Here is a 144,179-nt window from a genome sequence, read left to right on the forward strand (position 1 = left end):
ACTAGGCATGGAAGAAACATAACTCAACTTCATATCATTTCCGTTTTTTTAATGCTTTCAGACTCATTCATATCATAAAATGATATGAAGGTACTTACTCTTGTTATTTGTTTTCTGGTTGTTTTGCGAGACTCTTCTCCTTTCCTTTCTTTTAGCAAAGGTTATTTTCTCTGGTGGTATAATTTTTTTCTTTTCGTTTTTTTGTGTATCTGTTGTATATTTTTCAATTTGAGGTTACCATAAGGCTTGCAAATACTATCTTATAATCCATTATTTTAAAATGATGGCAACTTAACACTGATTGCACTAACAATAAACACACAGAAAGTTCATAAGACTCTATAACTTCATCTTCCTGCTTTTTAACATTTTGTTCTTTCTCTTAATGTCTCATTGTACAGTCTATGTCTTGAAAAAGTTATGCTGCTGTTATTTTGGTTTTTATATCATTTAGTCTTTCTACTTAAGAGTAGTTTACACACCATACAGTGTCATAATATTCTGTGTTTTTCTGTGTGGTTACTATTACCAGTGAGTTTTGCATCTCCAGATGATTTCTTCTTGTTCATTAACATCCCTTCCTCTGGGATTAAAGAACTCCTGTTAGCTTTTCTTGAAGGACAGATCTGATGTCAATGTAGACAAACTAAACTTTAGTTTGTCTAGGAAAGGCTTTTTTTCCCCTTCATGCTTGAAGGACATTTTCACTAGCTATACTGTTTAGATAAAAGTATTTTTCCCTCAGCACTTTAAATATGACATGCCACTGTCTCATGGCCTGTAAAATTTTCACTAAAAAGTCAACTGCTAGACATATTGGAATTCTACTGCATGTCATTTGTTTGTTATTCTATTGCTGCTTTTGTATCCTTTGTTTATCCTTGCTTTTGGCAGTTTAATCATTAAATGCCTTGAAAGAGTCTTCTTTGGGTTCAATCTGCTTAGGGTTCTATAACCTCCTTATACTTGAATGTTGACCACTTTCTCTAGGTTTGCAAAGTTCTTTGATATTATCCCTTTGAATAAACTTTCTACCCATATCTTTTTGTCTTTCTCTCAAGCCAATAACTCTTGGATTTACCCTTTTGAGTCTGTTTTCTAGATCTTGCATGCATGCTTCATTCTTTTATTACTTTTTTCTTTCATCTCCTCTGACTGTGTATTTTCAAATAGTCTGTATTTAAGCTCAGTAAGTCTTCTGCTGGATCAATTCTGCTGTTAAAGACTGATGCATCCTTCAGTGTGTCAATTGCATTGTCATCTTTAGAATTTCTGCTTGATATTTTTTATTTCAATCTCTTTGACAAATTTGTCTGATGGAATTCTGAATTCCTTCTCTGGGTTATCCTGAATTTCTTTGAGTTTCCTCAACACGGTGCTTTTGAATTATCTGTCTGAAAGGTCACATGCCTGCCTTTCTCCAAGATTGTTTCTGTTTTTTTATTTTTTTAGTTTATTTGTTGAGGACATGTTTTTCTGGATGATACGGATGTGTCTAGATATTCATCACTGTCTGGACATTTAAGAGCTAGGTATTTAATTTAGTCAGTGCAGTCTGGGCCTAATTGTGCCTGTCCTTGAGAAGACTTTCCAGGTATTCAAAGGGACTTAGGGCTCAAACTCAATGACGCTGTGGTTTTTGCAGACTCATAGAAGTACGACTGTGATGATCATGGATAAGATCTGGAAGAATTCTCTGGATTACCAGGCAGAGACTCTTGTTTTTTCCCCTACATTCTCCACAAAAATTGAGTCTCTCTGTGTTGAACCTCCTGAAACTGGGGGTATGTTGATCCAAGCACCCTTTCGGCCACTACCACTGGGACTCCGGTGGGTCACACCTGAAGTTAGCATAGCACTGGGTCTCACTCAAGGCCCACTGTAAACACGACCTGGCTCCACCTATTTTCATTCAAGGCCCTGGAGCTCTACGATTGGCAGGCAGCGAAGCCAGCCAGGTTTCTGTCCTTCGCTTCAGGGTGGTGAATTTACCAAGACCCTGGGTGGGTCCAGAGATACTGTCTAGAAACCAGGAATTAGAGTAAAAATCCCCAGAAATTTACCTGCTGTTCTATTCTACTTTGACTAAGCAAGCACTCAAACCACAATACAGAAGTTCTTCCCATTCTTTCCTTTCTAGAGACAGAGGAGCCTCTCCCTGTAGCCACCACCAACCACTGACCCATACGGGGTTCTGCCAGGCTACTGATGATGTTCATCTTAAAACCCAAGGGCTCTTCAGTCTACTTATGATGAAGGCTGCAGGACTGGGACTCACCCTTCAGGGCAGTAGGCTCCCCTCTGGCCAAGAGAGAGGTCCAGAAATGCTGTCCAGTAGCCCAGGCCTGAGAGTTTGCTAATATTTTGCTAAGCATTTTTATGTCAATATTCACCAGGGATGCCTGTAGTCTCAGGAACTCCAGAGGCTGAAGTGGGAGGATTGCTTGAACCTGGGAGGCAGAGATTGCAATGAGTTGAGATCACGCCTCTGCACTCCAGTCTGGATGACAGAGTGAGACATTGTCTCAAACAAATTATATATATATGTGTGTATATGTATATATATATGTATATATATATTCATCAAGTATATTCGTCTGTAGTTTTCATTTCCTGTATCATTTCCTGGCTTTGGTATCAGGGTAGTATCAGCATCATAACATGAGTTTGGAAGTGTTCCCTTCTTTTAATTATTTCAAAGAGCTTGAGAAGGATTGTCATTAACTCTTCTTTGAATGTTTGGCAAAATTCACCAAAAAAGACGTCTGGTGCTGGTGTCTTTATTTTATTCATTGTTGGGGGGGGTTCATTACTGATTCAATTTCCTTACTAGTAATAGGTCTGTCCAGATCTTTTATTTCATGATTTAATCTTGTAAGTTGAGTATTTCTAAAAATTTATTCATTTATTCTAGTTTATTCAATTTATTGGCATAGAATTATTCACAGTATTCTCCAATAATCCTTTTGTATTTCTCAGACATTAGTTGTAATATCCCTTCTTCCTTTTCTGAATTTACTTATTTGATTCTTCTTTAAGTCTCTCAATATGGTTGATCTTTTCATAAAACCAATTATTAATTTTGTTAATATTTTCTGGTTTTTATAGTCTTTATTTCATTCATTTTTACTCTAATCTATTATCTCCTTCCTGCTGTTAACCTTGGGTTTAGTTTGTTCTTTTTCTAATTTCTTTAGGTGTAAACTTAGATTGCTGTTTTAAAAATCTTTATTTATTAATGTAAGAATTTACCACTATAAACTTACCTTTTTGTACTTTTTCTGCATTCAATTTCTTTTAGTATGTTTTGTTTTCATTTGTCTCAAGATATTTTCTAATTTTTCTCATAATTTGTTTTGTCCCATTGGTTGTTTAAATGTGTGTTGTTTAATTTCCTAATACATGTACATTTTTTTCAGTTTCTCTTCTGGTATTTATTTCACTTTTTATTCTATTGGAAAATATACTTGGTATGATTTTAGTCTTTTTAAATTTATTTGAGACTCGTTTTGTAGCCTAATATATGGTCTATTCTGGAGAATATTCCATGTACTCTAAAGAGGAATGTGTGTTCTGCAGTTGACAGGTGGAGTGTTCTGTATATGTCCATTAAGTTGAAAAACACTAGCTCAATTAAACCTATCTGTATGGATGTATCGCCACCCATGCTGTCTTCTGGTTACCTTTTGGGTGGAATATCTTTTGTTCTATCATCTAATTTTCAGTTTATGTATGTCCTTAGATCTAATGTGAGTATTTTGTGTACAACATATATTTAGATATTTTGTTTTATCCATTCAGCTAATCTATGTCTTGAGACTGAGGAGCTGAATCATTTACATTTAATTACTAATAGGGGAAGCCTTACTATTGCTTGTTTCATTAAGTTTTCAGAGTAACATGCTTTGATTACTTTTCATTTCCTTTTCTGTGTTTTCTACATGTAATTTTTTTGGTTACCATGAGGATTGCATAAAATACCCTAAAGTTTTAACAATCTGTTTTATGCTAATAACAACTTAAATTCAATTACCTAAAAAAAATACTCCTTTGCATCTCACTTCTACCCAAATTTGTATTTATGACACAAATTATATTTTCTATTCTGTGCCCATTAACATGGAATTATAGTAATTTTAAGAATTGTTTTGTCTTTTAAATTCTACACCAAATTAAAAGCTATTTATTGCATTATTACAATACAGGATTCTATTTGTGTCTATATTTACCTCCATTAGCAAGCTTTGTATTTTCATATGCTTTTGTGACATTGTCTATTGTCCTTTTGTTTCAAATTAAATGACTCCCTTTAGCATTTCTTCTAGAGCAGGCATGTGGGTGGCAAACTACCTAAGCTTTTGTTTATTTGAGGTTTTCATTTCCCTTTCATTTTTTCAAGACAGTGTTTCCAGATATAGTATTCTTAGTTGGCAGCTGTATTTTTTCTTTCCTTTCAGCACTTGAAATACATCATCCCACCACATTCTGGTCTGTAATGTTTCTGCTGAGAAATCTACTGATAATTTTATGAAAACTAGTTTTTATGTTAGACATTTTTTATTCTTACTGCTTTTAAGATTATCTTTTTGCCTGCAACATTTGACAGCATTATTATAGTTTGTCTCTGTATTAGTTGATTCTCACATGTTATAAAGAAATTATTGAGATGGGGTAATTTGTAAAGAAAAGAGGTTTCATTGTCTCATGGTTTCAGAGGCTGTACAGGAAGCATGGCAAGGGAGGCCTTAGGAAGCTTTTTATCATGGCAGAAAGCAAAGGGGAAGTAGACGTATCTTATATGGCCAGAGCAATAGGAAGAGAGAGAGAGGGAAGGTGCTACACACACTTTTAAATAACCAGATCTCATGAGCACTCACTCACTATCATGATAGTAACACCAAGGAGGAAATCCACCCCAAAGATCCAATCATTTCCCAACACATCCCACCTCCAACACTGGGGACTGAATTCTGACATGAGATTTGGACACAGATCCGAACCATATCATTCCACTTCTGACTTCTCCCAAATCTCATGTCCTTCTTACATATTGCAAAATACAATCATGCCCTCCCAACAGTCCCCTAAAGTCTTAACTTATTTCAGCATTAACTCAAAAGTCTAAAGTCTTATCTGAGACAAGTCTAGTCCTTTCCACCCTATGAGGTTGTAAAATCAAAAACAAGTTAGTTACTTCCAAAATACATGTACAGGCACTGGGTAAATACTCCCATTCCAAAAGGGATAAATCAACCAAAGGAAATGGCCTACAGTCCCCATGCAAGTCTGAAATCCAGCAGTGTAGTCACTAAATCTTAAAGCTCCAAAACATTTTTTGACTCTGTGTCTCACATCCAGGGCACACTGTGCAAGGGGTGGGGTCCAAAGGCCTTGGGCACCTCCACCCATAAGGCTCTGCAATGTACAGTCCCTGCAGCTGCTGCATGGAATACATTATGTAGAGATTCATATATGAAATATGTTTCTAACAGTGCTAGTTATTCCTTTTCATCATAACAATGGTATTTCAGTGAATTAATGTTTTCAGCACACTGTGGTGCAGATAATAAAATATGTGAAGGCATAGATATAAAAGATGATTCAAAGAGTTCTATTGTACATGTGAATCAGTAGAGAGTTTTCTCAATAAAACAATGTGCCAACCCACTGTGGTGTTTGTAATGCACTATGTAATATATATATGAAAGAAAGATAGTTCTGAAAGTGCTAGTTACTTGTGGCATTAGTGAGGTAATCTTTCAGTGAAAAATGTCTTTCCCACACCCTGGTACATGTAATAGACTATGTAAAGGCACATGTATCAATTATGTTTCTCAGACAGTTGTGTATATGAATTAGGACACTATTATTTCAGTGAAAGAATGTGTTCCCCACATTGTAGTACATGGAATATATTAGGTATATATACATGTATACAAGAAAATTTCAAACAAACACAACATGCAATGTTAAAAGTAAGCGTAAATATGTTAGTAACCACAACAAAAGATAATAGTTAAACATGTCTGTTCTCAAAGAACTTAAAACAGAATTACTATTTGACCCAGCAATCCTGTGACTGTGTACATACCCAAAGGAATATAATATAATGCAGTGCCCCCTATATTTTTGGCACCATGGACCAGTTTTATGGAAGACAATTTTTCTACAGACAGGGTTGGGCCTATGGTTTCGGGATGAAAGTGTTCCATGTCACATCATCAGGCATTAGATTCTCACAAGGAGTGAGCAACCTAGATCCCTCAAATGCATAGTTCACAATAGAGTCAGCAATCCTATGAGAATCTGATGCCACTGCTGATCTGACTGAAGTCAGAGCTTAGGTGGTAATGCTCACTCACCTATCACTCATTTATTGTAAACAATTGCTCATATGATTATGAAGGCTAATCCCAAGATTTTCAGGGTGAGTCAGAAAAGTGGAGATCTGGGATTGACGATAGTATGGTCCTGGTTTGAAGGCTGGCAGACTTGAGACCCAGAAAAAGCTGATGTTTCAATTCAAACCCAAAGGCAGGAAAAAGACTGAGGTCTCATTCTGAAGGCTGTCTAACAGGAAGAATTATCTCTTACTTGGAAAATAATCAGCCTTTTTATTCTATTTAGGCTTTCAACATGTTGGATGAGGCCCACCAACTTTAGGCAGGGAAATCTGCTTTACATAGTCCACCAATAGGAAAAGTTAATGTCATATAAAGCTACTCACATGAATAGCCAGAATAATGTTTGACAAAATATCTGGGTACACTATGGCCTAGTCAAAGTGACAGATAAAAATCACCATCACACAAATCCTTTGTCATTTGTTTTGCTATGATTTTGAGTTATTTTCTTAGTGACTTCTCTTCAGTGGCAGTGCGGGGGTTGGGGGGAAAGGGTTACAATTAACATCTAAATTTATAACAATCTAGTTTAGATTAATAGTAAAATTTCACTTGTATACAAAGCTTTGCTTCTATACAGCTCCATCTTACTAGAAGATAATAGTTATAAAAACAAGAAATAAATTTATTCTTTTATATTTACATATGTAGTGACCATGGAATGTTACCTATGTAATTTAACCCATATAGCATGTATGTTACCTATGCCATGGAATGTGGTTTTGTTAATTCTTCATGTGGATTAAAGGTAGTGCCTAGTGCATTTACATTTCAGCCTGAAGCACTCCTGTTTGTACTTCTCATAAGTCTGCTAGTGATGACTTACCTTAGCTTCTATTTGAGAATGTCTTAATTTGTCTTTCATTTTTGAAGGATTATTTTCCTGTACATAGAATTCTTGGTCTTTTTCTTTAACACAGAGGTTCCCGACCCCCAGGCCACACTAGAACAACACTGTAATTTAACTAGACCTACCAAGCATCTATAGAGTCCTCTACCTCACAACAGAAGTGTACACATTATTTATAGGCCTATCTTGAAAACTGTTTTATGTATGCTTGAAAAAATGTAATAATCTATATAAAAAAAAGAAAAAAACCCTCAAATCAATAGCCTAAGCTTCTACCTTAAAAAAAAAAAAAAAAAACTAGAAAAAGAAGGGAATACTAAATACAAAGCTTGCAGAATAAAAAAATAATAAAAATTGGCGTGGAAATAAAAACTAGAAAAAGTAATTCTTAGAATAAATATTGACAAATAATTAAGTAGATTGAGCAAATAAACAGTTCAAAAATTTGCAGATGGTGACAAATATTTGGCTAGACTGAACAACAAAAGGCTAGACTGAACAACAATAAAAAAGGGACACTATTATCTACCAGATAGAAGTTAAAAAGATCACAAGGGAGTATAACGAGCAATTATATATAAACAAATTATATAACCTGGATGAAAAGGAAAAATTCCTAGAAAGACACAAAGTATTAAAACTGATTCAAAAAGAAGAAGAAAATTTAAGTAGACCAATAACAACTAAAGAGACTGAATCGTAACCGTCAAGTTTTCTACAAAGGAAAACCTACGACCAGTTGTTTTCCCTGGTAAATTCTAACAACTGTTTAAAAAGTAATTCACACAATTCCTTAACAAATTCTTTCAAAATATAAGAGGAGAAAACATTTTACAACTCAACCTATGAGGCTACTCTTACACTAATACCAACACCAGAAAAAATAAAAATAAAGGAAAACAATTTCTACTGACCAATATTTTCATTAATATAGATGCAAAAATCCTAAACAAAACATTAGCAGGTCAAATTAACCCCCATAGTAAAAGAATTATACACCATGATGAAGTAGGATTTATTCCAGGAGTACCAGGTTTTATTAATGTAAAATTAATCAATGTAATATGTTAATAAAGGACAAAATCTAACATGATATATCAGTAGATGTAGAAAAAGCATTGCACAAAACCCACACCATTTCATAATAAAAAATACCTAAACTAAATATAGAAAGGAACTTTCTCTATCTGCTAAATGGCATCCATGAAAAAAGTGCAGCTAACATCATACTTAATAGTGCAAGACTGAAACCTTTCCCTCTAATATTAAGAACAAAATAATGATGTCTATTCTTGATAGTTCTATTCAACATTGTATGAAAAGTTCTAAATTACACCAATATAGGCAAGGGAAAGCAAATAAATAATAGTGACCTTTAGCCTTCCTGGTTAACTATATTCCTAGGGGGTGTGTGTGTGTGTGTGTGTGTGTGTCTATTGTGAATGGGACTCTTTTTTTGATTTGGCCTTCACTTGGATGTCATTGATGTGTATAAATGTGACTGATTTAACCAAAGCAGTATGGTAATGGTACCAAAACACACATACAGACCAATGGAACATAATAGAGACCCGAGAAATAATACCACATATCTACACCAGCAGATCTTTGACAAAGCTGAGAAAAACAAGCAATGGGGATAGGATTACCTATTTAGTAAATGATGCTGAGAAAACTGGCTAGCCACATGCAGAAAGTTGAAACTGGACCTGTTCCTTGCATCTTATATAAAAATTAACGCAAGATGGATTAAAGACATGAATGTAAGCCGGGCGTGGTAGCTCACACCTGTAATCCCAGCACTTTGGGAGGCCGAGGCGGGTGGATCATGAGGTCAAGAGGTCAAGACCATCCTTGTCAACATGGTGAAACCCCGTCTCTACTAAAAATACAAAAAGTTAGCTGGGCATGGTGGCACGTGCCTGTAATCCCAGCTACTCAGGAGGCTGAGGCAGGAGAATTGCCTGAACCCAGGAGGCGGAGGTTGCGGTGAGCCGAGATTGCGCCATTGCACTCCAGCCTGGGTAACAAGAGTGAAACTCCATCTCAGAAAAAAAAAAAAAAAAAAAGACATGAATGTAAAACCCAAAACTATAAAAACCCTAGAAGAAGGTATCTAGGCAATACCATTCAGGACATAGGCACAAGAAAAAAATTTATGACAAAGATGCCAAAAGCAATTGAAACAAAAGCAAAAATTGACAATGGGACCTAATTAAACTAAAGAGCTTCTGCACAGCAAAAGAAACTATCATCAGAGTGAATGGACAACCTATGGAATGAAAGAAAATTTTTGCAATCTATCCATCTGACAAAGCCCTAATATTCAGAATATACAAGCAATTTAAATTTATAAAAAAAACCCACCAATTACCCCATCAAAAAGTGCAAATTACCCCATCAAGAAATGCAAATCAAAACTACAAAGAGATACTATCTCACACCAGTCAGAATGGCTATTAATAATATGTCAACTAATTACAGACATTCATGTAGCCAACAAACATATGAAAAAAAGCTCAACATCACCGATCATTAGAAAAATGCACATCAAAGCTACAATGAGATACCATCTCACGCCAGTCATAAAGGACATGGAACCAACTCAAATGCCCATCAATGATAGATTGGATAAAAAAAAATGTGGTACATATACACCATTTAATACTATGCAGCCATAAAAAGGAACAAGATCATGTCCTTTGTAGGAACATGAACGAAGCTGGAACCTATTATCCTCAGCAAACTAACACAGAAACAAAAAAAAAAACACCACATGTTCTCACACATAAGTGGGAGCTGAATAATGAGAACACATGGACATAGCAAGGAAAACAAGACACACCAGGGCCTATAGGGGGCAAGGGGAGGGAGAACATCAGGATAAATATCTAATGCACTCTGGGCTTAATACCTAGGTGATGGGTTGATAGGTGCAGCAAACCACCATGGCACATGTTTACCTATGTAACAAACCTGTACGTCCTGTATGTGTATCCTGGAAATTAAAATTTTTCTTAAAAAAAAGTGGCTGATTTTTGCACACTGATTTTTTATGCTAAAACTTTGCTAAAGTTATTTATCAAATCCAGGAGCCTTTGTGTAGAGACTATGGGGTTTGCTGTGTATAAAATCACACTGTCTGCAAAGAGAGATAGCCTGACTTCTTTTTCTATTTGGATGTCTTTCATCTATTTCTCTTTCCTGGTTGCTCTGGCTAGGACGTCCAGTACTATGTTGAATAGAAGTGCTGAGAATGTGTATCCTTGTCTTATTCCAGTTCTCAATGGGAAAGTTTCCAGCATTTGCCCATTCAAAATGATGTTGGCTAACGATTTGTTATACATTGTTTGTTATTTTGAGGTATGTTCCTTTGATGCCTAGTTTGTTGAGGGCTTTTAGCATGAAGGAATATTGAATTTTATCAAAACCTTTTCTGTGTCTACTGAGATGATCATGTGGCTTTTGTTTTTTGTTCTGTTTATTTGATGAATCACATTTATTGATTTGCATATGTAGAACAAATCTTGCATCCCAGAAATAAAGTCTACATGATCATGGTAGATTAGCTTTTTGATGGGCTGTTGGATTTGCTTTTGTTAGTCTCTTTTTAAGATGTTTTCGTCAAAAAAAAAAAAAAAAAGGAGATTTGCATCTATGTACTTCAAAAATGTTGGACTAAATTACACACTACTGGTGAAAAAGATCACAAACAATAGAAACAAGTGGAAAAACATTCCGTGCTAATGGATAGGAAGAATCAATATTGTTAAAATGTCCATACTGCCCAAAGTAATTATAGATTTAATGCTATCTGTATCAAATTACTAATGACATTTTTCACAGTATTAGAAAAAAAAAAAAACTACTCTAAAATTCCTATGGAACCAAAAACAAGAGTCTGAACAGCCAAGGCAATCCTAAGCAAAAAGAACAGTCAGAGGCATCACTCTACCTGACTTCAAACTGTACTAAAAGGCTACATAAGCAAAACAGTAGGATACTGGTACAAATAAAAGACACATAGACCAATGGAACAGAATAGAGCACCCAGAAATAAAGCTGCACACCTATGAACATCGAATCTTTGACAAAGTCAAGAGACAAGCAATGGAGAAAGGACACCCTATTCAATAAATGGTCCTGGAATAACTCACTAGCCATATGCAGAATAACGAAACAGGACTCCATTACACCATATACAAAAAATAAACTCAAGATGGATTAAGGCCTTAAATGTAAAACCTAAAACTCTAAAAATCCTAGGAAATAAGCACAGGAAATATCATTTGGTAACATAAGCCCTGGCAATAATTTCATTGAAAAAACTTCAAAAGCAATTGGAACAAAAAGAAAAATTGACAAGAGGGACCTCATTAAACTAAAGAGCTTTAGTACAGCTAAAGAAACTATAAACAGAATAAACAGACAACCTATAGAATTGAGAGAAAATATTTATAAACTATGCCTCTGTCAAAGGTCTAATAACAAGCATATGTAAGGAACTAAACAAATTAACAAGTAAAACACAAACAACCCCGTTTAAAAATGGGCACAGGACATAAACAGGCACTTTTCAAAAGAAGACATACACATAGCCAACAAGCATATGAAAAAATTCTCAATATCACTAATAATTAGAGAAATGGAAATCAAAACTACAAAGAGATACTATCTCACACCAGTCAGAATGGCTATTAATAATATGTCAACAAATTACAGATGCTGATGAACTTGCAAAGGAAAGGAAATGCTTATACATTGTTAGTGGGAATGTAAATTAGTTTAGACTTTGTGTACAAAAGTTGGACAATTACAAAAAGAACTTAAAACCAAACAATGATTCAACCCAACAATTCCGTTACTGGGTATGTAACCAAATGAATATATATTGTTCTACCATAAAGACACATGCACCTGTATAAAAATTACAGCACTATTCACAATGGAAAAAACATGGAATCAACCTAGGTGTCCATCACTGAGTGTGTATGTACAACATGGAACACTATGCAGCCATAAAACAAAATGAGATCATGCTCTTTGCAGCAACATGAATGGAGGTGGAGATCACTTTATTCTAAGCAAATTAACACAGAAACAGAAATCCAAATACCACATGTTCTCACTTGTAAGTGGGAGCTAAACCTTTTATACACGTGGACACAAAGAAGGGAACTACAGACACTGGGACCTAGTTATGGGTGGACAGTGGGAGGAGGGTTAGGATCAACAAACTACTCATCAGGTACTAAGGTCACTCTCTGGGTAACAAAACAATCTGCATAGCTAACCTCATGACATGAAATTTATCCATGTGACAAACCTGCATATCTACCCCCGGACCTAAAATAAGAGTTGGAAAGAAAGTAAAGGATACTGAAAACCAAAAACAAACAAACAAACAAAAAAACCAGAAATAATAGGTATAGAAAGCAGAAAGGAAGAAAGAAAACTATCTGTGTGTACATGATATAATCTTTTATCAGGAAAATCCTAGGGAATTCACAAGGAAACTGTAATAATTAATAATACACAAGTTTACATGTTGCAACTCTTTTAGAATTTGTCTAGCTGGTTTTCAGGTTTTTACCAGGAAACTCATGAAAATGCATGCGGGCATGTGTACACACACACACACACACACATTTACTAAAATTTCAGAATACAAGAGTAAAATACAATAGTAAATTTTATTGTGATACAATAGACATGAACGACCTGAAAAGAAAATTAAGAACATGGTTTCATTTACAATACCATCAAAAGGAACAGAGTACTTAGGAATATGTTAACAAAAGAACTGCAAAACTTACATACTCGGGACTACAAAATATAGTAGAAAGAAATAGAAGAACATCTGTACAAATGGAAAGACATCTACTGTTCATGGATTGGAAGATTAATAACATTGATAAAATGACAATGCTCCTTAAGTGATCCATGGTTTAAACTAAATCCTCATGAGTGGTGAAGAGAAGATAATAGGGGACGGGAGAGTGCTAATGGGTACAAAGGTTCATATTTCTGCTAATGAAAAGTGTTCTAGAATTAGAACTAGGCAGTTATTTAAAAAAAACACAATTATAAATTTTAAAAGGGTAAATTTTATGCTATGTGAATTATATCTTAAAAAAGAAAAAACTTCACTAATGTTTGAGACATATACACATAGTGAATATATGTTCAAACTACTTTTGTTGAATTCAGAAATTGTTTTTAAACAGTCATACTTTATCAATAGTTCACATTTATATTGTGATTAAATTACTCACACTCATCTTCACTCCCTGACCTCCTCTACCATTACCAAAAATATTACTATCAGATCAGTTCAGTGTACACAGGTGGAGGCAATTTGATTATTCTAGCCCAAGATATTTATATTGAAATCATAGATATATTTTCCTTCCTATGATGTGTAGACAACTAGACACATGAGTCGGAAATCAAAGTGTAAATTCGGATTGGTTAGAAGATAAATTAACATTATCTGTAGTTGAGAGTCATTCAATGTCCACCAAACCCATTTTTTCCCCCTACACACGCAAACTATATTTCTCAACCCCTCTAGATGAAGCCATTTGAGTAGTTGTGACCAGTAAAAGGTATATAACAATAATATATGACATGCCCAGGCCTGGTTGTTAAAATGTTTTCTGTAGTACTCCATGTTCTTACATCATGTTCACTCACAGATAGATGTAAAGAATCGAGCAACTGCCCCAAGGCCTTAGGGAATGTTGGAGCCACTAGAAGGAAAGAACCATGCTGCCTAAGTCATGCAAATGAGTAACCCAAGCTTGAATTTCCACACTGGATGCTTTATCAATGAGTAGTAAACTCTTAACATGTTAAGGAACTGAGATTTGGCTATTACAATTCACTACTGTTAAGTTTCTGTGATTAAATACACTATTTCTCTAAGAAATTATATGAGGAAGCTAGGGGCCTCTTTAAAGTCACTGATCAACCTGCAAGAAGCTTTAAAATGCATGAATCAAAAATAAATATAGGCTATGAATGGGGGATCATGGCTGTAATCCCAGTACTTGTGGGGGCCAAAGTGGTCAGATCGTTTCAGTGCAGGAGTTTGAGTCCAGCCTAGAAAACATAGTGAGATCCCATTTCTACAAATAATTTAAAAAATTAGCTGGGCATGGTGGTACATGCCTGTGGTCCTGGCTACTTGAGAGGCTGAGGTCAGAGCATCAGTTGAACCCAGGAGGCATAAAGTGCAGTGAGCTGAGATCATGCCACTTTACTCCAGCCTGGACAACAGAGCAGGACTTTGTCTCACCAATAAACAAACATTTATATACTTATATACAAATAAATATTTATATACTTATATATCAATATAAATGTTACAAACATATAAATATATATTATATAAACATATATAAATATATACATTTTATAAATATATCAATATATTTATATGTAAAACACTTTTAACTCTGCTGAAGTGTTAAACATTGTTAGCTAATCTTTTTCTACTCACACTAGGGAAATAAGCAAGCATGGAATTTAGGAGGCATTAGCAAAAACAAATTCAAGTTTATTGGGTAAGATACTTAATTTGCATCTAGGTATTCATATTCCTATACATTTTTAATATTTATGCTATCTTCAGAGCCCATTTTATGCAAAAAATTTAAGTCAAAGAGAAAAACATAGCAGAGTTTATACTCAACTGTAATTACTCAGATCTGGAGAAGATCTGGTACACAGAGAGGCATAGCTAAGCTTCCCAATTCACTCATGTATTCTACAGGTATGGTTCATAAGGTGAGAAAAGCCTAGATTCATAAGCAAAGTGGTGTTATAAAAGAATTATGGGTTTTCTAGCTTGATGGAGGAAAAACACTCTTAAAAAACAATTTGAATTTTTTTTAGCAATCAAGATAGGTGGTAGGACCTTGATTAAAAATGTAGCAGTAGAACAGAGAATAAGGAGCGGGCCTAAGAAATGGCAGAACACAGCCAGGCACAGTGGCTCACGCCTGTAATCTCAGCACTTTGGGAGGCTGAGGCAAGCAGATCACAAGATCAGGAGTACGAGACCAGCCTGACTAGCATGGTGAAACTCCATCTCTACTGAAAGTACAAACAAATTAGCCAGGTGTGGCAGCGTGTGCCTGTAATCCCAGCTACTGCGGAGGCTGAGGCAAGGGAATTGCTTGAACCAGGGAAGTGGAGGTTGCAGTGAGGCGAGATTGTGCCACTGAACTCCAACCTGGGTGAAAAAAAAAAGAAAAGAAAAGAAATAAGAAATAAATGGCAGAATGCATGGACTAGATAAATATTATAAAATAACAATCTACATTACTTCCACTAGTCCTGCAGGGAGACTGGGAGAATGATAAATAGAAAAACAGAATTTGGAAGTAAGAATGGAAAAACATATTGGTGGGGTTTGGGCAAAGGACTTAGAAGTCCTTCATATGAAGATGATATTTGAAGTTTTGAGTGAGCATTTTGAGAAAATCAATACAGAGCTGAACATACAGTTACCCACAAGAAGCTAAAAAGCAAAGTATCAGTAATCAATACAGAAGAAAGGCATTTGGAGATGAATCAAGAAAGTAAAGACTCAGTATATTCATCCATTCTCACACTGCTATAAGAAACTGCCTGAGGCTGGGTCATTTATAAAGGAAAGAGGTTTAATTGACTCACTGTTCCACCTGACTGGGAAACCTCAGGAAACTTACAATCATGGTAGAAGGGAAAGCAAACATGTTCTTTTTCACATGATGGCAAGAAGAAGAAGTGTCAAGCAAAGAGGAAAAAGCCTCTTATAAAACCATCAGTTCTCGTGAGAACCTACTCACTATCATGAGAACAGCAACATGGTGATAACCATGCCTATGATTAAATTACCTTTCACTGGGTCCCTCCCATGACCTATGTAGATTATAGGAACTATAATTCAAGATAAGATTTAAGTGAGGACACAGCCAAATTATTTCATTCTGCCCATGGCCCCTCCCAAATTTCATGTCTTCACATTTCAAAACACAGTTATGCCCTTCCAATAGTCCCCCAAAGTTTTAACTTATCCCAAAATTAACTCTAAAGTCCAAGTCCAAAGTCTCATCTGAGACAAAGGCAAGTCCTTTCCACCTATGAGCCTGTAAAATCAAAACAAGTTAGTTACTTTCTAGATACAATGGAAGTACAGGCATTGGGTAAATACACCCATTTCAAAGGGAAAAAAATGCCAAAACAAAGAGGTTACAGGCCCCATGCAAGTCTGAAATCCAATACGGCAATAATTAAATCTTAAAGCTCCCATATAATCTCTTTTGACTCCATGTCTCACATCCAGGTCATGCTTATGCAAGAAGTATGCTCCCACAGTCTAGAACAGTGCCACCCCTGTGGCTTTACAGGATACAACCCTCCTATCAGTTGCTTCACAGGCTGGCATTGAGCATCTGTGGCTTTTCCAGGTGCAGGGTGCAAGCTATCAGTGGATCTACCATTCTGGGGACTGGAGGATCATGGTCCTCTTCTCACAACTCTACTAAGCACTGCTCCAGTGGGGACTCTTGGGGGGGTTTGACCCCACATTTCCCTTTTGCACTGACCTAGCAGAGGTTCTCTATGAGGGCTCCACCTCTCCAGCTCACCTCTGCCTCAACATCCAGGCATTTCCACACATCCTCTTAAATCTAGGCAGATGTTCTCAAACCTCAATTCTTGTATTCTGTGCACCCGCAGGACCAACGTCACATTGAAGCTGCCAAGGCTTGGGGCTTGCACCCTGTGAAGCAAAGTCCTAAGCTGTATGTTGGCCCCTTTAAGCCATAGCTGGAGCTGAAGCAATTGGGACACAAGGAACCATGTCTTAAAGCTGCACAGAGAAGTGGCACCCTGGGTCCAGCATGGGACCCTGTCCCTGGTCTGCAAAACCATTTTCCCTCCTAGACCTCCAGGCCTTTGGTGGGAGGGGCTGCCATGAAGTTATCTGACATACCCATTGTCTTGGTGATTAACATTCAGCTCCTCTTTACTTGAAGAAATTTCCACATTGGGCTTCAATTTCTCCCCAGAAAATGGGTTTTTCTATCACATCATCAGGCTGCAAATTTTCCAACATTTTGTGTTCTGTCACTTTGTGAACACTGTGAGGCTAAGAAATTTTTTTCTCCAGATACCCTAAATTATATCTCTCACGTTCAAAGTTCCACAGATTTCTAGAGTGGGGCAAAATGCTGCCAGTCTCTGTGCATAGCAAGAGTGATCTTTACTCAAGTTCCCAACAATTTCCTCACTTTCATCTGAGATTACTTCAGCCCGGAATTTATTGTCCGTATCGCTATCCACATTTTGGTCAAAGACAGTAAACAACTCTCCAGGAATTTCCAGATTTTCCCATATTTCCCTATCTTCTTCTGAGCCCTCCAAACTGTTCCACCCTCTGCCTGTCACCCAGTTCCAAAGTCACTTCCACATTTCCGGGTATCTTTACAGCAGCACCCCACTGTCTGCGGTATCAATTTCCTGTATTGGTCTATTCTTACACTGCTATAACAAACTGCGTGAAATTGGGTCATTTATAAAGGAATGAGGTTTAATTGAGTCACTGTTCTGCATGGCTGGGGAGGCCTCAGGAAACTTACCATCATGGTAGAAGGAAAAACAAACATGTCCTTCTTCACATGATGGCATCAAGGACTAGCACTGAGCCAACAGGGAAAAGCCCCTTATAAAACCATCAGACCTTGTGAGAACTGACTCACTATCATGCGAACAGCAGCATGGGGGTAAACACTCCCATTGTTAAACTACCACCCACTGGGTTCCTCCCATGTCACATTAGAATGGTGGGAACTACAATTCAAGATGAGATGTGGGTGGGGACACAGCCAAACCATATCACTCAAGGAATCTAAGAAAGAAGTTTCAGTGAGCCAACAATACAAGGGTGCTTTACTCTTAAGAGATAGCTAGGAGTAAATGAGTCCACATACCATATTCCATCCATTTTCTTCTGGATAAATTTTATCTTTAAAATAGGGGATGGAGATTACATGGTGATAGAGTTCTAACAGCAGTGTGAATCCCTAACACTAGTCATGTTAAGAATGGACTCTACAGCTTGGTTACAAAGACTTGTGAATAACATATAAACATAATTTTGAATTCCTTAGTGGCTACTAGAAAGCTCTTAAGTGTGTTATAATTTCTACTGCTAACACTGAAATTCAGCTTAGGGAAATTACCTGGGGCTTGATTTAATTACTAAATATTGAAGAGAAGAAAATAAGCCAGCAAATATGACCTATTTCATAATGTGGTAATTTTATTAAATGATAACTTTTATCAGTGACAGATCTGAAAATGGCATACCGTCATACTTCTTGTTTACTGAAAAATGTATATTTAGAAAACAGAGAAAATATACCCAACACATGTTTCTGAGGAAAATATTAAATACATAAGTACATTTTATTATCCTTCACCCTTTTACCTTGCTGTATTATGTATAAAACAATAATAATCATTTTAAGTGAAACATAGAAATGAGAGTAAGGTATCATGGAAATAAAATTAAAGCTCCTTTCTAAGAAGAAAATTCAGAAATATTTGCATGAAATAAATGAAATTAATCAGCTGCATATATTACATTAAAATGTTGTCTTAAACTAAAACTTACTGTAGCCACTTCTGCCTTCTAATTCCTATCTTTGAGACTCTGTAACATTACAGCGGTGGGGCTGGTTATTTTTATGCCCACCACTACTCTGACAATAATGATGGTTCAGGCAGCAGGATGGGAGGTGGTGCACTTATGTCAGGAGCAGTGGCATAGAAGGATGCATGAGCATATGTGCACTGGCAGGAAAGAAATGCTACGTCAGCTGGCATACACACATGCCAGCAAAGTGATATAGAGTATGCTAGTGGGTGAGTGCCTGCAAGCAAAGCAGCATAGGGGAGGCTCCTTGGTGGGGAGGGCACAAGCAGGCTGATCTGTGTCTGTAAGGGCTGTTCCGGTGGAGCACTCTGCCAGTCAGGCACAGTAAACCAGTGCAGGAGCTATGATGTGGCCCTCAGGAGGTATCTAGAGGCTGTACTGCAAGCAGGCATAGCTAGGCTGGACTTCTGAAAGAGGCCAGCAGATGTAGGGGTGCTCAGAATGGACCTACCTTGTCTAATGGGCAAGACCATCCTGCATAATTCAGGTCTGGCAGTTCCTCTAGGGCTAAAGTATTCTACGGGAGCAGGTCAAGCCTAGGGAAACAGGAGTCCCTGGCCATGTTCCCCTATAGATGCTCCCACATCAAATCCTCTGGGCTCTGCCCTGGCTGGCGTTCTGCCCTTACCACTTCTCTAAGCAGCTTTCCCTGGCAACTCACATATCTGTGGTAGTCAAGGGGGTCTTCTCCTGCTGGGATTACAGAGGCCCACAGTGAGAGCAGGTTGTTCCTTGGCTGTTCATCCTACCCCCCTCCATAGGAGTTGTTAGGGGCCAAGAATTTGCAGGTTCCTCCTCCTTCAGCCCAACCTCTGTGTCTTCCCTCTATCTGCTTTAAATGTTCCCTCTGAAGATCTGCTAGGAGTACACCAGTCTTCCCAATGTCCCAGTCCCTCAGTTGGAGATGTTCCTCCTTGCTGTGTCTAGTCAGCCCTCTTGGAGTAGAAGTGTACTCAAAGCTTTTTTAAAAGTCTGCAACTCATTCAGATAACTGTATGTATGCCTATGCACAAAGACTTGAGTTTGACATTTAGGTTAGCCCAGCACTGAGAACAAAGGACTTTCATGGTAGGTGACACTGACAGTTCAGTGGAAGCAGGAAATTATTAGAAGGAGTAAACAAGAGAACATATGAGCAAGGACTCACAGGAATTTTCTGAAGAATACATTTCTTCTCAGAATATGAAATTTTATTTATCAAATAACAAGCTTGCCTCAAGTAACAGCAAGACAATGGTAGATAAGGAGATCCAGGGAATATCAAAATTCAGTTATGGTATTTGACCTAGATTTTATCACAGGAATGTATAACTAGTTTAACATAACTAAATATATAGCCTGATATTTTAAAGCATACAAACCCACATATACATATATCTATAATACATATAGATATATGTACAAAATTATACCATTAATACTATGTTTTTAATCTCCTTTGGTTACTCAGTATGTCATGAGCATTTTATCCTTTCAAATAAAGTTCTAAAGTATCATTATCAATAGCTGAATATGCTGTATTACCAATTTATAGGCTAATCTACTATGAAATGTAGTAAAAAAACAGTCACTGCACTTTTAATTTGAGCATTCAGAAAACATTTTCCCAATGCCTGTGTTGTGCCTGACAATCCTAGGCATATGGGAAAAAGATGATTTCAATTAGTTTACAAAGTAAAGCAATGATTTTCAAGAATGGGATCATAAGTAAATCAACTCCCTCTTTGATTTGCTTTAGAGCCACTGTATTTTGCATTTTTTAAATATTTGATTAGCCTTAAGTAAATAAAAGGTTATTATAAAACCAAATTTAAACAAAATTAACTTTTTGAATTCAAAACCAGTATACTGAGAAACACTGATCTAGTAGAAGAGAGAAAACGCTTATCATAGGAATACAATAGAAGCTTAAACTCCTGGAAATTCTTAAAGTTTGATAATTTTCTTGACTTGCTGTAACTCCACAGGATGTTTCAGTCAGAAGGAAGAAGATACAATGTGGGAAAATGTTTCCCTACTAATAAACATAAGTGATTATATTAAGGGGAAACTATAGGAGAAAATGGTTTCAAGGTTATTAGCTCTTACATCAGCTGGAAGACTTCATAACACTGAAAATTTAATAGTAGCAACAACTTAATGGGCCTTTAGCTACAATGACCAAAATATGTGACAGACTTGGGTCTATACTTGGTAATTATATAGTTGCTTAATGACTGTGTAATCAAGGCCATTGTCATCCCTCTTTGCATAAACAGAATATTATTCTTTTAATTGATAATAAATAATTTCTAAAGCTGTTTAAAGAACAAAAAACAAAAAGCAGAGGAAGGTGTTAATGAGTCTAACTCTCAATCAAGTTATTTGTAGTTTATGACTTCTATTTCTAAGCACTTCATTTTTTTTAACCTTCAAAGCCACTATACTGAACTTTTGAAGGACTTTTAATCAGAGTACAAATATTAATGATATTTACCATATTTAATAAAACTTATTCTCTGCCCTCAATCTAGTTGGGGAAATGAAACAAACTTAGGACAAAATATCAGTGTATTTCAGTAGATAACTGCAAAACAAATTATATGATACAGTTATAAATAGTTGAGAAAGAGAGATGAAAGAAGGCTGGGGTCGTCAGGAGAGATGTAAGAAATATGTCCTGTAGTATGAGTGGTATTGAGATAGGCAGATGATTGACTCAAAACCACCATGTCCACTCACTGTAAAAAACCTAAGTTATTTATAGTTCCAACTGATTTTACTACAACAAAAAAGAAATGTTTTGTCATGGCTCAAATCCAAAAAATGCCCATGATTGATTGTATCCTATTTTTTTTTCTGTATTTATTGGACTCCTGATCTGCAAACCTGTTGTCCCCCAGAGCTATATCGACTTTTTCCTCCACTATTCTTGTACTTAGCTATTTCTTACTTTATAGGAAAACAGATACTCAACAACCTATTCAGATTAATGCAATAGTGTCACTCCGCAACTTCACAATGGGGTTATGTCACAATAAACCCATCATAAATTAAAAATATCCTAAGTCAAAAATGCATTTAATACACCTATTTCATGGAGCATTACAGCTTAGCCTAGCCTAACTTAAACATGCTCATAACACTTCTGTTGGCCTACAGTTAGGCAGAATCATCTAACACAAAGCCTATTTTATAATAATGTTTTGAACAGCTCATGTAATTTGTTGGGTATTAAACTGAAAGCAAAAAACATAATGAATGTATGGGTACTCAAAATACAGTTTCTACTGGATGCATATCACTTTTGCAACCATTATAAAACTAAAAAAAAAAAAAATGCTAGTCAAACCATTGTTAACTTGAGGACCATTTGTACTTACTGTGTTCCCATTATGTGCCAAAATCATGCCAGGTGAAAAGAGAGTATAAACAAGTGTCTCTGCCATAGAAGACTTTACAATTTTTTTGGAGGAAAAAAACTAAAGGAGATGAAGCAAAGGTAGATCATAAATCATGGTCCATATATTCCTGGAGGTATATACAAAGCTTTTCAAATAATATGTGGAAGAGTGAAAATTTTTAAAATTTTAGACCTTCAACTTTCATATGAATTATTGCCTAATAGTTGTCTACCTGAGACTACCCCTGCTAACCTGCAATTGACAGATTCTCTTTGTTTAAACCCCATTCACAATCCCCTTCTCCAACTTTACTAAAGAAAAGCACAGCTCTCAGCCATCAACAATTTTATTACAGTGCATTGCCACAGGATGGAAAAACCTGTAATGTGCCAAAGAGGCAATTTGAAATTATCCTAATGAAGGTGACAAACTGAATGACTAATGGTTGAGTAACATCCTTGTACAACTTGAATAGTGTCTACTTCTTTGCTTTAAAAAACTTGAAGCAGGGCCTAATTGAATTGCTAGCTGAGAGATAATTAAATATAATTTTGATGGTAAATCAATATGTGATTTTTGGCAGGTAACTCAAAATGTTTTCAAAGAATTAAGAGACATTGTTATGACAAAATTCCTTTCATGCCAATTTAATTGTGTACGACAGCAAGTTTTTCCTATGTTTACATATTTTAAAAATTAAATATAATTTTTGAAAATTGATGGTAAAATCTGTCTCATATAAGAAATTGAATTCATCTAGAATATTAAAATATTTAAAAACAGCTTCTATCATCTTATTGTGATACATTTCCAATTACACTTTATATTTTAATTTGCAAAAATATTAATATGCTTATGATTTGATAAACTATGTACTAATAATTTATAATTCATTCCAGGAGAAAAAATTCAACACTTAGAGCGTTATAGACATAGGGAATTTTAAAAATCTATCTATCTATCTACACACACATGCACACACACTTTACCAAAGTAATATAATTAGATTATCAATTTAGTTTTTAATAATTAAATTATATTAAGATAAAATGCTCTAGGAAAGGAGAATGGAAAAATGAGCTGAAGGAGAAAAGGTAATGATGTAAACTTTACCATCATTAATATATTTTGAAGTAACTTACGTATTTCAAATAAACAATATAGGAATCAAATCAATATAGTATTTAGATTCCACTGGAAACATTTAAAAGAGAAAAATGACTTTTATTTTAAAATGTAGACATTTATACTATCACTGAAATAACATTCTTTACAATTGTTTAAACTTATGATAAATACTTTTTAAAATTATACCAGGTTTCTCTCCTTTGCTTATGCAGATCCATTTGTCACCCTTTTCTAGCCTCCTCTAAATGCTACACAGACCCATTCCATAAAATAATATTTCTGTGACTAAATAGCTTCACTTGCTTAAACAGACAATTTACACACACAACCTATATAAAACCTTTTTTCATATAGGTAAAAAAAGAAATATGAACAAAAATTAAAATACTATTTTCTCTTATTTTTCCTTTTTAAACATTAATATTCTGTATAGATAAGTGCATGAAAAAATAGGTATTTTCATTACCAATGGGAATGTAAATTAGTAACTCTTCCTGAGAAATAATTTAAAAATATGTATCAAAAGCTTAAAAGTGCCTATTATTTTTAAACACAGAAATTTTACTTCTGAGATTTAGCCTAAGAAAATCATCTTGAAAAATCTGATTTTTTATAAGAGCCTGTATCTCCTTCCCTCTCTTATGTGACATTCTGTTTCCCCTTGCCTCCCTTCATAATTAAAAGCTTTCTTGCCAGAAGCAGATGTTGATGCCATACTTCTTGTACAGTCTGAAGAACTGTGAGCCAAAATAAACCTGTTTTCTTTATAAATTACCAGTTTCAAGTATTTCTTTACAGCAATCCAAAATGGGCTAACAGGTGGGAAAGTGATGAATACTGGGGATAACTGAAATCTACAGGGCAGTTGTTCCACGAGCTGCAGCAATTAATGGTCCTCCTGCTGAAGATATCTTCCACAGCAAGACATCTCCACCACAAGGGATATTACTACTGGTTGACTATCTCAAATGCAAATCTCTCAAATCTAAATTGCTCCAAAGTTTGAAACTTTTTCAGCGCTGACATGACACTTAAAGGAAATGCTCATTGAAGCATTTTAGATTTCAGATTTTCAGATTTGGGATGCTCAACTTCGTAAGAACAGACATGCATCAGTTATTGATGGGGATACATACTGAGAAATGCATTGTTAGGCAATTTTGTTGACGTGTAAACATCAGAGTGTAAACAAACGTAGATGGTATAGCCTACTATCCACCTAGGTGATATGGTATAGAATATTGCTCCTAGGCTACGAACCTGTAGAGCATGTTACTATACTGATTAGTGTACAAAAATAGTAACTCAATGGTAACTTGCCCAGTAAAAACTTTTCAACTCCATTATAATCTTATGGGGGCATCATTATGTAGTGGTCCATTGTTGACCAAAATTTTGTTATGCAGTCTATGACATTATAAGCAAATATTCCAAAATAAAAAAAAAAAATCTGAAATCAGAAATACTTATAATCCCAAGCATTTTGAAGAAGGGATACTTGATATGCACTGATATTCAGACCATATTTTACGAAGGACATCAGAGAACCCTGTCTTTATTAATAAGCAGAGACATTTTAGTAAGTTGCTTTAGCACAAAAATAAAAAAAGGGCAGCTTGATTTTAAATGCCCTAGTTTCCTACAATTTTATATTCACTGTCTAGGAATTCATTTTTTCATTCTTCCAAAAGTAATACTAGAGTCCAGGGTTAATGTGTCTTCTATAGCAAGGGGCCCAAATTTCCCACATTTTCAATAATACTTTCAAGGTAAACCTCTCAGTCTTTCTTCTTGATGTAGTACCCAGAGAAGAGAGCTTTCTTCAGAACTGTGTATTTATATGCAGTTGTGTTAGTCAATGCCTTTAAATACATTAGAAATTATTAAACCCCAATGTGTCAAATTATCTTCTTTATATAAATAGCTTGTGTGGATTACATTTGCCACTAGCAACCTTATAGATGTAAAACATAAGCTCCTCAAAGAAATATATATTTTTCTTTTATTCAGTATAGAATTTCTAGGATTTAATAATTATAATATTGTGCGCAGCCAAGTATCCTTTCCCACATGTTCAAGAATATTTTCAAGGTAAACCTCTCAATCTTTTTTCTTGATGTAGTACCCCAATGTGTCAAATTATCTTCTTTACATAATAGCTTGCGTGGATTACATTTGCCACTAGTAACCTTGTAGATGTAAAACATAAGCTCCTCAAAGACATATATGTTTCTCTTTTATTCAATGTAGAATTTCTAGTATTTAATAATTGTAATATTGTGTGCAGCCAAGTATCCTTAATGCTGCATAAAATGTCTCAAATCCTCTAAGGCTTCTAACCAAGATAACTACAATCAACAACCAGCTTTTGTGCATAAGAAATGACTTGGTAATTTTCCCTAATTGATGCATTTCTGGACATTATAAAAAGCTGGGAACTGGTGTATGTAGATGTGTAAATAAGGAAAAATTGATGAAAGCGTGTGCATGCCAAGAAAAATGAATTAGCACTAAGTATACACGCAGAGTACCTGAAAGGCAACATTATAGGGGAAAATAATGATAAAGTCATTTGACTTCTGTGCGCATTAAATGAGTATCAATTAGATACACTTTTGGCAAATTGCCTTTTATAACAACTGGCATCCTGATGCATAAATGCAATGCTAAGTCTAAACGAACAATAGTATACTGCATGATTTAAAACACAGAATTCACAGTTAATATCTTTCTCTTTAATATATGATTTATAAGTGAGCAATATATTAAAAATTTATAAAATTAAGATACAGTCAATTTAACTTATAGATAACTTTTTTTCTGACAAGATAACTGGTTACCCCCAAAGTCAATAAATAGAAAAGTGTGCCTCATTTCAATTTTGAATGCCACTTTTACTTGATATTTATTAGGTACATTTTTATGCTTTTTAAGGGAAGAGCTCTATATGTTTTTATAAGTATTTGTTGGATTTTGATACCCAAATGCTTCACTGGTTCTATGACACTTCTTAACTGTATTAAACTGTATCCCAAATTATACCATACCTGGAAATTGAACTATTCATGCTGCAAATTGCTCAAACGGAATTCTTTATAAATAATGCACACATTAACATAAAAAAATAAATTAAATGAGGTCATTTCTATTTCTCAAAGGATGCTTGATTTGCAAATCCATCAACTTCAGTAAGACACATCAGAATAACCAAAAAGCCAGATAAACTTCAATCCTATAAATATTAAAATCCAGCTCTTTCTTAAAGGGGATAATGCTGTACAAGTACTGCTTACCAAATTTTAGAGGTGCAAGAGACTTTAGAAGTCCTAACTATGACATTTTCTCCCATTTTAAAAATCAAAGGACTGAAGACAAAAATGAAACAGGGAAAGTGGCCAGATACAACATCCCCTACTGTATTAGTCAGGATTCTCTAGAGAGAACTAATAGGATATATAGAGAGGGTTTATTAACTCACATGATCACAAGGTCCCATATTAGGTCATTTGAAGGTGAAGAGAAGGGAGATCCAGTATGAGTCCCAAAACTGAAGAATTTAGACTCCAATGTTTGAGGACAGGAAGCATCTAGCATGGCAGAAAGATGTCTACTCTTTTCACATTTTACTTCCTCCTTTACATTCTAGCTGCGCTGGCAGCTGATTAGATGGTACCCACCCAGATTGAGGGTGGGTCTGCCTCTCCCAATCCACTGATTCAAATGTTAATCTCCTCTGGCAACATCCTCACAGACACACCTAGGATCAATACTTTGTATCCTTCAATCAAGTTGACACTCTGCATTAACCATCACAAGTCCGCCCCATGTAAACTTTAACCCATACACATCTCCTGAGATTATATAAAATCTTCAAAGGAAGACAATAATAAGGTCATAATTACACCTAACATAATACAACTATCCTTTATACAACCAGGAATGCACTAAATCCCAATCCAAATACTATTACATAAAGTTAACCATATTTAAATGTTGATATTAAGTAAATAAATCTTATGTCACATGATAAAGGAAAAAGTAAACACAATGAAGATTTTTCTTAGTACAAGTGTATACATGTGCAAACTTTTTTTAAACAACAACAACAACAACAAAGGAAATCTCGTGACAATTACCATCTTCATTTCTGAAGCTGGTCACCTGGTCATAGCTGGTATTGATGACTACCTTCTGCTACTCATTCTGTATTACTTTTGCCTGCAGCAAGCACCTCAGCATGTCATAGATTTTTTCCCTGGGGAAGTGACCCAAATCTTCATTCCTGAAGGGTCAAGGCCATTTGTAGTCCTGTCTGGATTGAACTGTTGTAGTTTCCCATTGACCTTAATCATAGGGTGTGGTAATACTAAGAGACACCCTAATGGATCTCCTGTATTCCACGTGTACTCTTTCTTATCTCTGTTGTGGAGTAGTAGACTGATTTCATCTTGAGAGTCAGGGTCAATCACCACAGCCAACACTGTAACTCCTGTCTCAGCCTGTTGACTTAAAGGTAGGAAGAGCCAAAAGTGTCCAGGTGGCAATCTTAACTTCCAGTTTAATGGAATCATTGTTGTGTCTCCTAGTGGCATCATTCCTTCCTCTGGAACTAAAACCTCTAGGACAGCATAAACTAATATTGTGGAAACAGGAAGAAAAAAATTTTTGCTACTGGATCACTGCCAATAAATAGGAAAATCTAGAAGAAATGGATAAATTTCCAGATACATACAGCCTATGAAGAGTGAACCAGGAAGAAATCCAAAACCTGAAGGAACCAAAATCAAGTAACAATATCAATGCTGTAATCAAATATCTTCCAGCAAAAAATAAAAATAAAAAAATAAAATAAAATAAAATCCCAGGAACCAATGGCTTAACTAATGAATTCTACCAAACATTGAAAGAACTAATACTAATCCTATTCAAACTCTTTTGAAAAATAGAGGAGAAGGAAATACTTCCAAACTTTTTCTTTTTTTGAGATTGAGTTTCACTCTTCCAGGTTCAAGAAATTATCCTGCCTTGGCCTCCTGAGTATCTGGCACTACAGGTGCACATCACCCCACCCAGATAATTTTTGTATTTTTATTAGAGATGGGATTTTGCCATGTTGGCCATGCTAGTCTCAAACTTCTGACCTCAGGTGATCCACCCACCTCGGCCTTCCAAAGTGTTGGGATTACAGGAGTGAGTCACTGTGCCCAGCCCCAAACTCATTCTATGAGATACCAAAACCAGACGAAGACACATTAAAAAAAATGTTCAACAAAATACTAGAAAACTGAATGAAACAATACATTAGAAAGATTATTTATTATGACCAAGTGGGATTTATCTCAGGGATGCAAGGATGTGCAAATCAATTAATGCAACACATACAAATCAATTAATGTGACACATGCAAATTAATTAATGTGATATACTATATTACCAGAAAAAAGGACAAAACCAAATGATCATTTCAACTGCTGCTGAAAAGCATTTGATGATATTTTACATTTCTTCATGATAAAAACCCTCAAAAACTTGATATAGAGAGAACATATGTGAACATAATAAAAGCCATATATGACAGACACATAGCTAGTATCATACGTATGAGGAAAAATTGAAAGCCTTTCCTTTAAGTTCAGAAATAAGACAAGAATGCACATTTTCACCACTGTTATTCAACAGAGTACTGGAAGCCCTACAGCAATCCAACAAGAGGAAAAAAAAAAGAGCATCCAACTTATGAAGAAAAATGTCAAATTATCCTTATTTATCCTTATCCAAATTATCCTTACATATGGAAAAACTCAAAGACCCCACCAAAAAAAATCCTGTTAATCTGTTGATCAGTTCTCAGGAAAGTTATAGGATACAAAATAAATTTACAAATATTATTAGCATTTCTATATGCCAACAATGAACAATCTGAAAAAGAAATAGTGAAATCCCATTTACAGAAGCTATAAATAAAATTCATTGGAATTAACTTTCCCAAAGAAGTGAAAGACATCTACAATAAAAATTGTAAAACTCTGATGTAAAAAAATGAAGGAAACAAGAAAACAAAGATATTCCACATTCATAGACTAGGAAAGTTAGTTAATACTGTAGAAATTTACATACTGTTCAAAGCAATCTGCAGACTTCATGCAATTTCCACCAATATATATTCTTAACAGAAATATAAAAAACAATTTTAAAATTTGTGTGTGTGTATACATACACACACACACACACACACACACACACACACACACAAAAGACCCAGAATAGCCAACATCATCCTGAGCAAAAAGAACAAAACTGCAGGAATCACATTACTTGACTTTATACTACAGAGCTATAAAATCCAAAACATCATGGTATTGGCATAAAAACAGACACAAAATCAGTGGAACAATTTAGGAAGCCCAGAGGCAAATCCATACATCTATAATAACTTCAGTTTTGATAATGTTGTCAAAGAGTTACATTAGAGAAAGGACAGTCTCTTCAAAAAATGGTGCTAGGAAAACTGAATATTCATCTCCATCTCTCACCATTTATTACAAACAAATAAAAATAAATGCTTAAATCTAAGACGTCAAACTCTGAAACTACTAAAAGAAAACACTGAAAAAAACTGCAGGACATTAAACTTGGGAAATATTTCTTGAATAATATCCCAGAAGCACAGGCAACCAAAGCAAAAGTAGATATGTACAATCACTTCAAGTTAAAAAGCTTCTACACAAAAAAGGAAACAATCAACCAAGGGAGGAAACAATCCAGTGAATAGGAGAAAATACTTTCCAAGTACTCATTTGACAAGGGATTAATAACCTGAATATATAGGGAGCTTAAACAATTATATGGGGGAAAATGAATAATCCAATTAAAAATGGACAAAGTATTTGAATAGGCATTTCTCCAAAGACATACAATGGCAAATGGCAAACAAGCATATGTGAAGGTGCTCAACATCATCGATCATGAGAGGAATGCAAATGAAAACTACAATGAGATATAATCTAACCCCTGTTAAAGTGTCTTTGATCTAAAGAGTAAGGCAATAACAAATTGTGGTGAGAATGTGGAGAAAAGGGAACCCTTGTATGCTGTTGGTGGGAATGCAAGTTAGGGTAACCACTATGGAGAACAGTTTGGAGGTTCCACAAAAATATGAAACTACAGCTACTGTATTATGGAGTAACTCCACTGCTAGAAATATATCCAAAAGAAAAAAAAATCAATATATCTAAAAGATGCCAGCACTCCTATGTTTTTTGTAGCACTATTCACAATGGACAATATGTGGACACATCCTAATTGTCCACCAACAGATGAGTAAAGAAAATGTGGTACATATATGCAATGGAATACTACTCAGCCATAAAAACAAATGAGATCCTGTCATTTGCAACACATCAGAGGAACTGGAGGTTATTATATTAAGTTAAATAAGCCAGGAAAAGGACAACAAACTGCATATTCTCCCTTATTTGTGGGAGATGAAAGTTAAAACAATTGAATTCAGAGAGAGAGTAGAGGAATGTTTACCAGAGGCTGGAAAGTACAGTGGAGGCAGAAGCAGCAATAGTTAATGGGTATAAAAAAACAGAAAATATTAATAAGACCTAGTATTTGCTATCACAACAGGGTGTCCATAGTCAAAAATAATTTAATCGCACATTTTAAAGTAACTAAAAGAGTATTAGTCCACTTTCACACTGCTGCTAAAGTCATACCTGAGACTAGGCAATTTACAAAAAAAAAAAAAAAGAGAGAGACTTAATTGGACTTATGGTTCCACGTGGCTGGGGAAGTCTCAAAATCATGGCAGAAGGCAAGGAGGAACAAGTCACATCTTTCACGAATGATGGCAGGCAAAGAGAGCTTGTGCAGGAAAACTCTGCCTTATAAAGCCATCAGATCTCGTGACACTTATTCACTATCATGATAATACCACAAAAAAGACCTGCGCCTGTGATTCACTTATCTCCAACTAGGTTTCTCCCACAACATATGGGATTTATGGGAATACAATTCAAGATGAGATTTGGGTGGGGACACAGAGCCAAACCATGTCATTCCACCTCTGGCCCCTCCAAATCTCACGTCCTCATATTTCAAAACCAGTCATACCTTCCCAACAGTCCCCCAAAGTCTGAACTCCTTTCAGCATTAACCCAGAAGTCCACAGTCCAAAGTCCCATCTGAGACAAGGCAAGTCCGTCCCACTATGAGCCTGTAAAATACAAAGGAATCTAGTTACTTCCTAGATACAATGGGGGTATAGGTATTGGGTAAATACACTCATTCCAAATAGGAGAAATTGGCAAAAATGAAGGGCTACAGGCCTTATGCAAGTCTGAAATCCAGTGGGGCAGTCAAATATTAAAGCTCCAAAATTATTTCCTTTGACTCCATGTCTCACATCCAGGTCACATTGATGCAAGAGGTAGGTTCCCATAGTTCCCTATGGCTTTGCAGGGTACAGACGCCCTCCCAGCTGCCTTCACAGGCTGGTATTGAGTGTCTGTGGCTTTTCCAAGTTAACAGTGCAAGCTGTTGGTTGATGCACCATTCTGAGGTCTGGAAAATGTTGGCCCTCTTCTCAAAGCTCCACTAGGTGGTGTCCCAGTAGAGACTCTGTGTGGGGGCTCTGATCCCACATTTCCCTTCCATACTGCCCTAGCAGAGATTCTACATGAGTACCCCACCTCTGCAACAAACTTCTGCCTGGGTATCCATGTGTTTCCATACATCCTCTGAAATATAGGCAGAGGTTCCCAAACACCAATTCTTGACTTCAGTATACGTGTAGCTTTGACACCACATGGAAGCTGCCAGGGTTTGGGGCTTGCACCATTTGAAGCCATGGCCTGTGCTCTACATTGGCCCCTTTAAGCCACAGCTGGAACAGCTGAGAGGCAGGGCACCAAGTCTCTAGGCTGCACACAGCACAGGGACCCTGAGCCTGGCCCACAAAACTATTTTCTCCTAGGCCTTTGGGCCTGTGATGGGAGGGGCTGCCACAAAAGTCTCCGACATTCCATGGAGACATTTTTCCTGTTGTTTTGGGAATTAACATTCTGCTCATTACTTATGCACATTTCTGCAGAGGGCTTGAATTTCTCCTCAGAAAATGGGTTTTTCTTTTCTATCACAATGTCAGGCTGCAAATTTTCCAAACTTTTATGCTCTGCTTCCCTTATAAAACTGAATGCCTTTAACAGTACCCAAGTCACTACTTGAATGCTTTGATGCTTAGAAATACCTTCTGCCAGATACCCTAAGTCATCTCTCTCAAGTTCAAAGTTCCACAAATCTCTAGGTCAGGGGCAAAATGCCACCAGTCTCTTTGTTAAAACATAAGAGTCACATTTGCTCCAGTTCTCAACAAGTTCCCCATTTCCACCTGAGACCACCTCAGCCTTGACCTTATTATCCATATCACTATTAGGCTTTTGGACGAAGCCATTCAATAAATCTCTAGAAAGTTCCAAATTTTCCTACATTGAATGGGCCTTGAATTAGCCAGAGAGCTTGATTTGTTTTCATACTACTTGTTATTTGTTGTATAATTGTTTGAAAGACCCTTAATAAGTTTGCTTACCAAATCCTATGAAAAAAGCCTCAGTGTGTAATTTTTTTCCTGATAAAGAACCAACTACATGGTGACAATCACTAAGAACTCAGTAAATACTTGAGTTAATCATATGACTTCATTCGTCTATTCAACAAGTACTTACTAAATGCTTCCCATGCACCAGTCACTATAATAAGCACTACTTTTTTGTTGTACCATTTCTATATTCCTTCTCATGTCTTGTCATTAAGTATAAATTCATAGCATATTGTTCTTGGGGTATAATAGAGGTGGAAGAAATTTCAAATTTTCTAAACCCCTTATACTAGAGTACTCAGTATCAATTGAAACAGCATGAGATCTTCTTAGAGAATACTCACCATACAAAGAAAAATTTATCTCCATTACTGGCAATCACAAAATAAATATTAGTCCACCACAGAAGAGGAATATATACATATATGTATTTTTTTTTCCTGAAAATTATCTAAATGCTCACAATGTAAGAAAGCTTATGCTGACTTCACATTCGCTCTGAACAGGTTTAAACAACTTTAACTTATAAATTGTCTATCACTCATTCAGACCATAAATAAAAGCGGTACCTTTAATAGTCAACTGGAAAAGAATAAATTCAATTTCTTGGGCTTCAGAAATAAATAAAAAATCACATTCTTCTGGGAGAAAGCAGCACACACTTTATGTCAAGCTCTTTCAAGGAGGTTGAATGTTTTGATTAAGTAAAAAGGCTGGATTTCCTGAGGTGATTAATTAACAGAGCAAGCAATGCAAATTACTATAATTTCAAACCAAGTGCACCTTTAATACCTGTATCTCAATACATAGGAACTAAACAAAAATCCAAGTGTCAACAGATCCTGTTCTAACAGCTCTTGTCATTACACAATTGCAACAGGAGCATTTTCTGATAGAGAAAGCAGAGAAGTTATAGTGCTATGCTCTTTTCTGAGCCTTCTAGAACTCTATCTTACTAGATATGATGGTCAGTGTTCAATGCTTTAGAAAAGAATGAAAATTCTACTGTAGTGTATAGTGCATCACTATCCTATGGGGGGAGTGTTCTTTCCTGAACCAGCTGGTCATTAGATTGGGTGCTAGAAAATGAAGAGTATCTGATGTCATTCTTACTCACCCTACTACTGCTATTACTTTGTACATGGGAGATAGATGAGTAAATTACTAGTAAAACTTTGGGCCTGACTCAACTTTCATTTCCTTAATATTTTAAGGGATTAAAAAATGCATAATCTAACATTATCCTTAAAACTTTCTTGTGAAGTGAACTCTATAATTTCTGAGATTCCTTCCAACTCTAAAACTAAACAGTCCCATGACAGTTGGATATATTTCAGGGCCAACTTTGGCATTTTTATAGCCCAGAGGATGTCATTTGGCTCAGAACCATAGAGACCCTCCAGAAACTGAAGTAATTTTCCTCTTTCTCCCAAGAAACAAAATGATTTTAGAACAGTCCTTTTAGCATAGATTATTTCACTAAGATATAATCCAGGACCAAATTCATGCCCTATTATTTATCAAAGAAATTGTAACATCGTGGACAGAAAATTAGAAATGTAAATGATGTTGTGAGTTTACTTCTCTTTCCCCAGCACTTTCGAAGGGGCAAAGAATCCTCTAAAATAAAAATTAGGGAATTAAAAGTGTATTTTCACCTTCTCTAGGTATATTTTGAGTTTATAGTTCTGTCAGCAAGGAGTATAAACAAGACTACCTCCAAAGACTTTTGCCTCTATGATTAAACGTGCCCATGAGAAATATCAGGAAATGGAAGCAGGAAACATAGCAGGAAGGAAAATATCACAGAACAAGGACAGTCAACATGAAGTGAAGAAGTTAGAATAAGAACTCTCAGGTTTCATACCCTCCTCTAGGAAGTATCCCTTTACCATCCATACTCTATCTTAATGCTGTTTATTCTAAACCCTTTGTCTCAATGTGGATTGTCACTTATTCACAGAAATACTGACATATTTTGAACAAGTAGGAGTACATCAAACTTAAACTTTCTACACAGCAAAGGAAACAACAGCATGAAAAGGCAACACACAGAATACAAGAACATATTTGTAAACCATGTATTTGATAAGTGAGTAATCTCCGAAATATATAAGGAACTACTCCTATAACTCAGTAGAAACAAAAAATAACCTGATTTAAGAATAATCTAAGAACATAGATATTTCTCCGAAGAAGACTTACGAATGGTCAACAGATATATGAAAAAAATGTTCAACATGATTAATCAACACAAAAATGCAAATCAAAACCACAAGGATATATCACTTCACACCTATCAGGATGACTATTATTAAAAAAAAAAAAGTCTTGATAAGAATGCTAAGAATTTGGAGCCTCTGTACACTATTGTGGAAATGCAAAATGGTTCAGTTTCCATGGTAAAAATTATCAATGTTTCTTAAAAAATAAAAACAATATCCATATGATCCAACAATTCCACTTCTGGATATATATTCAAAAAATGAAATCGGGGAGGAGTTCCAAGATGGCCAATTAGATCCAGCTCAGGATTGCAGCTCCGAGTGAAAGTGCAGAGGGTGAGCGGACGCCGCATTTCCAGACGGATTTTTATTGCCCATAGACCAGGAGATTCGCAGGGGGAGGAGCCCCACGGGTCGCCAGCACGGCTGTTTTGGCCGGTGTGGCTGTTTTGCCTGGGACCCGGCGCAGTCGCTCCCGGTGCAGAGTAAACGGGACTGTGTTCCCACTTAGCCAGCAAGGGGAGCTGAAACAGGGAGCCAGGCCAGGAGATTCCCGGGCAAAAAAAGCGCCACGAATCTCAGAGCCGCGGTTTCAGCGGCGCAGTGGGTCGCCGCATGGGAAATCACACAGATCGCGACGCCTATTCAACAGGCGACCAGGACACCAGGGAGAGGGCCAACTGTTCAATGAAAAAATAAAAGGCTCTGAGGCAGGGAGCCAGGAGATCAGGCCCGGCTGGTCCCACCCCCACAAAAACAAAAACAAAAACAAAAAAACAGCAATTGGAAACACTCTGGGTTGAGAGTTTCACAGCAAGCACAGCTGAATCCGGGACGGTCCAGCTCTGTGGTGGGGGGGGCGTCCGCCATTACTGAGGCAGCCTGCCATTGCTGCGGCAACCCACCATTACAGAGAAAGTCCATGATTACAGAGGCGGGCCAACATTGCAGAAGCAGCTGTAACTACACCCATATAAATAGGACCGCAGGGAAGTTCACACGGCAGCTGGGTGGAGCCCACAGCAGCTCAGTGAAGCCTCTGCAGGCTGAGAGTGACTGGGCTGCCTCCTTGTGGGCAGGGCAGCCCTGAAGTAAAAAAAAAGGCAGCAGTACAGTGGAAACTCATAAAGCCCTAACTCCCTGGAACAGAACACCTGGGAAAAAAAGGGGATTTATGAGTCCTGCTGCTGCAGACTTAAATTTACCAGCCCAGCAGCTCTGAATGAACAATGGGGCTCACAGCTCAGCACCTGAGCTAATATAAAGGACTGTTTCCTCAAGCAGCTCCTGACCCCCATATATCCAAAGAGTCACCTCATAAAGGAGAGCTCAGACTGACATTTGGCAGGTATCCTTCTGGAACAAAGCAGAATAAGAAACTGGCAGCAACCTTTACTGTTCGGCAGCTGTTGCAAGCGATCCCAGGCAAGCAGGGCCTGGAGTGGACCTCAGCAGTTCTACAGCAGAGAAGCCAGACAGTTAAAAGGAAAACTAAGAAACGAAATAACTTTATCAACAACAAACAGAACGTCCACTCAGAGACTCAATCAGAAAGTCAACAACTACAAAGCTGACAGGTGGATAAATCCACAAAGATGGGAAGAAACCAGCGCAAAAAGGATGAAAACACCCAAAACCAAAACACTTCTCCTCCTACAAGGGATCACAACTCCTCACCAGCAAGGGAACAAGACTGGATGGAGAATGAGTGTGATGAAATGACAGAATCAGCCTTCAGAAAGTGGGTAATAAGATACTTCTGTGAGCTATAATAACATGTTCTAACCCAATGCAAAGAAACTAAGAACCTTGAGAAAAGATTTGACGAAATGCTAACGAGAATGGACAACTTAGAGAGGAATATGAGTGAATTGATGGAGCTGAAAAACACAACACGAGAACTTCACGAAGCATGCACAAGTTTCAACAACCGAATTGACCAAGCAGAAGAAAGGATATCAGAGGTCAAAGATCAACTCCATGAAATAAAATGAGAAGGCAAGATTAGAGAAAACAGGGTAAAAAGGAATGAACAAAGTCAACAAGAAATATGGGACTATGTGAAAAGACCTAATCTACGTTTGATAGGTGTACCTGAATGTGACGAAGAGAATGAATCCAAGCTGGAAAATACTCTTCAGGATATTATCCAGGAAAACTTCCCCAACCTAGCAAGGCAGGCCAATATTCAAGTCCAGGAAATACAGAGAACACCACAAAGATATTCCTCAAGAAGAGCAACCCCAAGGCACATAATTGTCAGATTCACCAGGGTTGAAATGAAGGAGAAAATGCTAAGGGCAGCCAGAGAGAAAGGCTGGGTTACCCACAAAGGGAAGCCCATCAGACTCACAGCAGATCTCTCAGCAGAAACCCTACAGGCCAGAAGAGAGTGGGGGCCAATATTCAACATCCTTAAGGAAAAGAACTTCCAACCCAGAATTTCATATCCAGCCAAACTAAGCTTCATAAGTGAAGGAAAAATAAAATCCTTTGTGAACAAGCGAGTACTCAGAGATTTCATCACCACCAGACCTGCTTTACAAGAGCTCCTGAAAGAGGCACTACACATAGAAAAGAACAACCAGTACCAGCCACTCCAAAAACACACGAAATGGTAAAGAGCATCAACCAACGGGCAAAACAGCCAGCTAACATCAAAATGGCAGGATCAAATTCACACATAACAATATTAACCCTAAATGTAAATGGGCTAAATGCCCCAATCAAAAGACACAGACTGGCAAATTGGATAAAAAGCCAAAACCCATTAGTGTGCTGTATCCAGGAAACCCATCTCACATGCAAGGATACACAAAGGCTCAAAATAAAGGGATGGAGGAAGATTTACCAAGCAAATGGAGAGCAAAAAAAGGCAGGAGTTGCAATTTTCATCTCTGATAAAATAGACTTTAAAGCAACAAAGATCAAAAGAGACAAAGAAGGACATTACATAATGGTAAAAGGATCAATGCAACAAGAAGAGCTAACGATCCTAAATATATATGCACCTAATATAGGAGCACCCAGATAGATAAGGCAAGTTTTTAAAGACTTACAAAGAGACTTAGACTCCCACACAATAATAGTGGGAGACTTCAACACACCATTGTCAATATTAGACAGATCAACGAGACAGAAAATTAACAAGGATATCCAGGACTTGAACTCGGACCTGGAACAAGCAAACCTAATAGACATTTACAGAACTCTCCACCCCAAATCCACAGAATATACATTCTTCTCAGCACCACATCACACCTACTCTAAAATTGACCACATAATTGGAAGTAAATCACTCCTCAGCAAATGCAAAAGAACAGAAACCATAACAAACAGTCTCTCAGACCACAGTGCAATCAAGTTAGAACTCAGAATTCAGAAACCAACCCAGAACCGCACAGCTTCATGGAAACTGAACAACTTTCTCTTGAATGTTGACTGGATAAACAATGAAATGAAGGCAGAAATAAAGATGTTCTTCGAAACCAACGAGAACAAAGACACCACATACCAGAATCTCTGGGACACATTTAAAGCAGTCTCTAGAGGAAAATATATAGCAATAAGTGCCCACATGAGAAGAAAGGAGAGATCTAAAATTGACACCCTATAATCAAAATTGAAAGAGCTAGAGGAGCAAGATCAAAAAAACTCAAAACCTAGCAGAAGACAAGAAGTAACTAAGATCAGAGCAGAATTGAAGGAGATAGAGACATGAAAAACCCTCCAAAAAACTCAATAAATCCAGGAGCTGGTTTTTTGAAAAGATCAACAAAATAGACAGACCAATAGCCAGATTAATAAAAAAGAAAAGAGAGAATAACCAAATAGATCCAATAAAAAATGATAAAGGGGATATCACCACAGATTCCACAGAAATTCAAACCATCATCAGAGATTATTACAAACAACTCTATGCACATAAACTAGAAAACATGGAAGTAATGGATAAATTTCTGGACAGTTGCCTCCTCCCAAGCCTAAACCAGGAAGAAGTCGAAACCCTGAATAGACCAATAACAAGGTCTGAAGTCGAGGCAGCAATTAAGAGCCTACCACCCAAAAAAAGCCCAGGTCCAGATGGGTTCACAGCCGAATTCTACCAGACATACAAAGAGGAACTGGTACCATTCTTCTGAAACTATTCCAAATAATCCAAGAAGAGGGAATCCTTCCCAAATCATTTTATGAGACCAACATCATCCTGATACCAAAACCCGGCAGAGACTCAACAAGAAGGGAAAACTACAGGCCAATATCCATGATGAACATAGATGCAAAAATCTTCAATAAAATACTGGCAAGCCGATTACAACAGCACATCAAAAAGCTTATCCACCATGATCAAGTAGGATTCATCCCGGGGATGCAAGGCTGGTTCAATATATGCAAGTCTATAAATGTAATTCACCACATAAACAGAACCAAAGACAAAAAACCACATGATTATCTCAATTGATGCAGAGAAGGCCTTTGACAAAATCCAACAGCCCTTTATGCTAAAAACCCTCAATAAACTAGGTAACAACAGAACGTATCTCAAAATAATAAAAGCTATTTACGACAAACCAACAGCCAATATCATACTGAATGGGCAAAAAGTGGAAGCATTCCCTTTGAAATCTGGCACTAGACAAGGATGCCCTGTCTCATCACTCCTATTCAATATAGTACTGGAAGTTCTAGCCAGAGCAATCAGGCAAGAAAAAGAAATAAAGGGTATTCAAATAGGAAAGGAGGAAGTCAAACTGTCTCTATTTGCAGACGACATGATTGTATATCTAGAAGACCCCATCATCTCAGCCCAAAATCTCCTGAAACTGATAAGCAACTTCAGCAAAGTCTCAGGATACAAAATCAATGTGCAAAAATCACAAGCATTCCTATACACCAATAACACACTTAAAGAGAACCAAATCAAGAATGAACTGCCATTCACAATTGCTACAAAGACAATAAAATACCTAGGAATACAACTAACAAGGAATGTAAAGGACCTCTTCAAGGAGAACTACACACCACTGCTCAACGAAATAAGAGAGGACACAAACAGATGGAGAAACATTCCATGTTCATGGTTAGGAAGAATCAATATCATGAAAATGGCCATACTGCCCAAAGTAATTTACAGATTCAACGCTATCCCCATCAAGCTACCAATGACCTTCTTCACAGAACTGGAAAAAACCACCTTAAACTTCATATGGAACCAAGAGAGCCCACATAGCCAAGTCAATTCTAAGCAAATAGAACAAAGCGGGAGGCATCACACTACCGGACATCAAACTCTACTACAAGGCTACAGTAATCAAAACAGCATGGTACTGGTACCAAAACAGAGATATAGACCAATGGAACAGAACAGAGGCGTCAGAGGCAACACAACATATCTACAACCATCCGATCTTTGACAAACCTGATAAAAACAAGCAATGGGGAAAGGATTCCCTGTTTAATAAGTGGTGTTGGGAAAACTGGCTAGCCATATACAGAAAGCAGAAACTGGACCCCTTCCTGACACCTTACACTAAAATTAACTCCAGATGGATTAAAGACTTAAACATAAGACCTAACACCATAAAAACCCTAGAAGAAAACCTAGGTAAAACCATTCAGGACATAGGCGTAGGCAAGGACTTCATGACCAAAACACCAAAAGGATTGACAACAAAAGCCAAAATAGACAAATGGGACCTGATCAACCTCCACAGCTTCTGCACGGCGAAAGAAACAGTCAATAGAGTGAATCGGCAACCAACAGAATGGGAAAAAATTTTTGCAGTCTACCCGTCTGACAAAGGGCTGATATCCAGAATTTACAACGAACTAAAACAGATTTACAAGAAAAAAACAAACAAGCCCATTCATAAATGGGCAAAGGATATGAACAGATACTTTACAAAAGAAGACATACATGAGGCCAACAAGCATATGAAAAAATGCTCATCATCACCGGTCATTAGAGAAATGCAAATCAAAACTACATTGAGATACCATCTCACGCCAGTTAGAACAGCGATCATTAAAACATCTGGAGACAACAGATGCTGGAGAGGATGTGGAGAAATAGGAACACTTTTACACTGTTGGTGGGAGTGTAAATTAGTTCAACCATTGTGGAAGACAGTGTGACGATTCCTCAAGGACCTAGAAATAGAAATTCCATTTGATCCAGCAATCCCATTACTGGGCATATATCCAAAGGATTATAAATCGTTCTACTATAAGGACACATGCACGCGAATGTTCATTGCAGCACAGTTTACAATAGAAAAGACCTGGAAGCAACCCAAATGCCCATCGATGATAGACTGGACAGGAAAAATGTGGCACATATACACCATGGAATATTATGCAGCCATCAAAAATGATGAGTTCGCGTCCTTTGTAGGGATATGGATGAACCTGGAAACCATCATTGTCAGCAAACTGACACAAGAACACAAAATCAAACATTGCATGTTCTCACTCATAGACGGGTGTTGAACAATGGGAACACATGGACACAGGGAGGGGAGCACTATACACTGGGGTCTGTTGGAGGGGAGTGGGGGGGACAGCAGGGGGTGGGAAGTTGGGGAGAGATAGCATGGGGAGAAATGCCACATATAGGTGAAGGGGAGGAAGACAGCAATCACACTGCCACGTATGCACCTATGCAACAATCTTGCATGTTTTTCACATGTACCCCAAAACCTAAAATGCAATTTAAAAAAAAAATAAAAAATTAAAAAAAAATGAAATCAGTATGTCAAAGAGATATTAACACTTCTATGTTCATTGACTCACTTTTCACAACAGCCAAAAATATGAAAACAACCTATATATCCTTCAGTGGATGAATGGATAAAGAAACTATGGTATATATATTGTATTAGTGTCAGGGTTCTCTAGAGGGACAGAACTAATGGAATATATATATATATATATATAAAGGGGAGTTTATTAAGCATTAACTCACACAATCACAAGGTCCCACCATAGGCCATCTGCAGGCTGAGGAGCAATGAGAGCCTGTCTGAGTTCCAACGCTGAAGAATTGGAGTCCCATGTTCGAGGGCAGGAAGCATCCAGCACAGGAGAAAGATGTAGGCTGTGAGGCTAATCCAGTCTCTTTTCACATTTTTTTTTTTTTTTGCCTGCTTGTATTCTAGCTGTGCTAACAACAGATTAGATTGTGCCCACTCAGATTAACAGTGGATTTGCCTTTCCCAGACAACTGACTCAAATGTTAAACTCTTTTGGCAACACCCTCACAATCAATACCTTCAATCCAATCAAGTTGACATTCATTATTAATCATCACAAGTTCACCCCTCCTAAACGTAAACCCATACACATCTCCTGAGATTATACATAACTTTCAGATAAAGACAACGATGTCAAATAAAGACAATAGGGTCATAATTATGCCTAACATAATATAACTATCCTTCATATAACCGGAAACACACCAATCGCCAACTCAAATACTGTCATATAAAGTTAACAATACTTAAATGCTGATATGAAGTCAATAAATCTTATGTCACATGATACAGGAGAAAGGAAATAAAATGAAGATATTTTCTTAGTACAAGTGTATACATGTACAAACACATTTTCAACAAAAGGAGAAGGAAATACTCTGAACAGTTACAGTCCTCATTTCTGCAGCTGATGGTCATAGCTGCTATTGATGACTACCTTCTTCTACTACCCATTCTGTATTCCATTTGCCTTCAGCAAGCACCTCAGCAGGTCATGACATTAGCATTAGCAATAATATTTTTTAAAGATAAGGCATAAAATGTTCAGGCAACAAAAGCAAAAATAAAAACATGTGACTATATCCAACTAAAAAGCTTCTGCACAGCTGCTATAGAAACAGTCAACAAAATGAAAAGGCAAACTATTAATTGGAAGAAAATGTTTGTTAGTCATATATCTGATCAGAAACTATTTCCAAAAATCTTTTAGGAACTCAGTTAAGTCAACAGTCAAAGAACAACTCAAATTCTTCCAAAACATTCCAATTAAAAACCCTAATTAAATTCCTCAATGTAAAAACGGACAAAAGAGAGAGTAGTGGAGCAAGATGGCTGAATAGAAGGCTCCATTGATTTTCCTTCCAGCAAGGACAGCAATTTAAGAATTATCTACACAAAGAAAGTACCTTTATAAAAAAAAAAATCAGGTGAGCAATCATAGTACCTGGTTATAACTTTTTATCACTGAAAGAGACACTGGAGTTGGCTAGGAAAGACAGTCTTGAATTACAAATGCAACCCTTCCCCCATACCTTGATAAGGTTATGTGGCATAGAGAGAGAATCTGTGCACATGGTAGCGAGAGCACACAGGGATTGTGAGATATTGCATTGAACTCAGTGCTACCCTGTCACAGCAGAAAACAAAACCACACTGAACTCAGATGATGGCCACCAATTAAGGGAGTATGTAAACCAACTCCTCTATCCGGAGGTGAATCACATATCACAGTGGTTAGAATCTGAGTTCCAACATGCCTCACTATTGGAGGCTAAAGAGCTCTGGGGCCAAAATAACTTGAAAGGTAGTCTAGACCAAAAAAAACAAAACAAAACAAAAAACCCATAACAACTGCTAGGTGTGTTCTAGTGCTGAACTGAGCTCACAACTAGTGCATGTAGTGGGCATGTGACCTACTGAGACAACAGCTGGGAGCTAAGGGAGTACATGCACCACCTAATACCGAACTACAGGCTGCATGCTGCACAGCTCATGGCACTAAGAGACCCCTTCCTTCTTCTTGGGGAAAGGAGAGAGAAGAATAAGAGAACTTTGTCTTGCATCTTAGATACCCACTCATCCACAGCAGGATAGGGCACAAGTCAAAGTCATCAGGACCCCTTTCTGGCCCTACCTCCCAGATAACAAGTCTAGACCCATCCTTGACCAGATAGGAACCCACTGCCTTGAAGGGAAGAACCCAGTCCCAGCAGTACCCATCACCTGCAGACCAAAGTGTCCTTGGGGCTCAAAGAACCAGCAGCAATACCCAGGTACTATGCTACCGGGCTTGGATGAGACTGAGACAAGCTAGCTTCAGGTGAGACACAGCACATTCCCACCTTTGGTGGCTAAGAGAAGAGACTCCTTCTGCTACAGAATAGCAGAAGGACAAGTAAAGGGGAATTGATCTTGCATCTTACATAATAGCTGAGCCACAGGAGGGTAGCAAAACAAGCAAGCTCTTGGAGTCCCCAGTTCTAGGCATTGGCTCTAGAATGGTATTTCTGCACCTGCCGTGGGCCAGAGGGGAGCACACTGTCCTGAAGGGTGAGTTTCAGGACAAATAGCATTCACCACAACTAAGTGAAGAGCCCTTGAGACTTAAGGGAACATCAGCAGTAGCCTGAAACTACTCCCTGTGGGCCTGTACTGCTGGTGACCATGGGGCGAAGCTACTCTGCCTGTGGAAAAGAAAGGAATGAATGGAAAGGGCTGTGTCTTGTAGTTTGAGTGCCAGCTCAGCTCCAGAACAACAGACCACCATGTAGCATTCTAAGACTTTTGACTAAATGCCTGTAGAATTCTAAGGTTTTGACTACAGTATTCCCACAAAACACCTTTGTTCCTGACTGGGGCCTGAGAGAATGGCACAATGAAGGGAAGGTCACAATTCTGGCTTGGTTCACCATCTGCTGACTGTAAAGCACCAAAGCCTTGAGCAACCATAGGCTGTAGCCAGGTAGTGGTTGAATGGGCCCTGGCTGAGACCAAGTGCTGCGATGGCTTAATGTCTGATACAGCACAGTCATAATGTTAGTGATCACAGCGGTACATGTATCACTCCACCACCAGCTTCAGGCAATTCAACATGGAGAGAGAAACTTCGTTTGGGAGAGAGTAAAGAAAGACAACATGAGACTCTGCTGGGTAATTCAAAAAATTCTTCTGTACCTTTTCCAAGACGATCAAACTGATACTTCTGAGTCTGCAGGAACTACAGCATTACTGAGCTTGGGTGACCCCTAAAGGAGATATGGCTTAGATTAAAACACACAAGACCTTCTGACTACCTGGAAAGCCTTCCCAATAAGAACAGGTACAAACAAGCCCAGAATACAAAGATTAAAATAAACACCAAATTCCTCAATGTTTAGACACAGATGAACATGTATAACCTTTAATATCATCCTGGAAAACAGGACCTTATAAAACGAACTAAGTAAGGCACCAGCGACTAATCTGAGAGAAACAGAGATATTAGACCTTTCAGGCAGATAATTCAAAATAACTGTTTTGAGGAAATGCAAGGAAATCAAAATAACATGGGGAAGGAACTCAGAATCCTATCATATGTATTTAACAAAGAGATTGAAATAATTAAAATGAATCAAGCAGAAATTCTGGAGGTGAAGAACACAATTGGTAAACTGAAGAATTTATCAAAGTATTCAATAGCAGAATTGGTCAAGTAGAAAAAACAATCAGTGAGCTTGAAAACAGGCTATTTAGAAATACACAGTCAGAAAAGGCAAAAAAAAAAAAAAAAAAGAGGAGGGAATAAAAAACAAGAAAGCATGTCTACAGGATTAGGAAAATAGCTTCAAAAAGGCCAATCTAAAATGTATTGACCTTAGAGAGAAGATAGAGAAAGAGATAGGAATAGAAAGTTTACTCAAAGGGATAATAACAGAAAACATCCCAAACCCAGAGAAAGACATTAATATCCAAGTACAAGGAGGTTATGGAACACCAAGCAGATTGAAACCAAAGAAGATTACATCAAGGTAATTAATAACCAAACTCCCAAAAATCAAAAATAAAAAGGATTCTACAAGCAACAAGAAAAATAAACAAATAGCATACAATGGAGCTCTAATATATCTGACAGCAGATTTTTCAAGGGGAAGCTTACAGGTCAAGAGAGAGGAGCATGAGATATTTAGAGTGATGAAGGAAAAATACTTTTACCCCAGAATAGTATATCTGGGGAAAGTATCCCTCAAACATGTATGAGAAATAGTGACTTTCCTAGACATACAAAAGCTGAGGGACTTTATCAACATAAGACTTTATCAACATTTCTTGTCCTACAAGAAATGCTAAAGGAAGTACTTCAATCAGAAAGAATAGAATGTTTAGGAACAGTAAGAAATCATCTGAAGGTACAAAACTCACTGATAGTAGTAAACAGAAAAAAACAAAATATTATAACACTGTAACTGTGGTGTGTAAATTACTTTTAAGTAGAAAGAATAAATAATGAAACAAAAAAATAACTTTTCAAGAAATAGACAATTTTTTTTTTTAAAAAAAAAAAGCTAAAAATTGGGGAACCAGGGTAAAGTGTAGAGTTTTCATTACTTTTCTTTTGGTTTAATTATTTATGAAAGTAGTGTTAAGTTGTTAACAGCTGAAAATAATTCGCTATAAGATGGTATTTGCAATTCTCGTGGTAACCTCAAATCAAGAAACACACAATAGATATACAAACTGTAATAACCAACAACTTAAATCATACAGAGAAAATCACTTTCACTAAAAGGAAGAGGAAAGAAAAGTATAGGGAGAAGTCCAGAAAACAAGTAATGAAATCGCAGGAGCAAGTTCTTACTTCTCAATGACATTGAATGCAAGACCTGAAACTATAAAATTCCTGGAAGAGAACAAACAAAAGCCTCATATTATTGATTTTGTCAATTATTTCTTGGATATGACACCAAAATCCTAAACAACAAAAGCAAAAATGGGAAAGTGAGGCTACATCAAACTAAAAGGCCTCTGCAAAGCAAATACTTAACAAAGTAAAAAGGCAAATGATGAAATGGAATCAAATAATTGCAAATCACATAGCTGATAAGGACTTAATATCTAAAGTAAATAAGAAACTTCTGCAACTCAGTAGTAATAATGATAATAATAATTCAGTAAGACATAGGGAGGGGAACATCACAAACAGGGGCCTGTCAGGGGGTGAGGGGCTAGAAGAGGGATAGCATTAGGAAAAATACCTAATGTAGATGACGGGTTGATGGGTGCCAGCAAACCACCATGGTATGTGTATACCTATGTAACAATCCTACACAATCCACACATGTACCCCAGAAATTAAAGCATAAAAAATTTTAAATAAACATGAAAATTATATATAGTGGGTTTATTAATGTAACAAAAAAGGAAGCGATGGAGCTTTATATTTTCTTTTAATGTTGCTGTTCTGACTTGGGTTGAACAAGAATAGCAATCATGTTTTAACCAATATTCAACTTATGATTTTTTTTTATTTTCTGGCAAAGACAGTCGCTAAACTGAAGAACAAATAGCAATTATCCCTAGGGAAATAAAAGTCACAGCTTTTGACTCACACCCCTCAGAAATATACAAAAATATAGACAAAGACGGTCACTATATAATGATAAAGAGGTCAATTCAGCAAGACACACAATTATAAATATATATGAACCCAGCACTGAAGAATCTAGATATTTAAAGCAAATATTACAGTTAATAGAACAATAGACCTCCCCAATACAGTAACAGCTGAAGACTTCAACACCCCATTTTCAGCAGTGAACAGATCTTCCAGACATAAAATCAACAAAGTAACATCAGACTTAATCTGCACTATAGACCAAATGGACCTAATAGATACATACAGAGCATTTCATCCAATGGTTGCAGAAAACACATTCCTTTCCTCAGCACATGGATTATGCTCAAGAATAATTTATACATTAGGTAACAAAACAAGTGTGAAAATATTCAAAAAATTTAAGTAATATCAAGCATCTTCTCTCACTACAATGGAATAAAACTAGAAATCAATAACAAAAGATTTCTGAAAACTATACTAACATGAAAATAAAACAAGATGTTCTAATATTAATGGAAATACAATAAAACAAAATCTATGGGATAAAGCAAAAGCAGTACTAAAAGGGAATCTTATAGCTATAAGTGCCTACACCAAAAAAGAAAAACCTCAGATAAGCAACCTAATAATGAATCTTGAAAACTAGAAAGGTAGGATAAAATGAAACATAAAATTAGTACAGAAAAGTTTCTCTATGTCTGTGTTATCTCACTTAAAGTGATGGCAAGTTTCAATCATTACTATGTTGAATGGGAGCGGTGACAGTGGGCATCCTTGTCTTGTTCCAGTTCACCAGGGGAATGCTTTTGCCTGTTCAGCATAATGTTGTCTGTGGTTTTCTAGAGGAATGAAACTGGGCCACTACCTATCATCATTAAAAAAAAAAAAAAATCACATAAGATAGATGAAATATTTAAATGTAAGGCCTCAAACCATAAAAATCCTAGAAGAAATCCTAGGAATGAAATATCTTTGTCAATAACAGCCTTGGAAAATAATTTATAGCTAAGTCACCCAAAGTAATTGCAACAAAGACAAAAATTGACAAGTGGGACCTAATTAAAAAGTTTCTGCACAGCAAGAGAAATAATCAAGGGCACTCAAAAGCCAAACATGAGAGGCAACGTTTGGTGGGAGGAGAAGCAAGTTTTAATTGGAGAGTCAGCACACGGGAAGATGGTGAACCACCCTTCTAAAGTATTATCTTGGGTTTTAAATTTTATTGTAAGGTTTTTAAAGAGAAACTTGGTGTAAGAGATATGCAGGAGTGGGACAGTATGCAGTCTCTTGTTCTGATGGATATCTTGGGTAATTACTTGTCCAGAGGTCTTGTTGGTGTTCTTGACTTTGGCCTGATCGTGGTGGACTAATTGTGACTCCTCTTAAGTGGGAGGACTCCACAGGGACTCTGTTTCCAGTTTGTTCCAAGATTTAGTCCCTAGAATTCCTAAGCAAGCATATAATTAGATGAGTGTGCATGGTGCAAGGGACTGTATTATGAGAAAGGGAGAAAAAAAACAGTTTCAAAGTGTATTTCAAGGCTATGATCTAAGACTGAGGAAAAATTTTAAAATTAATTTCAAACCTGAGATGCTTAGTTAGAAAGGGAGTAAGCAGACAACCTACAAAATGGGAGAAGATATTTGCAAACTATGCATCCAGCAAAGATCTAATATTCAGAATCTATAAAGAACGTAACAAAAAACAACCCCATTTAAAAATGGGCAAATGACCCAAAAAGACACTTCTCAAAAGAAGTCATACAAGCAGCCCAACAAACATAAAGTGATCATCATCACTAATCCCCAGAGAAACACAAATCAAAATCCTAATGAGATACCATATCACATCCATCATTTAACAAATGTCTTTTGTTAAAAAGTCAAAAAATAACACATTGCAGAGTAAAGCAAACACTTATACACTGTTGCTGGGAATGTTACTCCAGCCACTATGAAGAGCAGTTTGGAGATTTCTCAAAGAATTATTACTGGCAACTGAACCACCATTCAACCCAGAAATCCTATTACTGGTATATACCCAAAGAGAAAAATTTTTCTACCAAAAACACACATGTACCCATATGCTCATTGCAACACTATTCACAATAGCAAAGACACAGAATCAACCCAGGTGCCCATCAATAGTAGACTGAATAAAGAAAATGTGATATATATACACCACGAAATACTACACAGCCATAAAAAGAAATGAAACTGTGTCCTTTACAGCAACATGGATGTGGTTGATGGCCATTACTGTAATCAAACTAATGCAGAAACAGAAAGCTAAATGCTACGTGTTCTCACTTAGATGAAGCAAAATATTAGGCACACATGGACATAAAGATAGGAACAACAGACACTGGGAATTAATCATGGGGAGAGAAAGGGAGGTGGGCAATGGCTGATAAACTACTATTAGTTAATATGATCACTACCTGGGTGATGGATTCATTCGTACTCCAAACCTCAGTATCACACGACATACCCAGGTTACAAACCCTGCACATGTACCCCCTGATTCTAAAATAAAAGCTGAAAAAGAAAAAACCTGATAGAGAATAATGAATGGTATAAATATTGGACATGGACATCCTTGTTAACAGAATCAGATTTTTAAAAATAGCCACTAAACACCCTGAAATTCAAACCCCAAAATGTGCTGTATATGGAAGCTCACTGCCATCTGCCATCCAATATGAAGTTAACACCATAGCACATTGACTAAATAATCCCGGTGACGACATTTTCTGTAAACGTTCCATAATATCAATGTTCTTCTATCATTGGAATGTCATATTGTCCACTTCTCTTAGAAATAAACCTATTACAGTCAATTCTAAAGAATAAATTTTAATTGTGCCCTAGCTCATATTAGCCTCTTTTTATAGGCCATTATACATCCTCATTTTTTATTAAAAGAAATAATTTCCATCATTTGGAAGTTTATAAAGCAATAAACAGCTCTTGATTACTCAGCACTTTCACAGAAACCATATCCTGGTAATTACGTGTTACTCAAAACTGCATAAGTAAAACTATCACCATTATACTAAAATTAAAAGAATCATTTCCCTTGCATTTTCTTAAAATTCTAGTTGTCTTGCAAGTTTGTTCAGAAAGAGTTAGCTGATATTTCCATCTATTAGTCTTAAAACTAAGCTGAATGGAAAGGACAGCTATAGATGGACTGAAGAGGCAATAATGCTATACCGTCAGGAAGAACTAAGTGAATTGATTTTAATAATCTTTAAAACACAGCAGTTTTTTGTATTTGTTTTCTCTGCCTGGAATACTCTTTTCCCAGATAGTCACACACATGCCTTCCTTCCTACGTTCATTCAGGTTTATGCTTAGATGTTTTATCTATACCACTTGTCCTTGACTACCCTAATGAAAATAGCCACCACTATACCCTTCATAATTCTGTCTTCTAGCTTGCTTTATTTTTCTTCTTTGCACTTATCATTTAGAAGTAAGTGCTTATATTCTGTGTTTGATTTGTTCTTGGGGGGCGCAAACTTTGTCTTCCACAACATCTAGAAGACTGCCTAGCAAATAGCAAGCACTCAGTAAATATGTTTTGAATTACTTAATTCAGGAAACTAGTTTATAGATATAAGCTCCATAGCTTTTTCTCATCTTTTGGTCTCCTTAGGTATTATTGTCTTCTCAATCTGGGATCAACTACAGGAACTAAAAGAAAAGAAGCCAATAGCTAGGACTTAACCAGGGAACTAAAAAATTACAAAAGGCCAATAATAATTTTCAGATATTTTAATCTCATTATAAATCATATGAATCAAAGAATTTAATAATACATTACAACCTTTCATGTACCAAATGACTGGAATCTTTTCTGTATTATTAAAATTCCCAATGTTTTTGAATATCTGAAAAAATGAGCTATCTTAGACACTGGCAGTGAGTATATTATAAACTGGAGCAATCTATCTTGAGGGCAATTTGGCAATAGATATCAAAACATTAAGTGCATACTGTTAGATATATCAACCTTATTTGGAAGAGGTTCTACTAAGGAAATTATTATTGCTACTTTCAAAGATTATGCTATATGGAACTTTTTGCAGTATTGTTTATAAGAGTAAAAACTTTAAAACTACCTATATATCAGAAAGTGAGGACTGCTTAAAAATCTATTGTGCATTTATACGAAAAGATATTATACAACCATTAAAATAATAATGTGAATATTAAATGCCATTTAATATTAATGAAAAAATTAATTTCCATTAATTTTGTTTTTGGATATTTTAATATTCAAAATGAATATAAATTATTTTACTGAATATTCCATTTCATTTTTGAGTATTTTTAAAAATGTGTGTTGTGAGTGTTGGCTGTATATTTTTTAAGTATAAGATTATAAATCAAAGTATTATTTTTTCTATGTATATAATTATATTACAGAATGATGTTCTCTTTATCTATATTTTATAAAATTTTTACACTTAACTATTACTTATATCACTAAAATGAGATTCTTTAATAATGTTGAATTTTCTTAACACTAACCATCTTGCATTCTTGGCACTTCAAGTAAACGTATATTGAGAAGTTTCACTGAAATACCTGATCAGCTAAAATTGCCTGGACTTTAAAATGTCTATGGTGATCTCTTTCTCAAGAATATAAAACATGGCTTTTAAAAATAATATGTACTTCTCTCTCCACTAATAGAAGAGACCACACAAAACAATATGGATATTCAAAATTACTTTTTATACTTGGCCCGAAGTCTAATCAGATGCACACACACATAATCTAATATTTTATATATTAAAAATATGATACTAGCCAGGTGTGGTGGTGCATGACTGTAGTCCAAGTTACTCAGGATGTTAAGGCAGTAGGATCACTTGAGGCCAGGAATTTAAGGCTGTAGTGAGCTATGATCATGCCACTATACTCCAACCTGAACTACAGACTGAGACCCTGTCTCTAAATATATAATTCTACAATAATGCCATAGAAGTTGTATTAGTCCACTCTCACACTATTGTAAAGAACTTCCTGAGACTGCATTATATTTATGAGAAAAGAGGTTTGACTGACTCACAGTTCTGCAAGCTGTACAGGAAGCATGACTGGGAGGCCTCAAGAAAATTAACACCATGACAGAAGACGAATGGGAAGCAAGCACATCTTACCATGGTGGAGCAGGAGAGAGCAGGGGAAGTGGTACACACTTTTGAACAATCAGATCTCTTGAGAACTCTATCACAAGAACAAAAAGGAGGAAGTCCGCCCCCATGATTCAATTACCTTCCACCAGGCCCCTCCATCAATATGAGGGGATTACAATTCAACATGAGATTTTGGTGGGGATGCAGAGCCAAACCGTATCAGAAGTGTTTTAGCTATACTGTCTAAAAGTAAAAATAATTAATGCTCTCTCTTAGCCTGTAGATAAAATACTCAGATGTTATTCTCCAGTGTTTCTTATGGCACAGACATCAGTAATGCATTTTTCTTTATGGCTTATAGTAATGTAATAGATTAGAACCAGAGAATTACTCATTATGTTTAATATATGAAATTCTCTCCACAAGATGGAAGGACGCATACTCTTTTCTGCCTATCCAAATTCTTTAAATCTACTCCTTCCAAGAATTTATTTTTGTTTTCTCCAATGCACAATGAAATTTCTCTTAGAATTTAAATTCAAATTCAGTATTCTATTATGTAACTTCAAAATATTCTCTGGTTACTTGTAACTCCTTCCCAGATAAATTAGAAAAACTCATGAGGAGAGGGGTTATGAGTTATTAGATTAATTTCATATTCCTCACAGAGTAAATACCTATAGATTTGACAATATTCATTTGTGTGTTCATTTATAAAATAACTACTCTAAATACTAAAAAACCTTCTTGCTACAAAATGACTAAAACTACTGGTTAAAAACACACGTTTTCACGAACTAAAAAGAAAGTATAAAAATATTCAGAGAGCTAACTTACTAAAGAAGAGAAGACTGAAGTCTCAGTTACTGTGAAGACATACGCTAATTCCTGTTCATCTTGAGACTCTCTATTATGATGGCTATGCAAGGCAGAGAGCATGAACGGCAAAGTCTAGGGTGCTCAAAGTCAGAAGTGTGATAACTGGTCCCAAAACAAAACCAGGACCTCTAAGAGTTACATCTTCTGCAGAAGAGTAAACCATAGAATGGCCCACCTCAAAGAGGCAAACAGCAAGGATCCCTTCCTGTCTCAATCTTGATGTAAGCCAGAAGTAAATAAGAACAACAAAAAAATCTCCCCGTGAGAATCTAACAAGATAAAGTCCTCACGTGGGGTTGCAGTCTCAATCCGTATTTTCTCTCAAATGAAAAGAAAATCCAAGTTGGACATTTATTTCAAGTGATACTGGGTTAATGCAAAACCTAAGTGTTTGATAAAAACAAATTAAACTCCTTGAGGAATTTACTTTGAATGGAGGCATCAGAATTCCCATAAAAGTACAGAAACAGAAGAAAGCTAGGCACTAGAATCAAAAACCTGCAAGCACAAGCACACATGCACACATAAACACTTCAAAACTGCACTTCCAAAGAGTTCTGAAATTGGGCTTTCCATATACATAACACAAAATAAGTACGCTTAAGTTTTAAATAGGGTATCAATAGTATTAGGAAGTAAACGTTGAATAAATGCATCAAATAGTTAAAAAAGAACAAGAGCCTTTTAAAATCTCCAGAAAAGTAAATAGAACTTATAGAAATACCATACAGAAATAAAATTCTAAAAATAAATTAATAGATAATATAAAAGCAGAATAGGTATGAAGATAATATTAGTAGAATAACATGTAGCTGAAGAAATAACATAGAAGTGGAAGAAACAAAGAGGTAAAATATAAAAGGTTAAGAAACATGAAAGATACCATAAGGACATCTAATATATATCCACTGTAGTTACAAAAAGAAAAATGAGAGAATAGAGACAGGCAATACTTGAAGAAACAATAGCTGTGAATATTCCAGAATTGTTACATAAATCAATCTCCAGATACGAGAGCAATATTTCAGCAAGATAAAGAAAAATAAATCCCATAGACTTATCACAGTGTAACTGCAGAATAACAAAGACAATGAAAAGAAAAAACACTAATAGCTGCCAGAAATAAAAGACAATGTACATACACACAGCAATAAAAAGTAGAAGGACAGTAGACTATACAGAACTACCAATGATAGCTAGATAATAGTGCAATAATATCTAAAAATTGTTGAGGTAAAATAACAGAGTTATAGTATTACAATTAGGATTGTAAAACAATCTTAAGAATATAGGCAGGTTAAAGACATTTTCAGACAAGCAAAACAAAAGGATTCATGACCAACAGATATTCACTAATAAAAATATCAGAGAATATAATCCAGAAAGAATTAAAATGACTCCAGGATGAAAGCAAAAAATAATGTTGTTTATAATGAACGAATAAATTCCAGAACCAGTTAACTATGGATTTATATCAACTATAAGCAATCTTACCAGGAAAAAATAAATGTAGAGAACTAGAACTTAACTAAATCACACCACAGGAAAATCCTAGTTAACAGGAGGAAATCAATATAAAAACAAGGTTTGAGATTATAAAATAAATGTGCTTTATTTATTCCAGCTTATTAATTAGAGTTGTTCATCTCACACTATTACTCAGAATGTACTGTCCTTTTATAGACAACAATGACACCCTGGCCTGTCAATGCTGGAACATGTTCTGTGAGTTATTTTACAGGGAGGGATGAGTTTGCTCTAAGATAGCCACCTGGTGATTAGTGATCCATAATTTAAGGAAGAGGATCAGTGCTAACAAGGGCTAGAGTGTCCATCTGAACCCTCAGTAGGCAAAACTAATTGAGTGTTACTTGAGAAAAATTGTCTCAGTTAGGTGAAATTCCAACAGCTCCACTATACTATCAGATTGTCTTCATCACAGTGTGCCTTCCACCTCAGACTGTTAAACTAGAAGACCTGGGACACACTGAAGATATTCCTTCAGACTAAAATAAAGAAAGAAACAAGTGGGCATCTACAAGAAATCTCTATCTTCTCCATCCTTAGTTGATGAATTGGCCCAATGAATGGTCACTTACAAATCCCAAGCAACACCTTATTTAGAGAGAACACATCACTAATAGTAAATAAGTGTAGATAAATTATAACCCAATTAACTGCATAAAAAGGAAGATAAAAACTTGGGACATATTTTAAAAATGAGAGCTCACAGCCACTCTAGAAAATCCCAAAGGGAATAGAGCTGTTGTTAGGTATATAATGCATCCCAGCATTCACATTCTATGTCATTTACTGTCTTCAGTTGGTTGATATAAACTCACAAGGAAAGAAAAAAAATTATTACATTAACTTTCAAAGGTGGGAGTGGAGGTTTGGGAAAATGTTAAAAGAAGCTATTAAGCCTTGCCATTTTCTGAAACATCTGGTCTCCCTCTTTTGCCATATAATAGGATACTATAAATACACACATGATAATATAATAATGCTTTACTTATCAAATTATTTTCCATTTATCATCTCTTCTATTCCCACATGCATCCAGTGTAATAAGGCAAATTTTACTCTCCACATACAAACGATATGAAAACTAAAACTTAAGTGACTAGTCCAGGATTAAATGTCTTAGCAGTGGAATGCTTAATTCCTATTCCATTGCTCTGTTGAGTATAATGCTTCTAAATGATACTGTCTAGGTTTGAATCTAACCTCTGCCACTTGGTTACCTATGTGAGATGGAACACCATGTTACTTAAACTCTCCAAGTCTCTCAGTATTTTTAGGTGTGTTTGTAAAACCAGGTTGCTAATGAAGATTAAGTATCACACACATAAAGTGAATACACATAGTAATTCCTCTGTGTGTAATTGATTTACTAGCATTTTGAACTGAGTAGCTTATTTTTCTCCAATCTGTCATTACTCTCCTGACTCCATGGAAATTCCTATTCTGGTCCCTTACTGCCTCCTGGGTTTATTTGAAAAAATGTGCAGTCACCTTCAGGTGTTATAGATTAACCTAGTTAAAATTCCAATACCAAATTCAATATAAATGTTATCCCTTTTCCTGCACTAGCCACTAACCTCCAGCTTTCAGACTGGCCAGGCTTATGCTCCCAGGACCTACTGTGAGAAATGAGAATATGCAGTGGGCTTCAGTTGCACTTCCCCTTCCCTTCCAGAACTATGGGGTGAGGGAATTGATAATCTTGTTTTGGAATTCCTCTTCCCTTTCTCTATTCAATGCCTAACTTGCTAGTGTTGAGGGACTGGGAGGAAAATAGTGAAGGAAGAACTAACATCTTTTCCCATTGCCCACTGTCATAATCCCCTCTTTGCTAGTTGCCATTGTTTTCCTGGCTAATGCTGACTAGCCATGGATACCTTCTCAGTGTCAGGCATCAAATGGGATGCATAATTTTGGGAAGAACTACTACAAAGTCCTCTATACTGTATAGTTTTATAATAGAAGAAATTTGCCTCCTGTTCAGTATTTTCTACCACTCCCACCTGCTCACAGTATGCTTTACCTATCTGTTAATGGGTAATTATGTTGGATTGGTATATCAGCAAGACAGTTCAGGTTTACCTACCTTCTCCAGTGACCAACTCACACGTGGAAATTTCATGCATCCTTACTACACCAACCCATGAGAGCATAAACTGTTTCACTAAAGCCTGTCTTCTCACCGTTTTTTCCCCGTCTACATCTTCCCTTCCCCTGCTCAGATAGGCACATATCACCAAGACCCACACCCTATCTGGAAATGAGATGACAATCTGCCCTAATTGAAAGCAAGCCACCACTGTTTCTGACGTGGATTATCACAATAGCCTACTAACAGATATTACTACTTTCAATCTTGGCAATTTTTAGTTATGAAAACTTGGGTTGTTCCACATCACTTCTTAGCTCAACCATCTCTAGCACTCCCCATCTCATTTAGAGGAAAAATAAAAATCCTTAATAGAACCTATCAAGCCCTACATGGTACAAATTGCCTGCTATTTCTCAGTTCATTTTCTAATTATGCTTTTTCTCTTTCTTATCCTATTCCAGTCACACTCTCTCCTTGCTAAATATTGTTACCTCAGCCTAAAACAATACTACCTTAGATAAGTGCATATCTTTGCTCAAGTGTCACTTTCTTCACAAAGGCCTACCTGAGCATTTACATAAAATGCAAACCATACCCTCTGGCACTCCCTACTCCACTTCTCCAATTTTTCTACGTATTACTCATCATCATGTACCATATTATAAGTTTATTTTTTTTCTTCTACCCTAAAATTTAAGCTTTCAGTATTTTGCCTGTTTTCTTCACTGATACATGCCAACAGCAAAACACTGCTCAGCATATAGTAGATACAAAATGAATATTTGTTCTTAATAGTAATACAAATAATTTGTTGTTAATAGTAATCACTGATATATCCCAACAGCAAAACACTGCTCAGCACATAGATACACAATAAATATTTGTTGTTAATAGTAATAAATAGATAGGACACATGAAAGCTAAAATAAGATACAATAAAAAGCTCTCCAGTTTTGTTGTTCTTTTGATATCTCCGAATATCCTACAAAATCAGAAGTCTTTTCTCTAGGAAAATAAGTACCAAAGTCAAATATTGACTAGGATTTTTCCCATTGTTCAGACATTGGCAGCTATGACTCAAAACTACATACTATGCATTTCACATTTCAAAGAAGGCCAAGAGAAATTTGGACCAGAAAATTGTCTCAGGATTCATTAAGAGATGGTGAAACCAGCTCAGTTATCCACTTGTCCTAAAACATATTTTATAGCTATTATTTTGAACAGCTTGTACCCAATAAGGATTCAAACATTGCATTTGATTTTTAGTCTCTGTCTCTTTTAGCCTAGTTCTTCTGCCATTTTTTATGATATTGACTTTTTAAAGAGTATAGCCTACTATTCTATAGAATAACTCATTATAAATTTGTCTGATTATTTCCTTGTGGTTAATTTGTACCTCTATTTCCTGTATTTACAGTAACATTAAGATACAGAAGCTTTATTAGACTCAGATTGAACATCTTTGGGCAAGAATATTTCAGAGGTGATTTTGTGTATTTCGTTTTGCCCATATCGAAGTATCAATGTACAAAATCTCTGGTTATTCCACCGTTAATGAGGCAAAGTTTGATTTTTAATTAAGAGAGTGACCATCAGATTCCTTCTTATCAAAGATACATTTTCCTTGTTGCGCTTTTTGAATTATTAATACTTAAAACTGTTGGGTAAAATTTTAAGTTATTTGGGGTAAAGCTTTGATATTGTAAAACATTTTTCCCAAGAGTCTTTTATCTATTGTTTCTAGAAACCATTGGTGATCTTTGCCTCAGTCATTTACATTGGAGGTTACAAAGTAATAGAGTCTGTATTTCTCAGCAGCATAAATGTACCATTATTTACCCCAGCCATAAAATTTCTGAGGGGAATAAGAAAAGGAAGAACATCGGACAGTAAATGTAGGGTCTAAGACATCTGGTGCTCAATAAAAGATATAAAATTGCTTTCCTACTGGGACTTCCAATTTAATCAATCTAATTACCAGCACCTTGTCTAATAAGCACAAAGGAATGATCTTGTTCACCTCATCATGTTATGTAATGTGGCATTGTTCAATATACCATGTCTTAATGTAAAGCTACCTTTTTGAATGCTTAAGCTAGTTCACATTACTATATGAGGGTATTTATTTTCTATTCAAAAACCCTAGACACGTCTGTTGAATTTCTAACTCTCAACTGTAAATTCTATAAGCATGTCCACACCATTGCCAGGATTAAAAGAATTCAAATATTTACCCCAACATCAGGAAATTACAGGAAAGAAGAAATAGTTTCCCTTGGTTTAAAATGAAAATTTGTTAAGGATACCCATTACTACTTAGAACAAAGGGTCTTGCTGGATTACTGTAATAATCTGTTCAAATTGGGCTCAAAATATGTCCAGAGATGGATATAAATACACTTTAGAAATTGTTTCCCTTTTAATAATATATATTTTCTTATAGTTAATTATAACATTTCCTTTTTTATTACTCAGAAAACAGAAGCATAACAAATTCACAATAAGCTCAGGGGCATTTTAGACAGTGCCTAGGCACTAGAAAAGTAATTCTGTGTTCCTGCAGAATTTCCTGCTGAATCTCATGAATATTGTTTACTAAATCATATTATCTTAGAATCCCAAAAAACTTAGTGAATAGGAATCTGAGAACTAAAAATGTACAATTCCTTAGACAATTTCATGGGGATGCATGCTTAAATATAACTAATTTCTCTAAGACTATTTAAAGAAAGTGATAACAGTCAACCAACAAAAATTTACTAATCACTCACTATAAACAAGCTATCGTTAAGTAAGATGGAATCAAAAGGGACTTAATATGACCTCTACTTTTAAAAAGTGCATCATGTGGTTAGAGCACTGAGAAGTAATCAGGACAAACATACACCAAACCAAAGAAAAAGAACAGAAGGCAGTATGTGCTGTGCAAAATGACAGACATGGAGAGGAAGTGCTTTAATTACTGAGAGGAAGGAAAGATTAGTGAGGGCTGAGATGGTCAGACAAGACTTCCTGGAGTAGATGAAACTTTAATAGAATATTGAAGAAAGGATGAGATTCAGAGTAGCAAAGAAGAGAATACTGGTAGGGTAAGATGGAATGAAGGCATGAGGAAAGTTACAGGGAAATCAATGTGTTAAGTATTCATGAGACACAGTGACGCCACTGTGGCCACCATTAAAAAGTTTTTGGTAATTCAGATGCCATATTAAAATCCTAACTAAGCACAACTTTGCAGATGCTGCTTTTCTTTGTAAATTTTCAAGGTGTTTTTGTTTTATTTTGTTTTGTTTTTTTTGAGACAAAGTCTCACTCTGTCACCCAGGCTGGAGTACAGTGGGGCAATCTTGGCTCATCACAACCTTCACCTCCCAGGTTCAAGCAATTCTTCTGTCTCAGCCTCCCAAGTAGCTGGGATTACAGGTGTCCACCACCATGCCCAGCTAATTTTTATATATTTAGTAGAGACAGATTTCGCCATGTTGGTCAGGCTGGTCTCAAACTCCGGACCTCAGGTGAACCTCCCATCTCAGCCTCCCAAAGTGCTGGGATTACAGGTTTGAGCCATTGCACCCAGCCCAAAAGTCTCATTTATAAGAATAATTCAAGTCTCAAATAAATAGCTTTTACAAACCAAAACTCAATAAATTAAGAATGCCTTCAATATGCTTTCAACTGGGTCCTGCAATTAGTTCCTGCACACTAATAGGAACTTCGATTTATTGTGGTTCACTATTTTATGTAGAGTTAGTATGAATTTTAATTTTTCTCATTAAATTACTTAATTCTTTTTATTAGCTCCCATTTAACTCAACCTTTAACATGCTATACTTAAATAGTATTTTAAAATTCCAATTTAAGTGAGACTGGCCTTTACATAGAATTCTAAAGTAGGAAGGTTTGACTCTACCTTAAACTCTTCCTTTTTTAAATGAAGAACTTGTAGTAGACTCGTGGTTTTTAAATCATTTTTTAAACCAAGGGAATCCCTTTTAAAAAAAACTCATTTAAAGACAAAATAGAGAAAACAGATTAAAGTATATCTGCTCTACTTGATCTATAGTTAGGGGATCTGATGTTATCCCTATTATTCCTTCTCTTTCCCCTTATAGAGCCCCCAAGAAATTTTTTCAGAGTCACAGGGTTCCAAGTAAAACAATTTGAAAACCACAGGAGTACATGTTCTCTAAGGGTCCTAGCAGTTCTAAATTTTTATCATTCTAAGAAAATTGCTTCAAAAGATTCAGCCAACGAATAGCAATATATGATTCACATTTTGAGGACAATCGCTGGTTCAGAAGCTAGTTCCAAATCTATAGAGTTTAGAGAGAACCATTGCATGTATGGATTACCTTGATTTTTCAGGAATTGTATAAAAAGAGGATTGGATATAGGGAAAAGTGAGTCTTTGACACTGCTTACCTTCCCTTTTTGCATCTTTGGACCGGGCAGCCCAATGTACCCTCCTTCTTACCCCTTAGCTCATCCCAATATGGGGGGTTGGGGCTCATTTTCAATCTGTCTACCCTAGAAATAATCCATGACTTATATCTTTTATCACAAAGTATCTTTGTCCTAGATCATATTTTCTTCAGGAATTACTCCCCATATGACAATAATGAACTCTGCTTGATAAATCCTAATGTGACAATGAATATTGATGAATGTCTTACTTTATCTAGTTAATATGTTTCCATGTTAATGCTGACACTCCATAGACCAAGTATAATATTGCCATTGTGAGAATTTGGGGAACTATTCTTGGTCAATTGAAGAATTGATTTAGAAGTTGTAGATAATTCAGTGTCTTTCAAATCACAATACAGTTAACTCTTAATGAACACAGAGGCTAGTGGCACTGACCAGCTTATTGCAGTCAAAAATCCACGTATAACTTTGGCCTCCACCCAAAATGTAACTAATAATAGTCTACTGTTGACTAAAGCTGAACTGATAAACAGTTAATTAACACAGAAGCAAACTACAGAAAAGAACATGTTATTAAGAAAGTCCATAAGGAAGAGAAAATTTATATACTATTAAGTAGAAGTAGAGTATCATAAAATTCATCTTACTCATTGTCACACTGAGTAGGCTAAGAACAGGGAGGTGTTAATCTTGCTGTCCTAGCAATGGCTAAGGTAGAAGAAAATCTGCATACAAGTAAACTCGTGAAGTTCAAACCCATATTGTTCAAGGCTCAACTGCACGTAAGTGTCAGTTTACTTTTCTTCATTTCACATTTTATTATTTATTTTCCACTTTTAAGTTCAGGGGTACATGTGCAGGATGTGCAGGATCATTACATAGATAAATGTGCGCCATGGTGGTTTACTGCACAGATCATCCCATCACCTAGGTATTAAGCGTAGCATTCATTAGAAATTCTTTCTGATTCTTTCCCTCCTCCCACCCCCCACCCTCTGATAGGCTGCAGGGTGGGTTGTTCCCGCTCCATGTGTTCTTATCATTCAGCTCTCACTTATTAGTGAGAAAACGCAGTATTTGGTATTCTATACCTGCATTACTTTGCTAAGGATAATGGCTTCTACCACCATCCATGGCCCTGTGAAGGACATGATCTTGTTCCTTTCTATGGCTGCATAGTGTTCCATGGTGGATATGTACTACATTTTCTTTATCCAGTCTATCACTGGTGGGCATTTAGGTTGATTTTATGTCTTTGCTATTGCAAATAGTGCTGCCATGAACATCCATGTGCATGTATCTATATGAAAGAATAGTTTCTATTCCTTTAGGTATATACCCATTAATGGGAGTGTTGGGTCAAATGGTATTTCTACCTCTAGATCTTTAAGGAGTTGCCACACTGTCTTCCATAATGGTTGAAATAATTACACTCACACCAACAGTGTAAAAGTGTTCCTTTTCGCCACAACCTTGCCAGCATACATTGGTTTTTTGCTTTTTAATAACAGCTATTCTGACAGTGTGAGATGGTATCTCATTGTATAGTTTTGATTTGCATTTCTCTAATCCTCAGTGATGCTGAGATTTTTTTTTCATATGCTTGTTGGCCATATAAATATCTTCTTTTGAGAAGTGTCTATTCATGTTCTTTTCCCATTTGTTAATAAAGTTGTTTTTTTTCTTGCAAATTAGTTTAACTTCCTTGTAGATCCTGGATATTCAACCTCTGTCAGATGGATAGATTGCAAAAATTTTCTCCCATTCTGTAGGTTGTCTGTTCACTCTGTTGATAATTTTGCTGTGCAGAAACTCTTTAGTTTAATTAGATTCCATTTGTCAATTTTTGCTTGTGTTGGAATTGCTTTTGGTGTCTTTGTCATGAAATCTTTGTCTGTGCCTGTATCCTGAATGGTATTGACTAGGTTTTCTTCTAGTGTTTTCACAGTTTTGGGCTTTACATTTAAGTCTTTAATCCATCTTGAGTTGATTTTTGTATATGGTGTTAGTAAGAGGTCCAGTTTCAATTTTCTGCATATGGCTATTCAGTTCTTCCAGCACCATTTATTAAATAAGGAATCCTATCCCCATTGCTCCTATCAGGTTTGTCAGAAATCAGATGGATATAAGTGTGTGGTCTAATTTCTGGGAACTCTATTCTGTTCCATTGGTCTCTGTGTCTATTCTTGTACCAGTACCATTCTGTTTTGGTTACCATGGACTTGTAGTTTAATTTGAAGTTGGGTAGCATGATACCCCGAACTTGGTTCTTTTTGCTTAGGATTGTCTTGGCTAATAGGGCTCTTCATTGCCATGTAATTTTAAAATATCTTTTTCTAATTCTGTGAAGAATGTCAATCGTAGTTTAATGGGAATAACATCGAATCTGTAAATTGCTTTGGGTAGTGTGACCATTTTCATGATGTTACTTCTTTCTATCCATAAGTATGAAATGTTTTTTCATTTGTTTGTGTCATCTCTGATCTCTTTGAGCAGTGGTCTATAGTTTTCCTTGAAGAGGTCTTTCACTTCCCTTGTTAACTGTATTCCTAGGCATTTTATTCTTTTTGTGGCAATTGTGAATGGAAGTTCATTCATGATTTGGCTCTTGACTTGCCTGTTACTGGTGTATAGGAATGCTAGTGATTTTTGCACTTTGATTTTGTATCTAGAGACTTTACTGATGTTGCTTATCAGCTTAAGAAGCTTTTGGGCTGAGACGATGGGGTTTTCTAGTTAAAGGACCATGCCATCTGCAAACAAAGATAATTTTACTTCCTCCCTTTCTATTTGAAAATGCTTTATCCCTTTTACTCGCCTGTTTGCCAGCACTTCCAATATTATGTTGAATAGGAGTGGTAAGAGAAGACATATTTGTCATGTGCCAGTTTTCAAGGGGAATGCTTCCAGTTTTTGCCCATTCAATAGGATACTGGTTGTGGGTTTGACATGTATGACTCTTACTTTGAGGTGTATTCCTTCAACACCTAGTTTATTGAGAGTTTTTAACATGAAAGGATGAATTTGATCAAAGGTATTTTCTGCATCTCTTGAGATAAATCATGTGGTCACTGTCATTAGTTCTGTTTATATAATGAATCACATTTATTGATTTGTGTGTGTTGAACCAACCATGCATCCTGGGGATGAAGCCTGCTTGACTTTGGTGAATAAGCTTTTGGATGTGCTGCTGGATTCAGTTTGGCAGTATTTTGCTGAGAAATTTTGCATCAATATTTATCAAGGAGATCGCCCGGTAGTTTTCTTTTTCTGTTGTATCTCTGCCAGGTTTTGGTATCAGGATGAAGCTGGCCTCATAAAATGAGTTAGGGAAGAGTCTATTTTTCAATTTTGGGGATCATTTCAGTAGGTATGATATCAGCTCTTCTTTGTACCTCTGATAGAATTCAGCTGTGAATCCGCCTGGCCCTGGACTTTTTGTGGTTGGTAGTCTATTACTGCCTCAATTTCAAAATTCATTATTGGTCTAATCAGGAATTCAATTTCTTCCCAGTTCAGTCTTGGGAGAGTGTATTTGTCCGGGAATTTATCCATTTCTTCTAGATTGTCTAGTTTATGTACACAGAGTTATTTATAGCATTCTCTGATGGTTGTTTGTATTTCTGTAGGGTCAGTGGTGATATGGCTCCTATCATTTCTGGCTGTGTTTATTTGAATCTTCTCTCTTTTCCTCTTTATAGATCTAGCTAGTAGTCTGTCTATCTTATTAATTTTCTCAGAAAACTACAGTGCCTGGATTGTTGATTTTTTTGAAGAGTTTTTCGTGTCTATCTTCTTCAGTTCAGCTCTGATCTTTGTTACCTTTTGTCATTTATAAGCTTTGGAGTTTGCTCTTTGTGCTCTAGTTCTTTTAGTTGGGATATTGGGTTGCTAACTTGAGATCTTTCTAGATTTTTCATGTGAGTATTCAGTGCTATAAATTCTCTTCTGAACACTGCTTTTATGCACCCCAGAGATTCTGGTATGTTGTAATGTTTTTCTCATTAGTTTAAAAGAACTTCTTGATTTTTGCCTTAATTTCATTATTTACCCAAAAGTCATTCAGCAGCAGGTTGTTCAATTTCCTTGTAATTGTATGGCTTTGAGTATTTTAATCTTGACTTCTAATTTTATTGCATTGTGGTCACAGAGACTGTTATGATTTCAGTTCTTTTGCATTTGCTGTGGAGTGTTTCACTTCTGATAATGTGATCAATTTTAGAGTAAGTGTATGCAGCAATGATAAAAATGTATATTCTGAGTTTTTTGAGAGGGTAGAGCGTTCTGTAGATATCTCTCAGGTCTACTTGATCCAGAACTGAGTTCAGGTCTGGAATATCTTTGTTAATTTTCTGTCTTGATGATCTGTCTAATACTGTCAGTGGAGTGTTAAAGTCTTCCACTATTATTAGTGGAATTCTAAGTCTCTTCGAAGGTCTCTAAGAACTTACTTTATGAATCTGGATGCTTCTGTATTGAGTGAATATATATTTAGATTGGTTAATTCTTCTTGTTAAATTGAACCCTTTACCATTATGTAATGCCCTTCTTTGTCTTTTGATCTTTGTTTGTTTTAAAGTATGTTTTGTCCAAAACTAAGATTGCTACCCCTGCTTTTATATATATATATATATATATATATACACACACACACACTTTAATGTCTGGGATACATGTGCAGAACATGCAGGTTTGTTACATAGGTATACACATGCCATGGTGGTTTGCTGCATCCATCAACCCATCATCTATATTAGGTATTTCTCCTAATGCTATCCCTCCCCTAGCCCCACACTCCCCAACAGGCCCCAGTGTGTGATGTTCCCCTCCCTGTATCCATGTGTTCTCATTGTTCAACTCCCACTTATGAGTGAGAACATGCGGTGCTTCATTTTCTGTTCCTGTGTTAGTTTGCTGAGAATGATGGTTTCTAGTTTCATCCATGTCCCTGCAAAGGACATGAACTCACCCTTTTTTATGGCTGCATAGTATTCCATGGTGTATATGTGCCACATTTTCTTTATCAAGTCTGTGATTGATGGGCATTTGGGTTGGTTCCAAGGCTTTGCTATTGTGAACAGTGCTGCAATAAACATACATGTGCATGTGTCTTTATAGAATGATGCATAATTTGGGGAGTATATACCCAGTAATGGGATTGCTGGGTCAAACAGTATTTCTGGTTCTAGATCCTTGAGGAATCACCACACTGTCTTCCACAATGGTTGATCTAATCTACACTCCCACCAACAGCGTAAAAGTGTTCCTATTCCTCTACATCCTTTCCAGCATCTGTTGTTTCCTGACTTTTAAAGTATCGCCATTCTAATTGGCATGAGATGATATGTCATTGTGGTTTTGATTTGTATTTCTCTAACCATCAGAGATGATGAGCTTTTCTTTTCATGTTTGTTGGCTGCATAAATGTCTACTTTTGAGAAGTGTCTGTTCATATCATTCACTGCATTTTGATTTTTTTCTTATAAATTTGTTTAAACTCTGTAGATTCTGGATATTAGCCCTTTGTCAGATGGATAGATTGCAAAAATGCTCTCCCATTCTGTAGGTTGCCTATTCACTTTGATGATAGTTTCTTTTGCTGCACAGAAGCTCTTCAGTTTAATTAGATCCCATTTGTCAATTTTGGCTTTTCTTGCCACTGCTTTAGGTGTTTTAGTCATAAAGTCTTTGTCCATGTGTGTATTTTGAATGGTATTGCCTAGGTTTTCTTCTAGGGTTTTTATGGTTTTAGGTCTTACATTTAAGTCTTTAATCCATCTTGACTTAATTTTTGTATAAGGTTTAAGGAAGGGGTCCAGTTTCAGTTTTCTGCCTATGGCTAGCCAGTTTTTCCAATGCCATTTATTAAATAGGAAATCCTTTCCCCATTGCTTGTTTTTGTCAGTTTTGTCAAAGATCAGATAATTGTAGATGTGTGGTGTTCTTTCTGAGGCCTCTGTTTTGTTTTGTTCCAATGGTCTACATATCCGTTTTGGTACAAGTACCATGCTATTTTGGTTGCTGTAGCCTTGTAGTATAGTTTGAAGTCAGGTAGCATGATGCCTCCAGTTTTGTTTTTGCTTAAGATTGTCTAGGCTATACAGGCTCTTTTTTTGGTTCCGCATGAAATTTAAAGTAGTTTTTGTCTAATTCTGTGAAGAAAGTCAATGGTAGGCTACTGGGGATAGCATTAAATGTACAAATTACTTTGGGAAGTATGGCCATTTTCATATTGACTCTTCCTATTCATGAGCATGGAATATTTTTCCATTTGTTTGTGTCCTCTCTTATTTCCTTGAGCAGTGGTTTGTACTTCTCTTTGAAGAAGTCCTTCACATCCCTTGTAAGTTGTATTTCTAGGTTTGTATTCTCTTTCTAGCAATTGTAAATGAGAGTTCACTCATAATTTGACTGTTTGTCTACTACTGATGTATAGGAATGCTTGTGATTTTGATCCCTGGGATGCAAGACTGGTTCAATATATGCAAATCAATAAATGTAATCCATCATGTAAATAGAACCAATGAGAAAAACCTTATCTCAATAGATGCAAAAAAGACCTTTGATAAAATTTAACACCCCTTCATGCTCTCAATAAAGTAGGTATTGATGGAACATATCTCAAAATAATAAGAGCTATTTATGATAAACCCACAGTCAATATTATACTGAATCAGCAAAAGCTGGAAGCATTCCCTTTGAAAACTGGCACAAGACAAGGATGCCCTCTCTCACCACTCTTATTAAGCATAGTATTGGAAGTTCTGGCCAGGGCAATCAAGTAAGAGAAAGAAATAAAGCATGTTCAAATAGGAAGAGAGGAAGTCAAATAGTCTCTGTTTGCAGATGACATGATTGTATACTCAGAAAACCCCATGGTCTCAGCCCAAAATCTCATTAAGCTGATAAGCAACTTCAGCAAAGTCTCAGGACACCTCTGCTTCTATTTTTCATTTGCATGGCAAATCTTCCTCCATCCCTTTATTTTGAGCCTGTGTGTTTCTTTACATTTGAGATGAATCTCAAAGACAGCATACCTATGAGTCTTGGCTATTTATTCAGCTTGCCATTCTTTGTTCTTTAACTGGGGAATTTAGCCAATTTACATTTAAGGTTAGTATTGCTATGTGTGGATTTGATCCTGTCACCATGATGCGAGCTGGTTATTTTGAAGACTTATTTATGTGGTTGCTTCATAGTGTCACTGGTATGTACTTCAGTGTGTTTTGTTAATGGCTGGTAACAGTTTTTCTTTCCCTATTTAGTGCTTCCTTCAGGAGCTCTTTCAAGGCAAGTCTGGTAATAACAAATTTCCTTAACATTTGCTTTTCTAAAAGGGGTATTATTTCTCCTTCACTTATGAAGCTTACTTTTGGTGGATAAGAAATTCTGGGTTGAAAATACTTTTTAAAAATAATGTTGAATATGGGCCTCCAATCTCTTCTGGCTTGTAGGATTTCTGCTGAGAGTTCCACTGTTAGTCTGATGAGCTTCCCTTTGTAGGTAACCTGGCCTTTCTCTCTGGCTGTACTTCACTTTTTTCCTTTCATTTTGACCTTGAAGTATCTGATGATGTGTGTCTTGGAGATGATCTTCTCATGGAATATCTTACTGGGGATCTCCCCATTTTCTGAATTTGAATGTTGGCCTGTCTTGCTAGGTTGGGCAAGTTCTCCTGGATAATACCTTGAATTATGTTTTCCAACATGGTTCCATTCTCCACGTCTCTTTCAGGTACCCCAATCAGTCATAGATTTGGTCTCTACATAATCCCATATTTCTCAGAGGTTTTGTTCATTCCTTTTCATTTTTTTATTTTTGTCTACCTGTCTTAATTCAGCAAGCCAGTCTTCAAGCTCTGAGATTTGTTATTCTGTTTCATCTATTCAGCTACTAATACTTGTGATTGTGTCAAGAAGTTCTTGTAGCATGTTTTTCAGCTCTAACACATCAATTACGTTCCTCTGTAAACTAGTAATTTTGGCTATCAGCTCCTCTATTGTTCTCTCATGATTTTTAGCTTCTTTGCATTAGGTTACAACATATGCCTCTAGCTCAGTGAAGCTCATTATTATCCACATTCTGAAGGCTACTTCTGTCATTTCAGCGATCTCAGCCTTAGCCCTGTTTTGAGCACTTGTTGAAGAGGTGTTGTGGTCATTTAGAGAAAAAGGGGCACTCTGGCTTTTTGAGTTTTCACTGTTTTTGCGTTGATTTTTTATCATCTTTTACAGCTAATCTACCTTTAATCTTTGAGGTTACTGACCTATGGATGGGGTTTTTGTGGGTGGTTGTTGATTTCTGTTTGTTTTTAACAGTCCAGCTACTCTTCTGTAGTACTGCTGTGGTTTTCTGGGAGTCGCCTCCAGATTCTAATTTTCCTCAGTTCTTCCCATACCTGCAGTTATCACCAGCGAAGGCTGAGAAACAGCAAAGATGGTAGCCGGCCCCTTCTTCTGGAAGCTGCATCCCAATGGGGCACTGACCTATTGCCAGCCTGAATGCATCTATAGGAGATGGCTATGGACCCCTGTTGTAAGGTCTCATACAGCCAGAAGGAACAGGATCAGGAACCTACTTGAAGAAGTGTACTTCGTGCAGTTCAAACCCACTTTTTTCAAGTCTCAACTGTACATAGCTGTCAGTTTGCTGCTTAATAAGTATGTCTTCTGGTTATAATTGTAATGCTTTGTAATTGTATCAGAATATTTCATTGTTCATTTATATATTTGAAAGCCTTTCTACATGGAGGCATGTTACCAATAGATAGATCCTCTCCTTTCTAATCAAGAAATTTTCACAACCTGCTTTAGTTACTAGTTCATAAGTTAAATAATCTTTTAAAAAGTGGCAAGAGGTCACCTGTGGTGTAAAAAAAAGAGCACAGACAAGCACATGATGCCAATATCATGTGTATTGAGAACTCTGACAACACTACATCAGATTAGAAACAATTTTTCTGAAACATACATAAGCTTCTATTTTGTCTGACTTGGATTAAAGTTAAGATTCATGCTCATTCCCTGTACATGCCACCTAAATGAATTGGAATAAAGGTAGTCCAAAAGAATCTCAGATATCAAAGAAATTCATTATTAAGTTTCATTTTGGGTGGGACTAACCTATACAGACAAGAGTGAGATAATTATAATTACTAGCAATTCATAATAGACTGCAATCTTTGGTGGAGACAGGTTTAGTACCTGAGCATTTTTCATCAAATCTCTTGTATATTTACACATGCAATGTATATAATTTATCTAGCCTCACTTTTAGGAGCTATCACTATTTTTTTCTATTATTTGATATTCTAGTATCCCAAATTATTATTTATTTTAGCATAGTTTATTTCAAAAGTTTCTACAGTGGCCATCCTTATAAAGAAATTCATTCATCAAAGTGTCACATCCACAAGCACTGTGTCTTTTCACAGAAACTACAAATCCAGAAAAAAAAAAATAACACGACAGCTGCCCTGACACCGAGGGTAGATTCTGAAAGAGAATCAGACATAAAGCCCAAGGGAGACTTGAAAAACCAATTCAAAGCCAAGCCCAAGGGAGCATAGCTTTATATTAAAGATCACAAGTACCACAGGCACCATTAATTTTGAAATCACTGCCACCACCCAAATGAACTGCTTTCTTAGAAATAATGAGGTACTCATATACTTTTTGTAGCTATGATGCAGCTGATCACTTACCAAATAGTCATTCCTCAGAAAATTCAATTAAAGAAAAATATTAGTAACAGCACATGCTCAGAAGTTCTGGTTTTGCATTCAATTTCATAGCAAATGAATTTGTGCAGACAAATATGAAAAATCTTTCAGAAATAAAGAATTCAAATATTACTGCTTAAAAGGAAGATGAAATAAATGATCACAGAGATAAAGATAGGCACATGCCTGATGATTCTCATGATATGCGGTTTTGAATACGAAACATGTAAAAATTTGTCAATGACTTGCTGCCATATCTTAGAAAATTATTTTGGTGCAATGTCCTTGCTAGTGACATGGGCAGGGTAGTATATGCATCTTGCCACTGCTGCATATAATTTGTACATGAATAAAAAAACTTTCTAATGTAACAAACTTCTAAGTAGGGGTCTTAGTAGCTAAGATTTATATTAGAAATATCATAGATTCATCAAAGCAAAGATATTTTTCCAGGAATAATGGTAGAGTTACTGTATACATCTAATAGAATTTGGAACACACACACATGCGTGCGTACACATACACACTGCTTCACACATTTTAAAAATTCCAGGTGCCAAGTAACAGCTTCAGTTTATTCTATCACTATGTCACTGGTTGGGGCAAGAAACAGAAAAATGGGTTTATATGTTATAAACAATACAAAAAAGATTTAAGTAAGAAGAAACCAATCCTTGAGTGTAGGTGCCAACAATTTGCAAGAATTCCCCATGCTGTGTCTTAGGTGTATGAAAAATTGTTACTACAGTATTTAATTTGGGAAAGGAGTTCACAGAAGACACCTAGGAGGAGAAAGTTGCTATTGAACAAACAAAAGGGCATAGTATTAAGTCACATAAAACTTTCAAGGATAAATCTCTGGCATGTCTGATTATATCTGACTCCCCTACTTGTGATTCCCTCTGACTCTAACCTCAGCTTATCTAAATCCTTCTTTATTCAGAGGGATTTCCTCAAGGCCTACCTCCACTGCAATTTAATTCACTTCATCCATACATAAAAAGCTTTCTACAAACTGTTACTGAAATAAATAACATACTAAATTGTACCTGGTTGCTTGCTAATTGTCTCAAGGATGATTTTTGCTTCTCTATTTAAACAGAATGCATGTTCTCTGAGGAAAAGAACAATTTCTCATATATTAATATGTGTAATAATACTGAATAGTCAAATTTAATAGATAGTATGAATTGACTGACATATAGTAATTCACTACTCTATCTTAAGAGCTATACTTAGATAAAAATAATTGGCTAGGGGAAGTCTTCAAGATGTCTGACTACAGATATTTTTACTTGCTTCCTCCACTAAGATGGACCAAACTAGTGAGTAAGTAATTATATTTTGAATTGATTATCCAAGAGAGAACACTAGAATTCAACAGAAGTGTGACAGGCAATACCTAAAGCAAGCAACAATAAAACAATGAAGCAGCCTACTCAACTGGGATTGGCTCAGAGATAAGAGTGACTTCTCAATAAGGGGGAAAGATAAATGAGTCACTCAGTGGTCCACATTCCACCATGGACATATGTAATCCTAGCCACCATATAGCCCCTTGACCCTTATGGGCCACGAAAATAACATAGACAGCTACCAGGAGATTGTACAATGGTACTGCCCCAGGGAGAAAGCTCATGCTGGGTTCCTCATATTCTCTGAGACATATGCAGTCACAGAAAGGCACCATTTTAGAGCTCTGCTCCTAACAGACTACACATTGTCTTAGAGTCCATCAGCTCCAGGGTTAAGGTGCAAGAGGAACACGGACTGCTACCACGGGAGCTTAGCTGTAAGTGACTGCAGAATACCATACCCATGGAAAAGGCATGACTGAGTTCTTTAGGACTCAGATGCCTTTAGAACTGAGGTAACAGTGAGGTGCAATACTAGAGCCCCACCCTAACAGGCTGTACACTCTCCTGGAGCTCAGCAGCACTGGTACTGAAGCACAACAAAAGAGTTAACTGAATCCAGAGCTTAAGTGCAAGCAATCACAGGCTACTACACCCAGAGCTGAAGTGCAAGCACCACTGGGACCGAGGAATGAGTAATGAACACATTCTGTACTCACTGGTCTGGGCTGCTATCACTAAAGATGGCACCATCCCCACCCCTCAGTGACAGGGAAGCATTATAGAATGCTTACCAGCATGCAAATATTCTGCCCATGGCACGGGGATCACTCCACTACTACTTATCATAGCCAGCACCTGTACACATAATTGAGGGGCCTAAAGATAAGCCAGCCCAGCTCAGCTTTGCCAATCACCCAGCCCATATCACAGCACACATTCCTGGAACCAGGGCATTACCCAGCCCAGTCCACTACCATTAGTACCTAAACACTCTTCTCAGGGGCTTAAGGTTGGGACTACCCACCTGGCCACTACCATCACAGTAGGCACCCACTTACATAGGCCACCTGTGGGCCTGGAGACTGGCCTGCCAAGCCCATCACAGGCACTGCTAGCATCAGCATGCATTGGTTGAGACACAGAGGGTCATCCTGCCACTGCCATGGCCATTGCCATGTCATACCAGCTGTCCAAAGGCCCAAAAACTCATCCACCTCCACAGTTGATGGCTGCCACTAACAGCATCTGAGTATTCTATCTGGAGGTTGAAGAATCAGCCCACCTGAACCTGCTAACACCCATGCCAGTGTGTACCGCTCAGTGGCCCAAGGAAAGCCAAACATAGCCCCAGCTGCCACCACTGGGGCCCAAAGCATGACCTATTTAAAATTCCAGTACACAGAAAATCTGCCATATGACCTGCACTAATAACTGTATCCTAAGCCACTGAGAAAACTACAGGCATCACTGATGCTGTTTACAACCAAAGAAATCAGATGAAGACTCTACTACTTTGTATATCTAAAATGAAAACCAAAGTGCCCTATTCAACAAACTTCATAGATTTATCCTCAGGAAAAGGTTATCCTCTGTAAAAACAAATTCAAAAAATTGGAAGAAGCTACTATTATACCAGATGCATAGATATCAGCATAAGGACACAGGAAACATGAAAAAGCAAGGAAACATAACACCTCCAAAGGAACACAATAATTCTCCAGAAATAAATCCCAATTTAAAAAAATTTCACAAAATCTTAGGAGAATTAAGATTATTGACATTAAAGAAGCTCAGTGAGATACAAGAGAATTCTGAAAAACAAAGAAATCTGAAAAACCATTTACAATATGAATAAGAAATTTACCAAAGATATACAATAAAAAATAATTGAACACAAATTCTGGAACTAAAGAATTCATTGACTGACCAACAAAATACATTTGAAAGCTTCAAGAGCAGACTACCTCAAGAGGAAGAAAGAATCTCAGAACTTGAAGCTAGGTATTTTAAAATAACCAAGTCAGACAAAAATAAATTTAAATGAATTAAGAAAGACTTCATGATATATGGGACACCATTAAGAGACCAAATGTATAAATTATCAATATTCCTGGAGGTGAAGAGAGAGCAAAAGGGTTCTAAAACCTATTTAAAGATATGATAGTAGAAAACATCCCAAGTTTAACAAGAGACTTAGACATTCAGATACATGAAGCATAATGATCACTAAACAAATACAATGCAAAAATGTGCTATGTGGCACATTATCGTCAAAATATCTAAATGTCAATGACAAAGAATTCTAAAAATAGTAAAATACATCTCTAGTCACCTGTAAAGGAATCCTGATCAGACTAATAGTTTTCTCAGCAGAAATCTTACAGGCCAGGAGCACACAGGATGATATATTCAAAATGAAAAGAAAAAAAAGACTGTCAGTCAAAGATAGTATAACCAGCACAATTAACCTGCATAATTGAAGAAAAATATACAGTCTTTACAAGAGAAGCAAAAGCTAAGAAAATTCATCACCACTTGACTGGCCCTACAAGAAATCGTCAAGGAAGCCTTGAGTCTGGAAGTCAGAGAGCAACATTTAACATTACAAAACACACAAAAGTGTAAAATTCAATGGTAAACCAAACACACAAATGAGAAAAAGAATTTGAATAATATCAATACAGATAAAAATGTTATCACTACAGATAAGTGACAAACCACAATGAAAAACAATGAGAAAAAAAGAAACTAAGAATATACAAAGCAACCAGAAAACAATTAACAATATGATAGAAACAAACTTCATATATCAATAACCTTGAATGTAAATGGATAAATTCTTCACTTAATAGCTACAGACTGGCTGAATGAATTTGAAAAGTACGTGATCCAACTATATTATGCCTAAAAGAAACATATTTTACCTGTAAAGACATATAAACTAAATGGAAAGGGATGGGAAAAGATATTTTACACAAATGTAAACCAAGAGTGAGCAGGAAGAACTACATTTATATCAGATAAAACAGATGTTAAGCCCACACAGGAAAAATAAATACAAAAAGACAAAGAAGGCCATTATATATGATAAAGGGATCAATCTAGCAAGAGGAAATAATTATTCTAAATATATAGTCAACACAGGGGCATCTAGATTAATACAGCAAATATTATTAGATCTAAAAAGAGAGACAACTCTGTATTAGTCTGTTATTGCATTGCTATAAAGAACAGCCCAAGATAGGATAATTCATAAAGAAGAGAGGTTTAATTGGCTCACAGTTCCACAGGGCTATGGAGGCCTCAGAAAACTCACAATCATGGCAGAAAAAAAAGTAGGCACCTTCTACACAAGATGGCAGGAGTGTGAACATGTGAAGGAGGAATTATCAAACACTTACAAAAACCATCAAATCTCATGATAACTCACTCATTATCATGAGAACAGCATGGAGGAAACTGCCCCTATAATCCAATAACCTCCCTCTTTTGTACATGGGAATTACAGGTCCCTCCTTCAACACATGGGGATTAAAATTTGAGATGGGACTTGGGCAGGGACACAGAGCCAAACCATATCAGACTCCAATACAATAATAGTGGAGGACTTTAATATCCCATTCTCAGCATTAGATGAATCATCTAGACAGAAAATCAATGAAGAACAATTGGGCAAAAACTAGACTTTAGACAAAATGAACGAAACAGACATTTTTAAAACAATATACCCTGCAACTTGAAAATGTACACTATTTTCACCAGCACATGGTGCATTTGCCAGGAGAGACCATATATCTGGCTCCAAAACAACTATCAACAAAATTTTTAAAACTAAAATAATTTCAATCATCTTCTCAGACCACAGTGGAATAAAATGAGAAATCAATACCAAGAAGAACTTTAGAAAATATACAAACACATGGAAGTTAAGCAACAAGCTCTTAAATGACCATTGGGTCAATCCAGAAATTTAGATGGAAATTAAAAAAATTTCTTAAATGAAAATGGAAACACAATGTATCCAAACCTGTAGGATACAGAAAAATCAGTACTAAAAGAAAAGTTTATAGCAAGAAATGCCTTCATCAGAAATGAAGACAGACTTCAAATAAGCGATCTAAGGATGCAATTAAAGGAACTAGAAAGCAAGAACAAAACACATTCAAAATTAGCAGAAGGAAATAAACAATAAAGAGCAAAACTAAACAAAATAGTGAATAAAAATGTTACAATTAACCAATGCAAAGTTAGTTTCTTGAAAAGATGAAAAGAAAAATTAATAAACCACTAGCTAAATGAACCAAAAAGTGAGACCACCCAAGTAAACAAAATCAGAAATGAAAAGGAGGTATCACAACAGATACCACAGAAACACAAAAGATCATCAGGGACTATTATGAACAACTATATGTTGACAAACTGGAAAATTTAGAGGAAATGGATAAATTCAAGGAAATACACAACTTACCAAGATTAAATCAGGAAGAAACTGTAAACCTGAATGGAACAATAACGAGCAGTGAGATTGAATCACTAATAAAAAGTCTCCCAACACACAAAACCCAGGACTACATGGAATTGTTGTCAAATTCTACTAAATATATAGAAAGTGAATAATATAAATTCTCCAGAAACTCTTACAAAATAATCAAGAGGAGGGAATTCTCCTTAATTCACTCTACGAAGACACCATTACCCTGATACCAAAATCAGACAAGGATATAACAATAAAAAGAAAACTACAGGCCAATATACATGATGAACATAGACATAAAAATTCTCAAAAAAATACTAAGTGATAGAATTCAGCAGCATATCAAAACAATAAAACACCATCATCAAGTGGGATTTATACCAGAGATGCAATTACAGTTTAACATATGCAAGTCAATATGTGTGATACATTACATCAATGAAATTAAAAACTAAAACCATATAATCATCTCAACAAATGCAGAAAAAGCAACTGATAAAAATCAACACTGCTTCATAAAAACTCTCCATGAAGTAGGTATCAAAGGAACATATCTCAAAATAATAAAGTCCATATGCGACAAATGCACAGCTAACATCATACTGAATGGGGAAAAGCTGCAAGCCTTTCCTCTAAGAACTGAAACAACACACTTTCACCATTCCAATTGAACATAATACTGGAAGTCCTAGCCAGAAAATACAAGAGAAATAAATAAAATCCAAATTAGAAAGAGGAAGCTAAATTGCCCCTCTTTGCAGATAACATAATCTTATATTTAGAAAAACCAAGACTTTGTTAGCATGGATAGACAAATTCAGTAAAGTTGCAGGACACAAAATCAACATAAAAAAAATCAATAATGCGTCCATATACCAATAATAGAACAGCCAAAAAAGAAATCAGTAAGGCAGTATCATTTACAATACCAATAAAAAAAATAAGGAATAATGAAATAAGTGTAACCAAGGAGATAAAAATCTCTACAAGGAAGATTACAAAATGCTGATGAAAGAAACTGAAAAGGACACAAACAAATGGAAAGACATCTCACATTAATGAATTAGAAGAATTAACATGGTTAAAATGTCAATACTGCCCTAAGCAATCTACAGTTTCAATGCAATCCCTATCAAAATGCCAATGACATTATTCACATAAATAAAAATAAAATCCTAAAATGTATGAAACCAAGCAGAGCCCAAATAGGCAAAGCAATCCTGTGCAAAAACAACAAAGCTGGAGGAATGACACTACTTGACTTCAAAATATATTATAAGGCTATAGTAATCAAAACAGCATGGTATTGATATAAAAATAGATAATGGAACAGATTAGAAAACCCAGATATAAGGTCACATGTTTAGACCAACTGATTTTCAAAATAGGCACCAAGATCAGACATAAGAATATCCTCTTCAATACATTAGCCTGGGAAAATTGGATATCCATAGAATGAAACTGTATCTTGATCTCTCAGTATATACAAAAATCAACTCAAGATAGATTAAAGAATTAAATGTAAGACCTAAAACTATAAAACCACCAAAAGAAAGCATAGGGAAAACACTCCAGAGCATTTGTCCAGGCAAAGATTTTATGACTAAGGCCTCAAAACCACAGACAACTAAACAAAAATAGGCAAATCCACTATATTGAACTAAAAAGCTTCTTTACAGCAATGGAAACAGTCAAAAGAGTGAAAAGGCAACTGCTGAATGGGAGAATATTTGCCATGTATTCATCCAAGAAGAGATTAATATCCAGAATACATAAGGAACAATACAAAACAAACCATCCTATTAAAAAGTTTGCAAAGTATGCGAATTGGCATTTCTCAAAAGAAGACATACAAATGTCCAACAAGTATATTGAAAAAATGCTCAAAATAACTCATTATCAGAAAAATGCCATTCAAGACAACACTGAGATAGTACCTTAACCCAGTTAGAAAAGACCAAAATAAAAAATAAAAAAGAGGCTGAAAAAGATATAAAGAAAAGGGAGCTCCTATACACTATTAACGAGAATGTAAATTGGTACAATCATTATAGAAAATGGTATGGAGATGACTCAAAAACTAAAAATGCATCTGCCATATGACCCACCAATCCCACTACTGGGTATCTATTGAAAGGAAATGAAATTAGTTTATCACTGGGATATCTGCACTTCCATGTTTATCACAGCACTATTCATAATAACAAACATGTAATCAACCTAAGTGTTCATCAACAGATGAATGTATAAAGAAAATGTGGTATGTATACACAGTTAAATATTATTTGGCCATAAAAAATGAAATCATGTCATTTTCAGCAACATGGACAGAACTGGAGGTCATTACATTGAGTGAAATAACCTAGGCACAGATAAACAAGTATTGTGATTCTCATTCATATTTGGAAGCTAAAACATTAGATCTTTTCAATGTACAGAGAGTAGAATAATAGATACTGGAGGCTGGGAAGATTAGGTGGGTAGGAGGGGGTATGAACAGAGACAGGTCAATGAGTACAATGATACAATTAGATAAAATGTATTATTTGAGAACATACTAGGAGGATTACAGTTAACAATAATATATCGTATATTTCAAAGTAGCTAGAAGAAAGAAGTTGAATTGTTACCAACATACAAAAATTATTAACACTCAAAGGAATGGAAATCTCAAATATCCTGTCTTCATCATTGGACATTACATTTTGCATGTAACAAAATATCACAGGTACCCCTTAAATATGTAAGACATCGCGTATCACTGGAACCAATCCAAATGCCCAACAATGATAGACTGGATAAGGAAAATGTTGCACATACACACCATGGAATACTATGCAGCCATAAAAAACAATGAGTTTGTGTCCTTTGTAGGGACATGGATGAATCTGGAAACCATCATTCTCAGCAAACTGACACAAGAACAGAAAATCAAACACCGCATGTTCTCATTCATAGGCGGGTGGTGAACAATGAGAACACATGGACACAGGGAGGGGAGCACCACACACTGGGGTCTGGTTGGGGGCCTAGGGGAGGGACAGTGGGGAGTGGGGAGGTTGGGGAGGGATAACATGGGGAGAAATGCCAGATATAGGTGACAGGGGGATGGAAGCAGAAACCACATTGCTATGTATGTACCTATGCAACAATCCTGCATGATCTGCACATGTATCCGAGAACCTAAAGTACAATAAAAAAAAAAAAAAGGCCTATGCTTATCCTCTACAAACTGGGAAGCATCAAAGGCCAAAATAAGAATAAAGCTGAACTAAAGACAGCTGTTAGCTGAAATATTGACGACTGCAAAGAATCTTTAAGTGTTACTGTCAGTGGGAATACAAGAAGAAGTTAATTTGCCCAGCCCCCTGCCTTCAGGCAGATGAGTATTAAACTGAGTTTGTTCTCTTCCCAAGAACACAAAAGAAACACACATATTTCACTATAAATGTCTATTGTAATATCTTACTCACTCCATCAGTTAAAACGTCTTATCTTTTCAAAACAAAATCTCTTGCATTTATGCTAACTCAAACACACAATGGTTTCTCCGATTATTTCTTTTCATTTATAATTGACTGACTTGGTTGCGTATTATGTTGCCAAAAGTATTAAAAAATGTTTCATGATAGGCCAGTAATTCAGAACAGTTAATTCCTTCTTTTTATGCCCAACCTCCAGTCTTCACTAGTATGGGTCAAGTGTTAAACAGAAGCACAAGAAAAGGAAACTAACATAAAATCCACTCGGTCTGGGAATATATTGTTTCCTGTGTTAAAGTGCAACAATGTGTTGACATAACATCTCAGTATCTTATAGTTCAGTCAGCCTGAATTATAAGATACTGAGATGTTATATAAAAACTTTTCAACTCCTTTCTACCTTGAGCTCTGCCAAAATCAGGCCACAATGATGAAGTTCACTTTAGCTTCTCAGGAAGGACTCGACTCATTTTGGTGTTTGTACATGGTGTGTATGTTTGTAACAAAGATTGCGTCATACTTTACATGATTTTTTGACCTACTTTATTGACTCGATGTTATATCATGAATGTGTTTGTCAGTAAAAACATGTATGTAATATAATTTTTAATGGCTGTGTGAACCCAGAAAATCTGAGTCAGGTCTCAGTTCATTTAGAAAGTTTATTTTGCCGAGGTTGAGGATGTGCCCATGACACAGCCTCAGCAAGTCCTGACAACATGTACCCAAGCTGATGGGGTCTATGGGTTCTTAGCTTACCATCTCAACAGAAGCTGACCAGAGATGGAAAGCCTTTAATCTCCATGGTCACTACTGAACTTTATATTTTAGGCATTTTTGGAAGTAAAAATGTCCACTCTAGCCAGGTAAAAGAATGTCTTTCAGCATGGCTCATCAACAGACAAAAGGAGGGACACGTTATCTTTGCTTGGTCTTACCCTTGACAATACTACAAATCAGAAATATTTTTAGCATAAAAGTATTTTCCAGAATACTCCCTCAACCAGAAAGCCTGACAAAAAATAAATTTAAAAGATGCATAAAGGGCCGGGCGCAGTGGCTCACGCCTGTAATCCCAGCACTTTGGGAGGCGGAGGTGGGTAGATCACGAGGTTAAGAGATCGAGACCATCCTGGTCAACATGGTGAAATCCCGTCTCTACTAAAAATACAAAAAAATCAGCTGGGCATGGTGGCGCGTGCCTGTAATCCCAGCTACTCAGGAGGCTGAGGCAGGAGAATTGCCTGAACCCAGGAGGCGGAGGTTGCGGTGAGCCGAGATTGCACCATTGCACTCCAGCCTGGGTAACAAGAATGAAACTCCGTCTCAAAAAAAAAAAAAAGATGCATAAAAATAGGTTCCCTTTCCATTCCAATTAGCTTCATTAAATACATGTTTACTAAGCTACTACCTTCATACCCAGCTCTAGGGTATACATTCCACTGTTGCAGTCAGTCCAGATATAACAACATTGCCACATCACACAACGTTACCTCTTCCCTAAAGCCATAGAGATAAACTAAGCCATGTAAATATATTAAAATTGAGTCTCCAAATAATCTAAGAAATTTTAATTAAACAGAAACATGTCATTTTTGCTCATGCAATGTTGAAGATATTTCTAAATCACTGAACTGATGATGGGAGGTGTAGGAAACTTTCCTTAATCACAACTGGTTTAAATATAAAATGTTAACCACCTGGAAAAGAATTTCCCAATAGTTACTAAAAAGATTTATGAAATTTATATACTGTAATACCTATTTCAGCATGTAATTCAGCATTTAACTATTATGGAAGAAAATGTGTGGTTTTCCTCTATTTTGAGACAAAGAGGAATATTGACTTTCCCACTCCTTTGAGGTTAAATGCAGCAATATGACTAGTTCTAGGCAATGAAATGTAAGCATGAATACTTCATTTCTAGGCATATGCATGTAAAAGCCAGTAAACAATTCTCTACATTCTTATTCCCTGCCAAGGTGTTCGTAAGAGCACATGTTGAAAGGGCAGTGTCAGATAATGGTGGAGCCTCAATAAATTTGCATCTCTGCTTAATAAGCAGAGGTCCCCTATCAATCTGCAATGGAATTGTATTGTGAGCAAGAAACAAAACATTGGTTTAAGTTATTAAGATTTCTGGGTATTTGTTAGCATAACATAAACTAGCCTATCCTGACTGATATGGCAGCCTATCTTTTAAAAAATGAATATGAATGTGCATAAATGCATTTTTAAATAATGCTAGTAAATTGGAAATAACCTAAAACACCCACAATTTAAGATTTTAAAATTGCACTGTAGCAAATCCATATAGTGTAATACTATGCATCTGTGAAAGGAAAATATCTTGGGTCCCTAAAATCCTGGAAGCTCCCTTCCCACTTTGAGTCTTCCTGCCTTTACTTCAAGTTGTCCCACCTTTTCAGACCGAACAAATATACTTCTTACATATATTAATTGATGTCTCATGTCTTTCTAACATATATAAAACCAAGCTGTGCCCCAACCAGCTTGGGTACATGTCATCGGGACTTCCTGAGGCTGTGTCATGGGTGCATCCTCAACCTTGGCAAAATAAACTTTCTAAATGAACTGAGACTTGACTCAGATTTTCAGGGTGCATGAAGCCATTAAAAATTATATTGTATACGTATATTTACTGACAAACATATTCATGATATAACATTGAGTGAATAAAGTAGGTCAAAAAACATGTATAGTATGATCCAATCTTTGTTACAAACATACACACCATGTACAAACACCAAAATGTTAACATTGGTTATCATTGGTGATGAACTTAGGATTTCTCCCTCTTTCCTTGTTTGAATTTCTTAATTGTCTAAAATGAAGATACCATTACGTGTCTAATAGAAAAACAAAACAAAACATTAATTTTTTTAATGAGTGAGGTTACTATTCAAATACCTCATTGACGTTGATTTATTTTAAGGAATGGAGTTTTTTTTCGCCTCTACAACTAGGAAATAGACAGTATCCACATTTAGTTTAAACAAAGGTAAAGATACGCTTTTAAAAAGCCACCACAGATAATATGGATTTTCAGCATAAAGCAGGTAAGTCTGATTTATTTTCTTTCATTTTCCTAGCAGAAGGGATGTTCTTTTACTCACAAACCTCCTGTTTCAAGCCAAGATCCTGAGGAGTAATTTTTAATTGTTAATGTTGAACTCTGGGGAAGAAGAGACTATTGTTAATGCGATTCATGGAATCTCTCAAACTTTTCAACTTCATTTTGGTGCCACCAATTCAAGCTTCACACATTAACTTTATTTTGAAAGGGAATTGTAAGAAAACTGGTAGCTTTTAATAGGCATAAAAATTTTCTTCTACTTAAGAGATTTCTGCTACTGAATGCCATATCAGGATGAAAATTTACACCTCTTATTATGCCATACTTCACTACTGATTCTCACAGCAGGGTTGGGGATGGAGGGGTAAGATTGCATGATAAAACCTGTATAATAATGATATGAATTGATGTGCACCCATGCACACTTTGTTTGAGAGTTTTACCACTATCCACCCCCTCAAAAAATTAAAATTAGCAAAGCTAAGAAAATTGAGGCACTATAAAGAAGTTCATAGATATGAGAACATCTAAAGGCAAAAAGGGTCACACTTGGGTATACTTAGTTTTGATGAGCAAATTACCTAAACTTTCCATATTTAAATATCTATGTCGATGCTCAGATAGGTAGGGTCAAAAGGCATATCATTCATTGATTCAACAACCATTTGAGTACCTACTGTGTAGTTGGCATTGTACTAGATTGCCAGGACACAATGATGAACTAAAATAAGCATATTCCCAGTTCTTCTGGACTTGCAGGTAATGATACAAGGTGGTAATGGCTAGAATTAAGATATATACAAAGAGTTATTGATCTTTGGTGATGGAGGATGGTGGATGAGGAACAGATTGGCTATGTATGAAGATCACTTTGTATGTTTTGTGAAGAATAGGTTGAAGAAATCTAAGAATAAAATCAGAGAGACTGAATTGGAAAGCTACTATAGTAGCTAAGTAAACAAGTATGGGCTGATACTATAAAGCACTGGCAATAGGAATACAGGGGATGGGGAAAGGATATGGGAGATACTTAGGATGTTGATTTCAACAGACATTCCAAGATTAGTTGTATACCGAAAGGAGTTTAGGGCAGACAAATACTGAGTCATAAACACATGTTTTTAGCTTTGGCGATTAGGTGAATCTAAGTATCCATAAATAAACAGTATAGGAGGTACTAGGGGAAGAAGAGGTTATGCAAAAAGAGGGAAAACATAATGAATTCAACATATATTTTTACTAGGTGCCAACCATGATTTTATCAGGAAAACAGCCTGTCCTCCTCTAAACTTACCATCTTTCATATAACTTTATTTACTTTCCAATATTTAACATGTTTGGTAACTCTTACTTCACATCAAATCTAAGACAGCTTTATTTACAATGCCTACAAAGATTTGGTATATTAATAAAAAGGAAATAAAATGCTTCCTTGTTAAACTGATTACAGAACACTTTCCAATTACATAGATGATGTAGAAATGTGAAAATAGGGGCACTTCAGAATCAATACATTATTTTGTTTGTATGTTTGTTTTCTCGTTTAATTTTTTGTTATGTTCTACTAAATAGTAATCTTCATGGTGATATCAGCATTGTTTCTTTTTGCTCATTATTGTATTTCTAGCAGTCGGCACAAGGCCTGGCACAATAGTATCTCCTTGATATTTTTTAGTTTTGAAGAAAGGAGAGGGAAGGAGGATGGGAGAAGACAGTAAGCAAAGGTAGGTGTGGTTTCTGATCTCATGGAGCTTACTGTCTATGGAGCCAATCTGAAGAATGCATTTTATCAAGGAATTTTAATAGAGAAATATAGGGTTCTGTGGGAAACGTATAAAATAGAATATAAGCATAATTTGAAGAGAGTCAAGGACAGCTTTCCAAAAGAAGAAAAAACTAGTGTTTCACCTCCTGAATAAATACGACGAAGTTAGCTAAGGAAGATAGGAAATGAGTGTCTCTCTCCTCATGCTGCTATAACAAACTATCTTAAATAGAGCAATTTAGAAAGAACAGAAATGAATTTCTTACAGTCCTGAATACTTGAAAAATCAAGATAAATGCTCCAGGAGATTCAGTGTTTGGTGAGGGCTGTTCTCTACTTCCAAGATAGCACCCTGTCACTGTGTCCCAGCAGAAGGGCAGAAGGTACTGGGGCACTCTCTTCAACCTCTTTGATAAAAGCATTAACATATTAATGAGAGTAGAGCCCTCATGGATTAATCACTTCCCCAAAGGCCCCACCTCCCAATAGCATCATCTTGGGATTGAAGTTCCAATATGTGAATTTTGGAAGGACACATAAATTCAAAGCATATCATTATACCTGGCCACCCAAAATTCATGTCCTCACATTAAAATAATGCATTAATTTCATCCCAATAGCCACAAAAGTCTAAATTTCTTCCAGCATCAACTTGAAGGTCTAAGTCCAAAGTCTCATCTAAATATGATCTAAATCAGACATGTGTGATACTAAAGGTACTATTCATCCTGAGGCAAATTCTTCCTTTGGCTCTGTGCCTGCAGCCAAATAATGTGTGTGTTTCCAAGATACAATGGTGGAACAGGCATTGGATAAACACTCCTATTCCAAAAGGAAGAAATGGGAAAAAAGAAAGAAAGAACAGGTCTCAAATAAATCTAAAACCCCAATACAAACAAGATAGTATCTTGAGGCTTGAGAGCACTCTTCTTTGACTTCATGTCCTGCTTTCCAGACTCACTGGAGTGGGTAACCTGAGGCTCCTGGAAACCTCACCCCACCATGGCTTTGCTGGGCTCAGCCCACACAGCAGCTTTCACATGTTAAAGTCACATGCTTGAGACTCTCCAAGGCTGGCATTGCATACCAGTGACTCTACCAGTTTGGGGGCCTAGGCGTAGCCCTACCCTCATGGCTTCACTAGATATTGTCCTTATGGGAGCTATCTGTAGTAGCCCTGACCCCAAGGCTCCACTGGATATTGGCTTTGGTGTGGGGTTCTCTGTGGTGGTCCCAATCCCACAGCTCTATTGGGTACTTTTCTAGTGAGGACTCTCAACAGCAGCCCCAACCCTAGGCCAGTTCTCTGCATGGGCCCTGAGGCTTTGCAAGGCATCCTTTGAAGTATACATAGAAGCAGCCATGTCTCCATACCTTATGCTCTCTGCATGTCTGCAGTTAGCACCACATGAATGGCACCAAGGTTGACTGCTTGGGTCCCCTTAAGTGGTGGCCCAAGCCCCATCTGGACATGCTTGAGTCACAGTTGGAGTGACTAAAGACTATGGGCTGGAATGCAGCAAAGAAGAAACTTGAGGCCACCCAGGGCTGCAAGCCCTGAAGTCCCATGGGGGCCCTGGGCCCCTCCCTTAAAACTGCTGTGCCCTCAAGACCCTTGAACTGTGGGCTTGTGAAAGGAGTGGCAGCCTCAAAGATCTCTGAAATTCCTTTGGGGTTATACTTCCCTTGTTTTGATGAATGGCATCTGGCTTCTATTTATACTGATCTCCTTATCAAACATTCTCTTGGCCACACCCTTGGTGTTCTTACAGTTTTTATTTCTTTACATGACCAGAATGAGAATTTGCCAAATTTTCAAGTTCTGCTTTTCTTTTGGTTATGAATTCCATCTTTGATTTGTTTCTGTCTTCTCTCATTTTACTATAAGTTGAAGTAAAAAAGCAGTACTATAAGAGAAGCCATGCAGTATTCCGAATACTTTGCTTAGAGATTTCTTCTGCCAAATACCCTAGTTCACATCTCTTAAGTACTACCTCATACAATATACCAGTACATGGATGCAATTCAGCCAAGTTCTTTGTCAATTTGCAACAAGAATGGCTCTTCCTCCAGTTTCTAATACTTTGTTCTTCATCTCCATATGAGACCTCATCAAAATGTCTTTACTGTACATATTTCTACCAGCATTCTGGTCATGACCACTTATGTATTCTCTAAGAAGATTAAGCCTTCTTTATCTTCTTTTGAGCTATCACGAGAATAGCCCTTTACAAGCCTCTATTACCCAGCTCCAAAGTCATTTTTGCATTTTTGCATTTTTATTATTGCAACACCCAGCTTCTTGGTATCAATTTCTGTCTTAGTCCATTCCTGCTGCTATAAGAAAATATCTTTGACTGTATAATTTATAAATAAAAGAAATTTATTTCTCACAATTATGAAGTCTGGAAGTTCAAGATCAAGGCACTGGCAGGTTGAGTATCTGATTTCTCTCTTCAAAAATGATGCTGCCTTCTCACTGTATCTTCACATGGCAGAAGAGATGAAAAGGACCAGGGCACCCTTCAGCCTTTTTCATGAAGTCGCTAATCCCTTCATGAGAATTCCACCCTGATAAATTAATAACCTCCTAAAGGCTCCACTCTTGACACTATCACATTGGCAGTTAAGTTTTACATTTGAATTTGAAGGGCACACAATTGAAACTACCTTTGCAAAATTGTAACTGAGGAAATTATGACAGTGAAAGAAACCATACCTAACCAACTCTATCTTGCTTCTAACCTTTAAGCTGCCCTTTTTCATTCCTGGGTATAGGCCGAACTAACTTTGGGAAAGAATTCAGTTCATGGTTTAACTCAAACAAAATTGGTAACAGCCCTTTCCTGAAAAGACCCCCTTTTCTGCATGGGGTCCAGTCTGCCTTTGCAGAACAAACAAATTAGCTACAAGATTGGAAATTACAATTTAGGGGTCATGCAGCCTCAGGCTTCAGGATTCTGAACCTCCCCAAATTGCTCCTGGGGATAACATCAGTATTGTAAAACCTAAGATCAGTACTTAGATATTTTGCAGACCCTGCACTCCATGGATCAGCTGACACCACCCCAGACCAGTAATCTGACCCAACCAGTTCTGGCATCACACCCAGGGATAGAGGACATTAAGAAAACCTAACTTTGACTCCCTATGATTACATCTCCAACCTGACCAATCAGCACTCCCAACTTCCCAAGCCCCTATCCACCAAATTATCTTTTAAAACTCTGATCCCCAAATGCTCAAGAAGATTGATTTGAGTAATAATGAAACTCTGGTCTCCCACACAGCTGGTTCTGTGTGAATTACCCTTTCTCCATTGCAATTCCCCTGTCTTGATAAATTGGTTCTGCCTAGGAGTGGACAAGATGAACCCATGAGACCATAATGGAGTGTTATAACACACAGAATAGCATGTAAAAGTAGTGGTCAAAGTCCTGAGATAAGAGAGAATATGAGGTGTTTGAGAAACTAAGAGAAGGCCATTGTATCTGGAGCAAAGCAAGTAAGTGAGAAAGTGTCAAGAGATGATATTGGAGGGTAGGAAAGGTGTAGAATTTTTAAAGTGAGATATGATTTAAATACCATATAATACATGCTTTTAAAACATAAGTGCAATGGCTGATGCCTGTAATCCCAGCACTTTTGGAGACAAAAGTGGGCCCATCACTTGAGATCAGGAGTTCAAAACCAGACTAACCAACATGGCAAAACCCCATCTCCACACAAAAAAAATACAAAACATAGTCAAGCGTGCTGGTGGGTGCCTGTATCCCAGTTATTTGGGAGGCTGAGGCATGAGAATCCCTTGAACCCAGGAGGTAGAAATTGCAGTGAGCTGACATCACACCACTTACTCCAGCCTGGGCAACAGAGCAAGATTCTGTTTCAAAAATAACTAAAGTATAAAAGTTGGTGTTTTTTAGTACGTTCACAAAGTTGTGCAACCATCAACACTATTTTATTTCAGAACATTTTTTCTTACTCTCCCCCAAAAAATCTTATACCCATTAGCAGCCACTTCCCTTTCTCCAAGCCCTGGAGAGCACTAATGCTATATTTGTCTCTATGGTATCTCCTATTCTGGACATTTTGTGAAAACTGAATTATGCAAGGTGTGGCCTTTTGTGTCTGGCTCCTTTCATAAGCCATAATGTTTTTGAGATTTACCATAGCATGTGTCAATACTGCATTCTTTCTTATTGATGAATAATATTCTATTGGATATATTACAGATATACAACATTTGTTTACACATTTATCAGCTGATGGACATTTTGGTTGTTTCCTCTTTTGTCTATTATTAATAATACTCCCATAAATACTTGTGTACAGGTTTTTGTTTGGACATATATTTCAGTCTCTTCGGTACATACCTAGAAGTGGAATTGCTGTATCTGATGGCAACTAACTTTTTGAAGTTAAACAGAACCAGATTTTACAGTTTCATTCTGTAAAGAATTAAATTTTACAGTTTCATATAGACCATGGAATGATATTGGATTATACTCTGTAGGACAACAAAAAGCTAATAAAATGTTTATAGAAAAAAGCATGGTATCATCTGAATTACATTTTTTTCAAAACTTTCTTTTGCTGTCATATAAGGAGTGGATTGAAAGAAGGCAAAAATAAAGAAAAATTTATTAGGGATCTATTGTAAGACTAAGGAAACAGATGATAGTCAGGACAAGAGAAAGTAGTGGTAGTGAATCTGGGAGTACAGAGATGCATTTGAGAGATACTGCCCAATACAATTAACCTGACGTCACCATTGATTAGATATTGTGATTAAGGGAGAGAGAGATATTTTGCAGTTGTGGTGACCTCTGCCAGAGCAATTCCCATAGACTGGTGAGAGAAAAATCCAGATTACAATGCATTTATTCAACAAATATTTATTAAGCATTTACTATGTGCTAGGCACTGAGGATATACAGCAATGAACAAAATAATAAAAAGTTGCTGTTCTCATAGAGCTTATAATGTAGTTTGCTCATAAATTAATAAATAAATCATGTAGTATGTTGGAATGTGGTAAGTGCTGTGGACAAATATGAATTGGAATAGTGAAGTTTATCTCTAAGAACATGATAATAACACATACTTAAATAAAGCTACTAAGTACCACATACTTCTCTGCGCTTTATATATATATTCAGTCACTTAATCCTTCAACAACACTGGGATACGTACAACTATTATCCCCATTTTATAAATGGGGAAACCAAAGCACCAAAAGATTAAGTAACTTACCAAAGTCCACACAGTTTGTAATTAGAATGGCTGTAATTCAAACTAAGCTATCTGGCTTCAAAGTTTGAGCTCATAACCACTACACTATACTAAAAAGACAGATAGTACACTGTTTATCTGAAAATGCAGCACCAAGAGAAGATTTTATTTTTAATCAAAGCTATTCAAGCAAATTTACAGGATAGGAGACAGGAGGTAATGGAGATTGAAATCACTTATAGTGGGAATAACTAATAGAAGGGGATCTCAGAAAATTAAGAGGTCTTAGAGGCTGGGTGCAGTGGCTCATGCCTGTAATCCCATCACTTCGGGAGGTCAGTGAGGGCAGATTGCTTGAGCTCAGGAGTCTGAGATCAGGGTTCCCTTGGCGTTTAAATAAAACATAGCCAAGTATGATGGCTCATGCCTATAGTCTTAGCTAGTTGGGAGTCCGAGGTGGGAGGATCACTTGAGCCCAGGAGGTAGAGATTGCCGTGAGCTGAGATCCTGCCATTGCACTCCAGCCTGGGCGACAGAGTGAAACTGTTTCAGAAAAAAAGGTCTTGGAGGAAGAGATGATGTTTGGTATACCTCCTAGGGGTAAAGCTATATAAGGGTAGTTTACTAGTTTCTAATATTTGAGTGGGTAGGACTAAAAAGGAGACTCACTCTGGCACTTTGGATATCTTTTTGGGCAACTTCCTTAGATAATCCTGCCTAAAGTCTCTGACTTCTCCAGAAATATAAATGGAAAAAAAGAAATATGTGTAAGTGTATAAGAAAGAAGACATAAATATAAGAACAAATCAGAAGCTGACACCCAAGCAGAATAGGCAAAACCAGATTACCATGAAGTGTCACAAAGAAAAGGGAAGTAATAGGTACAGAACTCCCATCTCCACGAAAGAGACTTCATAACTTCTTTTAGCAATAGCCTTGAACAAGTTCAAGAGGTGTAGAGATTAGCCAAGAACCATTTTTCCCCTCTTCTATGCCTGTCTCATATTTCTTAGCAAAATTATCACAACTCAATCTAGTTGCTTTATTTGGGTTGGGTATGGTGTGACCTCCTTCCCATTTGTAAACTGTTCTGAATATGCAAATGGGGTGAAGGTGAATAGTTACAGTCAAACAAGAGGTCAAATGCCACAAGAAATCAAGAAAAGGATAGTTCTTTAAAAAAAAAGTATTAAACTACGCTAAAAATTAAGATCTGACTGCAGTGAGGGTTTACTAGATGTCAACTCATAAACCGGTATCTGCACTACAAAGGTAGAGAAAATTGCTGAAATATAAATGTGACCTTTTTGGTCTCTCAAAGCTCAGCCCACCATCTGCCTATTCAATGTACAAACTGATTTCTGGGAAGGCTCAAGAGAGAGCAAATCGCTTGATCTAAAAGCAATAGAGGGAAGGAAAGGATGACAACATGGGGTACATTCTATAAAAACTCTGTGGATATTAGTGGTCCCTATTTTTATTCTTGAAATGGCATGAGTCATCCTCCCTCCACCAGAGGAACATGCTGTAAAGCAGTCTGCTTTCTTCTGGACACCGAAGTTCAAGTTATAGTCATCCCTCACTGTCCATGGAAGATTGGTTCCAGGACCACACTTCTCGCTTTCCACCCACCTCATATCAGAATCCACAGATGCTCAAGTCTCTTATACAAAATGTAATACTATTTGCCTATAGCCTATGTACATCCTCCCATATAATTTAAATCATCTATAAATTACTTACAATAGCTAATATAAATGTTATATAAATAGTTAAACTGCATTATTTATTTGTATTATTTTTATTGATGTGTTTTTAATTTTTTTTCCCTCAGATATTTTGATCTGTAGTTGGTTAAATCCACAGATGCAAAACCCACAGATACAAAGGGTTGACTGTAACAACACTAAAAACCAAAACAAAGGCTCACTTTCTGACAAAGGAGATAGTTCTGACTGTTCTTATCTGAGGAAGTAGCTCTTAAAACATGCTTAGAGTATCAGCAGGGCTGGTGTCATTGAGAAGTCAGTAAGACAGGCAAAGTGAAGACATCTTAAGGGTCTAGACGTCCTTGCTCTTTGTGAACCACTCACCCCACTGCAAAATATATTCTCCCACAACACATGCATCCTCACAACCCCTCACAAACCCAATGCCTCTCACATACACACATGAGGAAAGCAAAGAGGAAAGGTTATCAGGTATGGACTAAGAATCAATCTGATAAAATAATCAGATATGGACTAAGAATCAGGTATGGACTAAGAATCAGATAAAATAATTTTTATCTGTACAGATAAAAATTATTTAATTATATTCAATTTTCTTTTATTTCCAGAGTACAAGTCATTATTAGCACATTGCTCTTAAAATCCATTAAAGGACATATATAACTAAATCAAAACATATTTTAATTTTATTTAAATGATAAGAATTAAAAATTCAGTTAAAAAGCAAAATGGTTCTAACAGCTAAATCAAGCACACAATGTCAACGTTAGGTTATTAAATCGCTCATTCCTGAAATGTAGTTGCATGGAGTTCTTTTCACATGCAGAAACATATACACATACATGATAAACAATAGCTTCTTTTAGTTGTCATGGATAAAGAAATCATTACATAGTAAAAGAAAATTCAAGTATAGCAAGTATAGTTATCCCACAAAATATAAAAAATCATAGCAGGTCTAAACTTACATTTCTCCCAAGGCTAGCATCATTATTACTATTATATAACAAAAACTTGATGTAATGAGTATGTTCACTTCTTTAAAAAGAAGACAGACCCAAGGTCAAAGCTTATGCTATCAGATACATAAACATGAAACATCTGCCCAATACTCTTAGCTAGAATTCCTTTTGCTTTCAATTCACCTTGGACAACATTCCCAGATTAAAGGCCAGAAGGAATATTCTCAAATAACTGTGCATGTTAAATTTTAAAAAAAAATGTCTTAGGACTTGAGACAATGAAGGGGGATGGTCAAGGAGGAAGAGAATGATGTCCTTATTCTTAGATAATGGACCATGCCCGATCCATAGTATCCAAAAAGCAGTTAGATATTTGGCCATCTATATCTTCTTTTTGCCTTCTCACAGCAGACTAACAATACTGTTCTACAAAGAGAGACAATTATACTGAAGCAATAATGACTACAAATACAGCTGAGAAATACTACAGTGTGGGTGGAAAGAAGATTCTGGAAATCTATCTTTTAGGTACTCAGACCTCAGATCCATGTTCTCTGTGTTGCATTTGTAATCAGTAGTTATTTCACATTGGGCAATATACTTACCTAAGAGTTGCATGTAAATAGAATTTTGTTACTCAAATCATAAAATATAAAAAGAGACTGGGGTCAAGAGTTCATTAATGCCTTACCAGATCTTAGGCAAATCACTTATCTTCTCTGCATTTCAAATTTTTTACCAGCAAACTTAAAAAAAAAAAAAAAAAAAAAAAGATACCATCTCCAGCTACAAGTAATTATTTATTCATTGATTTTGTAATTAATTACACTTTGTCTGAGATCCAGATCCTATTTAAACTTTGGAAAGCAGGACTTTTCCCTGAGATTAGAGTACCATTCAAACACAGATGCTTAAAATTTCTTCTATTTTCAAGGATTACTCAGAATAATGTTATAAAACAAAAATGTCCTTTTGTGTGCTTGGCCTATTTAAAGATGGTAGACACCTATAATTGTATCTGAAGTCTTTATTCTGTTTAATAAGATAGAAAGGAACATATATATTTGATTTTTGAAAGACTTATGTTAATAAAATACATTCTCTTTAGAATCAAAATCAAGGTTACATTAGGTTATCAGAAAGCAAGTATAGGGGTGAGGTTTGGGAGACCAACTGGTAAGAAGTTTAGGAACAATTCAAGGTGAAGACTCAAATTTATGTGTATATAACCTCCAGAATTAAAATGAAGAAAGGAAAGAAAAGGAAGGAGAAAAGAAGGAAAACAACAAAAAAGCCAATCAAACCCAGTTTGTCACTTCTGTAGAAACCTATTAAATAAGAGTATCAGCGAAATTGTTGACCAAAGCCATCTGTTGTTTGTTTCAAACTGCAACAACAGAATTGATTGGAAACAGATCCTAGATACTAACTCTCTCTTAAACAATGTTCAAAACACTTTGGAGCACCTAATAAGTACCAATATATTCAAGCTACAGCTGTCAATTTGAAGGTATTTGCCACTGAGCCATAAGACTTCACACTCTGATCAAAATATACACAACAAAACATCACTAATTGCCTTTTCAGGAAATAACTAGGCCCAAGTTAAGAAACATCTTATTCCTTTCTATTTCAAGCATTATTGATTAGAAATACCAAAGTATTAAAATTCCATTAATAAGCACTTTTCTCATGATCCATTACTAAGTCCAATAACAATAAAATTATTCTTCAGACAAAAATAACTGCTCAAATCCTGTGATCGTTTAAACAAAGAAAAAAATATATATATATCTTAAAAGAACCTGCTTGTGACTGTTGAATGTTATTTAATTTTAGAAATCCTACAATCAAGATAATATCTTCTGTTCATCAGGACACAATTTTTCTATCCTTGTTCCTTAGTTTCAAAGATATAAGAAGAAAATAATATGCTGTAGATATTTTAAAAACAATCAAAGGGCTAATAAGATGTAATTCCAAGCTCTATGCCAGCAAGAAAATTAATTACATTTGTCTGAATTCCAAATCCTATTTAAACTTTGGAAAGCAGGACTTTTCCCTTTTCCCTGAGATCAGAGCACCATTCAAAAACAGATGCTTAAAATTTCTTCTATTTTTAAGGATTATTACCAAGAATAATGTTTTAAAGCAAGAATATGTTATTTTTCCCTAAAAGTAAATCATTCTTTGGGCCAAAACCTCAGTAAAATGCCTCAAATTACCAAGTGACATTTAAGATACTCATGCTAGTTTGATCTGCTATAATCATCTAAGACCTCCTTTTTTCAGCAACAAGTCCACCTGCTTGCCTGCATCACTCTTCCTTATTTCAAATCCTTATCTTTCTTTCTACCCTTAGACCACCCAGCTTAGAGTATCCTCAATGGGCACTCATATTCTCATATGTAATTCCTCCTTCCAAGCTCCGACAATTTTTTTTAAGTTTCCACTCCTTTCAAACCACCTCCTCATTTCTGCTGCCTCTCTCTGCTTGTTACCAACCCCAATACATACCACTTCCATCTCCTCCAGAACACTTGGCATACAAACTCCAAACCACTGGGGTCCCAAGAGCTAGTCTGAAAACACACACTATAACAGTGTAACAGGGAAGATTGTTTGCTCTGTTCAGAGTTGACCTCCACAATCAGAGATCGTCCTTCTGAACTGTCAACAAGGCATGCACAGTGCTTTTACGGTAGTGGTGTGGCTGTGCATTAAGTCATTATTTTTTCCTCTGGCTAGAGTTTCAACTCTGTGGGCTTAAAGATATATATTATGAGACCTCTGCCTTGGTTTGGAAGTGAAGAAAACGGTCCACAAATTCCTTATTTGACTCCCCTAGGTATCTTGCTGTAATAACTGAAATATCGTTGAAGTAGGTACAACAATGTAATCAGTTCAGCCTTTGTAAAGACTTTCCTTCACTAATTCAGCAAATATTTATGAAGTGTCAACCTTTTGCTAGGTGTTCAGCTACATTTCATGGCTACAAAAGCTCCAAGATATGGTCTGTATTAGTCAGGTTTCTATTGTAACAATGTTGTATTACAAACTATTTCAAAATCTCAGTGGTTTAAAACATTTATTTTTTACATTCATGCGTCTGTGAGTTAGCTGGAGTTTGGCTGATTTCAGCTGGGTTCATCTCACCTAGACTTGGCTCTAGGTTTCAGGTCAGGTCTAGGTTTGCTCCATTGTTCATCTCTGGACCCAGGATGAAGGAGTAATGGATAACTGTGACATGCACTTTTCATGGTAGGAGTCAGAAACCCAAGAGAAATATATGGAATGATGTTATTTCTTCAGGCTCTGGCCAAGAATTAGCAGGCCATTATGTCCACTCACATTCCAACATTCCATCAGCCAGAATCACATGACCAAACCCCAAATTAATGGGGTAGTAAAATACATTGTGCCTACCGCAAGTCAGTAACAAGGGTGGAGATGAAAAGAACCATTGTGAGCAAACCAGAAAAGGAGAAATTCGCTACCACGAGCAAATCCCACTGCAATAAGGGAGAAATATGCGTAAACAATTAACTAAAACACACTTTTACAATTCTATCCATTTATCTGGCTCTACCTGCATCTATTCTGCAGAACTCCACGCTGGTTCCTTATTTCCCCAAAATTCCTCTCAAAGAGTTATGGACCCCTAGCGGGTATCTCAAACTACCATGTGGCATCTGACATTTTTCTCCTCTCCTACCCTGCTAGTAAAGACAATGCCTAAATCCTGCCAAAGTGAAATGTGGTAGTCACATGATTGAAGCCAACCAAAGATACCATGATCAGCTGCACCAAGGCTGTGCCAAGAGTACAGCACTAATGTCTATACCATGCCAAAGCTATACTAAAGGCACTGTTGCCAAAGAAGGTTACTGATCTTTTAAACTCCCAAGAGCTCATTTGATTATTATTTTTAAAAAAACAGCTATGGAGGATTTTAATCACACTTATTTCAGACATGCAATAAGAAGATCTGAGTAATAACATATTACCTCTAGAACTATGCCCTAAGTTCCTAGAGTTGAGGAACATACTTTATCCTGAGATCACATTCTTCACTTCATTCCTTTTTTCTTTTCTTTTTGTTTTTTTTTTTTTGAGAGAGTGTCTTGCTTTGTTGCCCAGGCTGGAATGCAGTGGTGTGATCTTGACTCACTGCAACATCTGCGTACCCGGTTCAAGCAATTCTCCTGCCTCAACCCCCCAGACTACAGGCATCCACCACCATGCCCAGCTAATTTTTGAATTTTTTGTAGAAATGGGATTTCACCATGTTGGCTAGGCTGGTATTGAACTCCTAACCTCAAGCGGTCCACCCACCTTGGCCTCCCAAAGTGAAATTTATTCCTTTAACCTCCATCATAAGTTATTTTCCAGGAAGCTCTTAATCCTACATATGAATAGATTCCTAGTGGGTCCAAAGTTTTCTGAATGCTTTGGCAAAAACAGCTTAAGGCTGGGATTTGACCTGTATAACCCAAGTACAACATGAATTCTATGACAGATTTGTATAAAAATGCTAAGAAATAAAAAAGTAGGGAGTGACCTATTTTGCCAAAAGTGTAATGGAGGCTGGGCATGGTGGCTAATGCCTGTAATCCCAGCACTTTGGGAGGCCGAGGTGGGCAGATCACAAAGTCAAGAGATTGAGACCATCCTGGCCAATGTGGTGAAAGCCCGTCTCTACTAAAAATACAAAAAAATTAGCTGAGCATGGTGGTGCGTGCCTGTAGTCCCAGCTACTTGGGAGGCTGAGGCAGGAGAATTGCTTGAACCCAGGAGGCAGAGGTTGCAGTGAGTCAAGGTCGTGCCACTGCACTACAGCCTGGTGCCTGGTGACGGAGTGAGACTCGGTCTCAAAAAAAAAAAAAAATGGTGTAATGGAAAGTTTGGGTCTTGGTTCACCAAATATACAAAGGAGTGAAGGCATTATAGATAAAGATAAGAGGGTACAATTAATGTGCATCAAACGGTGGGAAATACCTTTTCTTGACCTACATAATAATCAAATTTCAGGTTAGATAACCAAATGTATAATTTTTCCTAACAATTATTTGGTCTCCTGGATACTCAGGTTGGCATAACAAAGCCAGGCTCTAGCACTTTGTGATATTAATTAGTTAAGGCGGAAAATGTCCTGTTTCTAGTTACTTTGTCATGTCTGGCCATTATTGCCAGAATATCTAAAATTATTAGGAAAAATCCTGGAAAAATAAGAGGTGCTTCTGGAAAGCACAACAGGATTTAAGGAATAAATATTCCATTTTCTAAGAAAGCACCTACAGTAATCCATTTTTATACTGCTATAAATAACTGCCCAAGACTGTGTAATTTATAAAGGAAGGAAGTTTAACTGACTCACAGTTAAGCATGGCTGAGGAGGCCTCGGGAAACTTACAATAATGGCAGAAGGTGAAGCAGAAGCAAGGCACCTTCTTCACAAGACAGCAGGCGACATGCCAAGCGAAGGGGGAAGAGCCTCTTATGAAACCACAAAATCTTATGAAAGCTCAAACATTATCATGAGAATAGCATGGGGGAACTTACCCCCATGATCCAATCACATCCACATTGTCTCTCCCTTGACACGTAGGGACTATGGGGATTACAATTCAATATGAGATTTGGATGAGTACACAAAGCCCACCCATGTCATTCTGCCCTGGTCCCTCCCAAATATCATGTCCCTTTCACATTTCAAAACTAATCGTGCCTTCTCAACAGTCCCCCAAAGTCTTAATTCATTCCAGCATCAACCCAGAAGTCCACAGTCCAAAGTCTCATCTGAGACAAGGCAAGTCCCTCTTGCCTATGAGCCTGTAAAATGTAAAGCAAGTTAGTTACTTCCTAGATACAACAGTGGTACAAGCATTGGGTAAATACAGACATTCTGAATGGGAGAAAATGGCCAAAACAAAGGGGTTACAGGCCTCATGCAAGTCTGAAACCCAGTGGGGCAGTCACACCTTAAAGCTCTGAAATGATCTCCTTTGACTCCATGTCTCACATTCAGGTCACACGGATGAAAGAGATAGGCTCCCACAGCTTTGAGAATCCCCACTCCTGTGGCTTTGCAGGGTACAGCCCCTCCCGGCATCTTTCCATGCTGGTGTTGAGTGTCTGTGGCTTTTTCTGGTGCATGGTTCAGGCTGTTAGTGGATCTACCATTCTGGGGTCTAGAGGACAGTGGCTCTCTTCTTACAGCTCCACTGGGCAGTGTCCTGGTGGGGACTCTGTGTGTGGGGTCCAATCCCACATTTCCCTTCTGCACTGACCTAGCAGAGGTTTTCATGAGGCCTCCACCACTGCAGTGAATGTCTGCCCGGACACTCAGGCATTTCCATATGTCCTCTGAAATCTAGGTGGAGTTACCAAATCTCAATTATTGACATCTGTGTACCTGCAAGCCCAACACCACATGTAATCTACCCAGGCTTGGGGCTTGCCCCCTCTGAAGCAGAGGCCTGAGCTGTACATTGGTCTTTTTTGGCCATAGCTGGGATACAGGGCAGCAAGTCCTGAGACTGCACAAAGCAGCAATGCCCTGGATCTGGTCCACAAAACCAGTTTTTCCTACTAGGCCTCTGGGTCTGTGTTGGGAGGGGCTGCTGTGAAGACCTCTGATATGCTCTGGAGACATTTTCCCGATTGTCTTGGCAACTAAAATTTTGCTCCTTGTTACTTATATGAATTTCTGCAACCTGCTTGAATTTGTACCCAGAAAATGTTTTTTCTTTCGGCCACATCATCAGGCTGCATATTTTCAAAACTAATGATTTTCTTCCCTCTTAAACATAAGTTCTCATTCCAAACCATCTCTTTGTAAATGAATAAAATCAAATGTTTTTAATAGCACCCAGATCACTTCTTAAATGCTTTGCTGCTTAGAAATTTCTGCCACCAGATACCCTAAATCATCTCTCAAGTTACAGATCTCTAGGGAATGGGCAAAATGATGCCAGTCTTAGCTAAAGCATAACAAGAGTCACCTTTCTTCCAATTCCATACAGGTTCCTCATCTCCATCTGAGATCACCTCAGCCTGGACTTCATTGTCCATATCACCATCAGTATTTTGGTCAAAGCCATTCAACAAGTCTCTAGGAAGTTCCAAACTTTCCCACATCTTCCTAACATCTTCTGAGTCATCTAAATTGTTTCAGCCTCTGCCTGTTACCCAGTTCCAAAGTCACTTCCACATTTTCAGGTATCTTTATAGGAGTACACCACTCTACTAGTACCAATTTACTATATTAGACCCTTTTAATACTGCTATAAAGAACTGTCTGAGACTGCGTAATTTATGAAGGAAATAGGTTTAATTAACTGACTGTTCAGCATGGTTGGAGATATCTCAGGAATCTCAGAATCATGGCAGAAGCCAAAGGGAAAGCAAGGCACCTTCTTCACAAGGTGGCAGGAAGAAGTTCTAAGTGAAGGGGGAAGAGCCCCTTATAAAACCATGAGATCTCATGAGAACTCTACCATGAGAACAGTATGGGGGAGAGTGCCCCATGATTCAACTACCTCCACCTAGTCTCTCTCTTGACATGTAGGGATTATGCGGATTACCATTCAAGATTAGATCTGGGTGAAGACACCAAGCCTAACCATATCAGCTCCAAATATCTAAAGCTGAAATTTGCTGGACACCTCTTTTATGTACTCTAATGATTCCTGGTCACAATGCTGAGAAAACAACAATATTTCTTTCCCCCTCTTCCATTAATTTCTATCATACCTACCCTGTTAAAATAAAGAGGCAAAGAATATGAGTATTCACTGGCTCTGTAAGGTATGGTTGATACCCTGCAATGTCTGCACAACATGCTCCCATTTTTTCTCTGCTCCATCAGTTCCTGCTTGAAATTATAATGCCAACTTCTCTCTGCAACTTTTGTGAAGTTACAAGGTCTACTTGAATAAGATCTAGGTTTTTCTTTTTTTTTCCCCCTGTGTAATAGCTATGCCTTCAGGCCCTAACCCCTTAATGTTTGAATTTGTATAGTTACCGCCTAACAAATGCTCCCATATATATTCTCTTATATCCAAAATCTGGAAACTAGCCAAATGCCCATCAAGAATAGAATGAATAAATTATAGTATATTCACACACAAAATGCTAAAGAGCTAAAAGAATGAACTAGAAATGCACACAAAATGGATGACTCTCACAAACATAATATTAAGTTTAAAAAGCCAGAGTTCATACTGATAATTCCACTTAAAGTATAAAAACAGGCAAAAGGAAACTCTTGCTTCAAAACAATGGTTTCTTTTTTGAATGCAGAAAAAAAGTAATGACATTGTAAGAAACATGAATAACCAAGGAACACTATCATAAGCTTTCCTATTTGTGCTACTTCCCTGTATTAGCGAATCATTTATGTGGAAAATGATACGGAAAGAAAAATATAGGGCAAGCCATAATTTCTTTTCCTTTAGTTCTTCCTTATTCATCAGCAAGCCAAATCTAGAGTGTCTTGATAGTTTGTGCATATATCAACAAATGAATTAAAACAGTTGAGTTAGTTTTGTGCGAGTTTACATTGTTCTGGTAAGGGTAAAATACATATGCATGCATGAGTTATAAAATGTGAACTGTAATTTTGATGATTCTGCATACAAGTTAAATGCATATGTTTGCATTTAAAACTGGTATTTCGACAATATAAAGATAAATAGTAAAACCCATGCTAATAACTTAAAATTTTAATTTTTCTTTACATGGAATAATAGGAAATAAACCACCAATGAAACACAAATAGAAAGAAACAAAAAAGCTTTCTATTTTCATACTTTTAAAAGATACATATTTCTTGCATTTTCATATGTCTCATTTTGCATAATTTTGGGGTATATATTAGGTGTACATATTTATGGGGTACATGAGCTGTTTTGATACAGATACGCAATGTGAAATAAGCACATCATGTAGAATGGGGTATCCATCCCTTCAAGCATTTATCCTTTGCATTCCAAACAATCCAATGACACTCTAAGTTATTTTTAAAAGTACAATTTATAATTGACTATAGTCACCCTACTGTGCTATCAAAGAGAAGGTCTCATTCATTCTATATTTTTGCATCCATTAACCATACCCAGGACCCCTCTACCCCCAAACCCCAACCCCTCTAGCCCCTTGCTACCCTTCCCAGATTCTGGTAATCATCCTTCTATTCTCAATCTCCATGAATCCAATTGTTTTGATTTTTACATTCCACAAACAAGTGAGAACATGAAACGTTTGTCTTTCTGTGCCTGGTTTATTTAACTTAATAGTCTCCACTTCCATCTATGTTGTTGCAAATGACTAGATCTCAATGTTTTTTTATGACTAAATAGTACTCTCTTGTGTATATGAACCACATTGTTTTTATCCTTTCATCTGTTGATGGACACTTAGGCTGTATCCAAATCTTGGCTATTGAAAACAGTCCTGCAACAAACAGGAGTACAGATATCTCTTTGATATGCCAATTTCCTTTCTTTGGTTATATACCCCACAGTGGGATTGCTGGATCACATGGTAGCTCAATTTTTAGTGTTTTCAGGAACCTCCAAACTGTTCTCCATAGCAGTTATGCTAATTAAGTTCCCACTAACACTATACAAGCGTTCTCTTTTCTCCACATCTTCACCAGTATTTGTTATTGCCTGAATTTTGGATACAAGCCATTTTATCTGGGTTAAGATAATATCTCATTATAGTTTTGATTTGCATTTCTCTGCTTATCAATGCTGTCGAGTACCTCTTCATATGCCTCTTTGGTATTCCTATGTCTTCTTTTGACAAAGGTATCTTCAAATCTTTTGCCCTTTTTGATCAGATTATTAGATTTTTTCCTATAGACTTGAGTTTCTTATATATTCTGGTCATTAATCCCTTGTCAGAAGGGTAATTGGCAAATATTTTCTTCCATTTTATGGGTTGCTGCTTCACTCTATTAATTGTTTTCTCTGCTGTGCAGAAGCTTTTTTTTTTTTGGACAGAGTTTTACTCTTATCACCCAGGCTGGAGTGCAATGGTGCCATCTCGGCTCACTGCAAATCTCTGCCTCTCAGGTTGAAGCAATTCTTCTGTCTCAGCCTCCTGAGTAACTGGAATTACAGGGGTGCATCACCAAGCCAGGTTAATTTTGTATTTTTAGTAAAGACCTGGTTTCACCATGTTGGGCAAGCTGGTCTTGAACTCCTGACCTCAGGTGATCTGCCCACTGTGGACTCCCAAAATGCTGGAGTTACAGACATGAGCCACCACACCTGGCCAGAAACTTTTTAACTTAATATAAACCCATTTATTCATTTTTGCTTTGGTTGACTGTGCTTATGGGGTATTGCTCAAGGAATCTTTGCCCAGACCAATGTCCTGGAGATTTTCCCTTATGGTTTTAATTTTTTTCTTAGTAGTTTTATAGTTAGAGGTATTAAATTTAAGTATTTAATCCATTTTCATTTGATTTTTATATGTGGTGAGAGATAGGGGTCCAGTTTCGTTATTGTGCATGTAGATACCCAGTTTTCTCAGCACATTTATTGAAAATAATGTCTTATACCCCGTGCATGTTCTTGGCACTTTTGTCAAAAATGAGTTCACTTCAGTGGCCTGGATTTTTTTCTGGGTTCTCTGTTCTTTTCCATTGATTTTTGTGTCTATTTTTATGTGAGTACCATGCTGTTTTGGTTACTATAGCTCTAGTGTTATCTGAAGTCAGGTAATATGAAGTCAGTTTTGTTCTTTCTGCTTATAATAGCTTTGGCTATTCTGGGTCTTCTGTAGTTCCACATAAATTTTAGGATTTTTTTCTGTTTCTGTGAAGAATGTTATTTGTATTTTGATAGGGATAGCACTGAATCTGTAGGCTGCTTTGGGTACTATGGACATTTTAACAATATTAATTTTTCTAATCCATAAACATGGATTATTTTCCCATTCTTGGTGTCTTCTTCAATTTCTTTTATCAAAGTATTTTAGTTTTCATTATACAGATCTTCCACTTCTTAGTTAATTCCTAGGTATTTAGTTTTATGAGAAGCTATTGTAAATGAGATTCCTTTAAATTTTTTGATTGTTCAGTGTTGTCATATAGAAATGCTACTGAATTTTGTCTGTTGATTTTGTATCCTAAAACTTCATTGAATTTATCAGTTCTAATAGTTTTCTTATGCAGTCTTTAGCTTTTTACAAATAGAAGATCGTATCATTTGCAAACAATAATATTTTGACTGTATCCTTTCCAATCTGGATGCCCTTTATGTCTTTTCTTGTCTGTTTGCTCTAGCTAGGACTTTCAGTACTATGTTGAGTAAGTGACAGTGGGCGTCCTTGTCATGTTCCAGATCTTACAGGAAAGGCTTTGTTTTTACCCATTCAGTATGATACTAGCTGTGGGTCTGCTGCATGTCACTTTTATTTCTTGTGTTTTGAACAACGGGGCTCACATTTTAATTTTGCACTGAACTCCCTCAAATTTAGTAGCCTGTTTTTAGGACTAATGTTATCCTTGAGGTTAAACCATAGAAATTGTGCTAGCTATAATTAAACTTATTTTTCTGGATCCAAAATATTTTGTTCTACATTCTAGATAACTACAAAGAATTCATTGTTCATATGTGGGTCTTACAGACATAAAGTTGATAAAATTTCCATACACCTAAACGCTTTGCTGTAATTAGCAAACCTGAGTGATAATTTCCTTTAGGGGAAAATACAGCAAATTGAAGGAACACATTGCTTTGAATTTCTCTGTGGTGATGATATGTAGAAATTACTATAGTAGAAATAAAACATTTAGATTCTTTCATATAACTGGCAAAATTCATGAATTACCACAGGAAAAAAAAGATAATCTAAAATTAATTTTTAAAACAGACTAAAGGCATTAAAGGTTTGGTAGATGCAGGAAGCTGTCAAATAGAGACAGTTGGGCCTCTTCCTCTGTATCTGTCTAACTGGCTTACCTTATGACCCACAAAAACAAGTCCCAGAAGAGAGTAATTAAAAAAAGAATCTATCTTGGAAAGCCTCATGTTCTTGCTTATCAGACAAACTGTAGACTGTTAGAGGTAGAAAGCAAGTACACAGTCATATAATTCATGCTTCTCATTTTACAGATGGGATAACTAAGGTCTAAAAAAGTAAAATGACTAAAAATAGAATCTCAGGATTGGAAGCATCCTTAAAAATATTGCATAACTCTCCAACAGATGTTTGAATTCCCTCTACAACAATCCTGCAAGATGCTTGAAGAATCCCAGTTACTCATTAAGAAAGATGTTTATTTCCCCTTTTATATTTCTCTCTTCTATTGAGTCAAAGACTATATTTACTGTAGTTTCTATTTGTTCCAGCTCTTGCATCTTGATGACACTTAGTAAAAGTTACTTGTTGTGGGACAACTGAACTTACTCCTCTCCAACCCAAATGTTTCCAACTATTTCTTAATATCCAACTTAAGGTCATACAACTAGTCAGTGGCAAATCTGGAAAAATAAATAAGTTCCCTTAATTTATTTTATTGTTTTCCTTCTCTTCTCCCTCATAGCTTTTAAACCATGATGGGTAGAATTGTGTGATCAGTTAGAATTTGCCTAATCAAACAAACTCAGTTTACTATCCAAGTGGGGACTACCAAAAGGCCTCTATAAAACTTGAATCAGACAAGCTAATCCCATCCATAATTCCCTCTCCTGTATCTCACTCAACTCCCTTGTATTCCAAAAATCATCTATCTCCAAACTGTTCTTGGCCACCAGGCCTCTGCTGAATTGCTACTTACCTTACTTGAACAATTCAGCACTGTTGGCATTTTACATCAAGATAGCCACAGCAGGAAAACACATACACACACACACACACACACACACACACACACACACACACGTGCGCATGCACGGACGCACGCACACGGAGGGGGTGGGGGGAGAGGGGAGAGGGGAGAGAGGGGAGAGAGGGGAGAGAGGGGAGAGGGGGAGAGAGGGGAGAGAGGGGAGAGAGGGGAGAGAGGGGAGAGAGGGGAGAGAGGGGAGAGAGGGGAGAGAGGGGAGAGAGGGGAGAGAGGGGAGAGAGGGGAGAGAGGGGAGAGAGGGGAGAGAGGGGAGAGAGGGGAGAGAGGGGAGAGGAGAGCGGAGGAGAGAGAGACTCCAGATGCCTCACCACTAAAATGTGGGATATGGGGCCAAGGAGAAGAATGGGGCCAAGGAGAAGAATGAAGCCAAGAAATGGTTAGCTGCACTGATTAATATCCTCTGCTGTTGAACTATGGTTAAGGCTTAAAATCCTTACTGTCTTCTAAGGCATATGCAATAACACAGTAACAACACATGTCATTTATGGAGCACTATGTGCCAGACATCTTACTCGCAAAATAACATTATTAAAATTCCTCATAGCTCCCCCTCTTGGGTGATTGATGATATTCTTATTTTAATGATGAGGAAACTAATGTTCAGAAAGATAACTAACTTATCCACGGTCACACACCTAGTGAAGTGACAAAGCCAAGATTTATCTGTTTCTAGAGCATAGGCTTTTACCCTCCACTGTCTTGTATACAGGCTTCTATGGAGGTCTGCTATGTGAACTGTGGGGAAGGAATCTAAAGAAAAGGTAAATTTTTCTTTACTTTTTAGAAAAAATTGTACAATCATGATTGGAATCCTATTCTCTGACTCCACTATACCTCAGGATCAGGCAAGTTTTCATGGGTAAAGTAGAAGGAAATTCAGAGCTCAGTAGATCAGCTTGATTGAAACTGAAGTAACAACATTAGTAAGAAGACAAAGGTAAGCATGATCCTATGTGAGGGTAGCTGGTGCAGGGATAAAGGCTCCAAGATTGCTATTTGTTGGTTTATCTCCAAATGCCTAGAACAGTGTGTGGCATATATTAGTGGCTCAATATGTATCTGTTGAATGACTGAATTATAATCAAGTTCTTTCAACTAGAGAATATTTCAAAGCAATGTAAGTACTGAAATAATTCAAAGCCAGGGAATTGTGCTTGTGGGCCAGTCTTTTATTATTTTCCTGGAATGTTTCTAGGAAATGCCCCTTGAGAACAATACTGACAACACTGGAAACAACAAATATGAGACATAATCTGAGACTAGTCCTCTTTACAAGTAAGTACTCCGAACTTACCCTTTGGGGGGATTTATTTTCTCTGTCCTTTTAAAAGATAAATTTCTTTATCAGTTGTTAAGTTTGAGTATACACAAATCTAGTGGTCTAACTTCATTTAATCAGGAAGGAATCAGCCTGGAGATGTAAAGCAAGGCTTAAGGGTGTTAAGTTCCTCACTGATTTCTTAGAACTCAGCACCAAATATTGTCTGATGTCCAAATACTGTAGAAACAATGATACTTTTGGAAAAGAATTATACTCTATTGGGCAAACAGGAACTATAATTTACCATTGTGATTGCTTACATTCTCACTAATTGTTAAGAGTTAATGACTGGCAATAGGATCCCTCGTCATTTATTTTAATTCACTTTTTAATGTTTTTAGCAGATATTAACTGAGATAGTACCAGGGTGACTATTACATTATCATAAACAAATACCATAAAATCTAAATTTAGTCCAACTAATAATTCTCTCAATTAACCTTTTTTTCTGTGTTCACTTATTAGTAGAAAAATACATTATGACAAGATAAGTTTGTGCCAGAAGTTTATTAAAAACAATTGCAGTAACAGATCAAATTCCAGGGAAAGCCCTGAGATCAGTACAGATTCAGACCAATCTCCTGCTTGTTTAACCTAATCCTGGACCATGATCATTGATTTCCATCATGATTTCCTTGAGTTCGTGACCTGGGATTTGGGATAAAAGGGAATAAGACACTCTAAGAAGGCCTGGATCCTGGAATTTAGGAGCAAGCAAAGCAAGGAACCAAGGCATCTAAACTACAAAATATCATCAGGTTTTACCAAATGTAGAGGACAGGCACAGAGAAGATCCAAAACTAGATATTTCTATGAGGAAGGATAGGTAGGGCAGTGGAAGGCAAAGTAGCTCCAAGAATCTGGATGTTCAATTAAGTAAAGCCAACTAATCAGTTGGAACAGCAGAGATCCTAAAGCAAACATGCTGAGTCTCAAATAGACAAGTCCAGGAAGACAATAAATTCAATTCTTTAGGAAGTGGATGTCAATGATTCATCTATTTAAAAAAAAAAATAGATACCTATGTGAAAAGCAAAAGTACAGATACAGGGAAACAAAACAGGATTCCTCTGGGTTATAAATGGAGGTGTTGGAGCCACTTACAAAGGAATTTACATTTTATTTCTTCACCTTGCCACTTGTGATGGTTAATTGCGTATCAACTTGGTTAGGATATGGTACCGTCCTAGTCTGCTAATCTGAATGTTTCTGTGAAGGTATTATATACGTACATAACCCCTCCTATTGGTTCTGTTTCTATCGTAAACTCTGAAACTCATGATACATCACTCAAGTAACCTTAAGTAAGTTCTTTAATGATTGTGAACCCAACTTCCTCAACCACTATGAACCCAACTTCCCCCTTCCTGTATGAAACAGGGATAATATGGTTAGGCTTTGTGTCCCCCACCCAAATCCCACCTTGAATTGTAATTCCCAAGTGTTTAGGGAGATACCTGGTAAGAAGTAACTCGATTATGGGGGTGGTTTCCTTCATGCTGTTCTGGTGATAGTGAGTGAATTCTTACAAGATCTGATGGTTTTATAAGGCAGTATTCCGTGCTTTTGCTGGCACATCTCTCTCGTGCAGTCATGTAAAAAAAGGTCTTTGCTTCCCCTTTGCCTTACACCATAATTGTAAGTTTCCTGAGACCTCCGCAGCCATGTGGAACTGTGAGTCAATTAAACCTCTTTCCTTATAAATCACCCAGTCTTGCACAGTTCTTTATAGCAGTATGAAAATCAACTAAAACAGGGGGTAATAATATCTATATCATAGGACTGAGATTCTTAAAACAATCTGTGAACACCTTATACATATCATTTCATGTTAACAAATACTATTTATAGAGTACTATTGTTAACAAATACTCTTTTCCTTCCTCTTGCAGTATACTAGGCAACACAACCTTGACCTTTTGCTTATTCTGACACTGAATAGCTTCTCAATCCTTTCAGTATTCTGAGAGAAAGAATTATTTATTCTACATCTGTAAAGCCTCCAAGAGGAATGATTCTGAAAACTGACCAAACAGAAATGGTGACTGAAAATCTAGCATATGTTGTATATGAATCAGAAAGAAAACATGGGTATAGGAGTGGATGATCTAGGTATTAGAAGAGTAGAGGAAATTGGGAAAGAGAAAGAGAAAAAAAAATATCTTGAATTGCCTAGAAGCTAATGTATCTAAAACCTGAGTAAAAAAATTAACCTCACTTACCTCAAATACATGAACATATGCTCATGCACACACAAATACCTATTCCAAATACATCAAACACTTTAAGTAAAAATCAATGATAAAGAATTCTATAAAAACATTAGAAGAAAATATTTTTAGTGGTTTGAGATAATGTTTTAAATGTCATTTAAAAACAATTCACACAAACAAAAACCATAGGGAAGAAAATTAATTTGATAATACCAAAATGTAAACATGATATGCAAAAATATCAAAACCAAAGTTAAAAGAAAGCAACATACTAGGAGATGATATCCGAAATACATTCGACTAGCAACGAATGTTCAAAAGACTGCTACAAATCAATAAAATAAAAGACAACCCAGTAGAAAAATAGGCAGATGATTTGTGCAGGCAATTTACAGAAGCAGAAATAGAAGTAGTCAACAATGAGATTTAAAAAATGATCAACTCACTAGCAATCAGGAAAATAATAATCAGAAAAATGAGCTATTACGAATGATCCCTCATTTACAATGGTTCAACTTAAATGATTTTTCAACTTTATGATGGTACAAAAGTGATACACATTCAGTAGAAAGTGGTATGATACTATCTTACAATGCTGAGCAACAGCAGTGAGCCGCACCTTCCAGTCAGCCACGTGATCACAAGGGTAAACAATTAACATGGTGTACTGTGTCGCCATATGATTTTGCTCAAATGTAGGCTAATATAAGTGTTCTGAGAATATTTAAGGTAGGCTAGTCTAAGCTATCATGTTTGCTATGTTAGGCATATTAAATGAATTTTCAACTCACAATAATTTCAACTTATAATGGGTTTATCAGGAAATAACCTTATTGTAAGGTGAGGAGCATCTGTACTTACCACTTATTATTTGCAAAAATTAAAAACTGATTTTGTCAAGGTTTGGCTTGAATATGGAGTAAATGCTGTGAACGGCTTGGGAGAGCAATTGAGTAATACGTAGCTGTTAAGACTGTTTGTACCCAAAGCAACTTGCAAATTTGCAATTGCTTGTATTTAGCAAGTAAACTCCTCTGCATCTTCCATACAGAAATACTTGCATCTATGCACACAGGGCCATGCACAGAATTGTTGATTATTGACTTGGTTTTAGTATTGAAAATTTGAAGATAACAAAAGTGCCCATGAATAAAAGAATAGCAAATGAAATATAGAATGTTTGTATTACAGGATAATATAAAGCTAGTAAAACGAATGAGCTAGATATACACACAGGCATAAATATTGCACCAAGACATTTTGATGAGTGAAGAAAAAAGTTTCAAGACAATTTGTATGGAATAAAACCAATTTTGTGATCATGCATGTGCATGCACATGAACTCCTACACACACATGCGCACACACATACACATGTGCCAATAAAAATTGACGTTTGAGTTATTGGTCTCGTCTGTGTTTTGATTTTTTAAAAAAGGAATGCAATTAAAATATTAATTAAAGAGAAAATGAAAACTCAAAGTCTTCAAATTAGAGGATGTAAAATGCTGAGCAATACTCCCTGTAAAAAAATATTTTCTTTGTACACAGCCACCAACTGTTTGTTCCTATACATCCACCCTGGGCATGGCTCCACAATTTTACTTTTCCTCAGCATCAAGCCACAAATCTATTCAAGCCAATGACTTCCTTATTGGGCTTACAGACATTAAACCATATCCAAAAAGAAAACTAGTTTAAGATCAGGGCAATTTGAAATTAGAGTCCATCCCAAGTTACCAAAGTGTCCAAAGTCTTCCATCATCTAGTAGGTAGGAGGGCTGAAGGCTAAAGCAAATGGAAAAGGGTCAAATATGTTTATTTTCAGAACTCACACTTCTCTGCATGTGACAGTCTGCACATTTTGGCCCTAATTCAATGATTCCAATCAGGATTTTTCTATTTAAAATTTTCAAAATTGTAAATTGCCAACCTCTTCTGCATCTTCAATTAGTCAGCTAGCACTTGCCTTTCAGTTCCCCAAACCAAACTATATGACATTTACTATTTTTTTAAAAAAAGAAAATGATTGAAGAGTGATGAAGCAAGATGTTGGAATATGAGCATCCAGTGCTGGACCTCCAAAAGAAACATCAGTTTGAAAAATTATCCATTCATGAAAGTACCTTCACAACAGTTAAGGAATATATATGTAAGTGATTGCAGCAACTGGGTGAAGCAATGAAATAAAATAAGATGCATGGAAAAAGGTATATGGTGTGTGAGATGGTTTCGCAAATAACCACACCTCCCCTCCCCAAAGCCCTCACAGTGTAGCATGGAGAGATACATTCTCCACATGGAAGAGGGATGGTGTAGTGAGCATTCACCTTATCCATAGAACCCAGCACCAGGCAAGCACCCATGGACCTAGGCTCTAGACCTACCCCAATGCCAAGCCAGTTACCACAGCCACAAGCTCCAGACCCATCTCTGTGGAAGAAGGCTTCAGGCCCACCCTAGTGTTGAGCCAGCCCCCACAGCATCAGGCTCCCAGCAGGCCCTCATGGACACAGACTGGTACCTGTGGACCCAGGCCCTAGGCCTGCCTCAACACAAGACCAGGTCCTGTTGCCCAAGGCTCTAGGCTAGCATCTCTGGACCCAGACTTCAGGCTACCCCTATGACCCAGGTCCAAACCAGGCCCCACAATCTCAGGTTTCAGACATACTCTGGTGTCAGACTGGCTCCTGTGGACCCAAAACACAAGCACTCCCCTACACAAAGCTGACCCTCCCTAAATCAGGCTCAAGTCCTGCCTCCATGCAAGGTTAAACCCCATGTATCCACAGCCAGGCTCAACCTTATGAACCAGGACACTGGGCCTATCTATGCAGGTTGAGCTCCAGGCCTGGCCCTAGGTTCACACAAGAACAGCTATAGTGAACCTAGGCACCAGGCCCTAAAACAAGGTCACCCTGCTCAAGAACTCCAGGACAAAGTCCAAACACTGACTCAATTTGCCAACCCAACAAGAACCTCTATCCAAGCTGACTGGTAAAGGGCATTTCCTGCCAAAGTGAGTCTGTAAAGACTGAAAGAGGTGCCTACTTTTTCAAATGTGCAGATACCAACACAAGACCACAAGGATCACGAATAATCAAAGAAGTATGACACCACCTAAGGAACAGAATAAAGTACCAGTAGCTGACCCTAATAACAGAGATCTATGAAATGCCTAATAATTTTAAATAATGATCTTAAAAAGTTCAGAAAGGCCAGGGACTATGGCTCACGCCTGTAAACCCAACACTTTGAGAGGCCAACACAGCAAGATTGTCTGAGCCCAGGTGTTCAAGACCAGCATGGGCAACATGGTGAGACTGTCTACAAAAAACTTAAAAACTGGGTGGCTCATGCCTTTAATACCAGCAATTTGGGAGGCCAAGGCGGGCAGATCACTTGAAGCCAGGAGTTTGAGACCAGCCTGGCCAACATGTGAAAAGCTCTCTCTACTAAAAAACACAAAGATTATCTGGTCGTGGTGGTGGGTGCCTGTAATCTCAGCTACTTGGGAGGCTGAGGCAGGAAAATTGCTTGAATCTGGGAAGCATAGGTTGCAGTAAACCAAGATCACACCACTACACTCCAGTCCTGGGGACAGAGCAAGATCCATCTCAAAAATATATATAAGTACATATATATACATATACATATATGTGTGTGTATATACGTGTGTGTGTGTGTGTGTGTGTGTGTATTAAATATATCTCTCTCTCTGCAGGCATGGTGCTACATGCTTATAGTCCCAGTTACTTGGGAGGCTGAGGCAGGAGGATCACTTGAACTCCAGAGGTTGAGGCTGAAGTAAGCCATGTTCATGCCACTGCTACTCAAGCCTGGGTAACAGAGTGAGATCATGTCTCGAAAAAAACAAAAAACAAGAGCAAACAAAAACAAATACAAAAAAATAAAACATGAAGCAGAAGATTGATAAACAACCAAAAAAAAAATCAGGAAAACATATGAACAGAACAAGAAGTTCAACAAAGAGAAAAAAATAATTAAAAAATAACCAAGCAGAAATCCTGGAGCTAAAGAATACAATGATTCAATGACTGAACTGAAATTTTCCATAGATATCTTCCACAGCAGACTCATTCAAAAAGAAAAAGGAATCAGTGAGTTCAAGGACAGTTTATTCAACATTACTCAGTCAAAACAACAATATAATAAATTATGAAGAATGTATATAGAACTTATGGAACACAATCTAGTCGACCAATATATACATTATGTGAGGCCCAATAGAACAGAGACAGAGGGGCAGAAAGTTTAAGTAAATAATGACAGAAAAATTCTCATATCTGAAGGAAGTGAATATATAGATCCACAAAGGCAAAGAACCCCAAATATATTAAACATAAAGACACCTCTTCAAGATACATGATAAGCACATTCTCAAAATTCAAAGGCAAAGAGAATTTTTAGAGCAGCAAAAGCAAACAGGCTTGTCGCATACAAAGCAACCTCCATTAGACTATCAGAGGATTTTGCAGCAGAAGTCCTGCAGGCTAAAAGAGTAGGATGACATATACAAAGTGATAAAATAAAACTGCCAAACAATAGTTCTTTACCTGGCGAAGTTGCCCTTCAGATATGCAGGAGAGATAAAGACTGTCCCAGACAAACAAAAGCTAGAGGAATTCAACACCCCTAGACCTGCTTTAGAAGAAATGCTCAAGAAAGGCCGTAAAGTTGAAAAGAAAGGACACTAACAACAAAAACACAGAAAAGTATAAAACTGACTAATAATGAACATAGTCAAATTAAGAATAATGTCGCCAGGTGCAGTGGCTCACACCTATAATCCCAGCACTTTGGGAGGCTGAGGTGGACAGCTCACGAAGTCAGGAGAGTGAGACAAGCCTGGCCAATATAGTGAAACCCCATTTCTACCAAAAATACAAAAAATTAGCCAGGCGTGGCGGCGTGTGCCTGTAATACCAGCTACTCAGGAGGCTGAAGCAGGAGAATCACTAGAAACCAAGAAACGGAGGTTGCAGTGAGCCGAGATCACACTACTGCACTCCAGCCTGGGCAACAACAGAATGAGACTCAATCTCAAAAAAAAAAAAAATCTTTAATGTTATGATGTGGTACATAAATTATGTTTGACTCTAGTACAAAACTCAAAAGAAAAAGGTATGAAAATAACTATAATAATTTGTTAGTATACACAATATAAATGATGTGAAGTGTGGCATCAATAACATAAAATGTAGGGGAAGAAAAAGTTGAAGTGTAAGGTTGTTGTACATGTTCAAAGCTATCAGCTTATAATAGTGATCTTTGTGATTACCGTGAGACTGATAAAACATCTTATAATAGTCTTTAAGATGTTTTATATGAGTCTCACGGTAATCACAAAGAAAAAAAGTGTAGTAAATACACAAAAGATAAAAAAAGAAATCAAGGCATACCATTATAAAAATAAATCACAAAGGAAGACAAATAGAGGAAGATACAGAAGACACAGAGAAATTACAAAATATCAGAAAGCAATTAACAAAATGCCAATAATAAACACCTATTAATAATTTTTCAATATAAATGATTTACATTTACCAATCATAAAACAGAATGACTAAATGGATTTTAAAATTAGAATCCAACTACATGCTAAGTACTCATTTTACTTTTAAGAACACAGAGAAGATGAAAGTGAATAAATAGAAAAGGATATTTCATGCAAATAGTAACCACATGGTTGGCTATACTTATATTACTAATATCAGAGAAAAAAAGACTTTAAGTCAAAAACTGTCACAATAGACAAATAAAGTCATTATATAATGATAAAGGGGTAAATTCATCAACAAAATGTAACAAATGTAAATACATCTATGCATGCAATATTAGAGCACCTAAATATATAAGGTATTCATTAACAGAACTGAAGGGAGAAATTGACAGCAATAAAATAACAGTCTACTTCAATACCCGACGTTCAACAATGGACAGATTATCCAAGGAGAAAATGAATAAGGAAACAACTGGCTTGAACAACGCTACAGACCAAATGGACCTAACAGACATATACAGAACATTCCATTCGACAGCAGAATGCATAGTCTTTTGAAGTGCATGTGCAACATACTCCATGACAGAGAATATATAAGACCAAAAACAAGTCTAACAAATTTCAGATGACTGAAAATATATCATATATGCATATATATATATATATTCCACTTCAATTTATTTGTTGTGTTAATTTTTAAATTATTGTGGGTATATAGTAGGTATATATATATTTATGGGATACATAAGATGTTCTGATACAGGCATGCAATGCATACTAATCACATCATGGAGAATAAGGAATCCATCCCCTTAAGCACTTATCCTTTGTGTTACAATCCAACTGCACCATTTTGTTATTTTTAAATGTACAATTCAGATATTGATTATAGTAACCCTGTTGTGCTATCAAATGCAAATCTTATTCATTCTTGCTATGTTTTTGTACCCATTAACCATCCCCACATTCCCCTCTCTGTCCTCTGCCACTACCCTTCCCAGCTTCTGGTAATCATACTTCTACTCTCTATGTCCATGAGTTCAATTGTTTTGATTTTTAGACCCCACAAATCAATTAGAAAATGTGATGTTTGCCAGGCGCGGTGGCTCACGCCTGTAATCCCAGCACTTTGGGAGGCCGAGGCGGGTGGATCACGAGGTCAAGAGATCGAGACCATCCTGGTCAACATGGTGAAACCCCGTCTCTACTAAAAATACAAAAAATTAGCTGGGCATAGTGGCGCATGCCTGTAATCCCAGCTACCCAGGAGGCTGAGGCAGGAGAATTGCCTGAACCCGGGAGGCGGAGGTTGTGGTGAGCCGAGATCGCACCATTGCACTCCAGCCTGAGTAACAAGAGTGAAACTCCGTCTCAAAAAAAAAAAAAAAAGGAAAATGTGATGTTTGTCTCTCTGTGCCTGGCTCATTTCACTTAACATAATGATCTCCAATTCCACCCATTTTGTTCTAAATAATACTCCATCGTGTATAAGTACAACATTTTCTTTATCCACTAATCTGTTGATGGACACTTCAGTTGCTTCCAAATCTTGGCTATTGTGAACAGTGTTTTCAACAAAGATGGAAGTGCAGATATCTTTCGATATACTTATTTCCTTTTCTGGAGTATATACCCCACAGTGGGATTGCTGTATCCTCCAAAATGTTCTCTATAGTAGTTGTACTATTTTACATTCTCGCCAACAGAGTGGGAGTCTTCCCTTTTCTCCACATCCTCATCAGCATGTGTTATTGCCTGACTTCTGGGTATAAGCCATTTTAATTGAGGTGAGATAATATCATGTGGGAGTTTGTGCATTTCTTATAATGATGTTGAGCACATTTTCATATGTCTGTTATTTGTATGTCTCCTTATGAGAAATGTCTACTAAAATCTTTGGCACATTTTTAATCAAATTAGTATCTTTTTTTTCTACAGAGTTGTTTGCAATTCTTTTTTTTGCCAGTTAATTATTTAGAATTTTATTTTAAAGCATTCTATATACATTTTTAAGTGTACATATGATGTATTTTATGGATTAGGAAGTTCTTTAAGGGCAACATTAAGTGCCTACTGGAAAATTTTCTACACGACTAAAGTTTGGAAAATAACAGATCAATTTAGGAGACAAACTATACATTGATATAAAGAATGGATATAGATTTTCTCAATCCAGAATATCACCCTCATCCCCTCTGCCCTCCCCTCTCCTAGATGGTCACCATAAGGCAGTAAAGTTTAATCAGTCAAGCACAGAACTTCAGGCCTCTGGCACCCAGATTGTGATAGAGAGAAGGAAAGAGCAACAAATAAACAGGGACGCTGGTAGTTGGCTACAACCTGGCTATAAGTCCATGGCATCTTCTTCTACCCAGACTGGGGATGTCCCGGCAACTGAGTAAGGGATGGGCCTCCTGCTACTGACTTATCCGCAGGGAACTCAATCTCCTTGCCTCACAAGAACATCAGAAAAGTCCTCTGTTCCTTCCAGCTTTAGATTCTTTTCTTGGCTAAATGTAGGAGACAGGCAAAAGCCAGAGGAATGGAGAAGTTCTGAGCCATGACAGGGGTCAGGCTCCTCTGCAGGTCCTTCGTGAGCCTGCTGAGAATCTTCTCATCAGCCACTTCTGCCGGGACCCCTTCTTTTCCAGCTTCCGTGTGGTTTGCCTCTATGTCTGCCTCCTTTCCAGAGTGCGCTGTCAGCAGGCTCCACATGCTCTGCTTCAACTTCTTCATGTCCATCTTTTTGGCAGTCTTGGCATAGTGAATTTCGATTTTATTGACCTTCTGAGGCTCAGCTATCAGGTTTGACTCCCCATATGCTGTGATGTCTAATCCTTGGGTTTCAGGAGTGTCACCATTCTGTTGTGCTGTCTTAGGAGAATGGCAAGGATAAGGTGAGAGGCCAGAGTTCCCAACTGCTCCCACAAATAAGTATCTGACTCTTCATCATCACTGTCAGCAGCCTGTAATCCAGGGCAAAAGTTGGAGGTGTCATTAGGGTTGTTGTAATCATAGTCTTCTATTTCTTCATAATGCTCAGTCTCTGCCCTATAGCCCTGGGCCATCTTGAGTAACCTGGTGCCTGGTTTGAGGTGAAGCTGGACCAGAGTGTCGTCGTCGTAGTTGAAATCTGTAGGAAGGGTGGTAGCTCTCCAATTCTGGTTCATCCAAAGTGGACTTGGTCAGAATAGTAGCAGCCTTTGTTTTTCTAAAATACACATCAAAGTCAATATCATCTTCAAAGTCAATTTCAAAATCTTTCTTTGTACTCTTCTTTTTGTTTTCCGATTGGGAGGGAGCATCTTGTTTGCAATTCTTATATATTCTGGTTACCAACACCCTGTCAGATAGGTAGTTTGCAAATATTCTCTCCCATTCTATGGGTTGTTTTATGATTTTGTTGATGGTTTCCTTAGCTGTGAATAAGCTTTTAACTTGATATAATCCCACTTGTCCATTTTTGCTTTGGTTGCCTGTGCTTGTGGGATATTACTTAAGGAATTTTCTTTCCCCAAACCAGTACTCTGGAGTTTCTCCAAAATTTTCTTGTGGTAGTTTCATAATTTGGGGTCTTAGATTTAAGTCTTCAATCCATTTTGATTTTGTTTTTGTATATGGCAAGATATGGGGGTCTAGCTTCATTCTTCTGCACATGGATATTAAGATTTCCCAGCACCATTTATTGAAGAGACTGTGTTTCCCACAGTATACGTTCTTGGCACCTTTGTCAAAACTGAGTTCACTGTAGGTGTGTGGATTTGTTTCTGGGCTCTCTATTTTGTTCCATTAATGTATGTGTCTGTTTTTACGCCAAGACCACAATGTTTTGAATACTATAGCTCTGTAGTACAATTTGAAGTCAGGTAATATGATTAGTTTTGTTCATGCTTAGAATAGCTTTGGTTATTCTAGGACTTTTGTGGTTCCATATAAATATTAGGATTTTTTTTCTATTTCTGTAAATAATGTCATTAGTATTTGGATAGTAACTGAATTGAATGCATAGTATGCAACTTTTAAAAACATTGCTCATTCTAATACAAAAACATAAAATATATATTTTTTGTGTTCTCCAATTTATTTTGTGTTTTATGGTTTTCATTATATAGATATTTCACTTTTTTGGTTATGTAAATTCCTAATTAATTATTCTTATGTGTGGTTGTGAATAAGATTACTTTTATCATTTCTTTTTCAGATTGTTCAATGTTGGCATACAGAAATGCTGCTTTTTGTATTTTGATTTTGTACTTTGTAACTTTACTGAATTTATCAATTATAATTTTTGTGGAGGTTTAGGTTTCTACAACTGTAAGATCATATAATCTACAAAGATAATTTGAATCCTTCCTTTCTAATTTGGATGCCCTTTATTTCCCCCTCACTTTTGATTGCTCTATTTAGAACTACCAGTACTATGTTGAATGATTGTGGTAAAAGTCAGCATCCTGTTGTGTTTCAGATCTTAAAATAAAAAATTTGGTTTTACCCATTTTGTGTGACACTAGCTGTGGGTCTGTCATATATGGCTCTAATTATGTCATGATGTTACTTCTATGCCCAGTCATTTGAGGGTTTTCATCATGAAGGAATGTTGAATTTTTATTAAGTGCTTTTTCAGCATCAACTGAATTGATTATGCAGTTTTTGTCCTTCCTTCTGTTGATATATCACTTTAATTGATTTGTGAATGTTGAATCACACTTGCATCACAGGGATAAATACCACTTGGTCGTGATGAATAGTCTTTTTAATATATTGATAAATTTGGTTTGCAAGCATTTTGTTGAGGATTTTGGCATCAATATTCATCATCGATATTCACCTGTAATTTTTTTCTTTAATTTTAAGTTCAGGGGAACATGTGCAGGTTTATTTTATAGGTAGACTTATGTCAAGAGGGTTTGTTGTACAGATCATTTTGTCATACATGTATTGAGTCTATTATCCATTAGTTATTTCTCTTGATACTTTCCCTTCTCCTACCCTCCACCCTCTGATAGATAAGCCCCCGTGTGTGTTGTTCCCTTATGTTCTAATCATTTAGCTCCCACTTATAAATGAGAACATGCAGTATTTGATTTCATAGTCCTATGTTAGTTTGCTAAGAATAATGGCCTCTAAATCCATCCATGTCCCTGCAAAGGACATGACTTCTTTTTTTTTTTTTTTTTTTTTTTTGAGATGGAGTCTCTCTCTGTTGCCAGGGCCAAGTGCAGTGGCACAATCTCTGCTCACTGCAACCTCTGCCTCCCAGGTTCAAGTGATTTTCCTGCCTCAGGCTCCTGAGTAGCTGGAACTACAGGTGTGTACTACCACACCTGGCTAATTTTTGTATTTTTAGTAGAGACAGGTTTCACCATGTTGGCCAGGATGGTCTCGATCTCTTGACCTCATGATCTGCCCACCTTGGCCTACCAAAGTGCTGGGATTACAGGCGTGAGTCACCATGCCCGGCAAACCATTTTGTTTTTTATGGTTGCATAGTGTTCCATGGTGTATATGTACCACATTTTAAAAATCCAACCTACCATTCATGTGCATGTAGGTGGTTTCCATGTCTTTGCTACTGTGAATAGTGCTGCAAAGAACATATACACACATGTGTCTTTTTAATAGAACAATTTACATTCCTTTGAATATGTACCCACTAATGGAACTGATGAGTCAAATGACATTTTTGTTTTTAGGTTCTTGAGAAATTGCCACGCTGTCTTCCACAGTGGTTTAATGAAGTTATACTCCCACAAATAGTATATAAGCATTCCTTTTTCTCTGCAACCTTACAAGCATCTATTGTTTATTTGACTTTTAGTAATAGTGATTCTGGATAAGAATTCATCACCCTCAAGACTCACTTGACACATAAGGACTCACATAAACTTAAGGTAAAGGGGTAGAAAAACATGCTCCTTGCAAATAGACACCAAAGTTAGCGGAAGTAACTATTCTTATATCAGATAAAACAAATTTTAAAGCAAAAACAGTTTTAAAAAGACAAAGCAGAACATTATATAATGATAAAAGTACTAGTCCAGAAGGAAAATATCAAAATCCTAAATATATATGCACCTGAACTGGACCTCCCAACTTTATAAAACAATTACTACTAGACCTAAGAAATGAGATAGACGGCAAAACAGTAATAGTGAGGGAATTCAATACTCCACCAACAGCACTATATAGGTCATCAAGACAAAGTCAACAACATCAAAAAAAGGACTTAAGTTATACCTTAGAACTATGAACCCAAAAGCAAATGCAACAGAAACAAAGATAAATAAGTGGACTTAACTAAAATAAGTGGACTTTCATTCTGCAGAAGAAATAATCAACAGAGTAAACTGACACCCCACCGAATGGAAGAAAATTTTTGCAGTATATATATATATCTGACAAAGGACTAATATCCAGAATCTACAAAGATCTCAAATCAACAAGAAAAAAAAAAACCAATCTTACCAAAAAGTAGGCTAAGGACATGAATAGACAATTCTCAAAAATATATATAAATGGCCAATAAACATATGAAAAAATGCTCAACATCACTAATGATTATGGAAATCCAAATCTAAACCACAATGTGACACAACGTTACTCTTGCAAAATGGCCATAATTTAAAAATCAAAACATAATAGAGATTGGCATGGATGTGATGAAAAGGGAGTAATTTTACACTGCTGATGGAAATGTAAACTAGTACAACCACCATGGAAAACAGTATGGAGATTTCTTAAAGTACTACAACTAGATCTAACATTTGATCCAATAATCCCACTACTGGGTAACCACCCAGAGGAAAAGAAGTCATTATATGAAAAAGATACTTGCACACATGTTTACAGCAGCACAATTCACAATTGCAAAAATATAGAGCTAGCCAAAATGCCCATTGATCAATGAGTAAATAAAGAAAATGTGGTGTGTAAATATACACCATAGACTAGTACTCAGTCATAAAAGGAACAAAATAATAGCATTTTTAGCAACATGGATGGAGTTGGAGACCATTATTCTGACTGCAGTAACTCAGGAATGTAAAACCAAACATGGTATGTTCTCATTTATAAGTGGGAGCTAAGCTATGAGGACACAAAGGCGTAAGAATAATACAATAAACTTTGGGGACTCTGGGGGAAGGATGGGAGAAAGGTGAAGGATAGAAGACTGCCCATTGGGTACAGTTTACACTGTTCAGGTGGTGGGTGCATCAAAATCTCACTAAAGCACTTATCCCTGTAACCAAACACTACCTGTTGCCCAAGAACTATTGAAATAATAAAAAAATAGCCATTGTGACTGGTGTGACATGGTATGTCATTATGGTTTTGATTCGCATTTCTCTAATGATCTTGATGTTGAACTTCTTTTCATATTATCATTGGCTGCATGTATGCCTTCTTTCGAAAGTATTTGTTCATATCATGTGCCCACTTTTTAATAAGTTTGGTTTTTAATAAATTTAAGTTCTTTATAAATGCTAGATACTAGACTTTTGTCAGATGCATAGTTTGCAAAAATTTTCTACCATTCTGTAGGTTGTATGCTCAGTCTGTTGATAGTTTTTCTGTGCAGAAGGTCTTTAGTTTAATAAGACCCCATTTGTCAATTTTTGCTTTTGTTTCAATTGCTCTTGGCGTCTGTCATATTTGCCTGTAGCTATATGTAGAATGATATTGCATAGGTTGTCTTCCAGGGTTCTTATAATTTTGATTTTACATTTAAGTCTTTACTATATCTTAATTTTTGTATATGGTGTAAGGATAGGGTCAAGTTTCAATCTTCTGCATATAGCTACCCAGTTATCCCAGTACATTTATTAAACAGGGATTACTTTCCCCACTGTTTGTTTTTGTTAGGTTTGTCAAAGATCAGACCATTGTAGATGTGGTCTTATTTCTGAGTTCTCTATTCTATGCCATTGATCTATGTGTCTGTTCTTTGTTCTTGTACTAGTACTATGCTGTTTTGTTTACTGTAGTCCTGTAGGATAATTTGAAGTTGAGTAGCATGACATCTTCAGCTTTGTTCTTTTGGCTTAGGATTGCTTTGGCTATTTGCACTACTTTTTGGTTTCATATGAATTTTGAAATAGTTTTTTCTAGTTCTGTAAAGAATCTCAATGATAGTTTAATAGGAATAGCATTGAATCTATAAATAGTTTTGGTACCATGGCCATTTTAACAATATTGATTCTTCCTGTCCATTAGCATGGAATGTTTTCCATTTGTTTGTGTCATCTCTGATTTCTTTGAGCATTGTTTTGTAGTTCTCCTTATAGGGGTTTTTCATTTATATGGTTAGCTATATTCCTAGGTATTTTTAAAATGACAGTTGTGAATGGGATTGCATTCATAATTTGGCTCTTAGCTTGACTGTAGTTGTTTTATAGGAATGCTACTAATTTTTGCATGTTGATTTTGTATTTGGAGACCTTGCTAAAATTTTTCAATTTTCTTATTTTCTTCACTGACTAACTGGTCATTCAAATCATAATGTTTAATTCCCACATAATTGTGGGTTTGTTTTTTTTTGTGTGTGTGTGTGTGGAGACTCACACACTGTCACCCAGGTAGGAGTGCAGTGGCCCGGTCTTAACTCACTGCAACCTCCACCTCCCAGGTTCAAATGATTAACCTGTCTCAGCCTCCTGAGTAGCTGGGACTACAGGCATGAGCCACCATACCTGGCTAGTTTTTGTATTTTTAGTAGAGACGGGGTTTCACCATGTTGGTCAGACTGGTCTCAAACTCCTGACCTCAAGTCATCCATCCACCTCGACCTCCCAAAGTGCTGAGATTATGGGCGTGAGCCACTGTGCCCAGCCAAATTCCCATATATTTGTAGAGTTTCCAGAATTCCTCTCATTGTTGATTTCTAGTTTTATTCCATCATGGTCAGAGAAGATATATAGAGAGAGATATAGATATATAGCTAGATATATATAAATATAAAAGTAAAAAATCTAGACATTGAAATCTGTCAACATTAATGAAATAGAGCACAACAAATAAACAATAAAAGATATCCCTTGTTCATGGTTGAGAAGAATTAATATTGTTCAAATGTCCATACTACCCAAAACAATCTACACATTCAATGAAATGTCTATTAATATTCCAAAGGTATGTTTCTCAAACATAGAGAAAGAACTCCTAAAATTCATTTGGAGCCACACAAAAGACCCTGATTACTTAAAGCCATCTAATGTAAGAGTTATTAAGTTGGAGTAATCAGTTTCTTATTTCAAATGGCGTTACAAATATTAATAGTAATCAAACAACATGGTAGTGGCATAAAGCCAAGTACACAGACCAATGGAATAGAATAAAGAGCTCAGAAATAAACCCATGCATATGCAGCCAATGATTCTTTGACCAAGTTGCCACACATGGGGAAAGGATAGTCTCTTCAATAAATCATGCTAGGAAAATGAGATACCACGTGCCAAACAATGGAATTGGACCTTACCTTAAACTATACATAAACTCAAAATCAATTCAAGACTTAAAACCTTAAACTTTAAAAATCCTACAAGAAAACATGAACAGGGGAAACGCTCTTGACATTGGTCTTTAAAATGATTTTTTAGATAGGACACCAAAAGTATAGGTAACAAAAGCAAAAATAAACAAGTGGAACCACATCAAACTAAAAAGTTTCTGCACGGCATGAAAATAATCAATGAAATAGAAAGGCAATCTACAGAATGAGAGAAAATATTTGCAAATCATGTATCTAAATAAGGGATTAATATCTAATATACATAAGGAAACTCAATTCAATGACAAGCAAATAACCCAATAATCCCAGCACTTTGGGAGGACGAGGCAGGTGGATCACGAGGTCAAGAGATCGAGACCATCCTGGTCAACATGGTGAAATCCCATCTCTACTAAAAATACAAAAAATTAGCTGGTCATGGTGGTGCATGCCTGTAATCCCAGCTACTCAGGAGGCTGACGCAGGAGAATTGCCTGAACCCAGGAGGCGGAGGTTGCGGTGAGCAGAGATCGCGCCATTGCACTCCAGCCTGAGTAACAAGAGCGAAACTCCGTCTTAAAAAAAAAAAAAAAAAAAAAAAAGAACCTGAATAGACATTTTGTCAAAGACATACAAATGGCCAACAACTGCATGAACAGATGCTCAACATCACTAATAAGGGAAACACAAATTAAAATCATCATGAGATAAATCTTTCTGCCTACTAAGACTATAATAAAAAAGATAAAAGATAACAACTGTTACTCAGATTGCGCAGAAAACGGAACCCTTGTGCACTTCTGGTAGGAATGTAAAATGGTGCAGCCACTGTGGAAAACAATATGGATGTTGCTCACAAAATTAAAAATAGAACTAATATATGATCCAGCACTCCCACTTCTGGGTGTATGTCAAAAAGAAATTATATCTAGAAGAGATATCTGAACTCTCATGGTCAAGGCAGCATTTCTTAAAATAGCCAAGATATGCAAAACACTTGTTTTCTTCATTAAATGAAATAAATGTGAGTTGTATATAGAGATATGCATACATACACATCTGAATATTATTCAGCCTTAAGAAGAAAAGAAATCCTGCCATTTGAGACAATGTGAATAAAACTGAAGGTCATTAAGTGAAATGAAATAAGCCAGTCACAGAAAGACAAATGCTGCATTATTCCATTCATATGAACTATCTAAAATAGTCATACTCATACAAGCAGAAAGTAGAATGTTGGTTGCCAGAGGCTGGTGGCAGGGAGAAGTGGAAATTTTTTCAATGGGTAAAAATATCTCAGTTATGCAAGATGAAAAAGTTCTAGATATCTGCTGTATAACATTGATCTTATACTCAGCAATACTGTATCATACACTTAAAAATTTGTTAACAGAATTTATCTTATGTATTTTTAGCATATTAAAAATCTATCAACTATGACTGTTGCTATTTATTCCATGAATGCAAGACTAGTATACGTGTTAATAGGACAATATTTTAAGTCAGTTTTTCAGTAGTTGCCAAGAAATAGATAACATTCAACATATTTTATTGATTAACAAAATTAAATATTTTCATTCCTAACCTGAAAAGGGCACATTACAAATGGGAACGACAATATGTTTAATGGAGAAGTATGACTAGAATTACCTTCTCCAAAATCAAGAATAGGCAAAGTAGCACTCCACAAATGCTACTTATTTTTCTTTCCTTAGTCACCACTGCCTTTTAAAGGAGTATTTACCATGATTACCAGAAAGCAAAAAAAAAAAAAAAAAAAAAAAAAAACCAAAAAGAATTGAAGGTATGTTTAGCAAAATAAGATACAGAAAAATCCACTTTTACTTATGACATGAATATATACTCAGAAAATCCAAAGAAGTAAACCAAAAAATTGCCAGCAGTAATGAATGAGTTCATCAGAGTTGTGGAAGGAAGTAAAATTACAAAAACAAATTGAATATATCCCTATATATGAATAATACAGAAAATACAATGAATAACCCCAAAAAGAAAGGAAATCCCTTCACAATAGTTACTAGAAACATTAAGTACTTGTGCATCAATTATGTGAATTGAAAGAAACCGAGACCCTAATGAGTAAAAAATGGAAAATTTAAATAGAGAAATATGCCTTTCTCATTGTCAGAATGATTAAATAAAGTACTTTAAATTCAGAAACACATACTAGAAACCACACCTGTCAGAATTATGTGATAGTATAACTAAATGAAGGAGACTCATCAGTGGAATAACATTCAGAAATTGATTCAAAGTATTATAAGAACTAAAGCTACTGAAAAATGTATGCAATGAAGATAAAAATCATTAATAAATGGAGAAAAGAATCATTAATAAATGTTTTGTCTGCTAGTTATGTATATGGTAATCAATTAATAAGCAACTGAGATCTATCCCTTATGCAGTACACATGCAACGAATTCCAGATAACATGCATAGCTTTTATGAAAGTGTATTTTGTTAAACTATAAGGTTAAATTATTTTTTAAAAATTGAAATTCAGTCAGTGGCAGGAGAGGTCAAACAAAGTTAGTACCTGGGAATTAAATGTGTTCACTACATTAGTATAAGACATATTCAGTTAAAGGCAGTAGGGAAGAAATCCAGCCAGGAAGAAAAATGACTAAGAATTTGGGGATAGGAAATGGCAGTCTAGGTAAGCAGTCAGTGTTACGGAAGTCCAGGAAACCAGTAAGGTGTTGGTGATCTGGTGGACAGGTGAAAAACAGTAATGTTAGCAGCAAGGGAGACAGACGTTATCGGGATAGGAAGTTGATGTCTGGGATTGTGGCAGCAGGTGCTGTAGTCCCAGTTGCTCATCCTGGGATTCAGAATCAGAACTCAAGTTCCTAAAAGAACAGAGGAGAAAAAGGCAAAGTCCCAGTCTTAGAAGAATCAGGGTACTAGGTAGATTATCAAAGGAGAGGCTTTGTCATAGAATTGCTGTGCAGGGTATAAAGATGGTTACAGGAATGAAGCACAGAGCAAGTTAGTAGAAAATGGATTAATCCAGCTCAGGCTTAGTGTATGTGTAGAAGTTAAGTGCTATTAGCTATGAGAATTTAAAGATTTTGGGGATATTAAACTAGGTGGAAGAGAGATTCAGCCTTGCACCTGGTTAACTTGATATTTCACTGTGAAATATCACATTTATTCCAGCTGTGGAAAAGAGATATGTTTTTTGAGTTTTCAAGAAATGGAATATATAATCACATGCAAGATAAATGTATTCAAATGTCTTTAAAAAAAAAAAAAGACTGCATTCATTTGAAATGTAATCAAATGAATACCAAAAAGAAATGAATATCATCATTGGAAAATTCATGATAAAAATGTAACTGATATAGGCTAACTACCCAACCTGAATTTAAAAATGCATATATATCAGTCTAATACTTAGATTTTACTTGATAAGTTAATAAAGATGAATATACAGTTTATATACTGAAATAGAAAATAAGAAAAACTCTCAATAGCAATTAAATGAATACAAATTAAAGAAACTTAAATGTTCCATTTTTTATCTACTGAACTATCAAAAACACAGTGTATGAATTCACTTCCTAGTGGGAATTTGGGAGAATGTGTACACTTATATATTGCTAATGGTATTGTAAATTGATTCCATTTTACAGAAGTGTAATTTGGCAATATATAAAAGGAATAAACACACCATTCATAATAGTTCTTCTAATAATTCCACTACGGAGATCATACTCCTCAGGAAGTAACCAAAGGGGGCAAAAAGTGATTTGTATTTCAATTCCATGGCAGTTTTTTAAACAATTATTTAAAAAAATAGAAAATAGTCCAAATGCCTCGTATTGTTGATATGGTAACTGTATTAGTCCATTCTCATACTGCAATAAAGTAATACTCAAGACTGGGTAATTTACAAAGTAAAGAGGTATAATTGACTCACAGTTTCACATGGCTGGGGAGGCCTTAGGAAACTTACAATTGTGGTGGAAAAGGAAGTACTCACTTTCTTCACAAAGTGGCAGGAGAGAGAAGTGTGAAGAAAGTGAAGGGGGAAGAGCACCTTATAAAATCATCAGATCTCATGAGAACTCCCTCACTATCATGAGAACAGCATGCGGGAGACAGATACCATGATCCAATCACTTACCACTGGGTCCCTCCCTCAACACATGGAGATTACCAGGATTATAATTCAACATGAGATTTGGAAGGCGACACAGCCAAACCATATCAATAACGAAGGCTTTCTATAGACATTAAAAGTAGCAGGTATGAGGAATGTGATTTTATATGCAATGTATATGTAACACTGATGTGAAAAAATTAGCAGAAAATAATATGTACACAACAATACAACTATGTCAATAAGTATAAGATGATATGCAGGTACAGTTTTCTATTTCTTCTGTCAGTTTGGTAAGTTATTTTCCTAGGAATTTGTTTATACCATCTAAATATTCAAATTTACTGTTTTACAACCAAGAATGGATGTGACCATGTTTCTTCCTATCTTTGGATACCCCACCAGACATTTATTCTAATGAAAAACTTTTTTAAGTTCAGAGGCACACATGCAGGTTTGTTACATAGGTAAACTTGTACCATGGGGGTTTGTATACAGATTAATCACCCAGGTATTAAGTCTAGTACCCATTCATTTTTTCTCTTAATCTTCTCCTTTCTCCCACCCTCCACTCTCTGACAGGACCCAGTGTGTGTTATTTCTATGTGTCCATGTGTTCTCATCATTTAGCTCCCATTTATAAGTGAGAACATGTAGTATTTCGTTTTCTGTTCCTGCATTAGTTTGCTAAGACTAATGGCCTCCGGCTCCATCCATATCCCTGCAAAGAACATCATCTCATTTTTTTATGGCTGCATACTGTCCAATGGTGTCTATGTACCACATTTTCTTTATCCAGTCTATCATTGATTAGCATTTAGGTTCATTTCATGTCTTTGCTATTGTAAGTAGTGCTGCAATGAACATGTACATGTATCTTTATAATAGAATAATTTCTATTCCTTTGGGTATATACCCAGTAATGGGATGGCTGGGTAGAATGGTAGTTATGTTTTTAGGTCTTTGAGGAATTGCCATACTGTCTTCCACAATGGTTGAACTAATTTATACTCCCACCAAGAGTGTATAAGCATTCTTTTTCCTCCACAACTTTGCCAGTGTCTGGTTTTTTATTTTTTACTTTTTAATAATAGCCATTCTGACTGGTGTGAGATAATATCTCATTGTGGTTTTGATTTGTATTTCTCTAATGATTGGTGATGTTGGGCTTTTTTCTGATTGTTGGCTGCATCTATGTCTTCTTTTGTAAAGTGTCTGTTCATGTCTTTTGTCTACTTTTTAATGGTGGTATTTTCTTTTCTTATAAATTTGCTTAAGTTCCTTAGAGATTCTGGATATATAACCTTTGTCAGATACACAGTTTGCAAAATTTTTCCCATGCTATAGAATGTCTGTTTATCCTGTTGATAGTTTTCTTTGCTGTGCAGTAGCTCTTTAATTAGAACCCGCTTGTCAATTTTTGCTTTTGTTGTAATTACTTTTGGCGTCTTCATCATGAATTCTTCGCCAGTTCCTATGTCTTGAATGGTATAGTCTAAGTTGTCTTCCAGGACTTTTATGGTTTTGGGTTTTCTGTTTAAGTCTTTAGTCCATCTTGGGTTTATTTTTGTTTATGGTGTAAGGAAAGGGTCCAGTTTTTCTTTTTTTTTCCCAACATAAGCAATAATTGTTCACCAGTTAAGACAGTTACTTCAAAAATGACAATAAAGCTCGTTGCATTCAAGTTATCAGCACACCATTCTACAGTTTGCAAGTGTAGATATTGTATCTATAGTTTTCTATGTATGAGTACAAGTGACTATTTTAACTTCAAGCGTAGAAGTACTTGAGCATCTATATATTTAAATACATACTTAATTTAAATGTTCCTTCTTTTCTCCTTTATAGTACATTTAGGACTATATACATAGTCCTAAATAAGAAAAGTTATATTATCTGTGAGCTACATTGCAGCATATTAAGGGTAAATTACAAAATATATTTTAAAATATTTTAACTGAATATTTAGAAGAAAGATTTTCTCAGTATGAGCACTTCTGTAGGAATTGCAAATAATTTAAAATGTTAAAGTGGCTTTAACACTCCTTGGTACTAAAATCTGAACCCTGATAAGCATCACAAAAGAAATAACAGATGACCAGTTAAATTTTGTTTTTCAGTTGTAAATGCCAAGGCATTTTTCATCCCTTTGAAACTCACAAACCAGGTGACCTCCTACTAGCATGCCAATTCCAAGAATATAAAAAACTATTTGAAAAGGCTCACACAGTAGCAGATAGGTCAGGTGATCCATCTGGTGCCAAACACTTTGGCTTTTGTTTGCCACCAATATAAAGGTTATAATCTTTGCATAAATTGGCTTCCGGCAGCAAGAAAATCTGGCCAAATGGAGTTAAACAAAAAACAGAAATCTGTTTGCCTTTCAATGTACATTTCTTTCACGCAGACGTCTCTAATTATTCTAGGCCTTATGAAGTTTATATTTTCTAATGCTTCTAGCCTTTAAAATCTGTACCTGAAAATCCAATTTTTGTGCTCTCAAGGCAATAATGCATCGTAACTGAAAGAGCAGGGCTCTTAGAATAGACTGTCTAGCCTTAGTTTCAACTTACTCTACTTGTTAGGTATGTGATTTTTGACAAGTTACTTAACCTCACTGTGCCTCAACTTCCTTATTTGGAAAATAGAGATGATAATATTATCTACTTCACATGGGTTATCATGAGAATACAACCTAATATGCATAAAATGCTTAGAACAATGCTTGTTTTTATTAGGTAGTGTCTCTTAGCCCTTTTCATCTATTCTTAGTGCATAGGGCATAGGATATATATTGTGCTTACAAAGTGTAAGTTACTATGACTTTGTGGTAAAAAATTTGACTGTAGAACTGAACAAAAGGAAATGGCTTACCTACAGACCAAATGCATAAGCTTTGAATACATTAGCATGAGCACTAGCTCAAAGCTTTCTAAAATGTGTTCAAAAGACAGTTCATCATACATTTATTGAGGATCTATCATGTTTAGCATTTTAGCACTATGCTAAACACTAGAGAAACAGCAATAAATAGAACAAATGAGTTCTCTTCCTTTTTCACAATGGAAGAAAGAAATAAGTAAGCAAACCTTTTAAAGGTAACCTTAATTTTTTCTGATAAGGATATAAAAAGATTAAGAAAAATAATTTCCCTAAATTCTAGAGGAGGTGGAAAAAGCCAGCAGGCTTTGAGGACCCAGTCTTCAGAAAAGAAACAGTGAGGGTGGCATGTAAGTTGGATGAAGACTGATTATTGTACATTTTCCAAAGAGCTAAATATTGCCGAGAGGATCACTTGTTAAGAGAAAAGGTTTTGGAAGGAAGGTAAGCATGAGAGGGAGCAAACAAGATGGAAAAATGTTATACAATGAGAGACATCATTCCTCTCTATGACCCTGCAAATATTTAGTAAAACTTAAAAAATGTACCGTGTGCTTGATGTGACTTTATTTTTTGTAGAATACATTAAAGAAGAGTCATTTTGTTTTCACATTTAGTACGAAGCAAAACCCAAGAATCTGTGTGGACCCCAAAATGGAGACAATAGCAAACATTAGGAAGTAAAACTGGGAATTTACGGACATCATAGGGAGGGCACTGAAGTGACACAAGTTATAAAATTTGAGATTTGAGCCAAGTTTAAATTTCTGAGAGAAAGGTACCAGATATGACTACAAGATGCTATGGGAACAGAAAAGGAAACAATGTTACCCAACACATGAAGATGAAGGTAAAGAAATGCAGTCTGGAAGAGTTGATAATTGAGCTAAATCTTATACAATGAATAGATTAATCAAAGTTGCAGCCTAAGAACAATCCAAGCATAAAGAGAAATGTGAGTTACAGCTCAGAAACCCAAAACAACACGCTGTGTTTCAGGAATTAAAAGTAGCTTAGTCTTGACAGAGCTTAACATGCAAAACAGAGAATTGTATAGAATGAGGTTGAGAAGTCAAGTGGACACCAGATCATGCAGAGCTTTGTAAACTATAGTAAGAAACACAATCTTTATCCTAAGTATAACAGTAATAATACATGCTGAGGAAAAACACACACATTACCTATACTAGCAAAGAAGATATTTTCTTGGGGAATTTGGAGCACCACTAGTCTTTTTTTTGTTTTTTTTTTTTTGTTTGTTTGTTTGTTTTTTTGAGACAGAGTCTTGCTCTGCCGCCAGGCGCCAGGCTAGAGTGGAGTGGCGCAATCTCGGCTCACTGCAACCTCCACCTCCCGGGTTCAAGCAATTCTCCTGTCTCAGCCGCCCGAGTAGCTGGGACCACGAGCACGCACCACCACGCCCAGCTAATTTTTGTATTTTTTTTTTTTAAGTAGAGACAGGGTTTCACCATGGTCTCAATATCTTGACCTTGCGATCCGCCCGCCTCCGCTTCCCAAAGTGCTGGGATTACAGGCGTGAGAGCATCACTAGTCTTAACTTGAGGCAGGCTCACGTGCAATTTAGAACTGCTGCTGTCCTACAGAACATCTAAGGAATTCTGAACAGGATTACAAAAGATTAAAGGGCCTGTGAATGTGGATTTTAATAATAGTTTAAAACTCCATAATGTGGACTTGGGTATCGATTCCCCCTTCCCTGTTTTGAAGAAAGCATACTATTTTAAATGTTATTTTAATCACAGTAATCTTTGAACATTTTACATCCTTTCAGTATTCCATGTTCTTCCTTGGCAAGAACATCACATTAACTGAAAAATTAAAGTCCGGAAATCCCTCTGTGAACAGCACATTGACTTTATGTAGCACATATTACTGACAGTTCCTCATGGCACTTTTGATTTTTTTCCAGATTCCTATGACAATGTGAGCACTCACAGATACAAAGACGTTTTATCTCTTCAGAATTCACTTCTGGGATTAGAGCAGCAAAAGCTGACAGCTGATATCTCAGATTCATTCCAATACATGTTAAAGATTATTATAACAAATTATAACAAATTCACATATATATGTGTGTGTTCCCACAACATTTACTGTGTATCATTTTAAGCATTGTATCATATTTTGGTGTAGGTGTTCCATTATGACCTTTGTAAGAGCAAGGACCATATATTTGTCATCTTTGTAACCCACAGCACCTGACGTAGTACCTATAGGTACTAATAAATGTTTACTAATTGACTGATTGATTAAATAAATGAAGAAGAGTTTTGGTGAAACCATATTTCTATTCTAAAATCCCATACGTTCTATTTAAATATGGTTTTTAAAACACTTTGCTTTGAAAGAGATGGTAGCTCATTTAGAAACTATTTTTGCTAATAGAAGAAAATTGTGTAACTATAAAGATTTTCAAAAGACAAGTGGATTCTGAAAGCAGATGTATTTGATTTTGTGTGATGGTTGCTAAGGGAACACTTAAATGTAAATTTCATTTTACGTAATATTCAGTTAAAATATTGATTAGAAGAGAGAGAAGATGCTTCAAGCCAAGTAATAAAGTGACTGAGAAACTTCTTTCTTATTGGGAAAAAGGATTATATTTTATGTCATCAATCTCTCTATTTCAGCCACTGTGCATAAATGTAGAGAGGAAAGCAAGGAACCAGAGAGGAGATGCTGTCCTTCTCTTATCCTCTGATAGTTTCTGTCTCATGCTATGATTCAGAACATTAGAAATGACAAAATATCTAAATACCAGCAATTTAATTTACTTAACAAGTAGCAATCTATATTTCAACTTAAAACTCACACCTGATGGTAAATCTCCCCTAGTTATTAAGGGTGAGGTACCTTAATATGTGTTCTCACAGTACACAGAATGTCTGCAGTCAGAGCACCTATCATACTGTACTATAATTTCTCCATTACTTCTGAGTTCTCTTTAATGTAAACATTGGGAGGTCAAAGGCCATTCCTTAATCATGCCTGTAACCCTAGCACCTGACCCAGTGATCTACTTCTCATTTCAGCCTCTTCTTCTCTCATTCCCTTCTTCACATTCTACATTCAAAATGGGACTGAAAAACTGAGTTTCTACGAAGGAAACATTTTTCTCCTACTTCTGCACCTTTTCACACACTATTCTCTATCCTGAGCCCCTAAGCCCCATTATTCTCAATCTCATTCCTCTGTTTATGAATCACTTGCTCCCAGACTTCCCTAATTCTCAATGTCTAGGTGAAGAGCCCCTCTTATATATTGCAGGTCTACCCTAACATGGCAGTTACCTTCTGGTGTTGTAATTATTAATTTCATGGAAGTAGGGACCTCATCTTATCCCTAACACTTAACACTTAGGGCCTACCACATCATATTAGCTTAATAAGTATTTGATGTCTGCAAAAATATAAATGCTTACTGCAGACAAAGAAATCTGACAGGTGTAGGGTGATACAGGGATGCATATGACACAATTCTTGCTTGCAACATCAGGAAAGATCCGAACAAATGCATAATTAACGCCAACACAAGGCAGACTGTAATGAGTGCTACAATTAAGGCAAACACGTACTCTGGATTTTCTAGAACTGCCTTGATTTCAAATAATCTATCACATTGTTCATATAAGTATACTTAGAGTTGTCAAAGCATGTGTCCTGATTGTACAGTTCAGCAAATGCAGTCACTGTCGTTATAACTAAAATATAAGCAAAATGCTGGAGAGGGTGTAGAAGATGGAAAGATGGGTACTGAGGAAAACTTATTAGAGGAAGTGCAATCTGCATTGGGCTTTAAATATAAAGAGGAACAGGCAGAAATGGGTGGATGGGAGACAGATTTCAGGGGAAGGAAACAGTCTGAGCAAAACTTCTGAGGCAGGAAGATGAAGCAGCAGCCATGGTATGGTGAATAAGTCAGCATAACTAGAGTAGGAATCAAGAGGCTTAACACACAGAAAACATGAGAAATTCCCAATCTTGGATTAGTTGTAAGCAGGTAGTTACCTTTCTCACAGGGGAGCTAAATTGATTGCCTACATAAGAAAGGCTGCAGGGACTGTGACAGGCATTAAGGTGCTAGAGCTCTAAAAATTTATTGAGGATGTAGAGAACTTTTAACCCTAAGAAGAGTAAGAAAGAAGCCTAGTGAGGAGGAAGGATCAGAAGAATAATTATTTTTAAATTTACCTTAATCATATATCTTTAATGGTAAAGCACAACTATTTAATAATGAATTCTATATTGGCATGGAATACAATTGAATAGAACATGCGAATCTTTTTTTTTTTTTTTTAAGTTAAGCCTGACTATAGAATGTATCATTTAACCAAAATCAGGCAAAACATCTAAGAATAGTGTTGAGTCCTAACAAAGTATCATGATACCTAAATCCAATTTCTGTCTACATAGCTGTACATGCACAACATTTAAATCATGCTTTTAAGCTTATTAATGGATAGCAATACAATTCTTGCTTAATTGCTTCATTGAAATGGGTTTCTATAGACAATACCTAATTTACTTGAATGACTGCTTTCGAATCTATGGTACTATATGCAGTTTATTTTTATGTAGTTTACATCCTAGCAAAGAAAGCATTTTGGACCTATTCAGTTAGCTATATCCCTAACTCCTGGGGATATTTGAAAAAGTGATATTTGCTTTTGCTGTTCTAGATTTAGTGGTAGATATGGACTGTTTCTTCATGACAGTGAGAACCTGAGCAGAAGTGCATAATGGAAAAACTAGGCAGTTCCCTAATCATCCAGCTCCAGGTCTTCCTAGTGTCCTGTCCTTAATTGATTTGATCTAGGTATTTATTTCATCAGATAAGCACAAATTCAAATATATGCGTAAAACTCTCCAAAGCAAGTAAGAATTATTTTTTAGTTGTCCACATATTTACACTAGACCCTTAGCTGGAAGAGGCCTGCTGACGAATTAATTCAAACCTTTCATTTTTAGGGAAAAAGAAACTAAAACCTAGACAAGATAAGGAACTTCCCCACGGCCACCCATATGATTGCACAGGTTATTCACTGCATACAGCCAATAAGAATAGAATACCCCTTGAGTTGTGCAGCACATAACCTGAGCAATCATATGGGTAGTCCTGTTATGCCCTTGGTCATAGAACTAGATAACCGCAGAACCAGGATAATATGGTCTCACAGTTATGCACTGAGGCTTGGGAGTCAGTCTGCCTAAGTTCAAATCCCAACTCTGCTCTTAATAGCTGTGTTGACTTATGCAAGAAGCCAAATCATTTTAAGCTTCAGTTCCTATATATTTAAAATGAGGATAATGGCATTACCTTCTTAGGGTTGTTGTATTAAATACATAGTAAATGCCTAATAAACACTAACTTCTTCTTGTTACTATTATTATCCAGACTAAAGCACAGATCTCCTAACTTCCACTCATTATTCCTTCCACAGTCTTCCTCTATATGAGTATATAGAAATTTACCATATAAAAAGCATTAATTAGCTATGCAATGATTTCCAGTACTCTTTCATTTGGCACCCCTAACAATAAAAATAAAAACCATTTGTTGAGTATGTGTACCAGGCCCAGTGCTAAGGTCATTTATATTACAATTACAAATGAGGAAACTAAAGTTCATTAAGATTAAATAACCTAATTAGGACCTCTCAGATACTAAATGGAAGCATCAGAAATTAAACCCAAGTCCATTTGACTTCAGAGTCCATGTTTCTAATCACTATGTTTCTTCAGTATGATGAAAGCATTCGAGTGCTGTCCCATAGCTCATTACACTGACCTTTGACCTAGCCCTCTCCATTCCTAGACCTCGACTAACTTGCTCACCCACCCAGCACCCAGTCCAGCTCTAAGAAAGATATACAGCAACCCATTTCCTTCGCTATATTATTCAGTAACAAATGATAGAATCTCAATCTGCAGTGTTATACACGGGCTACCATAAAGGGTAAATATTTCTTAGTTGATAATTTCCCTTTCCCTTAATCTTTCTTCTTGTGCTCTTTTGCTGTTTAATGTTTTGAAAAATTAATAGCTTAATTTCCAGGGTTGATTTATTAAACCAAAACTCAGTTAAGATACAGGAATATCTTAACCACTCAGTTAAGATACAGGAATATCTTAACTGAGTGTTTTTGAGCTCATGATTTCTGCATAGCAGGTAATGATACTGCTGGAGGAAAAAAGAGCCAGGGATTTGGGAAGAGTGTGGCAGGAGAGAAAAATCTCTGTGTACTTCTCTCTTGTCTTTACTTTGGAGAAAAAATTAGAGCCACAGTTTTAAGTCAGAAGTATTACTGAGAAGCTCTGATAAAAAGGATAGCAAAAAAAAAAATCACATATTTACTGTTCATTTGACTCAGTAGCTTCTCCAGGTTTAATCTTAGTAGTAGTGAAGCCTGAATGGAAACTCAAATGAACAGAGATATAAAAAATATATACAGTGTATATTTATGTATTATATATAAATGTTGTGAGCTAAAATATAAATTTTTATGTATGTTTTTGTGGGGTCTTATTATCAGTGATCAACGGATACTGGTCATTATAAATAGATGTTTAAAAATACTGTAAAAATGATTAGAGATATAATTTAAGTGTTTTCCTTGATTTTTGTAGATTTCAACTGATTTGCACTTACTAGATCAATTTATGTTTCCTGTTACGGTTTTCTCTAAAATATAGCACCACTAAAATATAGCAACCATGAAAAGTCAATTGTAATGATCATAATTGAATTTTCTCATAATTGTGAGCATTATCATGTATGTTTTCTATACACAGGATTAGCCCCTTCCTCTAGGCCAGAGGTCACCATATTTTTTTCCACAAAGGATCAAATAGTAAATGTTTAGGCTTTGTGACCCATACAGTCTCTGTAGTAACTACTCAGTTCTGCCACTGTAGCAGGAAAGCAGCCATAGACGGTATATATAAAGGAATGAGCATGGCTGCGTTCCAACAAGACTTTATTTATGGACACTTAAATTTGAATTTTATGTAATTTTCACATGCCAAAAATATTCTTCATTTGATTTTTGTTTCAACCATTTAAATATGTAAAAATCATTCTGGGCTTACAGGCTGTACAAAAATAGGCAGCAGGCTGAATTTGGCCTCTAGGCTATAGTTGTTAACCTCTGATCTAGGTATGGACCAAGCAGATCCTAAAAGTAGATGTTACATATTTTTAAATAAACTTTAGATAGCAGTTTTAGGTTCACAGCAAAGTCAAGTGGAAGGCACAGTGATTTCCATGTATCCCCTACTCCCACATATGTATAGTCACCCCCCAACAAGTAATATATATTATGACTTTGCCATTTATCCTGTAATGTAAGAAATAGATCATAGCAGGACTCAATAGGCGACACTAACTTTCAGGGTAAGGCTAAGATTTGAAGAGGTACAAACCTCCACAAAAACTGTTCTAAATATAAGTGATCTTAACTTTGGCAGTTACAGGAAAAAAAAACTCTTGCAACTACTATAAGATCTATGTTAATAAATACCTTTTGGTTCTAAAGATATACCATGAATAAATGTTTTTCAATCATGTTCCTTTTGTTTGATGCATATTAGAAAACTGATAGAGAAAAATCACCTTCGCTTTCTTATCTCATCAGCAGCTGCTCATGTTGGCATACTTAATTTAGCTTCCTAAAACAAGGGCGTCATCCTTCTGAGATGAGTCAAAAACTAGTTTAGCCACTTCCCATAAATGCTGAGACATAGAACATAAAGAAATGATAGCCCCTCTCTGGAATTCTGGATCAAACTGTTACCTTAACAGTGACATTCATGCAACTATAATGATTTCAAAAAAGCTTTTTTTTTTTTTTTTTTGAGACAGAGTCTTGCTGTGTCACAGTCTCGGCTCACTGCAACCTCCACCTCCTGGGTTCAAGCGAAAAGTATCTAATTTTTATATGGGTCACTCTCACATGGATTGATGCTCCATGAGGGTAGGGATAGGGATCATGTGTGTTTTGCCCACTGTTGTATCCAAAAGGCCTGGCACAATGCCTGGAATATAGGTAGTTCTCAATAAACAAGGCAGTATTATATAGTTAAGAGTGTACTTCTGAGTTAAACAGGTATGGATTTAAATTCTGGCTCCATTTGACTTTGCAAGCTACAGAACTTCACTGAACTCCAGTTTTCTCATTTGTAAGATGAGGATAATAGTGGATTGAAGTAAATTATATCTTACTTCATACAAAATAATATGACCATTAGCATATAGAAAGCATTACATAAATGCCAATTGTGATTCCTTCTCTTCCTCTTCTTTCTGCTCCTCTTCATCAATATTGTTTCTCCTCTTATTTGTGCTTCATTTATCGATTCTCAGGTCAAAGATAACTTTGTTTCACTAGTCTAGCTAGGTGACCTATTGATATGCAGACACTACCCTTCAGCCTGACAAGGTTTTTCAGAGGTTTTAATCCATGATTTCATAAATAATGTTTCCTATAGGCTCAGTTAAAGTGACCAACTATCCTGGTTTGTTCAAGATTGAGGGAGTTCCCAGGACACAGGGCTTTCAGTGCTACAAGTGGAATAAGCAAACTGAGATGAGTCTTTCACTCTACACTTAAGTTTCCTTTTCTGTCATTTTCACATTGAGATGCCACCCTTAAGAAATCGACTTGCATTTGGGGTAGTTAGATGAGTAAGAGAAAAGGGAAGATTAGACTCAATGCCTCTGGTGGAGACAAGGACAGAATGCCAAACAAGAGTGCCTGTTTTTCCTCTTTCCCCAAATAGAAGCCTGTAGCACTTCATACAATGGCTAATCAACTGGTTCTAGCATAGAGCAGAATTGGTATTTACATTCATCCACCTCAAAAATGCTAATTGAAATTATTTGCAGCTAAAGGGAGTTTTCAAACTCCTTTCATTAAATAGATAAAGGCTAGGAAGGTGGTATTTTTCTTTAATTATTTTTTTATTATAAGCTCTTGTTCCACAGATCAAGGAGCAGCCAGGTCTTTCACAGCTGGCTATTCTAATTTCTGAAGCTTTATTCATAAGAAAATCCAAATATAAGCTTTATACTTGGTTTCTGAGAAAAAGAATTTCTTTGTTGGTGAGGTCACCTCCACATAGCTAGAGGACTGCTTTTCTGCTGCATGCCATTCTTTATGACTTGTTTTGGAATGGGGATGGCCTCGAAGGAAGATGGAAGGTGTCTCTTATTGAAAGACAAATTACCTTTTTTCCTTTTGCCCAAAAGCTTTACAATTCCTGCAGAAACCCACCAAAATTAACTGAGGAGTGTAGACTCCTCTTAAGGGAAATGTGAAAACCTGCTACAACCAAAGTTAACCAGGCAGCTCAAGAACTGGTTTTATAATAACAATAACATTTTGCATAACATATTATTATAACAAGTACTAGTACTAATATTTATTCCAAGTTTACTGTATGCCAGGAACTTTGCCTACAATATCTCACTTAACCTTTTCATGAGCCTGTAAGGTGATGATGATTAGTATCCTGATTTTGCAGTGGCAAAAACTGATGTTGTAAAAGGTTAATCAATCTGTTCAAAAGCATGTATCTAGTAGGCAGCCAAGATTAAATCTTAAATCTGAATGGTATAACTATAGAGGCTATACTCTTAAACAGAAAACAGAGTCTCCCTCTGTTGCCCAGGATGGAATGCAGTGGTGCAGTCTCAGTTCACTGCAATCCTCCTCCTAGTTTCAAGTGATTCTCCTGTCTCAGTCTCCCAAGTAGCTGAGCCTACAGGTGCATGCCACCATGCCCAGCTAATTTTTGTATTTTTAGTAGAGACGGGGTTTCACCATGTTGGCCAGGATGGTCTCAACCTCTTGACTTTGTGATCCACCCACCTTGGCCTCCCAAAGTGTTGGGATTACAGGCATGAGCCACCGCACCCAGCCTAAATCTGCTTTTTCACCTACTACCTAAAGGTCAAGAATGACATCTGGGCAAACTATAGCTCACAAGGCAGTTGTTGGTTCTTTAAGACACAGGCTGAGGTAACAAGGTTATATATACAATGCAATACACATGAATTTTTCTGAAGAATCAGACACATGACAGGATTGAATGAATTCTAAAAGTCTTTTAAATCCAACCTCTCAAGCTTGAATGTCTGTAGGACATGACTTGTCATTTAGTCTCAGTTTGAACACCTCTAAGATGGGAACTCATTATTATAAAGGATCACTGTTTAGTACATCCATGAGACAATTTATCTTTACACTTAGAGTTTTCATTCAGTGGGCTTGATTCAACTGTTTCAGGGCATATAGATCAACTCAAATTTATCTACCATGTCTCTCTGCAATTGTTTAACACACGTAGCATTTACTATGTACCACGTACTGTTTTAAGTAGTTTGCACGATGAGTAATTTAATCCTCATAACAACCCTGTGAAGTAGATACAAGGGTCATCCACAACATTATAATTGAGAGAACTGAAGTAACAAGAAGTTAAGTGGATTACCCAAGGTCACACAGCTAGGAAGTTCGGAGCTGACTTCAGAGTCTATACATTTTACCACATAGTTATATTGATCCTCAAATCTTTTCTTTACCAGCATTAACAGTGCTACTTCCTCTAAACTTTTTCACATGGAATGCCTTTGAGTTTTCTCATTGTATTGGTATGCTTTCTTTGAAAACGTTTGGTTGACTGTGGCCCTTTTTTGTTGAGAATTAATTACTACACTACTCTAGATATGCTCTGATAGGGTAAAGAGAGACTGCCACCTTTCAGTTGAGTATCTTATTTACCTCTTTCAAACTACTTTCTACTCTGCCCTTTACCAACAAGACTGAACTCCTCTATGTACCACATTAACTAGGCTCTCTTGTCCTGTGGATTTTAATTAGTTTTAGACTATGGAAATCACTGGAGAGGGAATGGAGGAGGAAAATGAGGGTGTGGAAGCAGAGATTTTATTCCCCTGGTATTCACTCCGGCTGGATCTCAGGTTGGCTGTAGTTGTGTCTTTCTACCAAAGGCCCCAGTTCCTAACCAAAAATTTGGGGTTCCAGAAACTGCTTCTCCCTTTGCTCTTTCAGGCTTAAAAAAGATAACAGTTCCATATTATTGATAGCAGATCACTATCTCGTTAGTATCCCAAATCCCTCCCCATACCTTTCTATATAGTCCCTTTATTAAACTCTCCTCAAATCTGTCTTCAGAGTCTTACCTGTCTCCTGCAAGGTGTCTAGCCAATTCAACCTCCTTCCCTCTAAATTCTATGTTTTATTTAATCTAATCTAAGACTGAATGAGCTTTCCAGGAATCCTGTACAAGGAACTAATTCAAACCCTCACATAAGAGGTTAAACCATATATGCTTCAGGTTATCTTCAATTCTGAAATGCAATAATGCTATGATTAAAAATTTATTCTTTTGTCCTTAAGCATTTAACATAAAACTCATTAATTCCCTAAGCCCACTGTGCACTAAAAATACAGTGAGTAAGCAGAAATCAATAATAGAGAATACAGCTGAACTCTTATTACATGATTTTGGACATACATAGGTCAAGTTAAGCCCTTTGAGACTTAGAAACCCCACAAAGTAAGTCTAATACAGTGCTTCCAGGAGAATTTGCCTTACCTCTACAGTAACATTATAAAAAGGTTTGACTATACACAGAATGGAGAAATAAATCAACATCTAAAAAGACAAATGGGAAAAATTTTACTCTGAAAACTATTTCTGAACAGTATGTATTTGTAGTTACAAGTTCAGAAACACTAGAATCAAATGATCTGTTACCAAAGTGAAGTGTCAAGCTGGTATTGATTTAGCTTTAGTTACTTAGAAACCGTATTGATTCTTAAATGATATATTTCAAAATTTTACATTCAAGGCATAAAGTAGTTCCATCCAATTGATTAATATACACTGGAATATCATTTTTGTTTTTGAGACCTTTCTCTCCAGGCTGAGATACTAGTAATCAAGTGACAGAATAAAAGTGGATTTTATAGCTGAAAATTCACCTAAATGAGTTCTCATGCCATCCTGTAAAAAGAAAAAAACACGTCAGATTCATTTTTAGAAAATGAATGACTAAAAAATGGATAAGACGGCTTAGTGCTCATGGAGAAATACCTGCCTTTCTGCTCCCTAGACAATCTTACCATTTTCCACATACACTTTGAAATTCACAGATGTGGTGAGAGATTCAAAG

At 36.4% G+C, this 144,179-nt stretch overlaps 1 non-coding gene across 1 annotated transcript; it reads left to right on the forward strand.

The window, feature by feature from the left end:
* Positions 1–12,797: 12,797 nt before the first annotated feature.
* LOC135269351 (U7 small nuclear RNA) lies at positions 12,798–12,859 on the forward strand. Its single transcript, XR_010337653.1, has one exon. It is a non-coding gene; the product is annotated as a U7 small nuclear RNA (small nuclear RNA).
* The last annotated feature ends 131,320 nt before the right edge of the window (positions 12,860–144,179 follow it).

The sequence above is a fragment of the Aotus nancymaae genome, unplaced genomic scaffold (assembly GCF_030222135.1).
Source record: "Aotus nancymaae isolate 86718 unplaced genomic scaffold, 86718_ANA_hifiasm-v0.15.2.pri h1tg000004l, whole genome shotgun sequence".
Taxonomy (NCBI): Eukaryota; Metazoa; Chordata; class Mammalia; order Primates; family Aotidae; genus Aotus; species Aotus nancymaae.